This window comes from Hyperoodon ampullatus (genome assembly GCF_949752795.1).
Source record: "Hyperoodon ampullatus genome assembly, chromosome: 10".
Lineage (NCBI taxonomy): Eukaryota > Metazoa > Chordata > Mammalia > Artiodactyla > Ziphiidae > Hyperoodon > Hyperoodon ampullatus.
In genome coordinates, this window is record NC_136923.1 from 18,222,469 (window position 1) to 18,344,364 (window position 121,896).

A 121,896-nucleotide genomic window follows, 5' to 3' on the forward strand; every position below is an offset into this window, starting at 1 on the left:
TACCATATGACCCAGCAATCCCACTACCGGGTATATACCCTGAAAAAACCGTAATTCAAAAACAGACATGCACCCAAGTGTTCATTGCAGCACTGTTTCCAATGGCCAGGACGTGGAAGCAAGCTGGATGTCCATCGACAGATGAATGGATAAAGAAGATGTGGTGCATGTATGCAATGGAATATTACTCAGCCATAAAAAGAAACAAAATTGGGTCATTTGTAGAGACATGGACGGACCTAGAGTCTGTCATGAAGAGTGAAGTAAGTCAGAAAGAGTATGGCCATTTTAACAGTATTAATTCTTCCAATCCAAGAGCATGGGATATCTTTCCATTTCTTTGAATCATCTTCAATTTCCTTTATCAATGTTTCATAATTTTTAGCATATGTCTTTCACCTCCTTGGTTAAGTTTATTCCTAGACATTTTTTATGCAATTTTAAACAGATTGGGGTTATTTTTACTTTCTCTTTCTGATATTTCATTATTAGTGTAAAGAAGAGCAACAGACTTATGTACATTAATCTTGTATCCTGCTACCTTGCTAAAGTCATGTATTAGTTCTAACAGTTTTTGTATGGAGACTTTGAGGCTCTCTATATAGAGTATCATGGCATCTGCAAATAGTGACAGTTTTACCTCTTCCCTTCCAATTTGGATACCTTTTTCTTTTTCTTGTCTGATCGCTGTGGCTAGAAATTCCAATATTATGTTGAATAGAAGTGGTAAGAGTAGGCATTCTTGCCTTATTCCTAAATTTAGCAGGAAGGCTTTCAGCTTTTGCTTTTAAGAAAAGATGACAATGAATGCTGTAAAGCAGATAATCTACAGCACAAGCTATTCTTAGTCCAGCAGGACCCTGTGACTCACCAGGGCCAGCCCAACCCTCCTGTTTGCCCCCCTTGCTGGCACCAAGAAAGAGCTGGGATGACGTTTCCCCATTGGGCATGGGATAAACCCCTCCATCCCAAGCATGCCCCAAACCCTATTGACCATTCACCAACTTAATCTGCACAGGATTTCATTTTCCTAAACAGCTTCAGAATTATGACCACAGAACTAACCTGAATAGTAAGGAGAGGGACTGATCAGAACACCACATGCTGCATACCTGGCACCACTTACCTGGCATCTCTGGCATCCAGACACCAGCCAGAAGCCACCAAATTACAAAAATCCTCAGGTCACAGACAAGTAAATCTTTGAGGACCATGAGGAGCCCTCGAATAAAAACCAACTGAAACCTGGGTATTTCCCTGCTTAATGCTCCCAGGTGAAACTACTTACCCATCCCCATAAAAAAAATTGTAGCAGGAGTTCTTAATGTAAGATCATAAAATTGAGACATTTTCAGGAAAGAAAAATATGTATATTGTTCTAAGAAGATTCTCAAGGATTTCTGACCCCAAAAGGTTTAAGCATCATTGTTCTGGAACATGCATCTCCATGTGTGGTCCCAAGACTTCCCATATCAGGGCCACCCAGACGAGAACACTTTTTAAAATGCCTATTCCTACAAACTGGTTACCTCTTGCAACAGAATATCTGCAGGCAGTGCCTAAGGATCTACCTATAAAACAAGAAGGAGTCTCCAGCTCGCTCACATTTGAAAGTCACTAATAAAAGTATTCAGGTTGTTTCCCTATCTTGGCTATTGTGGCTAATGCTGCAATGAACAGTGGCAGGGAAACAATCTAAGTGTTTGTTGCCAGATGAATGGATAAACAAAATGTGGTTAATACAGACAATGGAACAGTATTCGATTCCACCTTCCTTGAGGACACGATGCTAAGTGAAATAAGCCAGACACAGAAAGATAAATACTGTAAGATCTTTGTTTATATGTGGAATCTTGGGGGGGGGGAAAGACTCCAACTCATAGAAGCAGAGAGTAGAATGGTGGCTACCACGACCTGGGGAGCGGGGTAGCTGTTAGTCAAGGGACACAAAGGTTCTGTTATGCAAGATGAATAAGTTCTGGAGATTCAATATGCAGCATGGTGACTATAGTTAATAATACTGTATTGCATGCTTAAAATCTGCTAAGACAGTAGATCTGAAATGTTATCACCGCACAAAAAAATAGTAACTCTGTGAGGGGATGGATGTGTTAATTAACTTGATCGTGGTAATCATTTCACAATGTAAATGGATATCAAATCATCACTTTTTACACCTTAAATATACACATTTTTTATTTATCAAGTATATCTCAATAATGCTGGAAAAAAATTAGAATTTAGAGGAACAAAATGAATTGTGCAGAAGGCACAGCATTTCCCGTAGGTGAAGAATTTATTTTCTCCTTAGAAAACTCTTCAGGGTGGGATGGGGGTGGAGAATGAAACAAAAACTCCACAGTTTTTTTTTTCTTGGCCGCAGCAGGCATGTGGGATCTTAGCTCCCCAACCAGGGATCGAACCCGTTCCCCCTGCATTGGGAGAACAGAGTCTTAACCACTGGACCACCAAGGAAGTCCCTGTAACAGCTTTTTAAATGCCATATTCAAAGGGCCAAATCTCCATCCTTATAAACCCTTCTTTAAAAAACATGCCTGACTTATATTTAAAGATTAAAAGAAAGTCTGACTTGTTTACTTATCATTAACTTAATTACCAAATATAACAGTTTGCATTCTCAACGTATGATTTATTAAGAATGCAAACCTAGGGGCTTCCCTGGTGGCGCAGTGGTTGAGAGTCCGCCTACCGATGCAGGGCATACGGGTTCGTGCCCCAATCCGGGAAGATCCCACATGCCGCGGAGCGGCTGGGCCCGTGAGCCGTGGCCGCTGAGCCTGCGCGTCCGGAGCCTGTGCTCCGCAGCGGGAGGGGCCGCAACGGTGAGAGGCCCGCGTACAGCAAAAAAAACAAACAACAACAAAAAAAGAATGCAAACCAGATATTAACTCATGCCCAACTTGGTACAATGAGAGATAGCCTAATACTTGGAACTCCAAACATGTTGCACTGTTTTTACACCCTTCCAAGGTTTAATCCCATCGTATCTGTCAGCTGAAAAACCTCCTCATCTGATCCAGAGGGTTTTTTCTCTCAAGTTTTCTTCTTATGAGTCAAGATTTGTCCATGTAAAATTCCTTTTATGTTGGTATTTTAATTGAACACTAAAAAATAATAGTTCATGGAATACAAGATTTAGTGTAGCACATAAAAAAATAAAATGACAATAATAAAAAAAAATCCATCTCGCTCACATAAATTAAGGCAAAGCCCTAAAAATTCAACCTATGACTATCATATATTCTGCAGTTGATTTTCCATTTTCACCCCCAAAATGCCATAAATTACAAAGTATTAGCATGCAGCAGTGCAAGTTGGTACCGATCAGACACATAATTCTTCTCTAAAACATCTCAGCCATTTCTTATCCTATCTGCCTTTCCAAATCTTTATTAACTCCACCAAAAGAGCTTATTGAAAGCCCACCTGCATTTTGACCTCAGGGGCTTTCAGCCAGTAAAAACAAAACAAATTAGAACTCTGATATTCACATACATACAGGGGAAAATCAATAGTTTTAATTTTCACATGGAGGCGCACAATTTTCAACTGACGGCCTCAGCAGGTTTTAATGGACACAAACAATTTACTTTTACTGTTTTAATTGTTTTTAGTCAATCACTTTTTATTGCCCCTCTCCATCTGACTAAACAAATTAATCGAGCTATATTCATAAATGATGACTGGGTAAAACGGCCAGTTATGTATATTTTACTATTTGAGTCTCAATTACAGGCAGCATTAGGAAGTAGCTGGCCCAAAAGGTAGCCTCGGTCATTAAAGCAGAAAAGGGAACAAGTCAGAAGGAAAAGGACAGAACAGTGGCCCTCTGTTGGCTTTAGGGCATCCGAGGGCAGCTGCTGGCAGTTCCCATTCTCCGATCTGAGTGCAAAGGGGCCATCCGTTGTCCCCCAGGGAGGAGAAGGGCACAGTTTCAGGTTACCGCGAAAGGCCTTGAGAGCCTGCAGGCAGGTGAGGGCTGTTTTGTGTCGAGTTAATTAGGAGACTCCGCTTCAGCTCAGGCAAGCCTGAGGTCACATATGCAGACTATGGTGCACGCCACCCACTTTCTTTGGAAGCAAACCCTCTCCTCTCTCCAAAAACCTGTGAAATCCTGGAGCTGCAATCTCTTGCCTCTAAACAGTTCATCTGGGGTAGTTTTATGCCTCGCAGGCAAACATGAGAAATCCCCCTGTTCACTGAAAAAGCTTCAACACAACCCACATTTTCCTGCTTAAAAATAACACCCCTAAAAGTTGATCTGTAAGAGCCTTATCAAAGACAAAAGTCTTTGCCACCAAGACATTGTTACATTTTAACTCCTACATCTGCTTTGATCACATGGTCCAGCCCTGGGCTTGACTGGAATCACTAGTGAAAGTTAATCAATCCCAGCTGTCATCATGGCTTATAGGATGGAATTTTCCAGAACTGTCACGAAAGTGCTTTCTAACTTTGAAGAGTCATGGCTTCTTGGTATCTCACTAGGGGACAGCTGTATCCTAGTGGGTTTGGCATTTGCAAATTCAATTACATGCACTGGCCAAAAAGAAAAAAAGAGGGAGAGGTGGAAAGGGAAATAATTGAAATAGTGCAAATGACTTTGCCCTCCATCCACTTGATGAGCGTATGTCCCAGAGAGAACATGAGATTGGAAATAAGACTCAGCTGTCCCCACAGTCACTCTAAGCCTGAGCCAACTCTTAATCACATCTGGTTTCAACTGAAGAAACCACAGAGAGTTCCAGTTCGGGGGGGAGAAGGTCCCTGTGTTGGATTTACTGTGAGAAGGAACCGTGGTTCTGGGGCTGCCCTCCATGCACTCCAGACGCACTGCCTTTAGAACCTGCCCCGGTGCAGGAATTAACTTCCCTGAGCACCCGTGGGCATCGCAGTTGGAAAGTTCTGCTGTGCCTAACAAATCCAGAAGACTCTTCTACTGTAGTGTGATTTATTTACACGTCACAGCAGCCAAACCCTCAGAATCTCTGATTGACCAAAGGGCAAATAATTACTCCTTTTAATTGTGATAAATCACCCTGGAGCAGGCAAATATTTGATTCTCAATTAATTTCCTCGGCACTCCCGACAGTGACAGCACAGCTGCTCTGTCACTCCTTTCCCTTCCCTATTAGGACTGGGTGCAGATCTGAGTGAAGGGACACGTGGCTGACAGTGACTTATAGGGGACAGGCTAGGCTCTGAGAGCATGTGATAAAAGCCCTGTGATAAAAGCCAAAATTACGAGGAAATTAATATGCAGCTCAGAATTGGCATTTAGATATACCAGATAAATCAGAGGCCATCCTCTGATATTGCAAAACTGCTAGAAAAGAAAAGATGCTGAGTGTGGGAGCAGCATGTGCCCCCAGTGTCAAAAGAAGCAATCTTTTCTTTGAGAAGTCAGTTGCCTGCTTTCCTCCTCTCCAAAGACTGGGGTTATATGGAGGAGCAGGGGACTAGGAGAGCGTTTTTCAGGCTTCACTCCTCACTAGCTACGAGATGGTATTCAAATTACATAAATTCCCTGTGCCTCAGTTTTCTCACCTGCAAAATGGGAAGAGTCACAGTGCATACTTCTTAGGGCGGTTATTAGGACCTAGTAAGTTTATATAAATATTTGCTGCATAAAAGAATAAATAAATGTTAGTTGCTCTTATTACTACTCACAGCAATGTCATCTTCATTACTGTGGAAGTTTTAAATGCAGAGAATAAAGCAATAACTAAAGGAGCTAAAACATACAGCGCTTCTATGTACCTGACTTAGCAACATGGCAAAACGTCCTACAACTATATACCCTTTCCATAGGTACAACCCCTTTCAGGAGGGTCAATGTATCCTAGTGGGTCTAGCATTTGCAAATTCAACGTGTGTGAGGAGATTGTGACACAGTTCTCTCTTCTGTCTTCTTTCTATACAGCTGCGTGGAGAGCTGTGAAATCCAAGTCTAGGGTACTGGGGAGATCAAATAAAGTCTCATAATCTTCTTTGGTCTGCATCCAAATGACTTAAGAGGAATAGGGAACTCTACATGGGCCAGCCCAGATTATCAGACTTCTCAGCACTGAGATTTGGGGTCTGTGGTAACCATTTTCACAGAAAGTACAAGGGCAGCACACTCAACCATATCACACAGTAAAGATGCACACATAAACCTGGATCAATATTACTGCCTGGACTCTGAAATATGGCTGCATGGGCTATCTGGGTCCGAATCTGGGCTTGGAGACCTACAGGGAAGAAGAACAAAGCGGCATCGCGCTGACTGTGCATCCTGACAGAGACGGAACATGCCACACCCCAGTGCTGTTGAATTCAACATATTTTGCTGAATTGCCTCCTCTAGACACTTAGGATATAGTAACTAACTGAAGTACATTGTCCCAACCCCTATGAGGTTTCACAGCCCACAGAGGCATCAACTTTTAACCTAAGGATGGGATAGAAAATTGCATCATCTATGTTCTTTGTTTATAAGCAAGACTGACTCCAAACAAAAGAAAAGAGGAGTTAACTAGAAGGACAACTGTGGTCGCTTGCAAAGATGGCCCTAAATTCTCACCCCTCCCAATCTCCATGCACTCTGCAGGTAACGTTTCAGGGCCCACCCACCATAGCTAGGCTGACCTGCTCCCCACTTTGGCAGTAAGCTCAACTGTGACTTGCTTTGGCCAAAGGGATGTTAGCATATGTGATATAAGCAGAGGCTAAAAACTGACTTCTTTGGGTAACAAGATGGTGTCATTCTCTTTTCTCGCACCTGACCTCTAAGTACAACCAAGTACCATAGCACTAATTGAACAGATGACCATAAAAGGAGGAGAGAGGAAGGTGGGCTGGCTAGGGACCTCAGGACTTCAGGAATAAAACACAATAAGTTCCCTGGGTTTTCTTCTCCCACATGTCCCAGACTGGGTACCAGATAGTGTATAACCCAGAAACATCAACAGGCATTAAAAAACAAAATAAAACAAAAACCACAAGAAAGTCTACTGTATCCTGGGCAAAGTCCTCATCAGGGAATTAGAAAAGAGACCCATATCCAGTGACAGTGAGAGCCTGATCTACCTGCAACATCAGCACCAGCAGAGCTCCAGGGAACAAGCCATTTTAATCTTCCCACAGCATCCATAAGAGAGAAATCTGGGCAGGTGGCATCAACCCACATCTCACACCAGGTTACACGAGCAGAACTAGCATCTCTGGCACTCCACAAAAAAGGCAACCCAGATTTGGCATTTCCAGCCCTTCACTCAGCAGCAGAAGGTGAACCAGGCCTGGACCCTCCTGGACCCTCCTGGTTCCCCACCCAGTGGCAGAGAACCACCAGAGCTTGTGACTCTTGGCCATCCACCCAGCTACAGGCATTTTCCTTCCTGAGGCACTGGCACAGACAGTGAGAAGCCCACTTACACCAGGTGGCTAAAGAACAGATTAGGAGAAACCCTCTCTGTCCTGTAGGTCCAGAAACCTTCAAGCCCCACCTAACAACACAAGGTGGCACAAGAAAGTGCCCACCCTCCACCTCCCAGCCCTGGGCAGCACCAGGAGGGTCCAGCAGCTGGGATCAGGAGGGAGCCAGAGAACAAAGCAGAAGAGAGTAAAACTAAACTGTCACTGAAACTACAGCCCACACAAGTAGCCAGTACACACTAAACCAAACGAAGTGACTTTCTGCTAAAATTAAAAATATTTAAATAGGGTTAAAAACGAAGAAAACCTCAACTTGAATGAGAAAAAACAATCAACTGACACCAGGACTGAGATACGTAAGACGTTTGAACTATCTGATGAAGATTTTAAAGTAGCTGTCCTAAGACTGCTTCAACAATTATTAATTCTCTTAAACAAAGTAAAATGTTCTTAAATTAAAACTTCAGCAAATAAAACATTTTAAAATGGAAATTATAGAACTGGAAAAAACAAAAACTGAAATTAAGAATTCAATGCATGGGCTCAAGAATAGTGTGGAGATGACAAAATGTAGAGTCAGTGTGAGGACAGGTAAATAGAATTTGTTCAATCTGAGCAAAAGAAAGAAAATAGAAAGAAAAGAAATGAACAGCATCTCAGGGACCTATGGGACACTAAGAGAAAGACATTTTTATCTTTGGAATCCTTAAAGGAAAAGAGAAAGCATGGAGCAAAAAAAAAAAGAAAAAGAAAGTTCAAAGAAACAATGGCTGAAAACTTCCAAAATTTGATAAAAAATATAAACCTATGGATTCAAGAAGTTGTGTGAACACCAAATATGATAAACCTAAAGAAATCAACACAAAGACACGTTATAAACTCTTGAAAACTAAAAACAAAGAAAAATCCTAAAAGCAACCAGAGAGGAACTGGTTACTTAACATTACTTACAAAGGAATGCCAATTGAAACAATTTATTTCTCATCTGAAACCATAGGGACCAGAAAGGAGAGGCACATTTTTCAATGGATAAAAGAAAATAACTGTCAACCATGAGTTCTGGATCTGGTGAAACTGTTGTTCAAGAAAAAAGGGGAAATAAAGACATTTCCAAATGAGAAAAAAAATGAAACTCTGTCACTAGCAGACCTACCCTTAAAGAATAGCTAAAAGGGGCTTCCCTGGTGGCGCAGTGGTTGAGAGTCTGTCTGCCAATGTAGGGCACACGGGTTCGTGCCCCAGTCCGGGAAGATCCCACATGCCGCGGAGCGGCTGGGCCCGTGAGCCATGGCCGCTGAGCCTGCGCGTCCGGAGCCTGTGCTCCGCAACCGGAGAGGCCACAACAGTGAGAGGCCCGCGTACCGCAAAAAAAAAAAAAAAAAAGAAAAAAAGAAAAAAAAAAAGAATAGCTAAAGGAAACTCTCAGACCAGAAGGAGAAGGGTAACAGAAGAAGGATAAGAAATTCATTTTAAAAAAAAGGAAGAACAATGGAATTGATTTAAAGGGGGTTAAAATAATAGACTATCCTCATACTCATGAATTGTTTAAATTCTATTTTATGGGTGAAGCAAACACTGCAACATCATTTGCTGTGGTGCTTAAGGCATGTAGAGGAAATACTTGAAACAACTGTATTTAAAAAGTAGGGGTGGGACTTCCCTGGCGGTGCAGTGGATAAGAATCTGCCTGCCAATGCAGGGGACACAGGTTCGAGCCTGGTCCCGGAAGATCCACATGCTTCGGAGCAACTAAGCCCATGTGCGACAGCTACAGAGCGTGTGCTCTAGAGCCTGCAAGCCACAACTACTGAGCCCGCAAGACACAACTACTGAAGCTCACGTGCCTAGAGCCCGTGCTCCGCAACAAGAGAAGCCACCGCAATGAGAAGGCTGTGCACCGCAACAACGGGTAGCCTCCGCTCACAGCAACTAGAAACAGCCCACATGCAGCAACAAAGACCCAATGCAGCCAAAAATAAATAAAATTAAATCTTTTTTTAAAAAGAATTAATTAATTAAAAGTAGGGGTGGTACAGAGTCCTAAATAGAACTAAGGTTTCAATATTTCGTTCAATGTGACAGACATAAATACCAGCAAGAGTTATGGGCTGTGATAAACTCCATAAATATACTGTACAACCTAGGGAAACCATTAAAATACATATATAAATTACAATATAAAAGATAATACAAACAATAAAATAGATACTAAGAAAAACAATATAAAAGAATTCTTTAAAATATTCACATAATCATAGGAAGGCAAGAAAAGAGGAGCAGAGAAATGAGAAGCAGAGGAAACAAACAGAAAATAATAAAATGGCAGAGTTAAGCTCTAACATATCAACAGTTATTATAAATGTAGGTAGTCTAAATATACCAATTAAAAGGGATTCACAGAATCGATAAAGATACATGACCTACCAATAGACTGTCTACAAGAAACTCACTTCGAACACAATGACAGTGTTTGAAAGTAAAAGAATGGAAAAGGATATATCATGCTAACATAAGTAATAATTTTAAAAAGCAGAAGTGGCTACATTAATTTCAAGTAAAGTAGACTTCAGAGCAAAGAAAATTACAGGGGACAAAGAAGGACATTACATAATGACAGAACAATCCATTCATCAAGAAGTCATAGTGATCCTAAATGTGGGTGCACTAAAAAACAGAGCTTCAAAACACATGAAGCGGGCTTCCCTGGTGGCGCAGTGGTTAAGAATCTGCCTGCCAATGCAGGGGACACGGGTTCGAGCCCTGGTCCGGGAAGACCCCACATGCCACGGAGCAGCTAAGCCCGTGCACCACAACTACTGAGCCTGCGCTCTAGAGCCTGTGAGCCACAACTACTGAGCCCACATGCTGCAACTACTGAAGCCCGTGTACCTAGAGCCCGTGCTCTGCAACGAGAAGCCACCGCAACGAGAAGCCCGCGCACCGCAACAAAGAGTAGCCCCCGCTCGCCACAACCAGAGAAAGCCCGCGCGCAGCAACAAAGACCCAACGCAACCAAAATAAATAAATTAATTAAATTTAAAAAAAAACACATGAAGCAAAAACTAAAAAGAGAAATAGGTAACTTTACAATTATCACTGGGGTGTCAACACCCTACTCTCAGTAACTGACACATCTATTAGATAGAAAATAGGCAAAAATATAGAGTATTTGAACACTACCATCAACCAACAGCAACTAACTGGCATTTATACAACACCCAACAACAGCAGAATACATTTTTCAAGTGCCCATGGAACATTTACCAAGATAAACCATATCCAGGAACATAAAACAAACGCCAACAAATTTAAAAGAATTAAACTCATACATTTTGTTTTTCAACTAAAATGGAATCAAACTGTAAATCAATAACAGAAAGACAAAAGGAAAATCTTCAAACACTTGGAGATTAAATAATATGCTTCCAAACAATCCATGAGTCAAAGGGAAACCCTCAAAGGAAATATTTTAAAGTACACAAAAACCAAATGAAAATTAAAATATAACATTTTAAAATATGTGGGGTGTAGTTAAAGCAATGCTGAGAAAAAAATTTATAACACCAACTGCTTAGATTAGAAAAGAGGAAAGTTCTCAAATTAATAATCTAAGTTACTACATCAAAAAAATTAGGAAAAGGAAAGAAAATAAACCCGAGGCAAACAGAAAGAAGAAAATTAAAATAGTAAGTGCAGAAATCAATGAAATTGAAAATGAAGAAAATAGAGAAAACCAGTGAAACCAAAACTGGTTATGGGGAGGGAAAAAAACCTATAAAATTTAAAAACTTCTAATAAGACTGACAAAAACAAAAAGAAAAAAGACACAAATCACCAATATCAGGAATGAAACAGGCAGATCAGTACAGATCCTGAAGCCATAAAAAGGAAGATAATAAGGGCACACTAAAAACAACTTTACACATAAATGCAACAATTTAGAAGAAAAACATCAATTTCTTGAAAACCACCAACTATTAAAATTAACCAAGATGGGGCTTCCCTGGTGGCGCAGTGGTTGAGAGTCCGCCTGCCGATGCAGGGGACACGGGTTCGTGCCCCGATCCCGGAAGATCCCACATGCCGCGGAGCGGCTGGACCCGCGAGCCATGGCCGCGGAGCCTGTGCGTCCGGAGCCTGTGCTCTGCAACGGGAGAGGCCACAGCAGTGAGAGGCCCGTGTACAGAAAAAAAAAAAAAAAAAAAAAAAAATTAACCAAGATGATAGGTAACTTGAATACTCCTATAATCATTTAAAAAAACTGAATATACAATGTTAAAGCTACCTATAAAAGAAATGCTCTGGACTAGACAGCTTCCCTGGAGAATGTAAAGAAGAATCAACACCAACTTTGCACAACCTCTTCAACCAGAAAAAAAGAGGAGAAAGAAATGTTTCTCAACTCATTTCATGAGGCGAGTATTACCTTAATACCAAAAACTGAAAAAGACAGTAATAAAAAAGGAAAATTACAGAATATCTCTCACACTACCTAGATGCAAAAATATTTAATGACGTACTGCAAATAGAATCCAACAATGTACAAAAAGAATTATACACTATAATCAAGTGGGATTTATTCCAGGTATGCAAGGCTGGTTCAACATTTGAAAACCTATCAGTGTAATCCACCATATCAACAGGCTAAAGGAGAAAAATTATATGATCATATCAATTGATGCAGTAAAAGCATTTGACAAAATCCAACACTTATTTATGATAAAAACTCACAGCGAGCTAGGAATAGAGTGGAACTACCTCATCTTGATAAAAAGCATCTATTACAAAAACCTACAGCTAATGTCATACTTCATGATGAAAGGCTGACTGCATCCCCCCTAATACTGGAAACAAAGTAAGATGTCCTCTGTCATAATCCTTATTTAACACAGCACTGAAATTTCTAGCCAGTACAATAAAGCAAGAAAAAGAAATAAGAGTCATACAGATTGTAAAGTAAGGAGTAAAACTGTCCCTATTTGCAGATGTTATAACTGTCTATATAGAAAACCTCAAGGAGAAAGAAGAAAGAAGAAAAAAGCCTTCTAGAACTAACAGGTGAGTTCAGCAAGGTATTAGAGTACAGAATCAACCAACACACAAAAATCAATCACATTTCTACATGTTAAAAATGAACATGTGGTAACTGAAACTAAAAACACAACAGTGTTTACCATTGCACCAAAGAAAATGAAATGTTCAAATATACATACAACAAAATAGATATCGGATCTGTATACTGAAAATCACAAAATTCTGATTAAAGAAATCAAAGAAGACCTAAATAAATGGAGAGCTATATCAAATTCAAAGGTTGTGTTTCAACACATTAAGGATATCTATTCTTTCCAAATTGATCTATAGGTTTCATGTCCTTTTTGTCAAAATCACAACAAGGCTTTTCATAGACATAGACAAGCTTATTGTAACATTTATATAGAAAGGCCTAAGACTTAAAAGAGCAAAAATAATCTTGAAAAAGAAGTACCGAGTCGGAGGATTCCCTGTACCTCATATTAAGGCTTATTATATGGCTACCGTCATCAAGACAATGTGGTATTGGTTTAGGGAGAGACACACTGATTGATACAACAGAACAGAGAACCCAGAAATATACACACAAATATATACAACTTATTTTTCACAAAAGTGCAAAAGCATTTTAATGACCGATGGCCTTTTCAACAATTGGTGCTGGAGCAAATGAGCATCCATAGGCTAAAAATGAACCATGACTTAAACCTTAAATATTATGCAACAATCAACTCAAAATGAATCATGAACAAAAATGTAAAACTATAAAACATTTAAAACAGACATAGGAGAAAATGTTTGGGACCTAGGGCTAAGCAAAGAGCACTTAGACTTAACACCAAAAGCACAATCCACACAAGGAAAAATTGATAAATTGGACAGCATCAAAGTGGAAACCTTCTGCTCTTCAGAAGACCCTGTTAAGAATATGGAAAGACAAACTACAGACTTGGAGACAATAAATCCATCAAAAGGTATACAGCATATATAGAGAACTCTCAAAACTCAACAGTAAAAAAAGCAAGCAATCCAATTTAAAAATGGGCAAAAGATATGAACACACATTACACTGAAGATAATATATTGGTCGCAAATAAGGACATCAAAAGATTTTCAACTTTATTAGCCATTAGGAAAATGCATATTAACACCCCAATGAGATATCACTGCATACCTATCAAGTGTGAGAAAAAACATAGTGACAAGCAAATGCCAGCGAGGGTGTAGAGAAACTAGATCCTTCATACACTGCTGGGAATGATAAGTAGCAAAGCCACGCTGAGTGTGGCAGTTTCTTATACAGTTGACCCCTGAACAACGTGGGTTTGAACTGCTCAAGTCCCCTATACTCAGATTGTTTTCAATAATAAATGGTACAGTACTACACCATCTGTGGTTGGTTAAATTGGCAGATACAGGGAACCACGGATACAGACGGCCGACTGTAAGTTACAGGCAGATTTGTAACTTCAGGGAGGGTTAGCACCCCTAACCCTCACCTTGTTCAAGGGTCAGCTCTACAAGTAAACATGTGACTACCATATGCCCCCCACCCCGGCAACTGCACTTTTAGACGTTTATCAAGAGAAACATTATAATCACACAAAAACCTGCACTCAGCAAAAAGCAACTGTTAATAGCAGCTTTGTTCGTAACAACCAAAAACTGGAAACAAACCAGATATTTCTGTCAGTGAATGGTTAAACTAGGTCAATTCTGTGGAATACTACTCAGAAATAAAAAGGAACAAACTTAAGAGAAAAACAAATACCGTATGCTAACACATATATATGGAACCTAAAAAAAAAGAAAATGGTCAGAAGAACCTAGGGGCAGGACAGGAATAAAGACGCAGACCTACTAGAGAATGGACTTGAGGACACGGGGAGGGGGAAGGGTAAGCTGTGACAAAGTGACAGAGTGGCATGGACATATATACACTACCAAACATAAAATAGATAGCTAGTGGGAAGCAGCCGCATAGCACAGGGAGATCAGCTTGGTGCTCTGCGACCACCTAGAGGGGTGGGATGGGGAGGGGAAGGTAGGAGGGAGGGAGATGCAAGAGGGAAGAAATATGGGGACATATGTATATGTATAACTGATTCACTTCGTTATAAAGCAGAAACTGACACACCATTGTAAAGCAATTATACTCTAATAGAGATGTTAAAAAATTTTTTTAATTTAAAAATTTTAAAAACAAAAACAACAAAAAAAGAAATAAAAATTATATATAAGTTAAATAAAAAATTTTTCTGTTGCAAAAAAAAAAGGAACAAACTTGATATCTCAACAACTTGGATGAATGTCCAAAGAATAGTGCTGCAAAAAAACCAATCCCCAAAGATCATATACTGTATAATTCCATTTAAATAACACTCTTGAAATGACATAATTACAGAAATGGAGAAAAGATGCATGGTTTCCAGGGGTTAAGGACTGGGGGTGGGGTGTAGGGGATAGAGAAAGGTGGTTACGGTTATAAAAAGGGATCTTTCTCATGTTGAAATTATACCATAACGGTAGATACAGAAATCTACACTTGTGATAAAATTGCAAAGAACTAAATATATATATATATGCACACATAAGTGAGTGCAAGTAAACTGGGAAAATCTGAACAAGATCAGTGGGTTACATCAATGTCAATCTGCTAGTTGTGATCCTATAGTTTTGCAAGACATCATCACTGAGGGAAATTGGGTAAAGGGTACATGGGATCTTGCTGTCTCTCCTACAACTTCATGTGAATCTTTAATCATCTCAAAATAGTTTTTTAAAGGGAAAAATTAGAATTTTGTTTTTCAGTGGACTCGAGTATTAGGACTTTCTCTCTTGTGCCTCGACCATCACCATGAAAACATGCCAGGATGAGCCTGCTGGAGGATGAGAGACATGTGACGCATAGCCAGTCACCTTAGCTGCCCGGCCAAGCCCACCCTAGATCTGCCGACAGCCAGCAGATCTGCCGCAGTCATGTGAGCAACCCAAGCAAATCAGCAAAGCCAAATGGCAGCTGACCCCAGACACACATGCAACTAAGGCTTATTGCTGAATGCTACTGAAGTTTTTGTGTCTATTTCTCATGCAGCATTATTATCCCAACAGATAACTGATACAATAACCAGATCTCAGAAAAGACACAATCAAGGTAACTCAGAAAGGTAGGCGGCCCAGCTATATCAAGGCTCCCACACGCAGCGACACAACTGCTCCCACCATTTTTTGCACTTGAGTCCTTTGGCTCAATTACAAAAGGTTCAAATTCCCAGGGGAGTGTCTACCTGCCTTCACTTGAATCCTGTGCTCATCTCTTTGCAGGAAACAGCAGAACACCTTGACTGCATGCAAGGAGAGTGTGTGGGACCCCAAAGGAAAAGTGGGGTACAGGAAAAAGAAGGGATTATGGATGCTAGCCAGGCAAAAATGACAGATGTCCTCTGCCAGGATAGACGGGCTGTATTTAGTTACACTAGGGTGATGAGCAGCTTTTAAACATAGATTTAGAATTCACAGTTCTAATTTTTATCATTTTAGGGGAAAACAGCTTTGAGAAATTAGGCCACATTAAGACACAGTGTGACAGAATGGTTTAATAAATATTTGGACCCTGGAACCAGATCGTGTGGGTCTGAATTCAGCTCTTCTGCAAAATTACAAACATCTTGACTTTGGACAATTAATTTGAAAAATGCCATATCCTCTACCCAGATATTAAAGATTTATAGTTCTTATTACTACATTAAAAGTTCTGGGGCTTCCCTGGTGGCGCAGTGGTTGAGAGTCCGCCTGCCGATGCAGGGGATGTGGGTTCGTGCCCCGGTCTGGGAGGATCCCACATGCCGCGGAGCGGCTGGGCCCGTGAGCCATGGCCGCTGAGCCTGCGCGTCCGGAGCCTGTGCTCCGCAATGGGAGAGGCCACAGCAGTGAGAGGCCCGCATACCGCAAAAAAAAAAAAAAAAAAAAAAAAGTTCTGGAAATTTCATGCAGTCTCAGTTTACCACCCACTACCCTTGTGACCTTGGGTATGTCACTTAACCTCTCTGTGTCTCAGTGTCTTCATCCATAAAATGGGGATAATAACAGCACCTATCTCCTGGGGTTGCTGTTGAGACTTAGAGAATGCATCTGTAAAGCATTTAGCAGGGTGTCTGCTCTGGGACTTCCCTGGTAGCACAGGGGTTAAGAATCTGCCTGCCAGTGCAAGGGACACATGTTCAGTCCCTGGTCCGGGAAGATTCCCACATGCTGTGGAGCAGTTAAGCCCGTGCGCCACAACTACTGAGCCTGCACTCTAGAGCCTGCGAGCCACAACTACTGAAGCCCGTCTGACTAGAGCCCATGTTCCACAACAAGAGAAGCCACCGCAATGAGAAGCCCATGCACCACAACGAAGTGTAGCCCCCGCTCGCCGCAACTAGAGAAAGCCCGCGTGCAGCAACGAGGACCCAACGCAGCCAAAAATAAATAAATAAAATTTTAAAAAAGAAGAATGGTGCCTATCCTAACTAACAGTGTTACCTGGAACATAAACTCTTTCATTCTTTGTTTGAATATGGAAGCCCCTTGCTTTATCATTCCTCCTGGTGAGAGACGACAATTTATAACATTTGATCTGTGAGCTTTAACAACAAGAAAGGCCATATGTCACATCTCATCCCTCTGCAATTGGGGGAAATAACTAAAGAGCCGTAAATCCGTAAATCTTTATTTTAACGGCTGCAGTGACAGATCCTTTGATACCCAACATCCCATTTCACTATTGTAAATGTCTCATTCCTCTCAAGGTTTCAAAAGGATGCTTTACAGCCATTCCTTCATTGATCACATGGCTTATTGACATGGCCCAGCTGAGCCAACTGAGGCTTTTCAGCAGCATGGAGCAGCTCTCCGTCCATTTGTGGGTGTTCTGATTAATAGTCGATTACCACAACAGCTGTGTGGCCAGCGCACATCAGGCCCCAGTGGAATCAGATTAAGGGGAGCCTCCTGATGTAGTGGATTAAAGAAGTAATTTTTCCTCTCTGGAGACTTGGGTTCAAACCTCACTGAAGCCACAAGAGAAAACAGGTTTTGTGGCCTCAGTCCATCCCACAATTTGTCAGCATCCAGCAGGAGCAAAATCCATCCTGAAAGCCATTAATCAAAGAAAGTGGAGACATCAGAGCTTAGGATTGATGGGACGTGGGGAAGCTAAGAGGCTACAAGTGACACTCTCAGCCTAGTTAGAAAAGGGTTTGAGGACACAAGCTCAAAGGTGGATAAAGGCACAGATGATAACATTGTCTGTACTTCCACTTCCCCTTCCTCCACCTCTGGCAACCACCCATCTACCTTGTATCTCTGGAGATTTGCCCATTCTGGACATTTCACATAAATGGAATCATACAATGTACAGCCTTTGTGTCTGGCTTCTTTCACTGAGATAGTTTTTAAGATTCACCCACGTAACAGTACTACATTCCTTTTCATAGTTGAATAATATTCCCTCGTATGTATATACCATGTTTTGTTTTCCTGTTCATCAACTGTTGGACATTTGGGTTGTTTCCATGTTTGGGCTATGATGAATAATGCCACTATGAAAATTCATATATGAGCTTTTGTGCACACATACATTTCCAATTCCCTTGGGCATATACCTGGAGTGGAATTTCTGGGTCATATGGTAACTCTTTGTTTAATTTTTGAGGCAATGACAGGCTGTTTTCCAATGTGTCTGCACAATTTTACATTTCCACCAGCCAAGTAGGAGAGTTCCAATTTCTCCACATTCTCACCAACATTTATCATTATTTATCTGTTTTACTGTAGCCATCCTAGTGCATGTGAAGTGGTAATGTATTGTGGTTTTGATTTGTTAAGCATTGATTTGTTAACTGTTACTGGCCATTTATGCCTCTTGTAGAAATGTCTAATCGTATCTTTTGCCCATTTATTAACTGAGTTATCTTTATTGTTGAATTGTAAGAGAGCCTGTGCTCTGCAACAAGAGAAGCCACCACAATGAGAAGCCCGTGCACCACAACGAAGAGTAGCCCCCGCTCGCTGCAACTAGAGAAAGACTGTGTGTGGCAACGAAGACCCAACGCAGCCAAAAAATGAATAATGAATGAATTAAAAAAAAAAAAGTCATGGAGGATATCTTGGTAGGTAGACCCTTATGGAAAACATAACCCGCAAAGAGACAAAACCTCCGAGGTCTGAGTCCTATTCCTCCTCACTCAGGCCCCTTCTGGAAGGGGCAGTGTCTCCACTCTTTCTTGCCCTGGGCTGGTGCATGTGTGGCCTCCAGCAGTGGACAGAAGCAGCAGGCAGGGGCAGTGGGCTCAGGACCAAATCCCTGGTCAGCCCCACCTCAACAATTATGTTCAATCAAGGAGTCTTATTTAAAAAACAACAACAACAACAACACAGAGCCTGGCACCTTAGCCGTTCTTAGCATTCTCTTAGTTACAAATGATAGAAAACTTGACCCAAACAGCTCAGGCAAAAGGGTGGATTTTTTTAGCTCATGCTCCCAAACCACTGTGCCAGGGAATGGATACTGCGATAGGCCCAGCTGGGTCAGGACCCGCCCTTCAACCAAGGACTCCAGTCAGAGAGACATGGCTCTGTCCTTCAGATCAAATGGCTGCCGAGGGATAGGAGGAGGAAAGCATCCTGAACCGGCCACTGTGAGCTCTGCAGCCCCACCAAGGTGCAAAGTAACCTGATTTCTAAGAAATAATAAAAACAAGATGATGATAAAGAAGAAAATAATGCTCTTACATTATTTAAATCTAAATCGTCCATCTAACACTTACATTGTTTCAAAGAGCATGCCATTCACTTTTTAATGTCTCTTGTGCTCTTTTGGGGCCGTTATTTTTTTCTCTACTTTACAAATGAGGAAATTAAGTCAAAGATAAATTAGTTAGCTTATCTAAAGTTCCCAAATTAACAAGTGGCTTTTCTTCTACTCTGGATAACCCCAAAGTCCTTCCTTGTCTCACTATATTCCATACTGCGTTTTCTGTTGTTGCTTTCCTTCTGGGATGACAAAGGTTTGGAAATAGCAGGAGAACCCATCAAGGGCAATGCTAAGTCCCACCACCCGGACATCCCGCCCTTCACAAGACAAGGTCCCTACAGATTGGGGTGACCAAACAGATCTCATCTTGCTGGCTAACTCTGACTGACAAAGACTGCTCTAAAACAATACAGAGAGACTTCTGAAGCTGCCTTGAGTTCAAAGGGAGAAAGATGCTGTCATCAATTCGCAATGTCTGCATGGGCAAAGGACATAAAACTTACCATAAGGGTGCTATGTGCTTGCTAACTTTACCCCACAATTCCTAGGCAAAGGAGCATCAACCCTGATTCTTTAGACTTCCAGCCTACTTTTTATTTTCCATCTCTATCCAACTTGCCTTTCAAAACACTTTGGAATAACACAGCATTCTTTCCTAGCATCATTCTTCCTACAGCCCCCGAGTTCCTGGGACGTTGCCTTGGTGGAAACATTATTTATTAACATCCCGTTACTATGCATTGGTCTTCAGTATCTGGAACTTGTGGCCCCTCTGTTTCTCTTTTCCAAGCAGGGGGTCTGACCCAGCACCTGCATAGCTCAAAGCATGACTCTGCAGCCTACCGTCTCTTTCTTATTTATCAAGCCTTTCTAGGAAGAACAGGATCTTCACCATCTTCACCAGTGTAACTTTCTCAGAGTCCATGCAATATATATAACCATACAAAAGCAATTCGTACACGAAGAGATTCCATCACCTCTGAATTCACACACAGGTATACAGATCCTGCATGTATGTATAAACATGCACTCACGAACATCAACCTCATTTTTCTCTTCCTTAACCCTACAGAGAAAAGCTATAAACTCCAACTGTCTATATGTGTGTATGTGTAGATATAGAGTTTCCAAATTTATACATTCTGCTCCTGTCCATCAGTGAGGAACAGACAAAAAAACACTGGAATGGGATACCATGCAGCCACAGACATTAAACAAATACAGCAAAGAAGCAGTGCATCAGTAAGTCCCAATATGGAAAAATCTCCATGACAGATTATTAAGCAAGCAAAGCAGATCAGCGTGTAGAAAACTGTCAAGATGTCACGAGGCTTCAAAGAGATAGGGCAGCCACAAATACAGATAACCACCAACAGTGAACAAAGTAAAGACATATGAACGGTGCCTTTCCGTTAAGACAATCAGGTTCGTTCTTACATCAAAAATAAATTTGGAAGGATATACACCAAACCATGCTAAGTCATTATCCTTGGGAAATGGGATCATGAGAGACGTTTATTTTTGAGATTATTTCTATAATGATTGAATTTTAATTAGCAGGGTGTACTAAGGTTTTTAAAATCTACTTCATAACATTTGAACTGTCATTTAGGTTTAAGAGTTCCACTGAGGACTTCTCTTAGAAAGGAAGGGAGAAAGGAGGAAAAAGAGGGTAAGGCGGATTGAGAGAAAGAGAAACTCAGCTCCCCCTTTAATGCAGGATCCGAACCACTCTAATCCCTAGAAGATTATTTTCAACTATTGCATAAACAGGAAAAATCAAAGGCTAACTTTTTATAGTTGGAAGTGAAGCACAGCAACGCCCCAGAACGTAAACAGCCCTGAAACTAGATGCAGCCTCTCTCTCTAAAAGCCTGGGGTATTGTGTTCCTGGATCAGCTTCTCTCGTCTTTGCCAAGTTCACCTACAGGCTGTCACAATCCACTCTCAGGCACCAGGGTTCGGGCACACCCTAAGCAGGGCACAGACCTCTTCAGCACTTCAATTCCCAAGGGAACCAAGGGAATTCTCTCTCAAGGACCCTGGCACTTCAACTGCTCAGTCTTGAATGCGGCTATGTGGCCCCAAGATTACAGCTCACATGGAAATGCACTTCTTGACATCTTTTTTCTCCAAACGATTTCTCCTTTTATTGTTCTGGATGCCAACGGATGCCATCAGCCCCTTGATGACAACCAGGCGTCACCGTGAACTTCTACAGGAGACTTCCTCCAGCCACCTCCTAGTGGCCGTTTGCGGCACATCCACACGGCAGGAATCTCTGATTCCTTGCGGACAGTTCATTCCCTTCACCGAGTAACTCCCCGCTCCTTTCATGCAGGTTGCCACTGTGTTATTGCTGTGACATGCTCCCATCCTTCTGGTGCAAGGTGGCCTTTTGTGGTTTTCTTCAAAACCTTGGTTTGCTACAATTTATGCCTTGATTAAAAATGTGCTGTTGGGTGAAACATGCCATTCAGGGGAGGGTTCTTTGTTGATTAGTAAAACAAATCAGGTCAAATGTTTTTCATAAAGATTTTTTTGCACGTCTGCAATTCTGAAATGCAATTCTGAAATTAGATTTGGCTTCTCAAGTGGTTTTGTTTCATAAAGAAGGGAGGCAAGAGGAAATTTACTTTTTTCTTCGACAAGGGCTAGGAGTGGCAAGAGACGTTATTTTTCTCTGAATCATCACTCTCAGGACGTCCCTGGTGGTCCAGGAGATTAAGACTGCGCTTCCATTGCAGGGGATGCGGGTTCGATCCCTGGTTGGAGAACAAAGATCCCAGGTGCCGCATGACATGGCCAAAATATATATACATATATATATATATATACACACACACACACATATATATGTATATATGTATGTATATATATCAACATATATATACACACATATGTATGTATATATATATATCATTGCTCTGTAATAACATCATGAAAATAATTATATTTAAATTGTGACAAGTTTGGTGCCAGTTTCTTTTGCTTGAACTTAAAAGTAGCAGCTACCTGTCTGAGAGAGGCCATCTGACCCATCCTGTTTGGGGGGAAAGCTCTTCTTTGGGGCCATCCATCCAACATTCCATAAAATTTTGATCCTTCCTGGACGAGGGGCCCTCAAACTCAGGGTTGATTCCGTTTATGCTCCACCTGTGCCTAAAAGTGTACAGGCAAGCTCTGTATCCGTCTCATCACCTCTCTGTGAGGGCAGGGCCTTATCTGTCTCCATTCACTGCTGCTCTGCTAGCACAGGGCCTGGCATGGTAAATACGTGTTGCTTTCATGAACTGACCCCATGTTATTTTAAGTATGTTCCCTCTTTGTTTTGATTGGCCTTCCCTTGGGTGGTGCCTCTCACTAGCCTTGAAGAACTATAGGCAACAGACTATCTTACTCATCATTTTATTCCTAGAAACCAGCCCAGAGGCCCTTAACGCTTTTTAAATTTGTTGAGCCACCAGCTATATGCCAGGTATGGTGGAAGATACAAAGAAAAATAAGATAGGATTACTGCCTGCGATAACCTTGCCATTTGCTGACAATAAGATAAAAATAACTGACATTTGAATATTTAATATGGAACCCTGTGAATGCCTTACAGGTGTTGCATTATTTCACTCTCCCAACAAGCCTTCAGGTAGGGTTTTGATTCCCATTTTACAAACAAAGGCACTGAGGCTCTGAGAAGGTAAGGAATTCGCTCTGGTTATAACTTGCTCGTAGTTAGGAAGGGCCAGAGCAGGGATGCCAACCCAGTGGAGCTAGTTAGGAATATTGGGCAAGAAAAGGCAGCGGATGGCTCCATGCTAATGACCGTGGGAGGGCAGAGGAAGAGGACCAAACTGTAACCTAGAGGAACAGGGACAAGTGACTGTTTCAACAGAACTCCTGCAGTTGCAAGTGACAGAAACAGAAATCCAACTCCATGTGGCTTTAAAAAAAAGAACAGGGAAACTCACTGGCTCATTAAATGGAAAAGCCCAGGAATTTGACAGTGGCTGGATCCCAGTGGCTCAAACAATGTCAGGAAGGCTCGTCTGTAAGTGTGGGCTCGGCTTACCTCTGGGTTCATTGCCGTGCAGGCCTCTGCACTGGCGATGGCACAGATGTCACCCGCTCCAGGCAGACCTCCATCAGCTTAGCATCCCCAGCCGAAAGTCAGGGCACCACTTCCAGGGATGCCAGCGATGTCCTGAGCTCTACACGTATCCCTAAACCAATCACTGCATGTCAGAAGACATCAACTCTGACTACAATGTTTATCTGCTCTCTGAGCACGACTAAAGTATATCAGTGTGTATATACACCCCACTATATTTAAAACAGATAACCAACAAGGACCTACTGAAGAGCACAGGGAACTCTGCTCAATGTTATGTGGCAGCCTGGATGGGAGGGGAGTCTGGGGGAGAAGGGATACCTGTATATGTATGGCCGAGTTGCTTTGCTGCGCACCTGAAACCATCACAACATTGTTAATCGGCTATATTCCAATATAAAATAAAAAATTTTTAAAAAGTATATCAAAACTAAACTAAAATTAGATTAGTAAAAATAATTATATCACAAGTTACTGAGAATAATTTCAATTTAAGTAATACAAATTTAAATTTTTTAAAAATAAACTTCTAAAAACATGAGCAGCCCTATGATAGGGAAGCTGTGAGATGCGGACTGGAAAGGGAGAGGAAGTCCCCTGTAAAATCTTTCTTCTTCCATGTGACCAAGGTAAGAAGCATTACTAAGTTCCCCCAAGTGCACTAGAAGCCCTCACGTCTCACTTTGAAAGGCTAGTCCTTGGTGAGTTAATCAGGAGTCTGTCCAAGTGAGGATATGAAAAACAATAAATAATGCATACATAGTATTCTTTAAGTAAACATTTTATTTATTTTTGTTGTTGTTGTTGCGTTGGGTCTTCATTGCTGCACACAAGCTTTCTCTAGTTACAGCGAGCAGGGGCTACTCTTCGTTGCAGTGCGCCGGCTTCTCATCACGGTGGCTTTTCTTGTTGTGGAGCATGGGCTCTAGGTGCGCAGGCTTCAGTAGTTGTGGCACGCGGGCTCAGCAGCTGTCGCTCTCAGGTTTAGTAGTTGTGGTGCACGGGCTTAGTTGCTCCACGGTATGTGGGATCTTCCCGGACCAGGGATCGAACTCGTGTCCCCTGCATTGGCAGGCAGATTCTCAACCACTGGGCCACCAGGGAAGTCCCTAAGTAAACATTTTATTTTGGAATGATTCTAGATTTACAAAGTTGCAACAATAGAATGGAGAATCCCATATAGCCCTCGGCCAGCTTACCCCATTACTAACATCTTCTAATTTCATGATACATTTGTCAAAACTAAGCTAACAGTGACACATTACTAATAATTCCAGATGTGAGGTGGATTTCACCAGTTCTCTTAATTAATGTTCTCTTTCTGTTCCAGAATCCTCTCCTGGCTTCACATTGCATTTAGCAGTCAGGCTTCCCCAGCCTCCTCTGGTCTGTGAGAGTTTCCCAGTCTTTCCTTGTTTTCAAGACTGTGACAGTCTTGAGGATCCTGGGCAGGTATCCTGTAGAATGTTCTTCATTGTGGGCTTGCCTGATGTTTTTCTCAAGATTAGATTGAGGTTATATATATAACATTTTATTTTAACTTAAAACACATATATGTACCCTCACTAGCCAGTATTTTGATGAATGCTCAATACTTCCAAGGATAGGTTTCCTAACTGGAGATGAACACCATCTTTCTTGCATGAACCGTACCGATAATGTACCATTTGTAAATTTTGATTTCAAGCTCTTCGAAGAGGCTGTATCAATTAGGAATGCTTTGAGTTGTAACTAACAATGGCTGAAGCAATGCAGACATTTAATTATTTAATATATCAAAGAGTTTGAAAGTTGGCATTTTGGTACTGATGCTGTGGCTCCATGATGCTGTGAAAGACCCATGCTTCTTTTCTCTTTCCACTCTACTAGCCTTAGGTGTTAGCTTGTAGCCTCATGATCACAAAATGGTTGCTGCACTTCCAGATATTACATCTGCATTCAAGGCAGGAAGAAGATGAAACAGTAGAGCCTAACACATTTGTTCCTTATATCAGAAAAGCCTATTTTCTCAGAATCATCCCCTCCTCAGGACACTTTCACCTATTCTTCAGTCAGAACTGAATCACAGACATATCCAGTTCCAAAGAAAGCTCAGAATTTATGTACTTAGCTTCTATGGAAGTGTCAGACCAGGAGGAAATAAGGTTGAAACAGATGTTGAGTTACCCAGTCAACAGGGTCTGCCAAAAGAGAGAAAACCTACGAGCATTTCAAAGCCATCTGAATGCAGACTGCTTCCACATTTTAACGAACTTTTTCAATATTTCAGTTTTCTTGCCCACATCTAATTCAACAGCATTTTTCCAGCAAATTATCTTTCTAATGCATTCATCTTAGTTTTCATAGAAATGAAATTTTTTGCACTTTTATCTAATTGGATTACATGATATTCAATTTAATTCATTTATTTATTAATCCATTTAACTGAATTGATTTATTCTAAATTACAACACAATCGACATAAACAGGCTTGGGAGCAAACTCAGTCCAAGGGGGGTTGGGGCATGGATGCAGAGACATTCAGCTCAGTCATCTGAGAACTGCCTGGTGGGCAAGCCGAGGGCCTCACTTAGAACATTTCCTGAGGCATGAACACCACCAGCTGATCAGATGTTAAGTGGGGTCGCTTGTGAGAGCTTCTACTGAGCAAGCACCATGCTATGCTCTGTGAGAAATATAGATAGAAGCGCCATTTAGATGCTTCTAACAGCACTATCCGTCTATCTCACAAGGAAGATGGAGCAAACAAAGATGGGCTTGAATGATAAGGAAGGTGCTGGCACAAAAACAGAACCATCCAGGTAGAAGAGACAAAGGATGCTGCCAGTACCAGCCCACATCGGTCAGACCTCCAATGACCAGCACCTGAGTCTCTTTACCTGGAGATTTCTCTGAGTACCACACCTTTCTCTGGTCCAAAACACTGGAGAATTCCCAGACGGCCGACAGGAGCTGTTGTATACATACCCCAGGCCCCTTGCCCTGTGGTGGGATAATGCTGGGAGGTGTGATTGCAACAGGTTTAAGCTCCAGGTGCCTGCAGTGGTTGCTGGCTTGATAAGACAGACAATCTAGATTGATTCTTTTCCTGCCCTATCTTACTTCTTAACTCCCCTAAAGATGTTTCTTGGGATTACCTCCCAAATAAGCTACTGGTACCCAAATCCTCATCACAGGATCTGAGAAGTAACAAATTAAGAAAAAAGAGTATTAATAGCAGCTTCCATTCAATGAGACTTTACATGCCTAGAATTACGCCAGGCAACTTATATGTGTTCTCTCACTCTTCTTCACAACAATTCAACAAAGTAGGAACTACCATTACTGTGATCAGATAAAAAGCTGTGGCTAAGAGATGTTAAGTAACTTGTTCAACAACACACTGTTCAAAAAATGACAGACATCAACAGATGAAAAAACTGTAGTATATCCATACAATGGAATATTATTCAGCCATAAAAAGGAATGCAGTACAGATACATGCTACAACATGAATCTCACAAACATCATGCTAAGTGAAAGAAGCTAGACAAAAAAGACCACACTAGTATGATTCCACTTATATGAAATATGCAGAACAGATGAAATTCATAGAGACAGAATTCAAACAGGTAGTTGTCTGGGGCCCTGGGGAGGAAGGGAATAGGCAGAAATTTCTTAATCAGCACAAGATTTACTTTGGAATGATGGAAATATTTTGAAAGAAGATAGAAGCAGTGATTGAACACCAGTGTAAATAAACTAAATGCCACTGAATTGTTCACTTGAAAAATGTTAATTTTAGGGGCTACAATTTTGCAGCCTGTGGAAGGAAAATCACATTCACACACAGACAGACAAAATGAAAAAGCAGAGGACTATGTATCAGATGAAGGAACGAGATAAAACCCCAGAAAAACAATGAAATGAAGTAGAAATAGGCAACCTTCCAGAAAAAGAATTCAGAATAATGATAGTGAAGACGATCCAGGACCTCGGAAAAAGAGTGGAGGCAAAGATCAAGAAGATTCAAGAAATGTTTAACAAAGACCTAGAAGAATTAAAGAACAAACACCTAGAAGAATTAAAGAACAAACAAACAGAGATAAATACAATAACTGAAATGAAAAATACACTAGAAGGAATCAATAGCAGAATAACTGAGACAGAAGAACGGATAAGTGACCTGGAAGACAGAATGGTGGAATTCACTGCCGCGGAACGGAATAAAGAAAAAAGAATGAAAAGAAATGAAGACAGCCTAAGAGACCTCTGGGGCAACATTAAACACAACAACATTCGCATTACAGGGGTCCCAGAAGGAGAAGAGAGAGAGAAAGGACCCGAGAAAATATCTGAAGAGATTATAGTCGAAAACTTCCCTAACATGGGAAAGGAAATAGCCACCCAAGTGCAGGAAGCACAGAGAATCCCAGGCAGGATGAACCCAAGGAGAAACACACCAAGACACATAGTAATAAAACTAACAAAACTTAAAGACAAAGAAAAATTATTGAAAGAAACAAGGGAAAAATGACAAATCACATACAAGGGAACTCCCATAAGGTTAACAGCTGATTTCTCAGCAGAAACTCTACAAGCCAGAAGGGAGTGGCACGATATATTTAAAGTGATGAAAGGGAAGAACCTACAACCAAGAGTACTCTACCCAGCAAGGATCTCATTCAGATTCAATGGAGAAAAGCTTTACAGACAAGCAAAAGCTAAGAGAATTCAGCACCACCAAACCAGCTTTACAACAAATGCTAAAGGAACTTCTCTAGGCAAGAAACACAACAGAAGGAAAAGACCTAAAATAACGAACCCAAAACAATTAAGAAAATGGGAATAGGAACATACAAATCGATAATTACCTTAAATGTAAATGGACTAAATGCTCCCATCAAAAGACACAGATTGGCTGAATGGATACAAAAACAAGACCCATATATATGCTGTCTACAAGAGACCCACTTCAGACCTAGGGTCACATACAGACTGAGAGAGAGGGGATGGAAAAAGATATTCCATGCAAATGGAAATCAAAAGAAAGCTGGAGTAGCAATACTCATATTGGATAATATAGACTTTAAAATAAAGACTGTTGCAAGAGACAAGGAAGTACATTACATAATGATCAAGGGATCAATCCAAGAAGAAGAGATAACAATTATAAATATATATGCACCCAACATAGGAGCACCTCAATACATAAGGCAACTGCTAACAGCTATAAAAGAGGAAATTGACAGTAACACAATAGTGGAGGATGTTAACACCTCACTTACACCAATGGACAGATCATCCAGACAGAAAATTAATAAGGAAACACAAGCTTTAAATGACACAACAGACCAGATAGATTTAATTGATATTTATAGGACATTCCATACAAAAACAGCAGATTACACTTTCTTCTCAAGTTCACACAGAACATTCTCCAGGATAGATCACATCTTGCGTCACAAATCAAGCCTCGATAAATTTAAGAAAACTGGAACCATAACAAGCATCTTCTCCGACCACAATGTTATGAGATTAGAAATCAATTAAGGGGAAAAAGTGTAAAAAACACAAACACATGGTGGCTAAACAATATGTTACCAAATAACCAAGAGATCACTGAAGAAATCAAAGAGGAAATCAAAAAATACCTAGAGACAAATTACAACGAAAACACAATGATCCAAAACCTGTGGGATGCAGCGAAAGCAGTTCGAAGGGGGAGGTTTATAGCAAAACAAGCCTACCTCAAGAAACAAGAAAAATCTCAAATAAACCATCTAACCTTACACCTAAAGGAACTAGAGAAAGAAGAACAAACAAAACCCAAAGTTAGCAGAAGGAAAGAAATCATAAAGATCAGAGCAGAAATAAATGAAACAGAAACAAAGAAAACAATAGCAAAGATCAATAAAACTAAAAGCTGGTTCTTTGAGAAGTTAAACATAATTGATAAACCTTTAGCCAGACTCATCAAGAAAAAGAGGGAGAGGACTCAAATCAATAAAATTAGAAATGAAAAAGGAGAATTTACAGTGGACACCACAGAAATACAAAGCATCCTAAGAGACTACTACAAGCAACTCTATGCCAATAAAATGGACAACCTGGAAGAAATGGACAAATTCTTAGAAATCTTTAAACTTCCAAGACTGAACCAGGAAGAAATAGAAAATATGAACAGACCAATCACAAGTAATGAAAATTGAAACTGTGATTAAAAATCTTCCAACAAACAAAAGTCCAGGACCAGATGGCTTCACAAGCGAATTCTATCAAACATTTAGAGAAGAGCTAACACCCATCCTTCTCAAACTCTTTCAAAAAACTGCAGAGAAAGGAACACTCCCAAACTCATCCTATGAGGCCACCATCACCCTAATACCAAAACCAGACAAAGATACTACAAAAAAAGAAAATTACAGACCAATATCACGGATGAATATAGATGCAAAAATCCTCAACAAAATACTAGCAAACAGAATCCAACAACACATTAAAAGGATCATACACCATGATCAAGTGGGATTTATCCCAGGGATGCAAGGATTCTTCAATATATGCAAATCAATCAATGTGATACACCATATTAACTGATTGAAGGATAAAAACCATATGATCATCTCAATGGATGCAGAAAAAGATTGTGACAAAATTCAACACCCATTTATGATAAAAACTCTCCAGAAAGTGGGCAGAGAGGGAACCTACCTCAACATGATAAAGGCCATATATGACAAACCCACAGCAAACATCATTCTCAGTGGCGAAAAACTGAAAGCATTGCCTCTAAGATCAGGAACAAAACAAGGATGTCCACTCTCGCCACTATTATTCAACATAGTTTTGGAAGTCCTAGCCATGGGAAACAGAGAAGAAAAAGAAATAAAAGGAATACAAATTGGAAAAGAAGTAAAACTGTCACTGTTTGCAGATGACATGATACTATACATAGAGAATCCTAAAGATGCCACAAGAAAACAACTAGAGCTAATCAATGAATTTGGTAAAGTTGCAGGATACAAAACTAATGCACAGAAATCTCTTGCATTCCTATACACTAACAACAAAATATCAGAAAGAGAAATTAAGGAAACAATCCCATTCACCATTGCAACAAAAAGAATAAAATACCTAGGAATAAACCTACCTAAGGAGGTAAAAGACCTGTACTCAGAAAACTATAAGACACTGATGAAAAAAATCATAGATTACACAGATGGAGAGATATACCATGTTCTTGGATTGGAAGAACTGATATTGTGAAAATGACCACATTACCCAAAGCAATCTACAGATTCAATGCAGTCCCTATCAAATTACCAGTGGCATTTTTTACAGACCTAGAACAAGAAATCTTAAAATTTGTATAGAGACACAAAAGACCCCGAATAGTCAAAGCAGTCTTGAGGGAAAAAATGGAACTGGAGGAATCAGACTCCCTGACTTCACACTATACTACAAAGCTACAGTAATCAAGACAATATGGTACTGGCACAAAAACAGAAATATAGATCAATGGAACAAGATAGAAAGCCCAGAGATAAACCCACGCACCTATGGTCAACTAATCTATGACAAAGGAGGCAAGGATATACAATGGAGAAAAGACAGACTGTTCAATAAGTGGTGCTGGGAAAACTGGACAGCTACATGTAAAAGAATGAAGTTAGAACACTCCCTAACACCATACACAAAAATAAACTCAAAATGGATTTGAGACCTAAATGTAAGACCGGACACTATAAAACTCTTAGAGGAAAACATAGAAAGAACACTCTTTGACATAAATCACAGCAAGATCGTTTTTGATCCACCTCCTAGAGTAATGGAAATAAAAACAAAAATAAACAAATGGGACCTAATGAAACTTAAAATCTTTTGCCATGCAAACTACAAACAAGATGAAAAGACAACCCTCATAATGGGAGAAAATATTTGCAAACGAATCAATGGACAAAGGATTAATCTCCAAAATATATAAACAGCTCATGCAGCTCAATATTAAAAAAACAAACAACCCAATCAAAAAATGGGCAGAAGACCTAAATAGACATTTCTCCAAAGAAGACATGCAGATGGCCAAGAAGCACATGAAAAGCTGCTCAGCATCACTAATTATTAGAGAAATGCAAATCAAAACTACAATGAGGTATCACCTCACACCAGTTAGAATGGGCATCATCAGAAAATCTACAAACAACAAATGCTGGAGAGGGTGTGGAGAAAAGGGAACCCTCTTGCACTGTTGGTGGGAATGTAAATTGATACAGCCACTATGGAGAACAGTATGGAGGTTCCTTAAAAAACTAAAAATAGAATTACCATTATGACCCAGCAATCCCACTCCTGGGCATATACCCAGAGAAAACCATAATTCAAAAAGGCACATACACCCCAATCTTCACTGCAGCACTATTTACAATAGCCAGGTCATGGAAGCAACCAAAATGCCCATCTATAGACAAATGGATAAAGAAGATGAGGTACATATATACAATGGAATATTACTCAGCCATAAAAAGGAACGAAATTGGGTTATTTGTAGAGACATGGATGGATCTAGAGACTGTCATACAGAGTGAAGTAAGTCAGAAAGAGAAAAACAAATATTGTACATTAACACATGTATGTGAAACCTAGAAAAATGATACAGATGAACTGGTTTGCAGGGCAGAAATAGAGACACAGATGTAGAGAACAAACGTATGGACACCAAGGGGGGAAAGTGGCGGAGGGTGGTGGTGGTGGGATGAATTGGGAGATTGGGATTGACATATATATACTAACATGTATAAAATAGATAACTAATAAGAACCTGCTGTATAAAAAATAAAATAGAATTCAAAAAAAAATTTTTTTAATGTTAATTTTAGAGACTTCCTTGGTGGTCCAGCGGTTAAGACTCCACATTCCCAATGCAGGGAGCACAGGTTCAATCCCTGGCCAGGGAACTGTATCCCACATGCCACAACTAAGACCTGGCACAGCCAAATAAATAAATATTTTTTTTAAAAAAAGGAAAGAAATATTCCCCCTCTTTAAAAAAAGAATGTTAATTTTATGACAGGTGAATTTCTCCTCAATTTTTTTTTTTAATGGCAGAGATGGGAGTTTAAACTAGGGGCTGAAATAAAAAGAAAAATTAAATTAATTAAATTAAAATAAAATAAAACAGTGGCTCTGGCCAAGTATGGTCCCTGGACCGGCAGTAGCAGAAGTACCTGTGAGCATCTTAAAAATGCACAGTCTGAGGCCCCACCCCAGCCCCCCTGAATCAGCAGCTCTGGGGCCGGGCCCAGCAATCTGGGTTTTCACAAGCCTTCCAAGGGATTCAGATGTACTAAAGACTGAGGACCACTGCCTTGTGCCCAGAAATCGAAACAAATCTGATTCTCAGCAGCACTCAGCCAATGTCCACCCAAACACTTCTCGTGAAAATCAACTATTTGCTGGATTTATTGAAATTAGGACTTTAAGGCTGGTGTGGGTGTGGGTTTAAGTCATCACGCACACCCGTCGCCAGCCAGGTGGGATTCAGCGTGTCCTACTTTCAAGGTGTGTGGACTCTCCCCAAGCACAAGCCACAGCTGGGCATCGCTGCCCTGGCAGGGGGTGGCCTTGGCAGGTCTGGCACGTCCACCTTCATCTGACTGTCTGGAGACTCAGGTGGGCTGGGCCGTGTGCTCACCAGACCAGCTGAGACCAAATCACAAATGTTTCCTCAAGATGAAACAGGAGGAGATTCAAGGGCCGGAGCAGCACTAATGCTCGTACACAGCCCCAGGCACCACTGAGTTCCAGACCTGTCCCTTTTTCAGGACCAGGAAAGCAAACTTGGTGAATTTACTAAACAGAAGGAATTAGGTATAGAATCAAAATTATGTTCATCTTTATAGTAGGGTTACAGTTTTAGTTCAATTCCAGCGACAAAGCAATAGTTCATTCTAAAAATGAATTCCTAATGAAACAGCCAAAATGCCCCAACCTAACTCATAGGGTTCCCTGCCCAGCGTTTTCATGGAACATCAGATCCTGAAGGTGTTAATAGGAATGCCTGACGAAGGGTGTGTGGTCAAGTGAATTTGAGAAAAGGTGCTCCCTCCTCTGACCTTTTGGAGACTCACAACGCACATCAGCCTATTAAAGGCTCTGAGAAGTCCTATAGCACAAAATCCTGCTGTGTAACCCGGGCTGTCACAAACCCCAGACCTATTTAAGAGGTGGCAGAGCACAGTGGTTTAGTGCAAGTTCTGGAACCAGTGTCTGGATCCACATCCTGGCTCGTCCCCTGACTGTGTGACCTCAGGAAAGTTACTCACCCTCTCTGTGTTTCAGTTTCTTCACTGATGAAAGTTGACCAAGTTCACAGAGGTGTTATGGGGATCAGCTGAGTTAATGGAGATAAAGCAAATACAACAGTGCCTTATGTCACCTAGTACAGATTCAATAAATGTTCAATGTGTAAACACACACATTTTTAAATTACTTAACTGATTTAATACAACATGTTGCAGGACCCTAGTTCCCCTAGACACAGTTTAGGAAATTTAAGAGATATGATCTCACCTTTGCCTAGAAAGCAAAGAAAAGGTCTGTGAGCTTTTCTGGATGAACAGGAAAAAGCTTAGAACCAACTGTCACTTTAAGAGACAAATGGGATACTGGCTGGTGTGTATTCGTAATTGTGGTTGGAGCCCTTCACCTGTGTGCCGTTCTTCCTGTTTTTCATAAAAGATTCCTCTCTGTATAGATTCCCTTGGAATGATCTCTAGATGCCCAGAGAGAAGCAAAAGAGAGGGAAATAAAGAAGAAAACCTTCAATGAAGATTTTGATTCTAAGTCATTAGGCCAAAGAGGGTGAGACAAGGTACATCTTGGAGGTTTGCCCACAGCCAATGTGACTGGATGAACTCCCAAAGATCTGGTCACGACATGGCAGCAAAGGGCCATCCCTTGGCCTTGAGCACCAGAAGAATAGGCCTTAGCAACACCCAAACACCTGTCAAATGAGGCTCCATCTCAAGGGGCCACAGGGAACATCATCTCAGGCAACCAACCCGGGGCAGTTCACCCTCTCTTATCACTGAGGGCTACTGCTCCTCAGACCTCAAGTCCCAAAGTTCACTTTCTATTTTCACAGTTTTTGACCTCTGAGGACGGCTGCATCTAAAATAAGCAGAGAAAAAGAAACAGTAGTGATTTTTACCACTTCTCAGCCTAAGAAAACTGAGTAATGCTGACAAGCATCTCATGAGGCTCATGAACTTCTTCTTATTCAAGAAATATTTATTGGGCTTCCCTGGTGGTGCAGTGGTTGGGAGTCCGCCTGCCAATGCAGGGGATACAGGTTCGTGCCCCGGTCCGGGAGGGTCCCACGTGCCATGGAGTGGCTGGGCCCGTGAGCCATGGCCGCTGAGCCTGCGCGTCCGGAGCCTGTGCCCCCCAACCGGAGAGACCACGGCAGTGAGAGGCCTGCGTACCGCAAAAAAAAAAAAAAAAAAGAAATATTTATTGAACTCTTAATAATATGCCTTAGGTTCCATCCTAGGACTGGGATTATGGCAGGTAGCAAAACAGACCATGTCCCTATATTTCTGGAGTTACCAAATGGACAACTTGGGGCTCCGGGTTAGCCAAGAAGACATCGGTGGGTGTCTGGGTGAATACTCACTGGTGAATTCCCTTACTGAGCACTTTACATCCATTATCTTACTTAGTTTTCACAACAACCCTAGGCAGGCATTTCTACTTTCTCCCTTTAATACATCTGAACTGAGACTCAGAGAGGTATAGCCACTTGCTCAAAGTCACACAGCTGGTCAAGACCAGTGCTGGACAGGTACTGATTTTAGGCAGCCTGATTCCAGAGACCACATTCCACCACACCACACTTTTCAAGAAAGAAAGAGAATATGGAAAGAAAGAGAATACTTTCCTTTCTTTCCTTTTTTCCCACAAATGAGAATCATTTTAGTGTTCAGATCCACAGAATGATATAATAGAGGTAATTTAATATTCTCTGAATTATTTTACACTCCTGCAATGATTATGAACTGTCAGAAAACATATTTTTATTTGTCATTATTTTTTTCCCCAAATGAAGGATAAATGCTAGTTATAGAAACATATTTACACAGGCAGAAGGGTTTTTGTGTCCTTCATTCAGCAAAGCTCTGAGCAGCTGCTGCGAGGGACACGCAGCAGACAGGACTGAGACTGAAAACTCACCCGCCTTCCTGGAATTGATATCCTGACAGGAGCAAAGGTTGAAAGGCACTTCATTGGGGGGAGGAGGGACGGAGGCAGCCTGGTCAGGGGCAGTCAGTGCAGGGCAGGATCTCTAAGAAAGTGAAGATAAGCTGGCAAAGGAAGGAGAGGCAGCAAGTGGGTGGGGTGGATTATCAGGAAAGAAGATTCCCGCAAAGCAAAGAGTCTGTGCAAAGGTCCTGAGACAGGAAGGGACAAAGCTCATTGGTGGAAAGGAGAGACAGCCCATGATGCGGTCAGACAACACAAGTCTTTGTGAACAGGTCCTGTGAGGACTGGAGAGCTTCAGCCTAAGAAAAGTGAGAACCACTGAAGCGTTTTAAACAAGAGAAGACACAAATAAAATCACCCGAATCCCACCATCCAGACATGACATGTTAATATGTTAACATTTTGCTGCGGATCCTTGAGAAATTTTTTCTAGGCACCTATGTTCTCAAGCACAGACTTCTAACCTGTTCTAACACAGAACCAGACAAGTCTCTTTTCTAGTCTGCTTTTTCCTCTTCACGCTGGTCATCATTTTAGGTCAATGAATATGGCTCTATGGCATTATTTTAATGATGGCTTGGTACACCGTTTTATTAAGAGGCCAAAATGTTGTTGATAGACAGCGCCTGCTGACAGCCAGCTAAGTTGTTCCCATTTTGCTCCTTTTGTAGACAAATCACAGTGACCATCCTGGCACATGCATCAGCCCGGATTTTTCTTTCCAACTCAACGTGGCTGAATTCTCTTTTCCTCACGTCTTTGGTCATCCCAAAGGCCTGGCTTGCCCTTGATCTGGAGGTTTGGTGTCTGAGTGCCAGTTAGGTTAAAAAAGATGTAGGGTTGATTTTGGCAGAGGAGAAGATGGCAGTTTCTACCCTGATCAGAAGCAGATGGTGGGACCCAGAGAGAGATTAGAATAAAGAGGGAACTGGCAGCTGGGTCTTCCTTTGGGAATCGGGGGTCGGGGAGGGGGGTGTCGGCGGGGGATGCAGTAAGGATGGATTAAATGTTAAACCAAAAAAAAAAAAAAAAATGGTGACATGAGCTGGAATCCAGCCACAGGCTCGTCTTGCACCTGACAGCAGCACATATGTCCAGAAGCTGGATTCTAAGGGGGAGAATTTCAGGGGCGTCTCAGTGCAGTGGTGACATACAGCATCCACAGCCCAGCCTGCCCACCTTGTCCCCATCTCTGTCACCCCCACTCTTGTGCTCTGGCCTCCTGGCTCTTACCCCAGCCCACTGAGCCTGTCCCCATCCAAGGGCTCTGCACTGGCTGGGCCTCCCTCTGGAATGCTCCTCCTTGTATCTGGCCCAGGATGGAAACTTCTCACCACTCAGATGTCACTCCACTGTCCCCTCTCCATGAAGCCTCCACCAAACATCCTACTTAAAATGGTCCTTCTTCCCTGCACCAAGCCCACGACTGTCTATCAAATCGTCCTCTTTATTTTCTCCAGAGCACCCATCAAAAGCATCTTGTTTCTTACTTTACTTGTTTACAGTCTGTCATTGCCTACTAGAATGTAAACTCTACAAGGAAAGAAATCTCGTCTTCCTTATTCCTTATTTGCACCCCCATCATCACTCAACACACTGCCTAGAACAAAAGGCACACGGTACATGTCTGATGAATGAATGAATGAGCAAAGTCACACAGCCCTGGGTTCAAATCCCAGCTCCACAAACATATGACCTGAGGTAAATAGTTAACTGTGCTAAGCCAGTTCCTTCTGTTTTTTCCTGGGTATGATGAAAGCTCCCACCTTGCTAGAGTGTCGTGAAGATTAAGTGAGATGGTGCCCATGAAGCCCAGTGCCAGACGCCCAGCTGGCGTCCAAGGCAGGGGAGGTGGAGAACGGAAGTCTTCCTAGAGCAAACCCAGGTACATCAGGCTGTGCTGCTACCTTCAGTTCTTCCCTGGGCTTCCAAATCCATAATTTTACCCGGAACAAGCACAGCACAGGTCTCTTTAGAGCTGCTATAGACAGCTGAAGATAATTATCAAACAGGTCTGGGGACCAAAGTGTTATTAATTGTCACTTGTTTACAACTTTACCCAGAGATCAGTTTTTAAAAACTAATAGGGCCTCCGAGGCAGGTTCTGACTTACTCATTAAGGCAGGAAACAAACTTCTATCCACGTTCACTTAGAGTTGTAAATGCCACTTGACTACAGCCAACCAGGTCCACACCCACAAGCTACCCAGTGGTATGAATTATTTACAGAGCTTAATATTTGCATTGTTGGACGTGTCTCTCCTTGAATTCTCAAATTCCCAGCAAGAAACCTCTCGCCTTATCTCATTAGCTGCTCCACGTGTGGAAGGGAGATGACAACTCCTCTGTTACACAGGGTTGGTAGCAAAGAGGCCTCCCTTTTTCCAGGATGGAACCATTTTGGTTTTCAAAGCATAATGCTCCCTCTGGTGGTCATTGTTCAAACTGCAACACCAGTACCCACACCACCCCATCCCCCAGCGCCCGCTCCCCGAAAGCAATGGGAATTGGCCTTGGGGACACAAAGACGGCCTTTTACTCCAGCTAACTGAATGATAATCCCCTCTCACATGTGACTTTTATTAAATTATATGTGAGAGGGGGGAGGGTAGTGGGTACAGACTCGTCGTAAGGTAATGGGAATTAAGGCTGATGCCAGATTGAGGCCACACCTCGAATCAAATGTTCTGCTGTGAATTTCAAAACAAACTTGAACAAGGAGGGGAAGGGGAGGTGGGGGAAGTGCTCGGCTTTGTTTATGCTGAGCAAGAAAGGGCTTCCTGTTGCTAAGAAGACCGGATCTGAAGTGCTCAGAGCCTCCTCGGGCCGCCAACGTTTCTTACGCAATCCCCTTTGATGACTGGTGTAAATTTATGAAAATACGTGGAGGTGATTTCCCTGGAAATCCACCCGGGCGGAGCATGAAAGGAAATCGAGGCTTGGGGCAGAAAGCTGGAGCTGGGTTCTGCCAAGCCGGAGACAGAAGGCAGCTGTGTGCTGGTCGCCTGGACCATCCACTCGAAGGCAGATCCCAGACCATTTGAATCTGGGGATGCAGTGCTGAGGGGTACCAGCGCTGCTGGAAAAACCCCACCCAGTTCACTCCTCTCAACTTTTTTAATGTGTAGATATTTCCCAACCAGAAATCAGTATTATCCCCCCTTTCTTTTTTTTTTTTTAATTTATTTTATTTATGTATTATTTGGGGCTGTGTTGGGTCTTCATTGCTGCGCGGGCTTCTCTCGTTGCGGAGCACGGGCTCTAGGCATGCAGGCTCAGTAGTTGTGGCGCACGGGCTTAGTCGCTCCGCGGCATGTGGGATCTTTCCAGACCAGGGCTCGAACCCATGTCCCCTGCATTGGCAGGCGGATTCTTAACCACTGCGCCACCAGTGAAGCCCCCCTCTTTCTTGATAAGTGTTTTCTGTGGGTAAAGTTGAACAATGCCCAATTTTCTTACCCTGTTCTGAACAAGAGCTTAACTCCTTCCAGCTCCCCATCACCCCTACCTACCGAAATCCCCCCTTGTTCATCTCAAGTGGCCAAAAACTAGACAACAGGCTGAAAGCTATCAATGTGAGAACAGTTAAATCAAGCAGGTATTCCACACTATGGAGAACTCTGCACTGTGAGAAGAAATGAGTGTAAACTCTGTCCACTGACCTGCAGGGGTGGCCGTGTATATTGCTGAGAGAGGAAAGCTGTGGAGTCATGGGCAGGACACCCCAGAGCTGGCATCTATGTTTGTAATGTATTTGCATGAACAAGAGTAGGATGCATATAACTGAACCGGGACTTCAAGGGGGCGGGGAATGGAGGGAGTGCGGGAAGCATTTTCTTTCTACTCCAGATACCACAAGTTAAGAAGATAATCCAGTCCTGCCATGGACATTTTTCCCATGTCAGGTGAATCCCAAAGGCCCCTCTGCGAAGCCTTTCCCTGTCTCCCCATCATCAGGCGCCCTCTCTCTCCTGCCTTTATTTCCCCCATGGAGCTGCTGCCGGTCTTCTCTGGCCTATTTTAGCGCTCGTACAGGGGTCTCATTTACCCCTATATGATTCTGAGCATTTGAACCCCTCTACCTAGGCCAGCCCAGCATGCAATGGGGGCTCAATAAATGCTTTGCAAAGCTTGGGAATGGGAAGAATCATTTAATCAATCATTTGGGGATAAATTCCTAACAACTGGGGGAAATGACTTGTTGAGAAATGCACACAAATTAAACTCCAGGGACTTCCCTGGTGGTCCAGTGGTTAGGACTCCGTGCTTTCACGGCCGAGGGCACGGGTTCAATCCCTGGTCGGGGAACTAAGATCCTGCAAGCTGCACAGCATGGCCCAAAAAACAAAAATATTTTTTTAATTTAAAATAAATTTAAAAAAATTAAACTCCAGGAAAATTAAACAAGTCAATTTAAAGAACCAAATATTCAGTCCATTGCCATGGTTCCCAAACTTCAGGGGCACCAGCACCACCTGGAGGGCTTGTTACAACATGGGCTCTGAGCCCCACCCCAGAGCTTCTGATTCCACAGGGCTGCAGCGAGACCTGCGCATCTGCATATCTAACAAGTTCCCAGGTGATTCTGATGCTGCTCATCCAGGGACCACACAGCCCCACATTGAGAACAGCTGCTTTGTGATCGCAGGGTAAGTTACTGCCTTTTAAGCAAAGGAAGAAAAGACAAACAGAAAAGTGAGATTGGACCCAGGGTTCCCAGGCGTGGTTACCCATCAGAATTAGACCCCTGCCTTCAGCTTCTTGAAATACAGAGTCCCAGGCCTGTTACCATCTGAAGCTGAGGGCAGAGCCCAAGCGTCTGCATTTTTTGGAAACAAATTCCCCCAGGTAAGTTTCAGGCATAGCCAGATTTGGGAACTGCTGGATTTACCTGTACATAATGTAAAACCTTATGGGCTGAAAAATAACACTAGAATATAAAAGAAAAAAACCCAGAAAGGTAGGATTTTTCATGGAATACGGTAGAAAGGTAAGTGAGTCTGCTATACAGACAGCTTGTTCAAATGTTTAAGGAAAACTTCAAAGCCCCAGTAGTTAAACAGAAAAAGACCTGAAAAGACGATCCGATTCGTAGCCATCAGCCCCCTCTGGAACTCTCTAGAACTCTTTGCGGGTGACTTCCCTGATCAAACAATTCCCAATGCTTCTCTCCTATGGACCCACATGGACCCAGAGAGAAGGCTTTAGAGCAAAGGGAGCTTTCACCAAACTCCTCCCATCCCCCTGGCTGTCTGTCTCCAGAAGCACTGCAGGGCCCCCGGGGCCACCCCAGCAGACGTGGCCATGGCAACAGCAGTCCTGATGGCATCAGTCACAGCAAGTTCCTGCTCTGGGTCAGGATAGCACCAAAAGCTTAGGGACATTCTCATTTAACTCCTGGGTTATTTTACATGAGGAAACTCAGGCTCAGAAGTGTTTAAATCCTATCAGTGGCAGAGACAAAAGGAAATTTGGGGCTCTCAAAATCTTCATGAGGGCTTCCCTGGTGGCGCAGTGGTTGAGAGTCCGCCTGCCAATGCAGGGGACACGGGTTCGTGCCCCGGACCGGGAAGATCCCACATGCCGCGGAGCGGCTGGGCCCTTGAGCCATGGCCGCTGAGCCTGCGCGTCCGGAGCCTGTGCTCCGCAACGGGAGAGGCCACAGCAGTGAGAGGCCCGCATACCGCAAAAAACAACAACAACAACAACAAAAAACTTCATGAGCATCTCAGCGCACCGCCCATCTTTAAAAACGACGTTTTCTAGTTTATGTGAAGTCCAATGTAAGTTCAGCTTCAAGACCCACACCCAGAGAGCCCCTTAAGACCGTCCAAGTCAGTACTAAATAAAACCAACAACAGATACCATTTCTTGGGCCCAGGCACGGGCCCCTCGCTTGACCTCATAACAACTCCGTGAGACTGTGCAGTTATCCCCATTTCACAGACAAGGAAGCCGAAGTCAGAAAAGTGAGGCCATTTACCTGAGGTCCACTGGATGGGTTTCTGTTTGTTTGAAGAGTCCCAGCTGTGTTTTCTTTTGCTGGTTTTCCAAAATAAAAGGTGTGGCTTCAGGCCGGGTGAATCCAGTTCCAGATCTGGAGTCTTTCCTGCTCCACCACAAGGAAGCAAAGTCCTGAACTGTCCCCACAGTCCGGGCTCCAGCGCCAACACCGGGTGGGAGCCGCAAAGAGGAGACGCAGATCCGGGGGCCTGAGCAGGAGCTAGGTAGGCGGCGCCAGATCCTGGCGTGGAACACGTGGGGCACGTTGGCCCTCAGAATCCTGGGAAGGCGAGAGCCCTCTGCAGCCCAGGTGTACCTCCTGAGGGCCGTGAAACAGGGCGAGGCTGAGTGGAAGCAGGTGGGGGAAGGCCTGGGAGGATCAGCCCCAGCTCCGAGGACGCTGGGAGCTGCCTTGGGCTCAGGCCCTTCCCTCCCACCTTCGCAGTGCCCTGCTAGGGTGACCAGGCTAAAAGTGCACATACACACACACGTGCATACACACATGTACAGGATGCCCAGCTCAATTTGAATTTCAGAGACACAACGACATTTTTTAAGCATAAGTATCTCCCAAATAGTGCATGGGACATACTCATACTAAAAAGTTATCGTGTCTCTGAAATTCAACTTGAACTGGCCGTCCTGTGTGTTACCTGGCAGCCCTGTTTGCCTGCCTCCCCAAGCCTCAAGGGGGTAGAACTCGGCTGGTATGGGACTGGCTGGAGGCCCCTTTAAGAGCCTCCAAAAGCAGACCCCCATCCAGTTTCTAAACAGCTCTGCTCTGGGTCAGGCCCAGCACTTAAGCTACGTACTAAGCACTGAAATTTTCATCATTATTTCTTCACTGACCGTTAAGTTACTTAGAACTAGCTTTACATTTCCAAACACGGGAGGGCATTTTTGCTGTTGTTGTTTGATTTATGAACGTCTAACTTAACTGCGTGGGCCCGAGGGAGCTTGCTCTGCCGGCTCTCTGCCTCGTTCCCTCCACTCCAGCCCCGGCGGCGGGGTTATTATTCCTGCTTCTCAGGTGGAAGTGATGGATTCAGATCCCAGAGAGGCCAAGTGCGCCCGCCTTTCTCCTTCCCTTCCCCCTCATCCTCACCAGCCGCTGAGGAGCACAAACAGTAACCCTCCCCGTCCCCAAGTGGCAGGGACACGCCAAGCACAGGGAGATCCCATGACCCAGCCCCTTCCGGAGCCCGTGTGAGGCTCATTGCCAAGAGTTGCCTCCACGGCTGGAGAGGGCAGGTGGAAGGGACCCTGGAGACGCCCTGGTCCAGAGCTTCTCTGGCTGTTGTGGGCATCGGAATCCCCTGGACCCTTATTTAAACCTCAGGCCCCCAGGATTCCCCCACTGGAGCCTCAGAACCCCTAGGGTGGGGCGTGGGCTCTCCAGGTGACTCTGAAACCCACCCCGAGGTAAAAACCGCTGCTCTCGTCCCACCCCTGTATCTTTACCACTGGGAACCCAAGACCAAGGGAGGGAGTCACCCGGCAGGTTAGTGGCAGGGTTACGGCAGGAACTCAAGGGTGGGAACCCCAACGCAGAAGGCAGCAGCCTCCCCAGGAATCCCTTAAAGCAACTTTCTCTCCGTAATCATTGTGTTCTCTGAGACTGTCGGTTTATCAGACTGAGTGCTTTCAAATCAATGAACAGCAACAACACACGTCCAGGCTGGAATGATAAAGGTCACCAGAGCTTGGGGCAGGCCAGGCTGTTCCAGTGTTGCCTCTTAATCCTCACAACAGGGCCAAGAGGCAAAATTACGACTGTGCCCATTTTGCAGACGGGGAAACAGCGACCTTGAGCGGACAGCTGATTTGGCTGGGCTCGGCAGAACTAAGCCCTCACGTTGCTGCTGCCCCCAGGTCCCTAATACTTAGCCCGCCTGTGCGATGCTGGGTTTAGCCCTTTACTGAGACTAAAGCACTTCAGCATCAGATCACCCCTGGGAGGTAGGAACTATTATTATTCCCATTTAACTGATGATTCACTGACAATAACATGCAGTGAGGATTATTGTGTAGCAGGTGCCTTGCCAGCTGCTGTTTTCATGCCTCTTGTCACTTAATCCTTTCAACAGTAGGTCCAGTTTCTCTACCCATTTAGAGACTGGGAAACTGAGGCTTGGAGACGTCAGAAACTTGCCCAAGTGCACACAGCTGCTAAATGGCACAGCAGACTCCGCTGTGGTGCTCTGCATCTTGAGAACGTGGGCTCCCTGAGGGCAGTGCTCTGGCTTTGCACCCCATTTTCCCTCAGGACCATGCACAGCGGTGGGCGCATAGTAGATCTTTAATTAATCCAATACAGTGCAATTAAAAATCCAACTCGAGGGCTTCCCTGGTGGCGCAGTGGTTGAGAGTCCGCCTGCCGATGCAGGGGACACGGGTTCGTGCCCCAGTCCGGGAAGATCCCACATGCCGCGGAGCGGCTGGGCCCGTGAGCCATGGCCGCTGAGCCTGCGCGTCCGGAGCCTGTGCTCCGCAACGGGAGAGGCCACAGCAGTGAGAGGCCCGCATACCACAAAAAAAAAAAAAAAAAGAGAAAAAAAAATCCAACTCGATACAACAGACTGAAACGTTAAGCCTCTCTTGGAAACCAATAGAACCTGCCATGCACACCTCGCCTCCCAGGGCCCAGCACAGGGCCTGGCACCCAGTAGGTGCCAGTGAACATAGCTTCCAGAAGGAGGTGCTCTTTCCCCGTGTGTCCTTGGAGAGGGTCTGCAGAGCGGACTCTGTGTCAGCTACACAGCAATCCCCCCAGCAGGTGTGTGGCCCTTTGGAGAAGGCAGAGCAGAGAGCAGGAGCCTTGCTCTGAAAAGGCCGAGGTGGCCATGCAGGACTCCCCGTGTCCCTCCCCCGCTGCCCCATCACCTCCCGCTACTCCCGCACTGACCCTGGGGACCTCCCTCAGGCCCTCCTGCCAATTGGCCTCTGGCTCCAAGGTCTTCAGGCTCAAAGCTCAGTCCCCTGAAGGGACTGGGTCTAAACCCATGTGATGTTTTCCATGAAGCTCTTTAATGGGCTATTGTCTCTCACCTCCGCCTGCCCTGGAGACCAGGCCTTCTCAAGTCTCTCCTTGGACAGGAAGGATTTAGCTCTGTGAAGTTTTGATTTTGCCACTCAGTGTGCACATGTGAGCCAGGGGGCAGGGAGCAGCCCAGGTCATCACTGTATCCCATGCTCTGCTCAACAGCTCCAGGCAAACTCAGCGTCATCAGGACCTGACTCCCCAGGTTGCCCTGTCTGGACTCTCCCCATCTCAGTGGATGGAAGTTGCTCAAGTCAAAAATCTCGACATCACGCTGGCTCACTTTTTCTCACCGTCCATAGCCCATCTGTCAACAAACCTTGTCAGGCCCACCTTCAGAACGTACCCAGATATGCACCCCTTCTTTCACTGAGATCTTTTCTCTCCCTCTCTCTCTCTCCCATTTCTTTTCATCGCTATCAATTTCTATCTCCTTCTCATCATGCGGTTTTATCTCCTCCAAAGGACTTTGCACTTTCTGAAATTATCTTATCTGTTTCCTTATGTGTTTGTCTCCCCCCTCCCATGAATGTAAGCTCAAAGAATACAAGGTCATTATCTTGTTCTCGCATGGACAGATGAATAAATAAAGGAACCAGAGAACCTGTGTTCTTAAGAAATGGGCAGAAAGCTTGGCTTCTAGCACCAGAAAATTGGAAATGGGAGTTCTGTTCTGCCTTTACACTAACGCTCTGCCTCTGTTTCTCAGCGAGTGTTCTTTTGGGTCCCTGTCCTAATTCTCACACACCTGACTGTGTTTTACCCCGATCCCCTTTCAGATCCTACGGTTGGTCCTTCAAAATGCTTTTGGCACATTTCACGGCAAGGCTCTGTCGCCAAGCCTCCATATGTGTCTGCATATCTTCTGTTGTGGTTACTTTGAAGTTTGTTGAATTGTTTTGTTTTGACAGGACTGTCACATCTTGAAACTTATTGCTGACTAAAAACATATGCACGACTTTTTTTTCTTCTTTTTTCTTTATTTTCATTTTTAAGAAAAACTCCATCACCGTCTTGCAACTAAAAACATGACCACAAGAGGGCACCCTGAGGCCGTGCTTTGCTCCGTGTAAAATGGATGGAAAATTTAGAGATGCTGGCGATGGTGCAAAGCACCGGGGCCCTTAATCATTCTTCATTCCAAGATCTGCATCTCTCAGTGGTTAGTACACCCTTCGGGGAGCAGGCTTGGAAGAGAACATTAATAATAAGAACAACAACAGCACTAAATAACAAGCGGCAGAACTTTGTCCGGTTAGTAGGAATTTAACAAAAGTACCGTATTTATTCAAATATGCTTCTTTCTAAGTTCTTTTATCAGGGTTGAGTGACAGTGTATAGATCAACAGCTATAAGCATAAGCCAAAGAAATCTGAAAATCCTGTAAATTACAGCCTTTAGGAAAACTTCCTCCATGATAGAATCTCCAGACAAGACTGATGGAGAAGTTGAAAGGGACAAAGGGGACTTAGGCACTCTTGTCACAAAAAGGGCCATTGCTACTCCATCAACTTCTTACATAGTAACACCCTCAGAGGGAACTTTTGACCTTCAGTAACACTGTAAACAGGATGGTTTGATGGATGGGTTTGAAAGAATTGGGGTGGGTGGGATAGGAAAAGGTTTTAAACATGCAAGTACATGTTATCAGTTGCCCTGACATAAGGTTGAGGCCAAAGGGAAAACTGACCTCAGAGAACCCCTTTGGATGTTTAACTGTGTGTCATTAGAGAGATTAGTTAGCCTCTCTGAGCCAACTTTTTAAAAAATTTCTACACGAGGATAATAAGGGTATCTATTTCCAGGTTGGGGGGGTCAGGAAAAGCAAATCTAAATCATCCGATGCATGACGGATGCTTTGAAAGGGCTAAGCTAAATTATCATTTATCTCACATGCTCAGGCTGGACAGGTCAAATGACTGGAAAAATGACACCTCTGGGTGTCCATAAAAGAAATGTCTCTGTGTTGCTGGGGATTATGAATTAGGTCCCCTTTTGAAATTCCGCAAGAGATGCCAGGCAAGATTTCAGGAGTTGTAAATTCAAATAAATTCATGGAAATGATCACTGCTTGATAAATGCCATTTGCTTCAGACCTTCCTACCACAGCAGATAGAGAGATATTTAAGGACCTACTTTTATTTTTTATTTTTTTTTTTATTTTTTTTTTTTTTGTGGTACGCGGGCCTCTCACTGTTGTGGCCTCTCCCATTGCGGAGCACAGGCTCCGGACGCGCAGGCTCAGCGGCCATGGCTCACGGGCCCAGCCGCTCCGCGGCATGTGGGATCCTCCCAGACCGGGGCACGAACCCGCTTCCCCTGCATTGGCAGGCGGACTCTCAACCACTGCGCCACCAGGGAAGCCCTAAGGACCTACTTTTAGATGTTGTTGACATCAACACCTGGTCAATGGCTGAAATAAGAACATCTTCAAAATACTTTAGGAAGCATTTGAATGACACGGGTTTCACAGAGCATCCAAAGCCTGCTTAGCTCAGATTTCAGGCAGTAGAGGAGAGGAGCTGGGAAGAGGGGGACTCAAAAAGCCCACACCCTGCTGTAAAGGAGTCTCTCTCCATAAAAATGACAGGAGTTTCAACAACAGTTACCTCAAGCATTCACTGGAAGATCACGTCAGCAAAATGTAATTTCAGGTGTCTAGCGATCACAAGAGTTTGTAGCCAAGGCTGGTGAGATGCTACTTGGCAAATTCACCTCTTGATACACCCGGATGTGGTTCCCAAACTTTGGGGTTTTATTAACTAGGACACTTCTGATTTCTGCTCAGCCAAGCGTCACGTGTTGGTTTTTACCCTCATTCTGGTCTCCTCAAAGGAGAAGACGGCTATTCCCTTCAAGACTTGGGTTTGAGTTACATGTAAGAAGAGGAGCTCAGGGGAGGGAAGAGAAAGGGCAAAGGGCAAAGGATACAGAGGCAAAGAACGAAGCCCTTTCTCCTAGTGAAGAAGCACTCCCTGTGGAACCCTGCCCTCACATCACTGGCCAGAGCTGTACGACGTGGCTGCTCCTGGGACCTAAGGGCCACTAGTCACCTCTGCAGCCTCTACAGTAAAGGCACGCAAAGGGAAAGTGGACGATCATGGCTTTGAATGTATCTGTCAATAGTCTGCCACGGGGCCGAGGGTTCTCATTGTTTTATTTTACCAACTAAAGACACGAACACAGCACCATCTCCCCTGCTACCTCCATCATTTCATAAAAGAGAGATTTTAATGCTTCAAAAGGAGCAAGACGGGCTTCCCTGGTGGCGCAGTGGTTGAGAGTCCGCCTGCCGATGCAGGGGAAACGGGTTCGTGCCCCGGTCTGGGAAGATCCCACATGCCGCGGAGCGGCTGGGCCCGTGAGCCATGGCCGCTGGGCCTGTGCGTCCGGAGCCTGTGCTCCGCAACAGGAGAGGCCACAACAGTGAGAGGCCCACATACCACAAAAAAAAAAAAAAAAAAAAGGAGCAAGACAATCTCAGAATAATGATGTGCTCTATACCTCACATCCATTTAGTTAAGTGAGAAATTCTCCACATCGTCCTTGGTTTCTGCATTTCTTCGAAACCCACTCTGGAAACGGTGTGAGGAAGGGCCGCCCTTCTCAACGGCAGGGAGACTCTGTAAGACACGACATCAAGGAGCCTATGGTTTTTGGAGACACAACACAGAAAAATACTTTTTTTTTCCCCCCCCCCCAGATTTGTTCATCCTTATGACCATGGAACAAATCCTAGTGGAATGAAGTCTGGGCAGAAACTTTTATGAGCTGTCGTAAATGAAGATGTACCATATTGGGCCAAACACACACATCTATCTGTTTCTGTTCCAGAGCATGACTAATATTCTATTATTAGAAACCAGGCTTGGACCTGTGGTTCCAGCTTCTGAATGAGAAGAAGGACACGGGAATGGCCAAGCGTCAGTCATCCAAACGCAAAGGCCTTCATGAAGGGGAGAGCGGTCTGGGCCAAGTCTTGACCAAGTGGACACAGGGAGCTGGTCCTACCAGGCTGGGGACCCCTGACTCGAGGCATCTGATGCCAACTCAATGGCTCCACCACCGCTGGGACCACAACTGGCAATGGCAACCACAGTGGGACAGTAGCTCCAAGGGGGTGAGTTGTCGTTTCTCTTCTGTGAAGACATAGTTTGACACTTTCCCTCCTTTCCCCAAAGAAGACTGCACCTCTCACAAGAAACCATCCCATGTAAAGGAGAAAAGCAAATTTCACCTGGAAGAGGAAAAAAAAAACTTTCAATCTTTTGTCAATGGTTTTATAAATTATTTCTCCACTGGATAACTTGTAGGTTTTTCAATTATTGGTAGTAACCCTTCAAGCCTGTTTTTCTGCACCTCCCTTGGGGCTCAGGAGGAGGATATAACTGAGGGATTTGAAGGAACACCAGTAGGACAACTGCTCTATTGCCAGGTATGCATTATCTAATTTTTTAAATAAATTTTTTAAAAGAGATGATATACTCAAAATGTCTAGCTGGAAAAACACGGGTGATTAAAAAAAGATGTGAAGCTAGATTGTGAAGTTCATGGAGTGTGAAACCAAGTGCTTGGGTTTGTGACTGACGAAGCCTTTTGAGGTACCTGAACTTGGGCAGGTCTCTGAGAACCTTCAGATACCGGAATGGCTTCCTCTCTGCTGCCCTACTAAGTCTACAGGTATCCTAAGACTAGACAGCAGCTAAGCATAATAGGTAAAAATCATTGGGCTTTGGAGTTCTCACCGTCCACTTTTGAAGGGTCCCAGGGCAAGGTGCCTTTCTTTACATCAAGTACCCCACCTGTAAAATGAGATAATATTAAGCATCTCATAGGGTTGATGGGAAGGTTAAATGAGATAATGCATGACACGTGCTAAGGATACATAAAGCATAAAGTCAGTGCTCAGTTGGTACTTGCCATTATTACCAGGTACTGACCAGGATTGAAACCTCGACTTTGATTCCAGCAAAACTGTTGTATTCCCCAGGGACAAACCCTATCTCCCCCTCCATGACTCTCCTCCTTAAAAGAAATGCCAGGTCCTGGACTAGACCTAGCTTTATACCCATAATTACCTTGAATGCTCCCAACAATCCTACCAGGAAAATACAGTTATTTCCCCCACTTTACGAATGAGGAAACTGTAACTTTCCCAAGGAAACTGAGGTGGGGACCCTGAAGCTGTGACTTAACCCACGTCTCTGTACTCTGCCCATTTATACCGTGCTACCTCCTTGGCTATCCTGCTCACCTCTCAAGGCCAAACTGAACCCCACCTCATCTGAGACGCCTTCCCAGACTGCCACAACAGCACTAATGTCTGTCCTGTGCAAGTGGCAAGCTGCGTTTTGCTAAAAACTTGCAGTTACTGTTCTCCAAACACGACTGAATGGACTGAGTTTACTCTTCTAGCCCCCCAAATACACAGCAATCCATACAAGGTGCCAACTAAAAATTTTAGGTTCCCAGATTGAAAGTGGGAGATTATGTGCATTCCTAAATGCATATGTGAATTCTGGTGGTGACAATGAAGCTTAACCTCCCATTCTGTAGCACTGCAAGCAATGGAAAGAAAAACAATGATCCAAAATGAAGACGGCCAAATACTAACCATGTATTTACCCCTCAAAGTCTCAGCAAACATAGGCACCATTCAAGGCCTTGCAAACCTATTCAACCGTCAAGATTTCTTGAAGCAAAGCATTATTGGCCAAATAGCAAGTCCCGTTATAGCACATTAATGCAGGACTTTGCGAATTTAATGACACAACTTATCACTTCCAGAAACACCTGTCCCCTATCAGGCAAGGGTGTAGTGTGGTGACTTTCTATAGGGCAGGGGAGCTGGTCACAGAGTCACAGAAGTTTGTTATTTGGATGCACATTTTCTGGCGGTTCAGTCTATCTGCCGCTGGATTTAGGAACATCCAATGGCGTGTACTGCTCCCAAATCCACAAACTGTGCAACAATGAAAGGCTTCAGGGATGAACTTGGAACCCTTTTAAAGCAGAGAAAGTAGTCACAGGAATCAAGTGTTTGTGTAGCCAGTATCCACAAAGCCCGTTTAATTTCAACTGTTACCACTTGCCAAGCATAGCACTAGCTCGCAAGATTATAAAAATCAGTAAGCCAGTGGAGTCTTCTGACTAGGACACTGGGAATTACTGGCATTTTTGTTTATTTGTTATTATTTTTAGTTAAAAAAAATGCATTGCCTTTGGGAAGAAAAACTCTGAAAGCGTACCAATAAATCCAAAGACCCCAGACTCAACTGAATTTTACACTGGAAAAAAAAAATGTTAAAATACAACAGCAGTGTACTCTTCATTCTAGTTGGGCAAGTGGTCAGAGATCATGCTTCTTATTCCTAATCAATAGAAGAATCAGTCTTCGTATCAATTAACCCAAAACTCTATACTAGCTATAGCATTTAGTAAATAATAAAGTGGGGAGGTTAGAGATCAAGTATGAGAAGCTGAAACTCAATATTTAAATTCAGAAACATGCTGATTAATACTCCTATCTTCTGAGTTGAGAGCCACAGATGTCACCACTTACTATCACCTACTGTGCAGTAATACGTATGAAGAAATGAGAACCCAGAACTGAAAATGGAATCCACCCTCTCCACTGAGGGAAACTCTACACTTTTAACCACGTAGTTGTCTGAAACTGCCATTTCTAAAATGATTCTAATACAAATGGTGTAGATCTGTGCATGACAACTAGTGACAAATTATGCCAAGAGAAATTTTTACATGGTAAATCTTGATTTTACAGATATCAGGTACGAGTTGCCCAGCAAAGAACAATCGTCCATTCAACTCAGATGCACCATCTCTGTGGAAACACCCTGTTATCAATTAAGCAACAGAGCTGTAATGAAGTCCTGCAGCTCCTCTCCCTATGGATCAGGAAATGCTTGTGGATCTTAACCTACCTAAGGTGAGAGAAAAGGGGGCATTGGAGGGAGGGAGTGTAAACTATTATGGCAAATAAAGTAATTCCACACATAAAGATATTCTTCTAGTTTATATTTTATTGCATTATGAAAATAATACATTTATTTGGCAAAGTAATCTAGGCTCCAAGATGATGAAATAAAATTCTGAAGAAAGTGTACTAATTATTTTTAAAATGTGAAATATTAGATGTATTCTAACCAATACATACTAGCATTCTTCCTAGGCCAATAATCCAATAAACCTAATTATAATAATTCCATATGAAATTACAAGGTGTTTTTGCATTCATCCATTTTATGATTAGCACAAATCTCGAGAGAACTAAGCTTCATCTGATCAAAACCAATGTATTTAAGAAACTCCTGTTCAGAAGACATTGTGAAACACTATCCAAAATTTTTATTTCCTTTGGTTCTACAAATTGCATTTTTGTCCTTACCACAAGTTACATTTCTCATACTCAAACATCGTAGCTTTAGATTCTGCCCCAAGTATCTTTATAAGTAAACTAGTATATTACAATTACATTATTTGAAAAATTGATGACTTTACAAATGCAAAAATGCATAAGTACATGCCTATCTACACCAGCAATACAAAACACTCTGAACCTCCATGCTTTAACAGGCCACGCCTTCTTACCCAGGGTTTCTGGGATGCCTTTCCAAGCCAGAGGGTTTTATAGCTCTGACAGGCAATTTCATTGCTCCATCCACACTTTTGAAAGGTGTAGTTACAATAAACCCTAAGTGGATTAAATTTATCTGATAATCAAACATTTAAAGTATGACATTTTCCACTACTCATTTCTGTTTGCCAACATTTTCAGAACTGAAGATATATTTTTTAAAATGTACTGGGATAATGTTTTCACTTTCTTAAAAGGGAAAAGTGCTGAAAGTGTATTCCATGTATATTCTCGCTCTCCTCATCAGCATTTTAAATTCTTTTTACATGATGGGTTCAGAGTCTAGAGTCTAACAGGTAAACAATCTGCTCAAGGCCAAAACAGAAAATAATATTTTAATCACCAAGGTCCTAATTCTTCATTTAGATCTTTTAATATGACTTTGCTGATGTGTGTTAAGAAAATGTGCCTAAAATTAGCCTTCTAAAAATACACATCTGAATCAGTTACTATTAGAACTGACATTTCCATGAAGCAAAGTCTGTGTTAAGTGCACCTACGCATATACTCGAGGAAATTTACTTCCCAACGGACATCGTATCTCAAACCAGCTGAACAAGGTTTCCCAGCTTAAGTACCTAACTATTCCACCTATCCTAAAGAAAATATTCCATGAGCATTCTACAACTATCTGTATAAACAGCAACAAGTTTGATCTATGATCAACATAAGAATATCTAATAAATATTAAAACTATTAAACTATAGATTAAAATGCAGATCTCTCATAGAGTTGAGTGATGGCATTTTGGTACATTCACCGTTATTGTACTTTATTTAATAAAGAAATACATTTGCCCTTGCTAAAACAGCAATTGCAAGTTTACAAATAAAACCACAGACCTCAAAGTCATGATGCTAAATCTTCAACTTATATTTAACAAAAGTAAATCAGTTTACAAGTGGTCCATGGCACAATTAAAATAAAAAATATCAAAAGGTCACAGGATCTTAAAGAATAGGTTTATTGACAATAATTTCATAAATATTCTAAAGAAAATTTCAAAATTTCTAAACTTAAAATGTTTAAAATCTGTTCTCATTGGCAAAATATCCCTCAAGAAAATAAAGAATAGGTCACTACAAATGAATGTCACATTTAAAATTTGCTTCATTTTAACATTTTTGCAAAAATTTTTTTAAAAATTTACAACGTGTGATTTTTTTCCCCTCTTGGATAACAGTAAGTAAATCAATACTCAGTTTTTATTTCAACTATGAGACATATTCACAAATATATCATCTAGCTGCTGTAAACCTGACAGTCAAGTCAGTCAGTAGTATAATATCCTACAGACATAAACGGAGCCAACTCATTTTGGTATTTTTAGTCATAGCAACTGAAGTAGGCAAAATGCAAAACTTGTGGTTGCCGCCCAAATCACCCCAGAGCATATGATACAGTGTCAGAAAATGTTTGCATCAGTTTTATAAGTTCATCTGTGTACTTCAGGTATCTGAAATTAAAAAAAGGGATTCTTATATATTTTGATAAAAATGTACTCAAATATTTCATAACATTAATATTTATTGCTTTATATGAATACTGTATTGAAAGCCCAAGCATTCAGTTTACACACAGAAATTATACAATTATATACCGCTTCACAAAGGCAGTGAACACATTACATTCTACAAAATCTACTTTACAGAAATTTAAAAATTCTAAATATCAAAAGGTACAGCTGAAGAAACAGGTATAAATTTGGCAGCCAGTAATTTAGACAGGGAAACTGCAGCTTGCATGACTTTAAATTATGTGAATTTGAAAATATTGAGTTTAGAGTAACCATTGTGCTTTGTGTTGATCTGAAAAATATAACACTGGCTGTCGAAGAAGCATGTTCAAAAATATTTAATTCACTTCAAAATGTCATACAAATTACGGTGGTTTTTATGTACCCCTAAAGCTTCAGTCATTTAGCTCTGGTACATTACTAAAGTAATATATTAATTCTTCCCGTACAGTGGTGTTTCATACCATTGACATCTGTATAGTCTAGAATAATTTAGAAAGAAATGTGTAGTATTCACACTGTTCAGAAAAGCAAGCAAAAGGTAAATAAAGGAACCTGCCTGGTTCTTCTGAGATGGTCTCATGTCAGCTTTATAAGCATTCATTCTACAAAATAGTAAGCTAATGTTTGAACACAATTTCCAAGATAAAGCACATTTTCTCATAAATAATGAAGTCTTTTTCTCAGGCACCTCAGAAGTATACAAAAGAATTTTAGTTTGAACAGATCTCTTGGAATGTGTTTAACCTGGTATTTCAACACACTTAAGATTTCCAGGGTTCCACAAGGGCCAGATTTTATTTGAATTACTCAGAAGAGAAAGAAACTGTCTTCTGAAAGAGGTGAACTCAATCATTACCAATAGAAAAAGTATCCACTGTATTCATCTCTTATAGAAAAAGAAAAATATAACATTTCCCCCCTTAGAATAATATATATATATATGTATATATGACTTAAAGTTCCATAGTACATAGTCAAACAATAAAATCTGGAAACCAACATGAAACCCTATAATTCACATGTTAAAATGTTGAAACTATGACCAAAATATGAAAACTGCTAGAGCTGTCAGAAAGAGACAAGACAAAAAGCTTTCTTGCATATGTATAAACTAAATGTGATAATCTCCAAGTTTTCAAAATTATAATTATCTTCCAGTTTAAAATTTTTAACTCTAAATTAAAAAAAAAAAAAACAATCTATACACAAACCACTGATCTGACCAGAGCAAAAGAAGTCAGTGGTAAGCAGGACCCCGAGGAGCTGGTACTCACAGTTCTTACATGTGCGACTCTTTCAGGATTGATCCCATAAAGTACTTTATTTTACAACCTGCTTCTCTTGTAAAACTAAAGGTCCACTTTATTACATAAAAGTTTTATACAGTGTAAAACCAGAACTGTATGTAAAATACTGCATCTAAATATTTCTAAATAGTTAGTCTTGTTCCATTGGTTCATCTGTGACTTCTGTGGCTTCCATGGATGATTCTGAGAGAATCTCTCCAGTTTTACTGGAATTGGATCCTATTAATTCTTCCGTTTCATGGCAACTGGAACTACTTACAGGGCCTGTATTTTCACTACCTTCAGAATGTAAACCTCTCTCAAGTTGAGTCAGATCAGATTCCTCCATTTGATTATTTTCCTCAGAAGTCTCTTCATTCACAGTTAAGGCATCATCAGATTCTTTTTCTTGATTTTTTCTTTCTGGGATCATTTCTCTTGATGTCATAAAAGACTCTAAAAATAAGCAAATGTTGTTGTAGTTAAATTTGATTTTCAAAATACCTCCACAGTTAAGTTTCATGAATTCTGATATTCTACAGTTCAAATCATATGCCTGAAACTCAGCAGCAACTACAGAATACATACAGGTGGGAGAAAAGCCCAACATCAGCATTACAAGGAGTTCCATTATGTTAAATTCTTTCACGCAAAACTGAAGTACAAGAATTTGAGGATCTCCTTACGCCACCCTTTTACAGATGGTCTCTAAGTACCTTCTTCTTCCTCTTCGTCCTCTTCTTCATCCTCTTCTGTACAGTGCTGCCTGGTACAACTACTTTCTTTGTCTTTATTCTGAGATGAAGATGGAGCTTCTGTTTCTTCTACCATAACTGAAGAAATTTCACTGGAAGATGTTTGACTGGCCATCTCTCTGACGTCACTTTCTTTGTCAAACCTGAGTCTTTTTACCTCATGCCCCTCAGCTTCCACAGTATCTTCATCTGGATGTTTATTTTTTATAGGGCTCACTGAGGAACCTTCTGATTCAGATGTCGAAGAGTCACTGTAAATATTGTTTTAAAGTGTCATTAATAAGACTGTTTCTTCATCGTTTACATTCTCATTTTTAAGATCTAATAATGTTTAACTGTATTTCAGTGTGAAAGTTAAATTATAACATCTGGGCAAAGAAAAACACAAGAGAATAATTTCGAGGATACCTAAACTGTTTAATAAATATTTCCCACTAGCAACTTGTCAATAAGTTACATGACCTTTCTGTTCAATTCTCCAGTAAGTTAAATGTCCTCCTATAATAAAACTACAAGTGTTCCACAGGGACATACTCTTCTTTTTTTCTTAAATAATTTATTGTGAAGTATTTTTAAACTCACAGAAAAAGAACTATCATATCCCCCTAAAGCAGATCCCCTAAATTAGCAACTCACTGCATTTGTTCCATCACCCTGTCTCCATCTCTGTTTATTTTTATTGTCATTAGTAATTTTCTGAAGCATTTGAGAGTAAGCTGTAGATAAGATGCTCATTATTCCTGAGTAAGTCAGAACATAGACACCTTTCTGCGTCATCACCAATTTAAGAAATCAGTTCTGATAAGACCCTTCTGTCCAGGCAGGCCAATACTCTTTAATTCCTCTCACTCATTCAGTCTTCCTTCCCTTAATGTGATGTAGAAAATTTGAGATGGGATATAAACAAAAAGGTTTCCTTTTATGATCTACAATGAGAAATGATTCACAAAATTTCAACTCATTTATAAATATCTTCTCTTTTCAAGTGAATTTCAAAAAGAAGAAAAAAATGTATCATGACCACTTCCTTAACACCCTATTATAAATAAAATCTCCCCAAATTAGCAGTTTAAGTCTTTTCTCTGCCCATCGTCAGCATGTGATAATGCTGCAAAAAGCTGCAGCCCCTTTTAACTGCATTAAGACCTTTTCTACCCCTCAAAACAACAGTAAAGTGTAAATAATAAATAATGAGGGCTGAAAAACCATCAATAAATGTTAACTCTTTTGGAAAGCATTTTTTCTTTTAAATATAAATCACATACAAACCTGTGATTTTTATCCTCATTTTGCTTTAAGTTTGACTCTTTGCTGTCTGTGCTCTCAGGTAAGCCATTTGTTGTCATGGGGACTGACAAAGAAACCTTTGGTCGATTAAGTGGCCTGGGTGTTCCAGGTCCATTTATATTAGACCTACGGTAAAATAAATGAACATCATTTTCCCATTTTGGTAAAAAGTCATCCCTCCCAAGGTTTGTTTATATGAACATATCACAGAAACATTTTCTTTAATTTTGACTTTCAGAACCATGGGTTACCAAATTAACTAATTCTGTTTGGTATATCCTAACCCACCATAAAATTCCCAATTCTTAATAAGTATATTGAATTTCCTACCCAAAATTAAGAAACTGCAACTCTTTGAATAATAAGAATCAATAATCTCACCTTTCAGTGTAACTTGGTGAATTTCCAGGAAACATAACACCATTCATTCGATTTAAACTATTGGAATTGTTCTTCCTATCAGAAAAGAAAAAAACACTTTTATGGATAGTTTAATTCTTTAATTTTGATGAGAATCACGGGTCTAAAAGATCTTTTGTAAGATCTCACTGTCACAGAACCAAATGAAAGACTTCCAGGAAAAATAACTCTGGGATTATCTTAGTATGTTATTTAACAATATACAGATACATTCTTCAAGAGTTCTAAAACAAATTCACTGTTATTGGTCTATGAAATCCGATATTTTAACCATTAAACCAGTGTTTCTCAACAGGGGGCAACATATTCCAACAATCCCCCTTCCCTCACTCCACATCCCCAGGGGACACTTAGCAACGTGGGAAGTGGTGGACACTACCGGCATTCAGTGGAAGCCATGGGCAGTGCTAAATCTCCTGCAATCCCAGGACATCCACTCATAATAAAATACCAGTGGTGCCAAGGAGTGTGCCCTAAACTGCAACCTTAATTTACTATATAAATCTTAGCAACTGGAAATAATTTTCCATCATGAAGAGTGATGTCATCAAGCAGCTATTACAAACCTAAGAATTATTTCCTAGAAATGGCCTATCTCGGATGGGATCCCAGGGTCCAGACAGTACATAAATCCAACAGTGTTAAGACTGCAGTAAATCATGAATCTCTTTAATACAAATCTTTTCACTGGAAAAACATATAGGTAATGTTACTGGTAATATTCTACTTTGAGAACTGGATGGGAGTTTCATAAGCATTTACAAATGTTATGCTTAATTACATATAAAATAAATGCAACCTATTTTTAAGACTAATACATTAGAAATGATTTAATAATTAGAATATACTAGAAAAAGAAAAATCTCTATACTTACTCTGAAGAAGGATAAACACAGCTAACAACCATCACATTCTGCAATAACAAAAATTGGTTATTAATACGAGGTAAAGTACCACAAAATAAAGTTTAATTATTTGTTTTTAGTTTCTCAAAATCTCCCTGGTATTAAGTTTCCATTTTATTACATTTTTACTAATAAAAGAAATGGCTAAAAATAAAAATCTCTAATCAAGCAACGAAAACTAAAACAATAGCAAAAGCCCAAAATCTAACATCCCACTAAACTATTTGTTTTTTGCCAGCCTCATTTTTTTTTTTTTTTTAACTCTACTCTAGTTACTTTAGAGCCCTGACATTATGTATTACAGGTAATAGAACAGAACCACGGTCTCTTATTTGAGATAGAATCACACCAAGATATTTAGAGTTTGAAGTATTTAGGCCTACTATAACGAACTTCCTTTTAAAGCAGTACCCAATCAAAAGCTTGATGTGTAGCATGCTATACCTCAAGGAAAGAGACTCAAACCTTTTTTATAATATAATCTTCCTGATAACAATAACTTTATTAATAGTCAATATTCATTGAAAGTTTGCTGAGCCAAAGTGCTTTTACATTTACTCCTCCTCACAGCCTCATTATGATCCACACTATACAGATGAGGAAACTGAGACTTAGGTTATGTACCTGGTCCATGGTCACACAACTATGATTACTGTGACACTGCCTCGTTATCCAAAGATTGCCCAAGTGGAATTACTGAAAGTCTCTGAACTGAAAATAAGTACTGAAGAACCATCTCAGTTTCCTGCCCTTCAGGAATCTTACTAAATTGAAGGCATAGAAGCTCAACAAAACACATTAATCCAGTAAGGCCCTAAGATCTATTATAAATCACTAGGTAAGGATTTTGGATTCCTGCTCCAAGGGTAAAATAAATTGAACTTCAATTAGAACCTTAAAATAACACTAGACTATGTTTTAGGATCAATCACTAAAACCAATGGTTTTAACAAAACCACTGGTCCACAATCTTGGTTCCCATAGGGCTCCTTCATTCATCCTTCACTCCAGCAAAGTCTATGTCTTGCTTTTCGTTCTCTCAGACTGTTTCCTTTGTCCAGAATGCCCTGCCCCTTTAACATCCCCTCACCCACTAAAAACCTAATGCTTCTCTCGTTCTTAAACATGATATATGTCCTTCTCAATATCTAACTTAAATGCTTTGTATCAGCGATTTTCCAAGTTGTGTACCTCTGAACTCTAGAACTAAAGAAATGAATTCTGTGGATAAACAAGTTTGCAAAACCCTCTATTATTAAAATATCAATTATAGAACTTCTCAGAGCTATTAATATGTTAAGGTATACTAAGAATTTCCACGAGACAATAATAAACTGCTTTTCCCAAGCTTAACTGACCTCAAGCATTCCTCCGCCTCCCTCCTATTAAATCTTTCTCTGAAACTTAGGACATAATTTGGAAAACAAATTGGGAAAAACTTCAGATAGGCTGAGAAACTTATTTCAAGAAAAGGTGCCTGAAACAGAGCCTACTCAAAGTTCTTTTCTGAAATCTATTATGCTACAGTTTAATATAAATCCAATAGTAAAATAAATACCTTTTCTACTCCTCTGAGAAATTTGTCTGTTCCTGTATAGTTTCTCCTTGGATCTGTGAGCAATTCACATAGTCGCTGAATAGTAAAAGGTATACTGCAAAAGAATATAATTTTATAGTTTGGGGTCATTAATTAGCAAGAAAATTAGGAACATTATTACTCCTGTAATAATAATTACTCATTATTTCAAGCTTTATCTAGTCACCCCTGTGTTAAGCTACAAATGAAAATGCTACAAAAATGAATGGATGAGTCACTTAAAAATAGGCAGGGCAATAAGCACACCTGTCCTCTTAATTTAAAAGAAAACAATGTTCCCTCCCTTGCCTTCAAAAGCAATAAAAAAGAACATTCAAAATTAACGGAAAGCTTCAAAACTGAGAAAAAATTTTAACATTCTTAATTCTGACAATTCAATTTTAAGTTTACAAGAGAGGCAACACAAATAATAATCAAGTAAGAGTTTATTTAAATACAGAAACTTCCTCAAGTATTCTTTTGCACACAGATTTCTTTAGTGTTCAAATAAAACTACAAATGTTTTGTTATCAGACAGAATAACACAAGTGATTCCAATGAAAAAGTATTATAAATATAGTTATGCTCCATAATTAAAATTTTACGTACAACCTACATGTTTCATCAAACTTAAAATACATACAAATACACTCAATATTTTGGTAGGTACCTTACTGTTTACCAAATACTTCAACCACAATCAAATTTTCACTTGATCACAGAAAATACAAAACTGAAACATAAGTTGGACCTAAAATCATGTTATAAACAGCAGTGTTTATCTCACACACTATTAGCATTCCTGAGAGTTACAATATGAACAGCAAACATGTGAGCAGAGAGATGACAAATGCAGCTAAAAAGTGTAAACGTAAACTTTAGACTTCAGTTATTTGCCACACAAATTTATTTATTCTCCTTATAAAGACAATTACAAAGCCTCAGATTAACAGTTATTATCCACAAAGTTATTTCTTGTTTACAGGCAGATCAACACAAAATTCCCTCCCCCACACAAAGTAAGGCCACTAATGATTAACAGCGCAGGACTCAAAAAACCTAGTCTAACTTCAAATCCCATGTTCTCCCTTCCACTACACTGCACATACGTAAAATCGTAAATGTTTATTTTCTAGTTGGACAAACGATGTTTAGTTCTCATATTCTTAGCATCAACACTATTCTTATGTTCTTTTAAAAATTCAATATACGACCTATGACAAATCTTGACAAGGTATAAAATAAATATTATTCATATGAAAACAAATATTTTAGTTATGCGAGAGACCAAGTATCAACCTTCTCTCAACTTGTATATCAAAGCCTAAAAGTCAGAAAACTATCATCGTGCCAAAAGATTGGGCACTAACTAAGAGGCGAAACATTTGTCTCATGATCACAAATATTCAGAAGCAGACAGAAATACAGAACTTCTGATATTCATCAAGACTGCTATAGGAAAGTTCTTTGGTTTCTAAGGAAGAGTAATGTTTTTTTTCTTAAAATTCATAGTAAAGTACACTGTCAAAGCTAATTATCTTTGTTTTTCCAAACTGTCTTTTTTCATATTTGACTGAAAGCTTCCTAAGGGCAGGATATCTTCACATACAAGATAGTCAATATATAATTTATTTATATACATATGTATCTGAAATGCAGTACCATCATGGATTTCAGAATATTACTGGTATACCTGTACCTTAGCCCCTCTTTGAGTTCACTACCTTCCAAATCCTAAACACACACACACTTCCAAATGCTACTCCCTCATTAATGAGCTCAGGGTGATACTAAAAAAGGAGTTTTTACACATTTTTCAAAAATAGCACCCAGTGTTAAGAACATTCGAATACTATTTAACCAGCAACTACTTAAACAGACATTGTCTAGTTAGGTCCATTCCTCCAACTAAATTTCTTTCACACACTGATACTAGTACTTTCTCTTAAAATTAACTTTAAAAGATGAGTATCTTCCAACTCCCTGCTTAACAATGTTTTTACACTAAATGTTTTGGCTAATTTTCTCTAGGAAGGTAGGTAAAATGTTAGTCAATTATTAACACTGTGTTTGTGGGTGAATATTAATACTGCTTTATGAGGAAAAATGTATTATGTTTGCATAACGATGTCAGCCTATGACAAAATGAGTTTACATTCTTACACACTTTCAGAAGCTTTTAAAGTCATTTTACCAAGTGTCCAATAGATGGCACTAAAATGTTATACAACTCTCCCTCAAGTGAACAGGCTTAAAATACAAACATTTCTTGTAAATCAAAGTATCCACTGGAAACAATATTATAATTCTGACAACTGCATTGAAGGTCTCTTCATAAAGTTTGTATTTTTTAAACTTTTAAGTAAACATGAGAGCCTACTATGAAGCAGAAATATTAATATTTACTCAGTAGTGGACCTGATAGACACATAATGTAAACAATTACAATTAAAAACAACCCAATTACAAGAAATGCTAATAAAATTGTGTACACAGTGCTACAGAGACAGAATAAACTGTATGCCAGGGAATCGAAGATAAACGTGGGAACACTTAATTTAAGGTGGGTCTTTAAAAGGAGGTATAAGAATAAACCAGATAAATCCCAAATGAACGCCTGGTACAACTATATGAAAGTTCTGCTTTCTGTTACTCTTCCATTACACATAAGCACACAAGCTAGTTTATTCTAACTCTGGAAAATATTAACGCGTTACCCAAAAAATATCACTAGCTAAATTAAGACACATGCTAAGAAGAAAAAAAGAGCAAAAATGCATGCTGCTAACTCTCAATGAAAAGCATGAACCAGAATCTCGAAAACGGGAGAACGGGGGAGGATGTTCATTAGCAAAGATGTACTGTAAAGTAATTTAGTAGAAAAATATTTTGGGTTATTTGAAGTAAAATGCAGTCAGTTTACTCTGCAAGATGTCACCAATATATTACCTTATTTATCCACATCATAAGATGAAAACTAAGATTATATAAGGAACTGAAAGAAAAAAACTTTTAAAAAGGATATGACTAACTTGCATTTTATTAATAAGCAAACCAAAAAAAAAAACTATGCCTACAATATCTAATAAGACTTAAAAAAAAACATTAAGTATTCCAAATTGTATTACTCAGAAATGGTACAGAACACTATCAACCAGTCCACTTTTAATGCACAAATTACATATAAGGCAGTGTGGCTTAAAAAAAAAAAATACCGGCTAGCCCACTGGGACACCTTGCCTGAGTCGAATTTACCTCTTTAAAGCCTTCATGTCCTTTCCTGGGAAACAGAGATTCTGAAAGTGCACTTCTCATGTGATTATCACGAGCACTGAATACGACATCATGCATATAAATCACTTAGGGCCTGAAATATTTTAAAGTGTCCAATAAATCTTAGTTCCTATCATCATCCCGATCCCATCTGACCTTTAATGTAGATTGTGAGAAGGCACAAACCCTCCAAAGACAAGCTACAGTGAAACAAAGCAAAAAATGTTTTCAAAAATATTCTTTTTAGGACTTCCCTGGTGGCGCAGTGGTTAAGAAACCGCCTGCCAATGCAGGGGACACGGGTTCAAGCTCTGGTCCGGGAAGATCCCACATGCCGCAGAGCAACTAAGCCCGTGCGCCACAACTACTGAGCCCTTGCGCCACAACTACTGAAGCCCGTGTGCCTAGAGCCCGTGCTCTGCAACAAGAGAAGCCACCGCAACGAGAAGCTCGCACACCACAACAAAGAGTAGCCCCCGCTCACCACAACTAGAGAAAGCCCGCGTGCAGCAACGAAGATCCAATGCAGCCAAAATTAAATAATAAATTTATTTTTTTAAAAAAATTCTTTTGGGCTTCCCTGGTGGCGCAGTGGTTGAGAGTCCGCCTGCCGATGCAGGGGACACGGGTTCGTGCCCCAGTCTGGGAAGATCCCACATGCCACGGAGCTGCTGGGCCCGTGAGCCATGGCCGCTGAGCCTGAGCGTCCGGAGCCTGTGCTCCGCAACGGGAGAGGCCACAACAGTGAGAGGCCCACATACTGCAAAAAAAAAAAAAAAAAAAAAAAATCTTTTTAACTCCGAAGAAAGTAACTAACCCTGATGAAATAGCATCACACATTTTACATTACTTATATACTTGAATTTGACTGCCATCTGTCCCCATCTACTGACTTAAAAAAAAAAAGACCAAGTCTTGTATATCTAAAACCTATGGGGATTCAAATACCAAGAAAGCTGCTGAACATCAGAGAAAGACATCTAAGCACAAATTAGAAATTTTAAACACTAACACTAAGCCCGAAAGATAGAATTTCCTATCCTGTATTTTAACTTGAGAAAGACTCTAAGTAACTAAAATTTATGTTTTGTTTTTAATTTATCTTAGTCTGTTTAAAGGTTTGATCATCAAGATGTGCCAATATTCTGGATATATACCAAGGTATTAAGAAGGCATCCAAAAAGAAGAAATGCACATTTCATTCAGAGTCTAAGATTTTAAAAATCAGATAACCTATATCTTGCCTCTATGTTATTATATAAGCAACGTTCCTCATAAAAAAAGATAAAGGAGTATAAAACACAGAGGCCATTAAAGTAAAAAGCTAAAGAGATAACCACAAAACCAGACATCCTATTTAAAAACTGCTAAAACCACCAATCACTTTTGCTTTACGCATAAAGGTGATTTTTACCACATCTTTATTTTCTATTAATGACCACATTTATACTGTGTCTTAGTAAACAGAATTACTCGTTTGACCTGAACTATTTAAATAGAAATTAACTTATATATCTCTTAGATATCAAAGGTTAAAAGGGTTAAGTTTTGTTTACTCGTAAGTCCTACAGAAGTCAGAAATCACCACTGGAATCTTGTGATATTATCTGACCTGAAACAATCTGCTCTTTCTGGATCAGGCTTTATTTAACATCTGTATAAATATACACAACATAAATATTCATATGCATATATTTTACAACTCAAATCAAATGTTAGTAACTGAGATTTACTGAAAACAGCACTGTAAAATGGCAAGCATAGAAAATTAAGAAAATGAAGAATTAGCCTCTTACAATAATGGTAAATAACCGTAAACTAGTATCTATACCATTTCCCATTCCAAAACAAATCTATAGCAATTGTCAACACTTTTAATCAAGTTAACCATCTTCTACAGTGCCTGAATTACTTTACTTGCCTCAAATAAAAATGTTAAGAAAAACTAATTAGGTTTCTGCTATTTCCTCTCTTTTTTTTTAATACAGGTTTATTTCCTCTCTTTCAATTATAAAATTTTATTAGAGAGCATCACATCAAACCCTATTACCATCAGACAAGGCAAGGCAGGAAGGGGAATAAGGAGGGAAGGTTACTAAATAATTCCGATTCTCAACTAGTTATGCTAAGAAAGGGAGTAAAGAAAAAGAAATAAACATATTTCAGCTAAAGGATTCAATATGCTCAACAAATACTGGCACAAATAACTAATAAAAAATGCAGTAACTCTATTTTTCTCAACAGAGGAACAGAAATTCCAGCAAGCAATAAAACAGGTAAAAGGAGTAAAAGAACAAAGTAACAAAAGGCTGGAACCCATCCTTTCATCCCTGAATAATCTGAGCTAACTGTAAAGCAAACAATACAAAATCAAAAAAGGAGTAAATGTTTTATATCTACAATCTAGATTTTAAAGTATTAAAAACCTTGTATATGAACCTTTAAAAAAAAAAGTATGAAGAGGCAAACTCTCAGGTGCAGAAACTTACAAGACATCTGAGTTTGTGCACACATGCATATAAAACAATCACGTGAAAGTTTTCAAGACTAAGCAGAATCTAGTTAATTATGTACATTAAAATAACTTTAGAAGATGCACACATAGAGAATGGACTTGAGGACGTGGGGAGGGGGAAGGGTAAGCTGGGATGAAGTGAGAGAGTGGCATGGACATATATACACTACCAAACGTAAAATAGATAGCTAGTGGGAAGCAGCCACATAGCACAGGGAGATCAGCTCGGTGCTTTGTGACCACCTAGAGGGGTGGGATAGGGAGGGTGGGAGATGCAAGATGGAGGGGATATGGGGATATATGTATATATATAGCTGATTCACTTTGTTATAAAGCAGAAACTAATGCACCACTGTAAAGCAACTGTACTCCAATAAAGATGTTAAAAAAAATTTTTTAATAAAATAACTTTAGAGAAGAAATTCTATAGTCACACTATAATCATGCCAAAAGATATGCATTGGACACCTTACAGATTATGTAACAAAGATTTTTAGGTATCAAGTAGTTGTGCAGTGTGCCTAGAACCCCTCATAAATACATAGCCACGCTGTTTTAGTCAACTACCCACAATAAGTGAAACTTACTGCTTATTTTAGAGAGGTCTTAGGTCTAACAGACTGTCAAAGGTGGAGGAAGACTTAAGTAATTAATTTATATTCATTATTCTTCCATTTCAATAATTAGGATTTAAAATAATCTTTTTAAAACTACTAGGAATGTAAGTTATTCTCTCTACCTCTCGAAATCTCTCTTTGTGTACCATTATAGGAATGAACTACTAGCTACAAGCAATTTCTAAATTATATTCATGGCACCTAAGATAGGAATAGAATTTTCATAAATGGCCTCAGTTTGAGTAAGCCTACATATACTCTTGTTCATTATAAACCCACATAGAGGGCATAAAATGGCAACTGTCGGGCTTCCCTGGTGGCACAGTGGTTGAGAGTCCGCCTGCCGATGCAGGGGACACGGGTTCGTGCCCTGGTCCAGGAAGATTCCACATGCCGCAGTGCGGCTGGGCCTGTGAGCCATGGCCACTGAGCCTGCGCGTCCGGAGCCTGTGCTCCGCAACAGGAGAGGCCCACGTACCACCAAAAAAAAAAAAAAAAAGGCAACTGTCTTTTAACCGACCATTCATTGAAGTTTCTAATTTCGTTAATTTTTAATTTTTGGTGTTTCTCACCTAAGAAACTGTAACTTCAGTTCTGGAGAGTAGCTATAAGCCATCTTCCCCTATAAAATTTTAAAGTTCAAAAGTAATTTTCAAAGGACAAGAAAATATAACCAAAAAATTTTTTAAAGAACTTTAAGCATTCAACTATGTAATTCTATCTACCCTGCCCCATTAAACAAAATACAGATACAGAAACATGCTTTTACTCCTTTCACTCACTCATTCAATACCTGTTTGTTTGAAAACCTACTATGTTCAGGCATTCACTGTGCTAGGCCTTATATGGAAAAGATAGTCCTCCCTGGTGTCCAGAATCTTACAGTTCAGGAAGTCAAGCAAACAAGTGAATGGACAATTTCCGCTTTAAAGAGGGAAAATTTACATACTGACAATACTAATTTTAGAAAACAGATAATGTTTTCGTGCCAATATATATATTTTAAGATATACGCACCATGCGGCACATGGGTTCTTAGTTCCCTAACCAGGGATCGAACCTGTGCCCCCTGCAGTGGGAGCATGGAGTCTCAACCACTGGACCGCCAGGGAAGTCCCCATGCCAAAATATATTGAAGCATTTAACACAGAACTTTCACTAATTAAAAGCAAAAAACAAAAACAACAAAATGAAGTTACCAACAAGAAAATCACCAAAAGATTAAAAAAAAAAAGATATGAAACCACAATTCATAAAAGACTCATTAAGGACATGGATGTTCAATTTCACTTGCAATCAGAGAGACACAAATTCACGTACATACCCACAAAAATACTGAAGAAATAAACTATCTGCATTTATATAAACACAGAAGCATACATGAAAACATTTTGTGAGGTGAATTTGGCAATATTAATAAAAATTTTAAGTGTGCATACACCATGACCTAGCAACTCCTTTTCTACAAATTAAAAAAAAGCAACAATAAATCTATACATATATTCAACATATGACATTCATCAACACAAAAATGTATTTACAGGGCTTCCCTGGTGGCGCAGTGGTTGAGAGTCCGGTCTGGGAGGATCCCACATGCCGCGGAGCGGCTGGGCCCGTGAGCCGTGGCCGCTGGGCCTGCGCGTCCGGAGCCTGTGCTCCGCAACGGGAGAGGCCACAACAGTGAGAGGCCCGCGTACCGCAAAAAAAAAAAAAAAAAAAATGTATTTACAAGAAGGCTCACTACAAGCACTACTTGTAACAGCCAAAAAAATAAATGCCCATCACCAGTGGGAACAGAGAAAATGAACTATATATATATAATCTGTTCATATAACAGAAAATAATGCTGCTATTTCCAATACAGACAAACAGAAGACACAGCTGTAAATGTACTGATATAAAGAAGATTTCAAAGCTCTTCTAAAAGTAAAATAAAACTAGCATATAACATGTTCCTATTTTCTTTATATATTCCTAGGACAACTGGGGATCTTTTTAAAACTATGAACATACTTATGTCACTTTTATAATTTAAAAGATGATCTATTACAAATAGCAGGAGAGGTATACTCTCAAACTAGCTAAAAAAGAACAAAATGCTACTTCTACCCACCACTCTTAGCAAAAAAAATTTTTAAAGCAACAGCTTATCTATGTCTATTCAAACACAAAAGTAAAATTGAAAAATACTACAGACATGTTTTTATGTACCATGTACCAATATATTATGATATAGACAAAAATGGCTGAAATGAAAAATATTAATGTATCCCTGATTAACACTTGGACTCTGAACTTCCCTGGTGGTCCAGTGGTTGACTCCACACTTCCACTGCACGGGGCACAGGTTCAATCCCTAGTCAGGGAAGTTCCACATGCCACATAGTGTGGCCAAAAAAAAAAAAAAAAAAAAAAGACTTGGATTCTGCCTGATTAAGAAAAATAATTCGTAAACTGCCTTTCTGAAAAATCAGAGAAAAAAACATAAATTCAAAGTATTTATGGTTCAAAGATGAAAAATATTTTAAAAGTAATTATGTTTATATATGCTTAGGCATTTAATGACTGTTCAAGTCATTTTCAGAGGTAGGTCGACTACCTATTTAGCAAATTAAGACATTACAAATATTTAGATTAATTTAATACCTATATATATGTATTTCATCCAATTTAATATGAAAGAATTGAAAATTGTATTACTAAATTCAGAATCACAAGTAGCTTCACATTCACAAAGCAGTGGTATTAACTTAAACTGTTTCACCATAATTCGTAATTTTAAATGAGAGCCATAACTTATTGAAGTAAAAGATGAGTTACCATAATGTCTAAGTACTATCTAAATCTAATTACCTCTGCACTATTTATAAACATCCCCAAGAAGTATGCTTAACCACATTCAATTCAACAGTAAATCTTACGTATACTTCTAATACATAGCATGTCTTCATCTTGGCATGTGCTTTAAAAAAAAAAATTAGTATTGGTAAGTAAACATACACATACAGTTAAAATAATTTTCAACAGTACAATAGGGTACACAGTGAAAATAAAGTCTCCCTCCAATCCCAAACCCCCAAGAGCAGCTCAATGATAAAGCTCTAATTTCTCCCAAAAGGAAAGTATTTTGGCAGCATACTTAAAACCAAAGCTTAAGAATTTGATATTTTAAGCCAAACTGTTAAGCAGGAGAACATAACATATAATAAAGGGTTAGGTGAATTACACTATCTTGTTGCAAATCCCATGTGATTAAGTAACTGAAGAAAAAAATGAGACCATTTATGCTACCTAAAAATACTCACAAATGAAATGTGATCAAATAAAAACTGCCCCTAGGGCCTCCCTGGTGGCGCGGTGGTTGAGAGTCCGCCTGCCGATGCAGGGGATACGGGTTCGTGCCCCGGTCTGGGAGGATCCCGTATGCCGCGGAGCGGCTGGGCCCGTGAGCCATGGCTGCTGAGCCTGCGCATCCGGAGCCTGTGCTCCGCAACGGGAGAGGCCACAGCAGTGAGAGGCCCGCGTACCACAAAAAAAAAAAAAATAATAAAATAAAATAAAATAAAATAAAAACTGCCCCTAAATATGAATTCATGGTTAACATACCCACAATTCATTAAATTAGGTATTGTCACTCCACACTCCAAATTGTTAATGCCAATTTAAATACTGAACAATTCGCGCTTCCCTGGTGGCACAGTGGCTGAGAATCCACCTGCCAGTGCAGGGGACACGGGTTGGATCCCTGGTCGGGGAGGATTCCGCATGCCGCGGAGCAGCTGAGCCCGTGCGCTACAACTGAGTCTGCGCTCTGGAGCCTGCAAGCCACAGCTGCTGGGCCTGCGTGCCTGGAGCCTGTGCTCCGCAGCGGGAGAGGCCACCACGGTGCACCGCCCCCCAACGCTCCACGGCAGACGGGTGGTCCCTGCTCACCGCAGCTGGGGGGTGGGGGCATGCACAGCGGCAGGGACCCAACGCAGCCAAAAATAAAAATTTATTAATTAAATACTGAACAATTCAACTTAACAAATACTTCTTCCCTTCAATAAAGGGAACCCTAAAAATACAAAGCCCTGAAAAGAAAGTATTTAAAATAACACAGAGTATGACACACAATTTAAAGGTCAGCTTCATTTTAGTGGAGACTAACTTTTCAGTACAATGTTTTACAAAGGGCTAAAAATGGTTACTTACTGGAGGGAAAAGAGGGACTCTAAAAAAATGTTTTAAAACGAAAAGTCACTAAGTAGAATCTTTTCATAAATTGTTACTTTTCATTTTAAAAGAAATGTTACTTATTTCAGTGATAGACAGGTTCTAGACAAAGCATAAAGATTTATATTATCAAATATAAAACAGAAAGAAAAAATTTAAAAATATTTGATTAATGTTTCCACTGTCATACACATTTAAAGTCTAAATGCCACTGACCCATATAAAGGTGGTTCAAGTTTTTTTTAAAAAAAGCTGTCAATATTTTAAATACTTGTAAGCTGGAAATCAGTAACTACTATGTAGATCACAAGACACAGAACTTGTTCTAATGGATAATCAGTTATCAAAAAAACAGACACATCAAAACTTAGAGAAAAATCTAATGTTCTCCTAAAAATTAAACTTTTAAAGTAGAACATACCCATTAAATCCAGTGACAATTTTCAGTATCCTTTCCTTCATTTCATCAAAGGGAATATATTCGACATTAGGGTTGGGAGGACCTCTTGGTTCAGGAGCTGAAGTTCTGAAATCATCCATCACTTTCTCCAGTTTGAAAATAAAATAGCCCTTAAACTGGGACCACTGAATCCTATAAGAAAAAAATTAAAAATATATATAATACCATGTAGGGTCACAATTCTTGAACAAAAAGCACAAATACAGAATTTACCATGACACTAATGCTAACAAAATTAAGATCTGGAAAAGCAGTCATGAAAATGTCTTTGTTCAGTAGCCTGCACCACGCCTGATCAATCTGACTCACGAGGTCCAACTTGGTTCCATCCAATTCTCCCAAACTCCTGACCCAAACAAAACGTAAATCAGATTAAAATCTTTAAAATTAACCACTTCTGGCCGAAAGCTTATTGTCTAAGTCCCCCTCTCCACATTTTTAAAACATTATCTTGTTCTGACTCTATCCCTCGTAACAAACCTAACCCAGGAGGCGTTACTGCCCCCATTTAAAAGAGGCTATTGGAAATTGGCCCAACCTTACATTTATAAATTTAAGTGGACAAATGAGAATGACTCCATACCCTAAGCTCTTAACATCCAAGGTATAATGCTTATATAGACTAGTAAATGTTTCTTGTTTTTTACCTCTTAAATAGCAAAATAAACTTCAATTTCTCCTTTTTCTTTTGCTTTCAACTAAAATTTTTAGTATTTTGTCATTTAAAAGGTACATATCATAGGTTCTATCCAAGATGTAGCCTGCAAAGTAAAAATATACATAATATCCTTGTGTAATTTTCACATGTTCATGAACTTTTAATATAAACATCTTTTTACCCCTGCTCCCTCACATTTTACCATTAATATAAGGATATTTTGTGATACCTGCCTAAATAGCCTAAAGTCTAGGAGATGCAAGAGTCAGGAATGCCAACCATTCCTCCAAACACTATAACCATTACTGGCAGCGGATAGATCTCTTACACAGGAGATGACTTAGGCAAGACAAGACTGCTAGTCTGCAATCGCTCTTCCATCCCATCCAGCAACCCTACAAATAAGGCAGCAGTTCTCAAAGTGAGGCCCAAGAGGTCAAAGCTATTTTCATAAGAATAGAGTTGACTTTTTCACTGAGTTGACATTTGCAATGACAGTAGGTGCAAAAGCAGCAGTGGGTAAAATGGACAACACTTCAGCACAAATCAAGGCAGCAGTACCCAACCATACTAGAAGTAGTCGTTACCTTCTTTATCACCAGAGACTCACAGTTTAAAACAAAACAAAAAACCTGTTTCACTGGAAAGTTTAATAAAACAAATTTACTAACTTAATTAAATCTGAACCTTTGAAAACACACATCTTTTTAATATCCCGTGTGACAAGATAAGAAGTACACATAAAGGACTTCTGTTGCATAACAAAACATTATGGACATCTCAAGTCACAAAAAGTTAAATACTGCTGCCGGCTGAATGAAAGCCATTTTTACTTGAAAGGAATGTCAAACAAACAATGCTTATTCAGACCAAGAGAAATTGCTAGACATTACCTCAAAAATGAAGAAGTGAGTCTATCACTTGAAGAAAATCAACTGCAGTATTGGTGGCCACTGATAAAATTTCAACTTCAAAATAAAAAATGTAAAATCTAGAAAATGTTTGTTCTTCACTGTGAGCTTCAAAGGTTCCTGATACATTCCCAAGAAATTTCAAAACCTACCACTGTTGATATAAAAACTATGTGACACGCCCCCCCCAAAGTACAGGCAACAAGCGAAATAAATTGAGCTGTATCAAAGTCAAAAAGCTATGTATCAAAGGACACTATCAGCAAAGAGTGAAAAGGCAACCCACAGAATAGGAGCAACTATTTGCAAATCATCTATCTGATAAGGTTTTAATGTCCAGGACATATAAAGAACTCCCACAACTCAACACCAAAAAAACAGACAACTCTATTTTGAAAATGGGCAGGGCTTGCCTGGTGGCACAGTGGTTAAGAATCCGCCTGCCAATGCAGGGGACACGGGTTCAAGCCCTGGTCCGGTAAGATCCCACATGCCACGGAGCAACTAAAGCCGTGTGCCGCAACTACTGAGCCTGCGCTCCAGAGCCCGTGAACCACAACTACTGAGCCCATTTGCCACAACTGACACATCTGCACGCCTAGAGCCTGTGCTCTGCAACAGAAGAAGCCACCGCAATGAGAAGCCCACACACCGCAATGAAGAGTAGCCCCCGCTCGCCACAACTAGAGAAAGCCCTCGTGCTGTAACGAAGAACCAACACAGCCGAAAATAAATAAATTAAAAATAAGTAAAAATGTGCTTGAATAGGCATTTCTTTAAAGATATAGAAATGGCCAACAAGCAAATGGAAAGATGCTCAACATAACTATTTAGGGAAATGAATATCAAAAATCACAGTAAGACGGAACTCCACATCCATCAGATTGATTGTTACCCAAAAAACAAACAAACAAACTCCACACACAAAAAATAACAACTACTGCCTGGCAAGTATGTAGAGAAACTGAAACCCACGTGCATTGCTTGTGGGAATGTAAAATGGTGGGGTCACTGTGGAAAACAGCATGGCGGTTCCTCAAAAAAAAATCAAAGAATTACCATATTATCCAACAATTCCATTTCTGGACACCCAAAAGAGGTGAAAACAGAAACTCAATCGCATGAAACTCACTTATACACAATGGTAGAAACTACCCAAGTGTCCCTCAACAAATGAAGAGATAACCAAAATGTGGTATATACAATAGGATACAGCCTTAAAGAAGAAGAAAATTCTGACACATACTAAAACAATGATTATTCTTGAACACATTATGCTAAGTGAGATAAGCCAGACACAAAAGAACAAGTATTTTGATTCTACTTTTAAGAGGTATCCAGAATAGTCAAATTCAAAGAGACAGCAGAAAGGCATATGCCAGGGTCTTGAAGAAGGGATGGGAGAGATGTTACTGTTTAAAGGGGTACATAATTACAAAAGATCAATAAATGGCCAATAAGCACATGAAAAGATGCTTGACATTATTAGTCATTAAGGAAATGCACATCAAAACCACAAGATACCATTTCACACCCACTAAAGTTGTTATAATAAAAATGACAGACAGTGCTCGCTTCAGCAACACATATACTAAAACTGGAGTGATACAGAACAGGATTAGCATGGCCCCTGTGCAAGGACGACACGCGAATTCGTGAAGCGTTCCACATTTTTCGTGGATGGACCTAGAGACTGTCATACAGAGTGAAGTAAGTCAGAAAGAGAAAAACAAATATTGTATATTAACGCATATATGTGGAATCTAGAAAAATGATACAGATGAACCAGTTTGCAAGGCAGAAATAGAGACACAGATGTAGAGAACAAAAGTATTGACACCAAGCGGGGGAAAGTGGGGCGGGGGGAATGAACTGGGAGATTGGGATTGACATATATACACCAACATGTATGAAATAGATAACTTATAAGAACCTGCTGTATTAAAAAATGAAATACAAAAAAAAACTACAGTTTTTTTTCTGATTATGAAAGTAATAAAGCTCATTGTAGATGTGTCAAGCAAAACAGGAAAAATATAAAATCATCTGCAATCTCACCTCAACATGACCATCATTAATATTATTAAGATCCTCCAGAGAGTATTTATGAATTTTCATATGCACTACTTCTTTCATTTTATGTAAATGAAGTTTGAATTATGTACTTTTTTCCACTCAACAATGTGTCATTCACATTTCCATTTTCAAAATATACTGACTTTCGTTATTCTAATGGTTCAGTCCAATGAATAGATGTATGACAATCTCTTACTGACAGATATATATATGTGTGTGCGGGCGTGTATTTCATTTATCTTTCACAATTAATGCACTAAAACCTATATTCTGGTAAACGTTCTTGTGCATACCAATTTATATTACCAATAAAGGTATATGCAAATACTTCTAAAAAGAAAATCATGGACAATAAACAAGTGTTGGGGGACTTCCCTGGTGGCACAGTGGTTACGAATCCGCCTGCCAACGCAGGGGACACAGGTTCGATCCCTGGTCCGGGAAGATCCCACATGCCGCGGAGCAACTAAGCCTGTGAACCACAACTACTGAGTCTGCGCTCTCGAGCACGTGAGCCACAACTACTGAGCCCAAGCACTACAACTACCGAAGCCCATGTGACTAGAGCCTGTGCTCCGCAACAAGCGAAGCCACCGCAATGAGAAGCCCGCGCACGGCAACAAAGAGTAGCCCCCGCTCGCCACAACTAGGGAAAGCCCACGCACAGCAATGAAGACCCAACGCAGCCAAAAATAAGTAAATAAATAATAAATTAAAAAACAAACAAGTGTTGGGAAGGATGCAGGGCAACTGTTGATGGGAAATGCAAAATGGTGTTGATGGGAATGCAACCTACACATTGTTGATGGATGCAGGGCAATTGTTAACGGGAAATGCAAAATGGTGTTGATAGGAACGCAACCTATACATTGTTGATGGGAATGCAAAATGGTGTAGCCATTTTGGAAAACAGTTTGGCTTGGCACCTCAAAAAATTAAGGAGAGTTGATGTGTGACCTGACAACTTACTCTGTTAAATGAGTGAATTACATGGTAGGTAAATTTTACTACTATTATTTTTAAAATATGGTGAGGGTGATTATCTAAAGCTATCTGCATGACTATGCTTTCCCTCCTTTCCCTAGTCTTCTTTGGGAAGGGGAATTAGAGGTTGAACAAGCAGAGGCAGCATATTATAATCTCTAACATGACTAATATTAATTTCTGAGTAGTATACAATTGTCAATGGTTACTAAAATTTATCTTTAAATTTCACTAGACTCCCTACAGTCATTTAACTAATACTTAAACACACCAGGGGAGGGTACTGAAATAGGAGTCTTACACTTTTCATTTCTAAAATTAATCTTTTTGTAGTTTTAATAATCACCCACTAAGTCATAACCTGTTTCATGAATTAGAATTTCCATATACACATGGGTTTTTTAACCCACCTTTCCACTAACTGCTTGAGAATCCACCCATGACATCCAAACAACAGCAGCAACACATTAATGGGAATAGGGAGACAAGGAGGGATAGAGACCAGGTAAAGCAAACTATGAGGAGCTTCCAAGACTCTAGGTCACCAATTCTAGGTCAGACGGTAATTAAGTCCCATAAAATGAAATGAATTATGTACAATTCGTATTTTAAGTTCCAAATGTATCAAGCACAGTTACTCTAAATCAGATCCAATAGATGCAAGTCAAATTCCTATGCCATATATAATTGAAAAAATGCTTCTATAAAATGTAAAAGGTAACACTTTTTGATGTAACCCAACTGATAAAAACAAAAGCAGAAAATGCTTCCCTGAAAATTATGTAATTTGAGCACAAGAACAGGCCAAGAGTAAATCAACTAAAAATTTGGCAACAGAAATAATTTTCTTAGGAATGTACTCACAGGACAAGAAACTACAAAACAAAGACAAAACAAAAAACCCCTTATTTTTCACATGAAAATAAAATTATTCTAAACAGATGCTCATGAAACATAAACACGTTTTCAACTTTAGAATCAACTCTTCCACATAAAAATTTCCTCCAAAAATAAAATACATACTCAGAATTTAAATCTACTTTGCTAAAATTAACTCGAGAATTTACTGAAATTCATTACTCATTAATTTTTTTAAGTAACCTCACCTCCCTTCACTTCCTTTTCTTCTCTTTCTCTTCCATTTTTCCCTTTATGCAGTTTCTCCTCTATGAAGGCAAAACAACTCATATCACTAATAAATATATCCTCCTTCCAAACACCACACTGACCTTTTTCTTCCACAGGAACTCTCAAGTACTAAAACAAACGTGTTTCCCTCACAATTCTCAGGTTAAAGGTATTTTTCAGAGACTCAAGAGCCGAAAATCCATCTCTTATCTCCCAGCTAGTTCTAGAACATTTTAGTGGCCAGTAGCCACATCTTAACTTGTTGCCCCTTACAGTTCCAAATTCTATTAAGATTACTTCCTACTCAGACTAACTGCTTTCCACACAAAATCTGTCTGGGAAGCTAACAGAAGAGAGCACAGGAGAGCCCTACACTATCTCCAACGGAGAGCAGATACTGTACCATTTGTAAACAAAGGGGAATGTGGAAAAAATGAATGAATGAAAACAAAAAGAAAATTAATAGGGCTGATCACTGACACAAGGTGACAGGCTTTGAATCAGGAGACTTAAAAGTGCCATAGAATTCAGTCGTAACTATCTGACTGGAGCAAACGAAGACAAGTAAATTTAATCTGAATACTGAATTACATGAGTGATAAAGATGGGCAAAAATCAGAACACAACTGCTTACATAAAATCTTGACAATGTTTTTAAGAACTCCCTTTAAAATACAAATCACTAGCTCAGAAAGCCTCTACAAGTGGGGTCCTAACCAAGAGAACATTCCTTGCATAATTTCTTTTGCATAATTATACCTTTAAAATACATTATACTTTATCGATTAACTGAGCAAGCATTAAAATGTCAGTGGAACAGAGAGCCCAGAAACAGACCCATACATAAATGGAAACTCAGTACATGGTAAAGGACAGATTTTTCAGCAAATAGTCTGAGAAATGACAGAGCTACTACAAAATTTTACTAGAGTTTAAAATTTTTAAAGATGTCTGTTCCCCCCCTTTCTGATTATATAAATAGGACAGTCATTGGAAAAAAATTACACAACATAGAAACAATGAAAATTGTCCATAATGTGCCCAGTAATCATTACTAAAGTACATGTTTAGTGTATTTTTTCACTAATATTTATTTATTTAAATTGGGTATCCTTGATTAATATCCCTTTGTTTCCCTACCTCATTCACTGTGGGTATTGTCACGGGACCAGTAGTCTCTGAAAAGTAAGATTTTTAATATGTATCACATATGGTAGAGTACCATTATTTAATAACCACCATTTTAAACAAAGAATTTAGGCTTGTTTCCAGCTCATTACAATTAAAAATAACTGTATTTAGGGCCTCCCTGGTGGCGCAGTGGTTGAGAGTCCGCCTGCCGATGCAGGGGATACGGGTTCGTGCCCCAGTCCGGGAGGATCCCACATGCCGCGGAGCGGCTGGGCCCGTGAGCCATGGCCACTGAGCCTGCGCATCTGGAGATTGTGCTCCACAACGGGAGAGGCCGCAACAGTGAGAGGCCCGCATACCGCAAAAAAATAAAATAAAATAACTGTATTTAATATCCCAATAATAAACTTTGTAGGCATCTGTTTATTACCTTAGGATAAATTCCTGTAAGTGGAATTACTGAGTCAAAAGTATGAAATATAAGAACTTTTGATACATATATTCAAAAGCCCCTCAGAGATGCTGTACCACTTTATAGTGCCATCAGTATAGAAACACCTATTTCATTCCAGTATTACACGCTTTTCAAAACTCTTGTATATTTAATAGTAGAAGAACACTTTAATTTGCCTTTCATTCATTGCAAGTGAAACTGAGTATTTTTACCTATGTTTACTACCCACAAAACATTTCTTTTGGGTCTGAATAGGTCCTTTGCAATCCCTCATCCTGCAGTCCCTCAATTTTGGCACCAAAGACACTGTAAGCTTGATAATTCTTTGTCAAAGGGGGATGTCCTGTGAACTGTAGCATGGTGAGCAGCAATCCTTGATCTCTACCCACTAGAAGTCATTAGCACCCAACCTTCAACTGCCCCCCAAATTTTGACAATAATAATAAATGTCTATAAAATATTGCCAGGTGTTTCCTGGGAGACAAAAAGCATCCCCAGTTAAAAACCACTGCCTAGGGCTTCCCTGGTGGCGCAGTGGTTGAGAGTCCGCCTGCCGATGCAGGGGACACGGGTTCGTGCCCCAATCCGGGAAGATCCCACATGCCGCAGAGCGTCTGGGCCCGTGAGCCATGGCCGCTGAGCCTGTGCATCCGGAGCCTGTGCTCCCCAACGGGAGAGGCCACAACAGTGAGGGGTCCGCGTAAAGCAAAAAAAAAAAAAAAAAACCACTGCCTACTCCACCCCCTTTAAAATTGTCTTTTTCTTACTCTCATGGTATTACAGAAAAAGTAAAATTACTATGTAACACAAGTATGAACAGAACTTTTGAATTCTCATTTTGTACCGACTGCTGCAAAAATAAAAATTGTTGTTTTCATATAAATGTTGAAGTGACACTAAAATATTTATCTAATTGTTCCTATGTTGAAATTATCTTTGAAATGCCATACATTTCTGTGCTCAGAAACTCATATCTGAAGATGGAATGGTACCTGCTCCAAAGCAATAAAATTATGACACAAATTCTGAAGGGAAAGTATTTGGCACTAGAAGGGAAGTTTTCAAATTAAGAGTGCTAAATATCTAATGATAATTGTACACAAAAAGGATCCAATCAGATGGAAAAGAAAGCTTCAGCAGGTAACGCTAACGTTCACGTAATACCTTAGTGCAAACTTGGGTTTCTTCTTTGGCAACTTGTATATTCATGATAAGGACTCTAACGTGTCTAAAGAGTCAAGTTACACTCCTCTACTCACCCATCTCTCTCTACCAATTAAAACAAAAAGGTCAAGAAACAGTGTGTTCTGGTTAGCTTGATTTATGCTTAACTCTTAGCTAACCTTTGACCCTTTTTTGAAAATCTTTCTCAAAATTTATTAACAGATCAGCATGGATCCTTCCCTTCCACACAGACAGTTGAACCAAACAAGTATGAACGAAAGATAGATCTCCTCTAACAGTATGACTCAGGCTGAAGACAGCCGATTTAGAATTCAGAGGGTACTAGGTTTTTTTAAATAGCACTTAGTTTAATGGCTGCAGTGGATCTACCCTCCTCCCTGCTACTAGAGAGTCACTCTTCTCATCCCATTCACCACTGATGCTATCACTTCTTCCATAATCCATTTGATACTAATGCCAAACTGCCATCAACGGAGACGAGTCCATTCTTTTACCACATTTGCCAGAGCCTAGGTAGGCCATGGGCCCTTTTTTCATTCTACAAACTCACAATGTAATGTCAGTGTCAACAGTAGTTAGAAAGCCCAGAAACAATGTAAGACATTGATCCTTAACAAAATTAGTTTGAAAAACAAGATACATAAACAATAAACAAAGAGAAATAAAACAGCATAAACTATCAGATGCAAAGATTTCAGTGATGGTATAATAGAACAAAGAAAAAGGAGATGAAATGCAGGTTTAGAGCCATCAAGAAAAGCCTTCAGGACAAAGTGGGACTTTAAAAGGTGAACCTGAAAAGCATGAGTAGAGTATGAAAAAGGAAGTGGGAAAGTATAGGACTTAAACATAGAAGGACTTTAATATGGACAAATGACTTTTTCAAACTCAGCACTACTGACAGTTTAGGCTGCAGAGTTCTGTATTGTAGTAGGCTGTCCTGTGCATTGTAGGATGTTCAGCAACATGTGCGACCCCTACACTGTGATGCCAGTAATCCCCATCACAAATGGTGACAATCAAAACTGTCTCTAGACCCTGACAAATGAACCCTGGGGTTGGGGGGAAGGGAGGCTTGCTCCCAGTTGAAAAGCACTGCAATACACAATCTCTTTTGTTGAGAATTACACTGGTTCCTGAAAAACAGTAAGGATGGCAAAATCAGAGGTGCAACACCAAACTCTCAAAAAATTTGAAGAATAAAACAGCACAAATATATATATTTTAAGAGACAGAGGAGAAATTCTAAAATGTACATGAGTCATTCAAAAAATGCTCATTAGCATTAAAATCAATCTCATGAATCACTTCTAGTCGTACAAGAAAATGCGCTGTGGAGATATGATCTAGAATTTATTTTTCCTCGGGTGTAGTCTTCTGTTCATTGAGAAAGGTGAAGGAAAAAAAACAACAGCAAAAAGTCCTTCCACCTGGACCCAGATATCAATTCATGTGGTGCAAAGGAAGTTTTAAATACTCAAGTGTTTAAAGGAGATTGAATGAACATACATAAATGGTTTTATTATTTGTTAATGAAATATAAAATGAGTTAACACAGCAGTGGTGGCAGATTACTGTACACTTTAGGACACAGGTTTCATCCTGGAGAATCCTTTTAGAGTTTGAAGGTGAAGCTCAAAGTATCTTTATAGTGTTTGCAATATTGGCTTTTTATAGTGTGGTATGTGTCTATTTTGTGCTATTCCATTTAAAGATTATTTTTATTAGTGTTTTGAAGTATGACCCAGAGTTATGCTATCTTACAATTACTAATAAAGATATAATTATTTAGAAAGCATTTTTCTCTATCTACATACTCTCAAAACAAAGAAAAAATAATAACCACTAAAAGCACAGTATCTACTGAGAAAACAATTTGTACTCTAGTCCAAGAACTGTCTGAACATGTGAAAAACGAACACATCAACACTGAAATGGATAACCCTTCCTGAGAATCTCCATCTAAGTAAGATGAAACTAAGAAGATTAACTGGAATTTTTTTTTTCAGGGAAATGTTTTTAAAACAAGTAACTGACAAGCCCAAAGCTAACATCATGCTCAGTGGTGAAAAGCTGAAAGCTTTTCCTCTAAGATCAAGAACAAGACAAGAATGTGCACTCTCACCAGTTTTACTCAACATAGTACTGGTAGTCCTAGCCACAGCAATTAGGTAAGAAAAAGAAATAAAAGGCAACCAAGTCTGAAAGGAAGAGTAAAACTATCTCTATTTGCAGGTAACATTATATTATGTATAGAAAACTCCAAAGACACAACCAAAAGACTGTTAAAACAAATGAATTCAGTAAAGTTGCAGAATACAAACTCAAGATAGAAAACTCAAGTGTGTTTCTACACACTAATAATTCACTACTGTAAACAGAACTTAAGAAAACCACCCCATTTACAACAGCATCAAAAACAATGATATACTTAGGAATGAATTTAAGCAAGGAGGTGAAAGATCAATACACTGAAGATTTTAAGACACTGATGAAAGAAAGTGAAGACACAAACAAATGCAAAGATATTCCATGCTCATGGAATGGAGTAATATTGTTAAAATGGCCAAATACTACCTAAAGCAATCTACAGATTCAATGCAATCCCTACCAAAATGCCAATGGCATCTTTCAGAGAAACAGGAAAAAAAAAAATCCTAAATTCGTATGGAACCACAAAAGACTCTGGATAGCCAAAGCAATCTTGAGAAACAAGAATAAAGATGGAGGCCTCACACAATCTGATTTCAACTATATAACAAAGCTATAGTAATCAAAACAGTATGGTAGTGGCGTAAAAAACAAACAGCTCAGTGGAACAGAACGGAGGGTTCAGAAATAAACCCATGCATGTATAAATACAGTCAATTAATTTTTTGGAAAAGGAGCAAAGACTACACAATGGGGAAAAGAAACTCTCTTCAATTAGTGGTGCTGGGAAACTGAATAGCCACATGCAGAAGAATGAAACTGGATCACTATCTTACACCTACACAAAAATCAACTCAAAATGGATTAAAGACTTGTAAGACCCAAAACCATAAAACTCTTAAAGATGGTTTTTTTGGATCTGACTCTAAAAGCAAAGGCAAAAAATGCAAAAATAAAGAAATGGGACATCAAACTAAAAACCTTCTGCACAGTGGAGGAAACCATCAATAAAATTAAAAGGCAACCTATGAAATGGCAGAAAATATCTGCAAAGCAGATAGCTGATAGGGTTAATATCCAAGCTATACAAGGAATTCATACAACTCAATAGCAAAAAAAAAAAAAAAAAAAAAAAAACACCTTATTTTTAAATGGGCAGAGGATATGAACAGAGATTTCTGCAAACAAGACATTCACATGTCCAACAGGTACAGGAAAAAGTGCTCAACATCACTAATGCTGAGCTGTACACTTAAAAATGACTATATGTCAATTATATCTCAATAAAGCTAGTGGAAAATGATTAAAATGGTATTTTTTTTTTTTTTGCGGTACGCGGGCCTCTCACTGTTGTGGCCTCTCCCGTTGCGGAGCACAGGCTTCGGATGCACAGGCTCAGCAGCCATGGCTCACGGGCCCAGCCGCTCTGCGGCATGTGGGATCTTCCCGGACTGGGGCACGAACCCGTGTCCCCTGCATCGGCAGGCGGACTCTCAACCACTGCGCCACCAGGGAAGCCCGGTAAATTTTATATTATGTATGTCTCACCACAGTAAATCAGAATATAAATTTAAATTGCCATATTTAAAAGATACTACTTTTTAAACTGAGAGAGCCTCATAAAGGTTGACAAATAGATAAGGGATCAGACATCATAGTAAAATTGCATAATTCTGGAATCAAAAAGAAGATCCTGAAAAACTCCAGAGATACAAAACAGGTCACATACAGGGCTTCAGACTTAACAACAGTGCAGGAAGATAGCAACAGGAAAATGCCTTTAAAATTCAAAAAAAACTCTTTTCAACCTAGAATTTTGTACCCCAACTATCCATTTAAGTAAATGGGTAGGAAAAAAAAAAACATTTTCATTGAAAGTACAAAAGAAGATGTATTTCCTATCATGCTTTCTCTCAGTCCACCAAAACAATGAAGTAAACCAAGAAAGAGCATGTGACATGCTATCAAGGAAACTAAAAACCCAAGACGAGAAAGTGAATTTCAGAATAATGATAAAGGCAGATTCCAAGAGTGGAGGAATAAGGCAGGTCTAAGAGCAACCACTCCAGAATGGAGCAGTTAAGAAGGCTCGGGCTTCCCTGGTGGCGCAGTGGTTGAGAGACCGCCTGCCAATGCAGGGGACACGGGTTCGTGCCCCGGTCCGGGAAGATCCCACATGCCGCAGAGCGGCTGGGCCCGTGAGCCATGGCCGCTGAGCCTGCGCGTCCGGAGCCTGTGCCCCGCAAAGGGAGAGGCCACAACAGTGAGAGGCCCGCGTACCGCAAAAAAAAAAAAAAAAAAAGAAGGCTCCACAAGGGATTTTCTAAAAATACAAAATTGGTAGAAGACCTAATATGTCATATTTTGCAATGAGATCTAAACAACTAAAGTTTGGGGTGGAATTAGCCATAAGTATACAGAAAATTAAATGGAAAACACAGCATTCACTAAGACATGTATGAAACAAATGCTGAACTGACCAAATTTGCAATATAATTATACTGAAGACATTGGGCAATGGAAGTGAGATGTATGTACGGAGTGAAGGAGAGGAGGTAAAAAAAACTAAATCCTCACTGCAATTATTATGAAATCAATAATTAATTCTAAAAATTTAAAGAAAAAAGTGATTTTGTAAGACTGTAACTTAGAAATAGGCAGATTAACACCCATTCCCCCAAGAAAACAATTTTAAAGTGGTTATCTCTAGGGAATAGGGGAAAAAAAGGAAAGCACACAGAAGATTTTTTTTTGTTCCCTTTGTTGTATTAATAAACTCACTAAATCCTGTGCATGTAAAACTTCGATGAAAGTAAAAATCACATGGTAAAAAAAAAAATTTAAAAAGCATTGGTGCTAGAGTCTGAAAGCTTGGTTGGGTTCAAATTTTAGTTCAGCCACTTTTTCATTTGTATGACCTAAGAGAGGTAACTCCAGACTCCCTTTGTTTCCCATCTCTAAAACGGAGGTAACAGTATCTACACTTCACAGAACTGCTGTGAGGATTACATTAGTGTAAGCAGACTGCTTAGCAAAGTGGCTGACACCTAGTAAGCACTCAATCAATGGCTGTTTGTCCTCAAGAAACTCAGGATGTGGAGAACATCTGAGTAATATTGTAGAAATATGCAGAGAGTTTTCCAGACGGCTTTCCAGGTGTAAGAATGGACTGGGGCAGTGAGAAAGACCTCTTTTAGCGCATAAGATGGTTGGGCTTATCTTATATACTCTCACATAACAGATATATAACAAATTGCGGCAATCTCTGCAGCCTAAGAGCACTTCTAGAGCCTCTTTAATTACTCCCTTCTATTAGAGAAAGGAGAAAATTTACCCAATATTCCTTCTTCACCCATTCACAAAATTATTTCCTTTTAAAAACTAAACGTGGGCTTCCCTGGTGGCGCAGTGGTTGAGAGTCTGCCTGCCGATGCAGGGGACACGGGTTTGTGCCCCGGTCTGGGAAGATCCCATATGCCGCGGAGCGGCTGGTCCCGTGAGCCGTGGCCGCTGAGCCTGCGCGTCCGGAGCCTGTGCTCCACAACGGGAGAGGCCACAACAGTGAGAGGCCCGCGTACCGCAAAACAAACAAACAAACAAACAAACAAAATTAACGTAATATTTTAGCTAACGTTAAGAATTCAGAACAGGAAAAAAAACCTACACATCACCCAGCTTTGTCAAACCTTAGCTAGTCATATTTTTAATAGTTCTAAACTAGAAGATATTTAAATATATTGCAGTTACTGCAGAAGTTCTTTGACTCTACCAGTACCTCCAATCCATTGATCCTACCACCTTTTTACTGTCCCTCACCACCTTCATTATCAAGATTAAATTATAGTTAATCATTAACCATTAGTCATCCCCTTGCATACAGCTGATTCTCTAGCCCCTCTCCGGCTTCACTGTACTCACAAAATCAACTTCACTAGTAGGTTAAAATGCAATCCCCACCAAATCTGTGCCTATACAGCAGCACACATGGGCACAAACACAAAATTAAAGAAAAATGCATCACCATGCTCGCTTGTTTCAAGTACACTACCAGATTAATATTTTCTTCCCTAGTTTATTCACTTCCAGACTCTTCTAGGTAACTATTTCATATCTTCTCTCCTCAAACCCCCACTGAGTTCTCCCTCACTCTCACACTTAATGACCTTGAATTTCCAGAGTCCCACCACATTTATCCACCTACTAGTGGGCTCATGCACACCCCAAATTCCCACCTGTTATAAACTACCCATGTTCTCATCTACTTACATGCCAGATTCTCCATTTGCACACCTACTCAAGAGCATCACTTGTGTAATTCTCCCCTTTCTTCTATCAACCATATCAACTTTTAAAATCTCTAATGGATCATTTCCACTACCTTACAAATACATCTATATTCCTCCCATCTCAAAATTTTGTTCTTCCCTCCACTTACCCTCCTAACTCCTCCATCATTTATTTGCTCTCCTTTGAAGGAAAACTCCTTGAAATAGTTGTCTTCCTCCCACTATCCCTCAAACCCACCCCAAACAAGCTTTCAGTCCCACCACTAAAATTAATCTGCTCTTATCAAGGTCATCAATTACCTCCATATTGCTAAATCCAATGATCGTTTCTCACACCTCATCTTAAGAGCATATAAAGAGTACTTCACACAGTTGATCCTTTTTCCTTAATTACTTTCTGATACTGTCTTTTAACTTGCTGATCTTTCCTACTCATTGTCCTTTTCTGGTTTCACAAAATGCTCCATGCTGGAGTAATCCAAAGCTCAACCAATCAATTCTCTGTCTACACTTGGTGATACTGTAAAGTCTGGAAGTTTTAAATACTATTTGCCCATGAAATCTCCTGATCTCCACATTCACCCATTCAACCACCTGCTCCACGTCAAAATAGCATTCAGCATGGTCCAAATTGCTCCTCCCACACCTTTTCCCATTTCAGGTGTGAAGAAATTCCATCCTTCTAGCTGCTATGGCAAACCGGAGTCATTCCTGACTCCATTTTTTCTCTCACACACCACACCCTCTCTTCAGGAAATCCTGCCAGCTGCACCTTCAAAGTGTATTTAAAATGTTGACTAATTCTCACCACCTCCTGCTACCACTTAATCCACCTCTTCAAAAACATTATTATCTTCAATAACTGCTGCTTCTAGTTTACTTTACCTAAAGTCTATTGTCAGCACAGCCGTTCATACAACTCTCTTAACACTTAAGTCTGACAATGTCACTTCTCAACTAAAAACCCCACACTGGCTCCTGATTTCACTCAGAGTAAAGTCTAAGTCCTTACCATGGTCCACACTGCCTACATGATTTGACCCCAATCCCCTTTAACCTCTCTGATTTCCTCTCCTTGGTCAGTCTACTCCAGCCACAGTGGCCACCTTTGTTAGTCTGCAAAAAGGTGAGACACACTCCTTTTTAAGGGCCTTGGCACTGGAAGTCCTCTGCCTGGAATGCTCTTCTACTAAATATATGCATGGCCAACTTCCTGTCTCGCTCAACTGTCACCTTCAAAATGAGGCTTACTCTGACCACCTTATTTAAAAGAACAACTACCTCTACACCCTTAAACTCTCATTTCCCTTACCATTTTTCTTATTCTTCCATTGCCCTTACAATCTAGTAACATAACACAAAATGTTATTTATTATATTTATCTATCTGCTCACATATTTGTTGACCAGTACATATCACAATTACCAACAATATGTATAGCAAAAAAATAAGTGCTCAATAATTATTTGGTAAACATCCTGAAGCCTACTCTGGAATAATATTCACAACCCACCTACAGTGGAAAAAAAGAAATCAGAAAGAAAAATACCACTTTCCAAGCAGATTTGGGAAGTATTATATGTGCAATTGCTTTAGCAATAGGAGCACAGACTCATATTTGAACTGCAATGCTTAACAGTAATAGCAGCAAGCACATAACCACTAATGTCAAACACTGTTCTAAGCACTTTGTACTTAATAACTCAATCCTCACAACAACCCACGAGTCAGGTAGTATTATTTCACCCATTGTATTATCAATAAAGCAACTAAGAATAAAGTGGTTAAACAACTTGCCCATGGTTCACAGCAAGAAAGTAGCAGAGCCAAAATTTCAACCCAGGCACTCTGGCTTCAGAATCTATACTCTTAATAAGTCAATACATCTAGTTATAGGAAAAGTATAAGGGGAAAAAAACCCCCACAAATATGCATCTCTAAGCTACACTGTAGTGGGAAAAGATTTTTAAAAGTCTACTTGCTGGGCTTCCCTGGTGGTGCAGTGGAAGAGAGTCCGCCTGCCGATGCAGGGGACACGGGCTCGTGCCCAGGTCCAGGAAGATCCCACATGCCGTGGAGCGGCTGGGCCCGTGAGCCGTGGCCGATGAGCCTGCGTGCCCGGAGCCTGTGCTCCGCAACGGGAGAGGCCACAACAGTGAGAGGCCCGCGTACCGCAAAAAAAAAAAAAAAAAAAAAAAGTCTACTTGCTTTCAGGGAATTCACAATCTAAACAAAAAAACAGTAACATAACAAAATACACATACAATGATAGAAGCAATCATGAAGTACTGTAGCAGAGTAAGACACACCTAACCCAGGGTCAAGGAAAGCTTCCCAGACCCTTAGTATGTATCTTAAAAGATGAGCAAAAAGGAAAAGAAAGGTCTTTGTTCCAAGGAGAGGAAACAATATGGGCATAGGCACTAAGATGAGGGAGCATGGTCCACCAGAGAACTGAGTAGTTTAGGAGAGCAGAAAAACAAAGGAAGCAAAACTGGGGGACAACAAGTAGAGACATGATCATTTTAAGTATCATTATAATTATCTTAAACTTTAATTTGAGCAAGGGGAAAAGTGCATAAGGATTTTAATTATGGGAAGAACGTATTTACACTGTAGCACAACCACTGCTAAGAGCACAGATTAGACAGACTTTCTAGAAAGGGCAAGTAAAACTCCAGTTAGGAAACTATTTAGAAAGCCTATACAGAAACTCAAGCAAGATGGGAATGATGGACAATGTCTAAAGAACCATAACCTGACGTGGTCTGTGAATCCTCATGTCCATTCACATTAACACTACCCTATTTCAAGTTCTCATTTCCTCTAGATTAAACTCCTGTAATAGCCTCCTGAGTGACGGCCCTAACTCCCAAGTTTGCCAAGGCAAAGCTCTATCTCTCCCTTGCTCAAAAATCATCAATAACTTGTGTAAAGTCTTTGTAAATGCAAAATTCTATACAACAGCAAGACACTCTCTGATCTATCACAAATCTACCTTCATAGCCCTGCATCTTATCTATTTCTTTGTTCACTGTTTCTTCTAGCTGGACTAAGCATGTCTCTCATACCATGAAGCTCTTCCTAATTCTCCTTGCCAGAAATCAACCTGACTCTACTGTTCCCAAAGCATTTAATTTGTAACCCCCTTAAAACAACTATTAAATTCTGCCCCCGACCATGATCACTAGTTCTATGTCTTTTTTTCTTTAGAAGATCAGGTTAGGAAACTTAGGAAGCTAAGAATCATATAACAGAATTTCTCTTTTGGGAGGGAACTGTCTTTGTCATGAAAACACTTTGAAACTAACTTAGCAAAAGCTACAGCTTTAAATCATAATTAAGCATTTCAGCAATTCAGAGAGGTTGGTAAGTATACTAATTTCTCAATAATAGAACAGGGATTAGTTCCAACTTCACCTAGATCCTTAAAGGTCAAGGACACTTCCTGCTGACATGTAAGTCACAGTTATAACCTCACAACAGTGAGATAAGTTTAATACACTTTACCTGTATGATGAATTGGGGGTACTGTATATGCATATATGCTGGTTACAGCATATACCAATGAATTGGTTCCCCACTTTCCCAGAATAATACAAGGATGTACCTCCAGTAGCCAGCTGTTTCCCTAACCACACCACCTGCTCCCCTTCTAAAAGTGAATTAATCCTGGGGTGGGCCAACTGGATGTTCTCACCCAGAAATGTGAAATAGGGAGGAACAGGAATTTATTGGAACTAAGTCACCCCTTTGGCAGGAACCTAAAAAACATGTCCAGCAACTTCTACTGCTGATGCCCTGAAGTACCCCATCCTCATCACTGGCTTGGTGATATAGATCAAACTTTGATTCCAAGTGCTACCTCAATATTCTTCCAATAAATCTTTCTTTCTCTTCTTGTTTTCTTTTGGGCTTACGTGAACCAAAATCAAACAAACAAAAGAGTTTTAAATTAATTTGATGCTTTCAAAAAGCTAAAGATACCTTCAGAATTACATCTTTAATGTCCTAGCTTTAAGCAGAAATCTGAGCTGTGAAAAAAAGGCTCTTCTGGATTTTCAAATTACAACTTAAAAGTTTATTTCTTGTATTTTCTTATTTAAAATGCTGTGATCCTAGTAAATTAATTTAAGTCTGAGTGGGCTTCCCCAAATGTGTCATTTGAATATTCAATCTAGCAGAATACCCATGGTATTCAGAGAATTTGGGTTTTAAATTTCTCCACATGTAACTCCAGAATGTCAAAGATCTGGCATGTCGTTATACACACTGAAAATCTCTTTATGCCACATCATTTTATGGCTATTTTCTTCTTTATCAGAACTTCAACACTGACTATAGTTCGGTGAATTTTATCTTTTTCCAATATAAATATCCTAGGCCTTCAAAATACATAAACGCTCCTGCATCGGCCCCCTAAAGCTTGATTTTCCTACATTAGAAATTAGATCTGAATTTATAAATGTATGTATTTATGAATTTGAAAGACTAAAGGTTACTTTCAGCCAATCATATCTTCAAATTTTTTTTCAATGTGAGCTTTTCGCCTTTTAAAGGTTTAAAAGGTGTAATTAATTGCTTAAAGTCAGTGAAATTACAAATTTAGAAAAATTAAACCACGAATGGTGAAACTTTCTAATAAAACCATTCAAACTGGAAACTAAAAAGCAAAGTTGATCCAATTACATTTGTAAAGAGCTACTGGCATTTCTTTTTCACATATGCCTGAAAAATCTGAATTTAATTCCTCAGAACACAAAGGTTTGCTCAAGTGTGCTTTAGTTTTTTCTGATGACTTTTTTTAAAGCTACTATTAAATTCTCCTTTTTTATTTTACTGAAGTATATAAATATTAAGCATATTTGGGGGCACAGAAACGGGAGTGACTTTCACTTCTTTTATGAAATACTGCACTGTTCAAATTGTTTTAAATAAGGTACGTTATCCTGATCTTATAATTAAAAAAAAAAAAACATTTTAAATACTCGGCCACATTTCTCAACACTATGCCTCACACCAATACCAAATTCAATAATTTTAAAAATTACCACATTTAGAAAACTTCATTCCATTAATGCGATTCTATAATTTGAAGTTTTTGTACAGTTCAACTACAAATGTTTCAAAAAGCAAAACCTTTCAAACAATCACAAACAAGAATATGATTTGATCCACAAATCCTCATACCAACAACTTTTAAAGACTACCAACTAAATATAAAAGGAATATACTTTTACAGTGTTTAAAACATTTTCTTACTTGAAACATACCAACACTTAAATCAATCTACTTACACTGTAAACTCAGAAACCTTTCTTTTAAAATAATTCTTCCAAACTGTCTGCACTACCCATCCAAAACACTTAAATATGTACTTTTTCCTAAACCTTCAAAGAGCTAACAACACTGTATTAATCAAACCTAAATCAGGAGCAACTGTAAGACTCTCCATTGTTTTAAGAAAACTAGGACACTACTGACGTTTGAAAGACATTCAGTTTCAAAGACATTAAAACGTGGAAAAAACACATGCTGATGAGGAATATTTACAAAAAATTAATTTTAAAACGTCTTTCTGGGTAGCAAAGAGATTCTAGGGTTAAACTGTTAATTTAATACAATTTGTAATTATGTCAAAAATTTGAGGTATATCTGGAATTTATATACATAGCAGAAAAAATTCAAAAAGCAAAATCTTAAAGCAATTTCAATTTTATTCCCATCTAATCTAACCAAGTTCTACTGCACTTCACACATTATGAAGCTAGTATTACTTGACACTAAAGCTTTCACCTCCCCCACCCGAAACTTAAAAATAGAAATGTATATCAAAAATGATAATTATTGGGGCTTCCCTGGTGGCGCAGTGGTTGAGAGTCCGCCTGCCGATGCAAGGGACGCAGGTTCGTGCCCCGGTCTGGGAAGATCCCACATGCCGCAGAGCGGCTGAGCCTGCGCGTCCGGAGCCTGTGCTCCGCAACGGGAGAGGCCACAACAGTGAGAGGCCCGCGTACCGCAAAAAAAAAAAAAAAAAAATGATAATTATTGATATCAGATTACTCTTAGGCTTACAGCATATGCTGACTTAAGGAGCAACTGAAAAAAATTACTCTTAAGGAACTACATATTTAAGTTTCCCCAGTCCTAATTTTAAAGATAAACTTAACATAGTTGATACTGGCAAATACTGATAAAAGCAGTGAGAAAAATATTAAATGAAATATAACACTTTTAAAATAATAAACACTATAACGGACTGTGGTTTGTGTGCTCACCAGTGCATCCCAAGGTACCTAGCACAGTACCCAGTATAGAGTATATGCTCAATAATCATTTGTTGACATCTCAATAAAGATTTGAAGGAACTTAAGCAAACTTGATACACAGAAATTACACAGAAACTAACTTGAAGAATAGTATATAACAAGGAAACCTCTGCATTCAGAAAACTTCACACCAGCATTTTTTACATAAAATGTCACATAATATGCATTTGCTATCATACACTATGCATTCAATAAATCCCAGCCCCTTTTCCTTCCACTTTCTTTTTAACAGTGTACACCTAAAATGTTTACTTCATAAAACTCAATTAACATCAAAATTTTTAAGAATACATCTGCATAAAACAATCCATATCCGAATGTAATCAGTAAATATAAAAAGACATACAAATCATTGGCGAATGTTACAGACTGTGTTTGTGTCCACCCAAATTTCTTATGTTGAAGCCCCTAGACCACGGTGTGACAGTATTTGAGGATAAGGCCTTTGGGAGACAATTAGGTATGAGTGAGGTCCTGAGAGTAACACCCTCCTGATGGGACTACTACTTTTAGTAGAAAAAATGGGGGGTGTGGAGGGTAGCCAGGAGAGAGGTCTCCCAGGCCCCACCCCCTCCATGTGTGGTCACAGCAAGAAGATGACCTTGGGCAAGCCAGGAAGAGTTCTCACCAGAACCCAACCATGCCAGCACTGTGAGCTCAGACTTCCAGCCTCCGTAACTGTAAGAAAATAATTTCTGTTGTTTGAGCCACCCAGTCTATGGTATTTTCCTACAGTAGCCCAAGCTAAGACAGCAAGTCTACTACTTTGAAGGAACAGTGACATATGATACAGAAGCACATAATGATCAAAAAACAAATTATGGTCTCTAAGGGCCTAGCTTGGTAGAAGAAATAATACTTATATTAAAGTACCCATACAGGGACTTCCCTGGTGGTGCAGCGGTTAAGAATCTGCCTGCCAATGCAGGGGACATGAGTTCAATCCCCGGTCCAGGAAGATCCCACATGCACAGAGCAACTAATCCCGTGCACCACAACTACTGAGTCTGTGCTCTAGAGCTAGCGACCCACAACTATGGAGCCCGCATGCTGCAACTACTGAAGCCCATGTGCCTAGAGCCCGTGCTCCGCAACGAGAAGTCACCACAATGAGAAGCCCACGCACCGCAACGAAGAGCAGCCCCCACTCGCCTCAACTAAAGCCCACGCACAGCAACGAAGACCTAACGTGGCCAAAAATAAATAAACAAACAAATAAATTTACTTAAAATAAAAAAGCCAATTGATGAAACCGTTAAAAAAAAAAGGTACCCATACAGAGTAGAAAATGGTAAAATGAAGACTATAGAAAGGCAAGATTACTATTTTGTTTTAAAATCTAGGGAGGCGTAAAAACAAGCAAAACTGACAAAGGATAAATAGAATCTGGACACAGAAAAAAAGGGAAGAGAGAAAGCAAGCAAACTCAGAATTTTCACACATACACAAAGCTCAAAATTCTGATACCAATAATATTTTCTATTTTTTTCCTAAAGAAAAGGATATTTCTTTAATAGATGAAAATTCTTATTTTTCTCCCATTTAGATATTTAATCCAGCTCCTAACTTTGAGCCACGTTTTGAGCAAGGCAATTTCAGCACGCTCAAAGCCTACAGAACCACAAGTGGAAACAGACTAACAGAAAATATGATCACTGCATGTCATAAGTATGGTAGTTTCTATGGAGAAAAGGAAATCCAAGAGAGCTTCTCAGGGGATCCGTATGTATTTGAATGGATCTGTCTGAACAGTCTTCAAAGACAAGTTGAAGTTATCCCATGAGGAAGAATGTCAGAGGAAGGAAGAAACAGAAAGATGCTATTAGAGGGGCTTCCCTGGTGGCACAGTGGTTGGGAGTCCGTCTGCTAATGCAGGGGACACGGGTTCAGGCCCTGGTCCGGGAGGATCCCACGTGCCGGAGAGCAGCTGAGCCCTTGCGCCACAACTACTGAAGCCCGGGAGCCTGGAGCCCCTGCTCCGCAACAGGGACAGGCCACTGCGGTGAGAGGTCCGCGCACTGCAGCGAGGGGTGGCCCCCGCTCGCCGCAGCTAGAGAGGGCCCGCGTGCAGCAATGAGGACCCAATGCAGCCAAAAATAAATAAATAAATATTTTTTAAAAAACAGATGCCATTAGAATTTAATACTAGCAAAACAGATTACTGCATACTCAGTGAACTGCAAGTCACTTGGCAAAGTTACATACAGTGGCAAGAGACAAATTGGAGGTAAAAAAAAGCCCAGATCAAGAAACCAGTTTAAAGAATAAAACAGTATTTGCCTAACTAATAGGATAAAAGTATAAGAATGAATGATACAAACTAGTAATGCTATACAAGGGAGAATTCAAAGGAAACAGAGACAATACACCCTAGTTAGAACAGTCCTAGTCTACACCTGGTGTTCTGCCCAGTTTACCATGTGTATCATATTTAATGAAGTATTATTAATAATTACATTAAAATATGCAGGTTTGGTAGACCTCTCTACTTCGTACTTCCAATTTCTCTCACCTTGTCAGACTGTTTGTGAAATGCATGAGTAATGAAGAGAGTCCTCACTTTAACACACAGTTAAATCTGAAAATGACAGAAATCTTTCTCACCTGTTCCAGGCTCAATTTAACCCTTCCCTTTCAAAGACAGTATGCAGGGGTGGCTATGGCAGCTAACTCCTTTGGAGGTGGGAGAAGTGGTCAACACTGCTGCCACTAATGTCCCACTGGTGTACTGGCCAGTTGTGTAGTAGCCTGTGACTTTGTGAGATACACACAGCTGCCAAGCTAACAGTCAGCAAAGTTCACGGGTAATTACAGATTAGGTATATGCAGAGCAGTTAATTAAGACACAAAGCTAGCAATCCACCAATGAAGTGAGAAATTAAAGGTTCTCTCTCTCCCCTACACATATAAGAATGGTCCAATGAAGCTAGCTAATGGATATATTTGTGCAGTAATAAGAACTATGTGCAAATTAAAACTACAATGAGATATCATTTCACACCGGTCAGAATGGCCATCATCAAAAAATCTACAAACAATAAAAGCTGGAGAGGGTGTGGAGAAAAGGGAACCCTCTTGCACTGTTGGTGGGAATGTAAATTGATACAGCCACTATGGAGAACAGTATGGAGGTTCCTTAAAAAACAACAAATAGAACTACCATACGACCCAGCAATCCCACTTCTGGGCATATACCCTGAGCAAACCATAATTCAAAAAGAGTCATATACCACAATGTTCATTGCAGCACTATTTACAATAGCCAGGACACGGAAGCAACCTAAGTGTCCATCAACAGATGAATGGATAAAGAAGATGTGGCACATATACACAATGGAATATTACTCAGCCATAAAAAGAAACGAAATTGAGTTATTTGTAGTGAGGTGGATGGACCTAGGGTCTTGTCATACAGAGTGAAGTAAGTCAGAAAGAGAAAAACAAATACCATATGCTAACACATATATATGGAATCTAAAAAACAAACAAAAAAATGGTCATGAAGAACCTAGGGGTAAGACGGGAATAAAGACACAGACCTACTAGAGAATGGACTTGAAGATATGGGGAGGAGGAAGGGTAAGCTGTGACAAAGAAAGAGAGTGGCATGGACATATATACACTACCAAACGTAAAATAGATAGCTAATGGGAAGCAGCCGCATAGCACAGGGAGATCAGCTCGGTGGTTTGTGACCACCTAGAGGGGTGGGATAGGAAGGGTGGGAGGGAGGGAGACGCAAGAGGGAAGAGATATGGGAACATATGTATAACTGATTCACTTTGTTATAAAGCAGAAACTAACACAACATTGTAAAGCAATGATACTCCAATAAAGATGTTAAAAAAAAAAAAAAAAAGAACTATGCATACTGCTGTCTGCTCCCAGGTCCTAACAGAGCTCCTAAAACCCTTGAAAATAAAGGTCCTAAGAGAATCTTCTGTTGTAATATTTAGTCTCTGGCCCCAGTTCCTGACACAGAGCTACTTGGAATTTCCTGGGTGATAGAAATGTCTTTTATTCTAATGAGGCAAATCTGACTCTTGGTAGGCTCCTAGATGGGGGCTGGTCACCAGAAAGATGGAGTCATGATTAGAAGCTTGGAACTTTCAACCGCACTTCCCACTGTCATTCTCTGGAGAGGGGCTAAAAGTGGAGTTAATCATCGATCATGCCCACTTCATGAACCCTCCATAAACATCTATCAACTATGGGGATCAGAGAGGTTCTGGGTTGGTGAGCAAGAATGCATCCACCTGCCGGGAGGGTGGTGCACCCAAACTCCACAGGCGTCTGTGCTCAGGACCCTTCTGGACCTCACCCTATGTATCTCTTCATTTGGCTACTCCTTCATAACCTTGAACATCCTGTGTAATATTAATAAACGAATAATCTAGATAGTAAACTTCCTGAGTTCTGCGAGCCACTCTAGCAAATTAGCAGAACCTGAGGAAGGGGTCATAGAAACCTCTAATTTTTAGCCTGCTGGTCAGAAACACAGGTATAACAACCTGGACTTGTGACTGGTGTCTGAAGGGGGTAGGTAGGTGGCAGTTTTGTGGGACTAAGTCCTTAACATGTGAGATCTGATGCTAACCCCAAGTAGAAAATGGCACTACTGAATTGTCGGAGACTCAGGTGGTATCACATATCTAAAGTCAAAAGTGCTGTGAGTATGACCAGCAAGGAGAGAGTTCTAGACAATATGTGATTAGATAAAAGGCAAAACATTTGGGACTTTCATCTTAACTGAAAGTCAGGAAAGAGAACACTTTAATTAAACTATCAAATCTTCAATAAGTAGTATTTATTTCCCAGAATCAGACTTTTCTAAGTTTGTCAAATAGAATCCTGAAAGGTATCAATAAAACTAGAAGCCTTGGTTAAAGACCTTGATGGTCTTATCATACCCATCACTATTTTTATTTCACAGGTCACAGAACAAAACTATTAGACACTTTTTAAAGCTTAACGTATGCTTTTTCCTATGAAGCAGAATCTTTCAACCTCAGCACTGAGATTTTGGGTCTGATAACGCTTTGTTGTTGGGTGTTACCCTGTGCACTGTAGCATTCTTGGCTTCACACTATATGCCAGTTGCGTCTCCCACTTATAACAACCAAAAATGTCTCCAGACGTTGTCACCCCTGGTTGAGAACCACTGTTAAGAATGATTGAAACAGAAAGTGAAATAAATATTACAGAATTAAATGCAAATTCGAAGAAAAATCCCACATCTCAAAAATCTCACACATCTTCAATTACTTTTACTTAGACACCATCAGTATTTTACTTACATTTAAATAAAAGTATGTATTTATTCAAAACTAATTTCAAGATAGTAGGAAACAATCTTAAGATACATCCCTTTTTTGGGGTAGTATTTTCATTTCTTCTGCTTGACTAGACTTTATGACACTTTTGAGATCTCAGCGTGTTCTCAGTATTCAGCCAACCTAAGGACAGAATGTAGTTTTGTTTTGTTTTTTTTCCTCTCAAACTAACTGGTTGTTTTGGCCTATTTACAAATAAATAGACCAGGACCACATGTCGGGGGGGCGGGGGGGTTTACCAGGACAAAATTTCAAATACAGTCATAAAAATGAAAGACATTGCTCATACTTTGTATCTGAAGTTTCTTTTACTGATAAATATGCCTACCTGTCTTTGGAATGTGAATAAAAAGATACATGCCAGAAATAACAATTCAATCCACCCATTATAACAAAGACTATCCTTTGCTATACAGTCTAGACCATCCTTTTTAAACAACTTGCTGCTTGAGACTGTCTTTTTCTTTTTTTTTTTTAGAATGAGATTTTTTTTTTAAATTTTATTTTATTTTTGGCTGCGTTGGGTCTTTGTTGCTGTGCGCAGGCTTTCTCTAGTTGCGGCGAGCGGGGGCTAACTCTTCGTTGCGGTGCGCGGGCTTCTCATTGTGCTGGCTTCTCTTGTTGCAGAGCACGGGCTCTAGGCACGCGGGCTCAGCAGTTTCAGCTTGTGGGCTTACTTGCTCCGCGGCATGTGGGATTTTCCCGGACCAGGGATCGAACCCGTGTTCCCTGCACTGGCAGGTGAATTCTTAACCACTGCGCCACCAGCGAAGTCCTTGAGACTGTCTTAAACTCAAATTATTCCTAACACAACAAAAGTATAACTTATTTAGAAGTTAACTTTATCAAGGTACTCTATTATTTTATCAATAAAAATCTAGCAAAAAAAACTAAGGAACAAATCATAGCTTAATAAATGAGGGAAACAGAAAACTACAAATAGCAATAAACAAATGGAAAGATGCTGGCATAAAATAAAAGAAAGCAAATTAAAATGAGATACCATTTTTCATCTATCAGATTTTCAGACTTAAAAGCTTAATAATGTTCAGTACTGATACTGGACAGGTAACTCTGATACACTGTTTCTATAGGCATATGTTGAAACAAAAGGATTTCTGAAGGCCAGATAATAATGCACATAAAGTCCAACCCATAAATCCCATTCTTGCATCTGTGCCAACATAATTATGCTCACTTAAGCATTGTTTTAACTGTAAACAATCTTTAAGACCATCAAAGTGGACAGGTTAAATGAATTACAATACAGCCAAAATGATGGAATACTATGCCACCCAAAAAATGATGTGTTTCAATAAGACATACACAAATTGCAGAAATATGATACAATATTTTTTAAAAGAATTAACATATATGCATAGAAAAATTCTATTAAGAATATACACGAAACAGGTTAACAACAGTCTAGTTTGATTTTTCTTTTTTCCTGTAAGCACTTTTGTAATAAAAAACTTTTAAAACTAGACAGGCTTGGGCTTCCCTGGTGGCGCAGTGGTTGAGAGTCCACCTGCCAATGCAGGGGACAACCAGTTCGTGCCCCGGTCCGGGAGGTTCCCACATGCCGCGGAGCGGTTAGGCCGGTGAGCCATGGCCGCTGAGCCTGCGCGTCCGGAGCCTGTGCTCCGCAGCGGGAGAGACCATAACGGTGAGAGGCCCACGTACCGCAAAAAAAAAAAAAAAAACTAGACAGGCTTATCTAAAGGAGTATTACTTTCCATAATCTTTGTATATGAGCTTTTTCATATTATGAGCACAATAATAATTATTTAATTTATGTGATCCATTAAACTCAAAATGCAGTTATTCTCACCAAACTTGTTAACCAATATGGAGATGTGAATTTTAAAAGCATATATATGATATTCTCCATATTTAAGATACTTTCAGAAACACTGAAAGTTCTACAAGTATTTATATTTACCACCTGTCCATATACTCACCTAATATCAATATTTTGGATTTTTTTTCTTTTTTTTTTTTTCTGTGGTACGCGGGCTTCTCACTGCTATGGCCTCTCCCGTTGCGGAGCACAGGCTCCGGACGCGCAGGCTCAGCAGCCATGGCTCACGGGCCCAGCCGCTCCGCAGCAGGTGGGATCTTCCCGGACTGGGGCACGAACCTATGTCCCCTGCATCGGCAGGTGGACTTAACCACTGCGCCACCAGGGAAGCCCCTTTTGGAATTTTTTAAAGTGGCCAAATCCTAGCTGTGGCATTCACTTCTGCCATATGCTAGAGCAACTAAGATAGCAAAACCAAATGCCACAGACAATATTTACAAGAAAAGTGGATGACAAGGTAACAAGGTATTATCCCCATGAACCCTCTAACATGAACAGTTAGGATAAGATTAGAGGGGTATTAATAGCTATACAGGAGCAAGAGAAAGACAACTTGTCTTACAACAGATTAACAGGAAAACCCAGGGTTCACCAACAGTCTTCACTGGGGAAAAAAGAAAACCAGGCCACATTCTATCCATATTTAAGATTACTCCTTGCAGAAATATTCTTAATGTGCAAAGGCCCTAGAAAAGGCGGACTAGTCTCCACTTAAAGAACCACTTTGAGAAAAGAAATACCTACAATCTCAGAAGTTATCCTTGAGTCCTCATGAATAATATCCCTAAAATAAGACCAGAATAAAACTATCTCCAGAAATATTAAATTCACTTTAGCACAAACAATTCTGAATAGAAATATTTTGTTGTTAATAAAAAAGCTACCTCACCCGCCTTCCCAGCAGTACACAACAGTGCAAAAATTACAAATACACCTGTAAGACCTCTTATGTATCTCAAATTTCAAATCCTTCTATAATATGTAGTTTCTCGTTTCATCACCTGTAAATATTATCACCTATCTCCCAATACCTTAAAGGTAAGATTTTGGAGTGACAGAATAACAAATCCAAGATGCATGTATTAAAGAGGCTTACACATTCCACCTAAAATACATACATCAGCTCATCACCTATATGCTTCATATGTATACTGCAAAATTAAAATTACTGAAAGGTTTCAGCATTGGGGGTCACCAGAAAATGATCAAAATCGCAAATGTTAGGGTACATCACGTCACCTACCTTACTGACCCTTTCAATAAGTATCCCCTAACATAGTTTTTCTTAAACCACAAACCACCACACCCAACCTCCCCATACTTGCCACAATCCCTCCCCCAGGAAACCACCTGTGGTGTCAGTGCCTAGAAGGTCACATTACCCACATTATACCAAAGCACAAGGAAAGGAGGGGTGGACAGCTATGCGGGATCTGGCTTAGGTAAGCAGCATGAAAGTCTTAGAATTTACAAAAATAACAGTGGTAATAGATTCCTACCAAATGTATAGCTTCAAATTCTAAGTAGTTTTGTAAGGATTCTAAGATAGCTACAGTAAACAGGAAAGATGTGAGAAGACAACTGAACAAGTGACAAGTGATATAAAGTACTGGTTATGGGAGAATCTGAAGTCAGAATGGCTGAGTTTAAATCCCAATTCTGTCACTCACCAGCTGCACAATCAAAATTATTTAAGTTCTGCAAGCCCCAGTATCCTTATTTTTAAAAAGGAGACAACTACTTCAAAGAGTAGTTATGAAGATTAAATTAGGGTAGGCATATGATACATTTGATAGTGCCTGGCACAAAAGAAGTGTTCATTAAAAGTTTGCCTTTTACGGGCCTCCCTGGTGGCGCAGTGGTTGAGAGTCCGCCTGCCGATGCAGGGGATACGGGTTCGTGCCCCGGTCTGGGAGGATCCCATATGCCGCGGAGCGGCTGGGCCCGTGAGCCATGGCTGCTGAGCCTGCGCATCCGGAGCCTGTGCTCCGCAACGGGAGAGGCCACAACAGTGAGAGGCCCGCGTACCACAAAAAAAAAAAAAAAAAAAAAAAAAAAAAAAAAAGTTTGCCTTTTAGGAAGAAAAAAAACCGATAACCCAAAACAGAAGTTATTATGTGAAAATCCTAGTCCCTTAAAGATTTCTGATTCACCACTTTAAAATCAATCAAAGACTCTAACTAGGTAGGAGTACTCACAAGCACCACATACAACAAAAAATAACATTAGGAGAATAAGATTTAAAGAGTCAAAATACTCAAGAGGCTCCACTCCCTGCAGGGAGCCCAGACAAATCACAGGGAGATAGTACAAGTACAGGTATGCACAAGTGCAGGTATGCACAGTCTAAGTCAGACCTGGCTACAGGAAAGAAGGAAACGATAATAGCTGAAGCAAAGTTTTGGCAAGTAAAATGAACAGCTAGCTCAGTCACAAGTATAAAGAAGCTTGATGAGATCAGGGAACTCTTGGACCTGAAAACAGATCACTGTTACTCGTCAGTATGTTTTCATTCTTAGGATTTCATTTCAGTAAGCTGCAAAAACTTTTAAGTATCAAAACTGCTATTAAATACATGTTATTTTTACTATGAATTTTTATTTCTTATATCACAGTATATAAACAAGGCATCTAAGATCTGTTGAATGCCTGCTATTTCACAAAAACTCTGCGACCTAAGTGTTGTTATTCATATTTTCAGCTGGGGAACAGAAGAAAAGAGGGCCTAGGTGACTAACTTGTTCCATCATGGTCATTCAAATAGGTTACAATGAAACTAGAATTTTAACCAGGACAGCCTGCTAACCTAGAGTCAAGCAGATTATAAGCACAGAGACAACAGAGATACCTTGACATACACAGCTCCAAGTGTGTCTTCACTCTACAATAAAGCTATCCCCCTCGCGCCCCCCCCAACAAAGTCAAACTGGTAAGTGGTAACAAAAAAGCTCTACTTGAACTACCACATATATGGCACATTTTTTAAAAGCAATGGGTCACTATTACTATTATTTTACATTTTTACTGAGACTTAAATTAGCTCTTATACAGTTTACAGTCAATGGTGTACGTTCTCAATAATATTCAATCTATTTTGGTAGGAATGGAGTTTGGAGGGTGGTTACAAGCGCCAAACCCAGGCAGCCTGATATACGAAAAGGATCGCTGTGGGTGAAAACCAGAGAGAACAAAGATGAGCAACTGAACACATCTGAAGGCCTAGCACAACTGAAGATCTAAAACACATTTCTCACATTCATCAGGTATTTTAACGTACAATGCTTTCACAGGCATATGTATTAAATAAAATAACAGTCAATGTGCTCCCCTTCAACTGTCTATACTCTGTTTTAGTAAGTGATTTAAGCTTTTTTGCTATTGATACCGATTTAGGTAGACAGACACAAACATACACACTCACTCACTCACTCACCCCCCATTCCCCCCAATAATAAACTCCCATATCAGAAAGGTAAAAGACCTACAGTCCACAGAACAGAGGGAAACCACTGTAAATCTGGACCATAAATTCCTCATCTTCTTACTAATAAGATGTTTTGAAGCCACATGAAGTTGGTGATAGGCTTTCAGTAACAGTCCGTAAGCATTATGAACTCCAATTTATTGGCAGGCACAAAGAGGATCTCTGGGTATAGATAAAAAGGCACACATGTAGGTAACACTAAGACAGACACTCTGGGAACCGCTCTGTGGCTCTCATGAGTTAGTGGTAACACAGACTGGTCTCTCTCATTCAAGTGATTCTCAAGTTTTTTACTGTCTCCAAACCACTAACCTATGTAACATACTCCCAAGAGGTAACATCTTCACCAACAGCAGACATTTAATGACAACCACTGTGCCTGTGCCCCACCCTTTACCACTGTTACTGCAATACCACCCCTGGTAACTACTGCCACAACACAGACTCCCACAGGCTTCTGAAATGGAAGGAAACTTGGAAATCATCTTTTGTAAGCTCCTCATTCAGTACCTGAGGGAAGTGTGGCCCACAGTAATTTAAGTGACTTACTGGAGACTAAAATAGTAGCTATGGGGAGGAGGGAGTTGTCACTATGCACTAGTCACAGCGTTAAGCACTTATAAAGTATAAACTCAGTGAATCCCCGTAACATCCCTTGAGGTGGATTTACTTTATTTCCCATACCTTACGATAAGGAAATTAAGGCACAGAGAAGTTGGCCTTGGTGACAGAGTAACTAAGTAGTAGAGCTGGGAATTCAAACCCAGGTCTGTCTTGTGCTGTCGTGACTCTCCAACCAGAGCTCTTTCCACAAGATAAAGTACCTCAGACTTGTTTCATGAGCCAAATGCACTCTATTTATGCCCAACACACAGACAATTCTAACTTTTACCCTCTCCCAAATTTTAGCATCTATAGCTACATATTTTCATTTATTCAAGTCCTCACAAAAGCTGAAGCAACTACATGGTATAAACCCCATTTCTGAAGTGAGGAAACAAGCTCACAAATTATTTGCCCTAATTCACACAGCTAATTCTGACAAGTTAATTTCAGAATCAAGCCATGCTCCTTCCCAGAATGACGTTACCACACGCTAACTCTCATGAAATTAGAGGACTAGCCAACTACTAGTAAAAATTGGACTGAACATGGAAAATATGAACTCACCTGCACACCAAAAAGATTGACGATTTGAAGTTAATTCCAGTCAGAAAACAGAGTTGACACATCTAGCTTCCAGTGCATCACGCAGTAGATTTTGTACAGCGTACATGACACATCAGATTTACAGGTTTGATGTGATGAAACAAATGAAAACAACTACAATTTTCTTCATGTTCCTATCTTAATCACTGCAGTTACTACAATATTTAGATGCAAAAGGGCAACCATTTAACTAATATCTACTGAAAATCTACTGTGCTTCCTCTGTGTACCACTGTGATAATGGTACATGATAGGAATTTAGGTGGCACATGGGTAATTCATATTAATATTTTAGTATTTACAGACTTCAAAACGACATAGAAAAATATAACTAATGCAACAAACCACTGGTTTCAGACCTCCTTATTTCTCACAAGACTAAAAGGAAGAAATTAACATGTTGATTATACTTCTGGGGAGGGATCAAATGAGGGCTTAATCTCTATCTGTAGTATTCTTCCATCTTAAAAAAATCTGAATAAAAGTAAGCTGACCTCAAAAAGAACATTAAGTAAATAATTATACAGATGCTACAAGGATGTGGCAAAAAATCCCAAAGATAGTATGTGAAACTGACATTTTAGAAATAATGTTCAAGTGTTTGATACTACGTTACACAAAACAAAATTCCCTCCCCAAAGAAAGCCACAGAAGAGGGATCTAACAGTCACATGGACTTAAGGAGATTTTATTTATAATAATGCAGATCTCAGTTGTTGATTACTACTACTTTTTAAGTAACTTTTATTTTCTTAGTAGTATTTCAAAATTGCTGAACACAAAGTTTGAAACTGCAAGGAGGAAAAAAAAGTAGACTCAATATAAGCGTTATCAACACAGTAACAGCTACTATTTATTGACTAAACTAATAATGTTAACACTGTTTATGAAGCAGTGTATTTCCATATATTATGTACTCATGCTATGAGGTAGTATTATTATTCCCTTTTATAGATGAGGAAACTAACTTAACAGGGACTGACTTAAAAAGTTCTCTTAGGGAATTCCCTGGTGGCACAGTGGTTTACAGTCCGCCTGCCAACGCAGGGGACACGGGTTCAAGCCCTGGTCCGGGAAGATCCCACATGCCACGGAGCAACTAAGCCCGTGCGCCACAACTACTGAGCCTGCGCTCTAGAGCCCGCGAGCCACAACTACTGAGCCCGCGTGCCGCAACTACTGAAGCCCACGCGCCTAGAGCCCGTGCTCCGCAACAAGAGAAGCCACTGCAATGAGAAGCCCACGCACCACAACGAAGAGTAGCCCCGCTCGCCACAACTAGAGAAAGCCTGCATGCAGCAACGAAGACCCAACGCAGCCAAAAATAAATTTAAAAAAAAAAGAAAAAGTTCTCCTAAGTAGTGTAATTCTGAGAGGATGGCAGAGGTGCTACAATTTTTCATTTCTCCAAAACCCCTTATGTCAAACGTAACTAGACAGCAAACCCAAAACCAATAAGCAAAAACATTTACAACAAAACTCCCTGACAAGGTTATCTCACAAACCCCAAAATGTAAGTTAATGAGGAAGAACTTATGGTCACATGACCTGTACCATTATCAGAATCTGTACAAGAGAAAACAGAAGTCATAGTGAACCGGAAGGGCCTACAAATAGGAGAACCACAAAATAGCCAACAGATGTCCACAAGAAATCATGGCAGGTCAATGTGAGAACAGTAGCTGAAACTGAGATAGTTTGCCCACGCACAGTAATAAGTGAAGAGAAAGGACCTCCAGTGAGGGCTGAAAGGGACAAAGTCTTGCTTCATGAGCTCTTGAAAGTGACCCACCAGAGCTCCCATCCAGAGGAGACCCCAAAGACAAGAGAAAGAGACAACAGAGATGAAGGAAAGACAAGGTCCAAATAAAAGTATTGATAGGGCTTCCCTGGTGGCACAGTGGTTGAGAGTCCGCCTGCCGATGCAGGAGACACGGGTTCGTGCCCCGGCCCGGGAGGATCCCGCATGCTGCGGAGCGGCTGGGCCCGTGAGCCATGACCGTTGGGCCTGCGCGTCCGGAGCCTGTGCTCCGCAACGGGAGAGGCCACAACGGTCAGAGGCCCGCGTACTGCAAAAAAAAAAAAAAAAAAAAGTATTGATAGAACAGAGCCTAGAAATTTCAGAAAGAACGCTCTATATTCTAACACTTCACAAAAATAATGAGCAAACTCTGTGAAGTTAGGACAGCTACTCTGAACCATACCTCCTCCTCAAAGTGCAGAAAAACTATTTTCACATAAAAATGCAAAACAGAAAAATATCCAGATCAAATCTAATATGAAATTGTTGTAAGAAAAAAGGAGAATAAGGAGCAAAATAACATCCCTCAAGACAGCAAATGGAAGCTAGAAAGACTTGCTCAGAAACAGATCAAAACCTTGTGCTATTTTCAAAATGAGCTTAAACACATTGAGAAAAATGATACAAGTCAGAATTAGAGAAACTCAGAAAATGAAGCAATAGAATACAGAAAAGAATCAGAAAAGAATTACTTCAGGAAATAAAGACTAAACTAGAAAGCACACAAGAACAAATGATCAAAACACACAGTGCAGTAAGAATCCCTCAAAAGAGGAAATTTTAAAAAATCAAAATGGAATTAAATTTAAAATTTCACTTTAAAAGACACTGTTAAGAGAATAAAAAGACAAGCCACAGAGTGGTAGCAAGTATTTGCAAACCACATTAGTAAAGAATTTGTATCCATAACATATAAAGAACGCTCAAAACCCAATGACAAATCAAACAACCCCATTTTAACATGGGCAAAAATGTGAAGAATCAGTTTACTAAAGGAGATATACAAACAGCAAATAAATACACGAAAAGATGCTCAACATCATTAGTCATTGGGCAAATACAAATTAAAACCACTATACAATAGGCACCTATTAGAATATCTAAAGTGAGAAAGATTGACTGTACTAAGTGTTGGAAAGGATATGGAGAAACTGATCTCAACTCCCAAGATACTGGTGGAAAAGCAAATTGGCACAATCACTCAAGAAAACAATTCAGTAGTTTCTAAAGTTAAATATACATGTACCATATGATCCAACCATTCCACTCCTGGATGGATTTTTACCCAAGAAAAAAAAGAATGCATACAAAGACACATACACAAATGTTCACAGTAGCTTTGTTTAATAAAGAAAAAACTGGGGCTTCCGGGGTGGCACAGTGGTTAAGAATCCATCTGCCAATGCAGGGGACACAGGTTTGAGCCCTGGTCCGGGAAGATCCCACATGCCACGGAGCAACTAAGCCCGTGCGCCACAACTACTGAGCCTGCGCTCTAGAGCCCGCGAGCCACAACTACTGAGCCTGTGTGCCACAACTACTGAAGCCTGAGCACCTAGAGCCCATGCCCCGCAACAAGAGAAGCCGCTGTGATGAGAAGTCTGTGCCCCTAGATGAAGAGTAGCCCCCACTCGCCACAACTAGAGAAAGCCCGTGCGCAGCAATGAAGACCCAATGCAGCCAAAAATAAATAAATAAAATACACTTATTAAAAAAAAAACTGGTGGGCTTCCCTGGTGGCGCAGTGGTTGGGAGTCCGCCTGCCGATGCAGGGGACACGGGTTCGTGCCCCGGTCCGGGAGGAGCCCACATGCCGCGGAGCGGCTGGGCCCGTGAGCCATGGCCGCTGAGCCTGCGCGTCCGGAGCCTGTGCTCCGCAACGGGGAGAGGCCGCAACAGTGAGAGGCCCACATACCGCAAAAAAAAAAAAAAAAAAAAAAACTGGAAATAACCCAAATGCCCATCGACCAGTGAATGAAGCAAGAACTGTAGGATATCCATGTAATGAATAAAACTCAGAAGTAAAAAGGAATGAATTGTTGATTTCTGAACAACGTGGATCAATCTCAAATTATGTGGAGTAAAAAAAGGCAGACAAAGAATATACTGTATGATTCCATTATATAAAATTCCAGAACATGCTAACTAATCTACAGTGACAAAAAGCAGATCTTTAGTTGCCTGAGGGGAGGAGAGCACACACAGGGAGGGGAGATTACAAAGGACATGAGGAAACTTCTGCGAGTAATGGATATATTCTCCATCTGGAGTGTGGTGATAGTTTCATGAGTGTAGATGTCAAAATTTACCAAACTATATATTTTTAGTAAACTAAGCTTACTGTCTTCAATAAATGAAGTTTTTTAAAAATAAGCATTATTAAGTAAAGCTATTTTCTAAAAACAGAAATGAGGAAAAAAATCCAGGAATTCTTACCTTAAGAAACTCATCCATCCTAAAACATCAAAAAGATCTAAACTGCTATCTTTTAGATTTTCATTCTTGTATTTACAGTCTTAGAAGTTAGACAAAGCTCAGTTGAGCCATAAATGATGACAGAAACTGCAAATTTCAGTATCAAAAGTTAAGGCATGCCCATGTTGATTTAAAAAAAAAAAAAACCAACAAAGGCTAAATAAAGCTAAATGTAAAAACACCAGCTGTCTGAATCATAAATTAAAAAATATTTTCCAAACTCCATAAAGAATCTAACACCACCAATCATTTTAATACAAAATACCCTCAGTAAATGTACAAAGACCTAAAGATTTGGGGGGGTGGGAGCGGCGGACAGGGATGGGACAACTGATGACCTTTTTAAGTCCTCTCTCAGGACAAATAATTGTCCAGAAAAATCAGGCTGAATTACCCTAGCCACTTAGTGATCCAGTCAAACAGGATATTAAAGAGCTTTCTTGTAGAACCTTTCAACTGTTTATACATTTACAGCCAAAGCATTTTATCAAAAAGGGACGGCAGTTTGTACACACCTGGTAAGAGGTGTTAAGTATTTAACTCCAAATAATCTTGTTTATCAAAACTAAGAAGTAAAATGCTTTTCCTCTTGATACTGTAGAGAGGTGTAAGTTTGGACCAACTAGCAATCAATACAAACACAAATTAGTTATTCTGCATCAATTTTTTTAAATCAAGATGTTCTAAGAGACTATAATTCAGAAGCGAAAATTACCTTTCTTTCCTGAAGGGTTCCATTTTTTAAAAGCACTAAATAGAAATTTAAGATTGAACACATCACAGTCATATTCCTAAGGTGACTGGTGATTTTAATAAGCAGCAAGGAGTTTCAGCTTGTCTGCGTGACCATTAAAGAGGGTTTTTTTTTTTCCTTTCTAAAATCAGGCCAGTTATTAGAAGGCTACGCTGCAACCATAAGCAAATCTTGTGAGAAATGAACATTTGCTAATAAAGCCAAAGAAAGTATACATCATTTGCTGAAGCTTACACTCTTTTATTAGGCCTCAAAAAGAATTTTAAAACTAGGCATGAAGTGGAGGAGCCAAAAGAAAGCCCGCTTTTTAAAACCACCCCCCAAAAAACCCGCTCCCCTTCCTGTTCCCTGCCTCCTACCCAAAGACTACAAGGCACCCAATCTGCACTGCTCTCTACAAGTAAAGTTAGCCTGAGTGTGAAAACAACTCCTGCCAAACAACTACACACACAACAATGAACTGAAATGTTCCTCTGAAAACAGTGCTAACTTCTTAAGTTTCAGAATCACAGCATTTGGAAACAAGCCTAATAAAATGCTAAGCGTATGTTAACAAGTTAGCTATCCTAGAAAGTTTACAGGACAGTCAAGGCTGTAGCATCTGGAATTTGTCAGATAATCACCCTGAGTGCTCCAGAGAATAAATATAAGTGACACTTCAAGCACCCACATATATAAATATGACAACAAAAGGTTGGATACAGGACAATATGAGAAAAATACCACCAATAAAAGAATCTGAAACAGAATCAAATCCACAAAATTCTGGAAATAAGTCTGTTTGTTATGGCCAAAAACAGTCATAATGGAATATGCATTCTTCTGTTTCTCTGGCTCTTCTAGACTAACACATTCTAAATGCGCAAAAGCATAAAGAAAATTTTAACAAAGCTTTAGAATTCGCTACAGAGCACATACGAAGTAAATAAAGCATAGACACTTAGTAAATGCTTTAAATTACTGGAGCTTGTGCAGTTTAGACAGATGGAGCATTCACTGCTTCTGAAATACACTTCTGTCCTTTCCTGAGCAATTCTGAAGGATACACAGATCTATAACAACGATTACATGTTTTCAACTCACATTGTTTCTCCAGTCTTGGCTACATGACAAAGAAACTGATCCAGGACCGGACAAACTTCCTTTTTCCCCCTCTTCTCGAAATCTAGAGAAGGGAAGAAAGAAAAGTTATTAGTATTTCTAAAAGTCCACCAACCATTTCCAATGCCTTCCAACAACAAACTTTCCTCTCAGTCCTTCCTCATATTAAGCAGCAATTAAAAACATTTTTTTTTTAATTTAGAAAAGCCTCTCAATGAAATAGCCACCTCATACTCTCCAATTTCAAATGTCACTCTTCACAGGTAAGGAGACCCCTCCTAAAGGGGGCACTCAACTTCGCCACAAACCAGCCCTAACGCAGTGCTTCTCAAAGTGGGGTCCGGGGGAACACCAGGACCACATTCATCTCAGAGACCGGCTAAAATACAAACCCCAGACCCCGACCCCAAAGACTGTTTGTTTACGTGAAGTTCATAAATCTGCGTTTGAAGGAAACGCCAGCTCCCTTTCGTAGCTGTCCCCCAAAGATCCTGGGTATCAAAGCCTAATTCTCAGAACGCTGAAATCATGCTCTCCTAAGTTTGAGAACCACTGTTCTCAAGCCTGTTGCTTGGAAGGCGAGCAATTCAGAGCCGGGAAGGCGACCACCTGAGAATGAGGGCGAGTGGAAAGACGACTTCAGAAGCCCTGAAAAAGGCTCCCTGAGACACTTGAAAGTTGCTTTGCCGCCCCCTCTCCTCCCCCACCCCCCGAAACCTTTCACTTTTCTCCTCCGCCCCGTGGCCCGGCGTGCGGGGGCCTGATGGAGAACGAAGCCAGCCTGGGAGGGAGCTGCGGGCCCAAGACCCGTGCCCCGGGAGTGGGAGAGGGGCCGGGGCCCCCGCGAGAGCTTCCCGGCTCCCCTCCCCCAGCCCAGACGCCGGCGGCCGACACAAAGCCCAGAGCGGGGCGGGAGGGAGCTGCCCACGGGGCTCCCCGCCCCCGGGGAAGCGGGAGGGGGATGGGAGCCGGGGAAGCGCGCCCCCCCACCCCGCCCAAGCCCGGCCCGGCCTCGCGGAACCACTTGCCCCGAAGGGAGATAGGACCGCGGAGGGTGAGAAGGAAGGGAGAGGGGGCAGCTACCCCCACCTTTCAGCGCCTCCTGCAGCCTCTCGACGTCCATGGCTTCCCGGAGTCCCTCACAGCCTCCGCCTCCTTCCGTGGGTCTCCCGGGGACTGGAAGGCCTCCCCCCACCCCCCCGACGCCCTCCCCCTCCCTCGCACACACTCCGGCACGCAGGCGACCGGGGGGGGCACCGAAGGGAGCCGGGGGAAGCGAGCGAGAGAGCGAGACCGAGAGAGCGAGCACCTCCCCGAGCCGCTACCACCAGCCCTCCAACATGGCGCCCGGTACGTCATCACGCGCACGCTCCCCGCCGCCGTCCTCGCGCCCGCGGCGCGCCCAGACCCGGAACCCGAGAGCGCGTGCGCGGTGAGGCGTGTGCCCGCCCCCCCCCCCCCCCCTCCCGGCAGTCCCCTGCAGACCCGGCAGGGGCGGCCCCCCCGCCTCTCCCCCGGGATGGCCCTAGCTACCTGCGCCGACCTGAAGACGGAGTGGTCTAGGTAGGGGGGGTGGGACGCAGACCCCCTGGATGTGAGTCCCTGCCATTTGCTAGCTGTGTGACCTTGAGCAATTTACTGAGCCTCTCTGAGCCTCACTTTCCCCATCTGTACGAAGAAAGCACTAGTATGGACCACCCTATAAGGTGGCTGCGAAAATCAAGTGAGAGTGTGTACACTTAGCGGTCAGAGTACGCATTTTAAAAGCACTCAGTATTACTAGTAATCGTAGCAAAAATACCTCCTTGCCTGAATCCAAAGCTCGTCGATGACCCACCCTCGAAGAGAAGCAATGCACACAGCAAAGGGATGAAAAGCTTAGGCAATGGAACCAGCTGGATTTAAAGCCCAACTCAACTGTTTGCTCCCTGTCTGACGTACTTAAACTCCGGTAGCCTCAGTTACCTCATCCGCAAAATGGAAGTTTGTAAAACAGCCCTGAGACTTGAGTGAAACGGCGATGATGAAGCCCTGAGCACACAGGGTGCCTGGAGCTTAAGCACTCAGTTACTGTAGCTGCTGTTTTTATTATCATTATGATTTTGATTACATTACATAAGCGCCCAGGAAGTTAGAGCGGGCAGAGACCTCAGAAGTGCTCTCCCGCCCTGACATTTTACAAATGGGATAGCTGAGGCACGGAGAGCTAGTCTGGCAGCAGAATCCAGAACATCTGGCAACTAGCTAGTGTGTGGACATTTTTATTATCCTCTCATGTCTGTGAGCTTTTCAAGAAAAAGATACTGAACTGTTCCACCTTCTCTTCTCAAAGCCTAACACAAATCTGTGGAAGGAAGGAAGGGAGAGAGGGAGGACAGAAAGCTATTTCTTGACTGGTGTTAGAAGGTGCAAATTTGGACACAGCCATCACAAGTGTTGACCCTCTTCAAAGATAGTGGCTCTGACCCTGAACCTAGCTGGCAGATGTAGGCAAAAGCCCCCCCTGCAAAAAAATACTTTTCTGGATTTTGCCATCAGAGAACCAGTCCCTAGTATCTTGAGACCCTTTCACTGTTCTAAGCATCCTGCTCAGTTACAAATAGCCTTGCAGGGGATGTATTAGGGTGGCATCACTTTCAATGCCCTGGATTTAGTTTATTATGGTCCCTTCCAGTCTGAAGGGGCCCATCCTCTACATAGCAAAGCTTAGCCGCCACTCTCTCTGCCACCCGCTACTCTCTTTAAGCAGGTGTCTTCCCGTATGGCCTGTGCAGGACAATACAGTTGCCACTAGCCATGTATGGGTATTTAAATTTAAATTAATTACAATTAATTTAATTTAATTAAATAAAATTTAAAATTCAGTTCCTGAGTTCGTCAATGAAATTCAGTTCCTCAGTCACACTAGCCGCATTACATGTGTTCAACAGGCCCATGTGGCTACTGACTTTTGCACTGAGAGAAGATTCCATGATCGCCAAAAGTTCTTCTGGAACTTTCTGTCAGAGAACGTACCATGCTAATTTCTTCCACCTTGCTCTGTCCCTTTCCATCAGCTGTTCTCCTCACTTGGAGATGCCTCAACTTCCCAAAACTGGATAAAGTCCATGAAAGGAGACAAAGTACACACCGCAGTGAGAGCCGAAGGGAATCAGGGAAAGTTTCCCTAGAGGAAGTAGAAGCGTTTAAGCTTGAGAGCTGAATTCTGAGAGGAGGGAAGCAAGTGAAGTGGAGAGGAGATGCTTTCAAAGAGAAGAACTAGGTGCACGGGCGCTGAAATGAGACAGGAGAGCCAGGTAGGTTCAGTCTGGCTTAAGCTGAGAGTGCAAGGGCAGAAGAGGCAAGGGATGAGGCTGAAGAAATATTTTCTTTGGCTCATTTCTTCCTTCTTCCATGGAATTCTTCTCTAGCCAGCATGCTTCCCAATGTCTGCGATTGCTAGAGCCTCCTATTGGTACTAACTCCCTGAGAGCAAAACAGAATAAAATGTGACGTCCAGCCTCCACGAATGACCCTGAAGATCCTAGCCTCCTGGGGTTCATGCCCCAGTGTAGTCTTCTCCCAGGTGAATCAGGGAGAGCGGGTCCATGTGCACAATAAGCATGGTGGAAGGGATGGTACTTGACTTCTGAGGCTAGGTCATAAAAGGTGCTGAGGCTTCTGCTCTGGGTGCTTGGATTGCTCTTTCTAGAGGAAACTAGCTGCCATGTCACAAGAACATCAGAGCAGCCCTGTGGAAACGCCCAAATGGAAAGGATTGATGGCTTTAACGTGGGTCCTCCAGCCCCAGGAAATCCTTCCGATGACTGCAGCCCCAGCTGGCATCTGGACTGCAACCTTATAAGCGATCCCAAGTCAGAACCACCCATCTAAGCTGCACCTCAAGTCCTGACCCACAGAAACTATGAAAGATGACAAATGTTTATAATTGTTCTCAGCTTCTAAATTCTGAGGTAATTTGTTACACAGCACTAGATAAATAATGCACAAAGGAGAATATTAATAGTAACAGCTAATATTAAGTATTCTCTATGTGTCTAGCATTCTTCTAAGCACTGTATAAAAGTGTTTAATTTAGGGCTTCCCTGGTGGTGCAGTGGTTGAGAGTCTGCCTGCCGATGCAGGGGACACGGGTTCGTGCCCCGGTCCAGGAAGATCCCACATGCCGCGGAGCGGTTGGGCCCGTGAGCCATGGCCGCTGTGCCTGCACGTCTGGAGCCTGGGCTCCACAACGGGAGAGGCCACAACAGTAAGAGGCCCGGGTACCGCAAAAAAAAAAAAAAAAAATTTAATTTAATCCTTGCAAAAATCCTATAAGTGATATATTTTTTTAAATATTTATTTATTTATTTTTGGCTACATTGGGTCTTCCTCGCTGCGCACAGGCTTTCTCTAGTTGCGGCGAGAGTGGGGACTACTCTTCGTTGAGGAGCACGGGGTTCTCATTGAGGTGGCTTCTCTTGTTGTGGAGCACGGGCTCTAGGCGTGTGGGCTTCAGTAGTTGTGGCACCAGGGCTCGAACCCGTGTCCCCTGCATTGGCAGGCAGATTCTTAACCACTGCGCCACCAGGAAAGTCCCCCTATATGTGATATTATTATCGCCACTTAACATAAGAGAAAACTAAGGTATAAAGAAGTGAACTAACTTGTCCAAGCTCACACAACTACACAGGCAAGGGACTGACCCATGATTCAAAGCCAGACTGGTTTCAGAGGCTCAGACTGTTTCTTGTCCTCAAGAAGTTTGCAAACGACCAGGAGAGATAAGACATAGACTCTGATGCAAAGTAGAAGGCAAGTATGCAAATCAGGTGGTCAGAGGCCTGTGACATCTCTTTCAGGCAGAGATAGAAGTTCACTATTTCGAAGGGCCTCACTTAAAGACTGGAAAGGATTTGCACCAAAAGAGAAGAGGCTTCCAGGCAGAGGGAACGGTATTAACCAGGCAAACTGTCCGTGAGGGCCTCCTAGGTACCACAGAGAACACGTGCTTGGAATCTGTTCCCCCGCAGAGTCAGGGTGTAAAGGAAGAGATGTCCCTTAAATGCAAACATGCAAGAAGACTGGCCCGTTCCTCTGAGGATACACAAGCGGGGAAAAGCCTGATGACACAGAGGAGAAGGTAGAAGATAGAGACAGAAGAAGAATGGGAAAGAGAAAACAGCTAGGACTGTGTCAGAAAAAAATGTGCAAGGATCTTCAAATAAAGGGAGAAAGATTGGAGTTGGGCCATCCCTCTGAGATAAGCCTGTGGGTGTAAGGTCGGATCTTAACAAACGGCAAACAAACGGCATCGCGAAACAGAGGAAAGCTTCAAGTGAGCTTTATTAGGGGGCGCTCCCGGGCGAGGTTCACTGGTCAGAGAGAAAGGGGCCAGAGAAGTCACACCTGGGTGAGGGTTGGGCAAGATTTTATAGGGGAAGAAGGGAAAGGGCTGTGGTGAATCTGGGAGGGCGCAGGGTATTCCTTATTTGGTGGTCTCTTCGGGTATCCGTGGCAATATCTGGTGCCGGTTGCATCAGTCTTGGGACCGCTAGTCCCGCCCCTCGAAAGGCGGGAAGGCTGGGCCGGGTGGAAAGCCCTCAGGTCAGTTCCTGGAACTGGGTGGTCCAGAATGTCTCCAGGTCAGTTTCTGGAACTGGGTGGTCCGGAGAGTTTCAGTCTGATGCAACCTGTGAATCTGATTGTGTTCCCCTGCCTCGGGCCAGTTGGCCTTACAGTGGGGAGGGTCAAGAATGGGAGATTGAGGAAAAGTCTAGAAAAATCCACACACCGTCTACAAGGGCTGAAGGGCACAGAACAGGCTGCGTTAAAATACGAATAGAAAGACTTGGAGGCTCTTTGATTCTCATGGCCTTTTATCCATGCTTTTTAGTCCTTAGTTGTATATCGCAACGAGTGCCAGGATGAAGCTGAGGTTGGAAGGTGGACAAATTAGGGCGAATCCAGGTTTCTAAACAAATAAGAGAATAGCTTCACCAATCCGCAAGGTTCACTTTTTTCCAGAGACTTTCAAAAGCTAACTGTTTCTTTATTGGAAATAAGAGCAACAAAGGGTGTGCTCTGAAAGACCCAGGGTTGTTTTCTGTGGTGCCATGACAGTGTGGTGGCCACTGGCAGCCACTCTGGGCTGAAGAGCAGCGTTAAGAGCGGAGGCTGGCAGACAGTAGTAAGTACTGCCTGGCTGGATGCCTGCATGAAGTCTGACTGCAGTCATGGGGGTGCGCTTCAAACTGTGTGAACGAAATGGGAATTTATGAGGAAGGAAGGGTACGCCGTAGGATCAGGGATGCTCCGTTCTAGAGGCCAGGAGTCTGAGATCAGGATGTAAGGCAGCCCACATTCCCTCTGGAGGGTCTAGGGAAGAGTCTGTTCTTTACCTCGGCATTCCTTGACGTGTGGCTGCATGCATCCCTCCCATCTCTGCCCCTGCGGTCACGTTGCCTCTTCCGTCTATCACTTCTCCCTTGACCTTACTCTTAAAAGGACACTAGTTATTGGATTAAGAGCCCATCTGGTTATCCAGGCTGATCTCCTCTGCTCAAGATTCTTAACTTCAATTACATGTACAAACACTCTTTTTCCCAGCAAGATAACAGTCACAGGTTCCAGAGATTAGGATGCAGACATAATCATTTTGGGGCTACCATTCAGCCCACTATAGTAATTAAACGATTTTTGTGGGAAGGTCCTTTGAAACTTTGTAAATATCCCATTTCTCATCAAATTTTCACTCCTGAGTTCTCGCCTCCGTTGACGTTTCTTGGCTGAATTAATTATGACTATGATGGTTGCCAAATGGTGGTTTTGTAATTCCACCGTTCCTTTTACATTTATTAGTTGGCATCCTACCAAAAGGAAAGTGTCATCTCCTGTCATTTATTCGTTTTATTTATAATAATTTAGACTCGCTGATCCCTATTTTATTCAATGGGTTATGATTCATTGCTATCATTATTTATTTTGATACGTAAATTGTCCTATACTTGGCCAGCGGGACCTTCTTCAAGCTGGCTTCTGCATCCTTTTGACATGTCCCCATCAGTCTTGGAGCACTTCTTTACTCGGGTTCAAAAAGGTATTCCAGGCTCATCTTGCATCTTCCTTCCCCAGCCTTGGAATTAGCCATTTCTCCAAGAAGTCCCAATTCCTTTTCGTGGAGAATGCTATTTAGAAAACTAGATGAGGCTGCTAGGGTGTTCATGACCATTCGGATGTCCTTGCTTCTAGGCCCTCCACATATATATTTATTTCTATATCTAGCTATATCCATCTATCCATCTATCTATCTATCTATCTATCTATCTATAGATAGATAGTGAAAACTATGAGTTCTCAGCTTCCAATTCCAATCCAACACAGGAGGATTCATTCTAGTTTTCTCCCTTTCCATATACATAACTCTCCAACATTGAACCTGGCTGCCATTCTCCTCAATATAGTCTTTTATTCTATCAATCTCCCTGTTATGCAAGCGACCTAGCACCAGTCCCTTTAACAGTTGCCTCTCTCACCTGTCTTGGGCTCTGACACCCTGCACCAGGCTACTTCCCCCCACCCCCTTGCAAATTCCTGCTTTTCTTGGCCACACTTAACTGGTTTGAGACTGAATTATTCCAGAAGGAAGGGTAAATATTATTAGTATATATAATGATAATAATAGTAATTTTAAACTTTTCAAATAACTGATAAATAATGTTTTATAAAGCAATTCACAGACTACAGGGCAAGCAAACATCCCTTAAGATGCTCTCCCTCACCCAATACCCACCACAGCTAGATGGAGCTTTATGAATTTGTGGTAAATCTTTCCAGATGTTTATTAGGTGTTTACGTGTCTCACCTGTAGTATTACAACAGCCTCCAAATGTTCTCCTGCCTTCTGTCCTCGCCTTCCTACAATTTATTTTCAACACAGCAGCCAGGGTTTTTAATAAGAAGATCCAATCCTGCACCAATCCCCTCATTCCACTCAGAGTGAAAGCCACAGTCCTTGCCCTGGGGCCTCTATGCACAGTCTGCCCCTCCCTCCCCCAACCTCGTCCCCTGCCCCCAGCCCTTCTTCAAGCACTCGGGCCTCAGTGACCTCCATGATGTACTTTTTTTTTTTTTTTTTTGCGGTACGCGGGCCTCTCACCGTCGTGGCCTCTCCCGTTGCGGAGCACAGGCTCCGGACGCGCAGGCTCAGCGGCCATGGCTCACGGGCCCAGCCACTCCGCGGCATGTGGGATCTTCCCGGACCGGGGCATGAACCCGTGTCCCCCGCATTGGCAGGCGGATTCTTCACCACTGCACCACCAGGGAAGCTCAGGACTTGGCAAATCTTTTATTGCATTTTTATGCTGTTATTATTACCTGTGCTACTGCAAGCCTCCTCATGACCACTTCTCCAGGACACTAATTGTTGGAGAGGCACGTTTTTAATCAGCAGTGCCTATGGACTTCGTCAAACAGAGCTGTCACCTTCCGAAAGTATGTCACTGTACACCCACTTGTGGACTCAGTAATTTTTGTCTATCTGATGAGTATGAAAAATAATACCTCTGTGTTGTTTTTTGTTTCCAAGATGTATCTGTTAGTTGGAATATTTTTTCCTTTCTGCCAAGAGTGTAATTTCATCTTTTATTCCAACTCAGTCCCTAAAGACTTTCCAGACAACCCCAAATCACATTGATGGGATCTATCTTCTGGGTTGTCACAAGCTATGTCACTTCTGCAATGGCCTAATTATATGTAGATTTTGTTAGTGTCACCACCCAGAAGTGTGGAGTAGGAAAGTGGGGAAGGAGTCAGCCTCGATCAGCAAAGCAGACTTAGAACATAAAGCTGAGCCCAGGAAATTCTGAGAGTGTGTATTTTATGCCAGAAACTGGTCTGTGGAGACTGTGGTGAGCAAGGCACAGTCTCCTGGACCTTACAGTCTAGTGGGACAGAGAAACGTAAAGGAAGTAGACAACTAAGTAAAGGCCCAGGATTTATAGATTGTAGTAAGTTCTAAGAAGGAAATATACAGGATAATATGGTATGAAAGCCATGTGGGGAAGCCACTTCGGGTGGGGTGATCAGGGGAGATCTCTCTGAAAGGTGATGTTTGGGTTGAGACTTGAAAATGAGCCATGTTGGGGAAGAGCTGAGGAAATTAAAGATGCAGAGGCTTTCAGACAGTAGGGGGGAAGATGTGTTCAGGGAAGCTGGAGGAGGGTTGGAGAATGGTGGGTGAGGGAGAGCAGAGCAAGGATCAGGAAGCCAGAATCTGGAAACTGTGATTCCTTCTAAGCCATGTTAACGACACTGGTTCTCATCTTTAGGGAGATAAAAAGTAGGATGTTTTAAGCAAGGAAATGGCATGCGTCAATGTGTGTTTGTCAAAATCACCATAGTTTCTTGTCTCGTCTTCCTTTCTAGGAGTGCCCAGTGCCTTCTCTTCTTTTGTTTTTTTTGTTTTTTTTGCGGTACGCGGGCCTCTCACTGTTGTGGCCTCTCCCGTTGTGGAGCACAGGCTCCGGACGCGCAGGCTCAGCGGCCATGGCTCACGGGCCCAGCCGCTCCGCAGCATGTGGGATCTTCCCGGACCGGGGCACGAACCCGTGTCCCCTGCATCGGCAGGCAGACTCTCAACCGCTGCGCCACCAGGGAAGCCCTGCCTTCTCTTCTTTCAGGGATTTCCAGTTCCCGTCATTTCCTCTAGCATCCTAAAATCTACAACTGATGACACACCACCTAGACTGTCATTCTCATGGTTTGGAGTGAGTTAGCATTACTCGGGGAGCTTGATAAAAATGGGTATTCTAGGCCCTTACCCCAAAGATCCTGACTTAGTAGGCTGGAGGTAGGAGCCAGAAATCTCCATTTCATCAAACTCCCAGGTCAGTGGTTCTCACATCAGTCTGCATCAGAACTACCTGGAGGGCTTATGAAAACACAGATTACTGGGCCCCACTTGTAAAGTTTCTGATTCAGTAGGCCTGGAGTGGAGCCCCACAATCTTTGACTCTTCTTTGTTTGTTTAATTTTTAATTTTGTCTGCGTTGGGTCTTCGGTGCTGCGCGTGGTCTTTCTCTAGCTACAGCGAGCGCGGGCTACTCTTCATTGCGGTGCACGGGCTTCTCATTGTGGTGGCTTCCCTTGTTGCAGAGCACAGACTCTAGGCACGCAGGCTTCAGTAGTTGCAGCATGTGGGCTCAGTAGTTGCAGCATGTGGGCCCTAGAGCGCAGGCTCAGTAGTTGTGGCATGTGGGCCTAGTTGCACCGTGGCACGCGGGATCTTCCTGGACCAGGGATCGAACCCGTGTCCCCTGCATTGGCAGGCGGATTCTTAACCATTGCGCACCAGGGAAGCCCCCCCAGAATCTTCATTTCTAACAAGTTCCCAAGTAATATTGATGCTACTGGTCCAGGGACCATGTTTTAAGAACCACGGTCCAGGGTGATTCTAATAAAGGTGATCCCTGGGACCACACTTTGAGAAACACAGGCCCAGGGACTAAAGCTAATCTTGCTAGTATTCCATAAGTGTTCTTCCTAATATCTCCCAGCCTCTCTGGCCTCATCTTGGTCCACCCACTCTCTGCACTAGGCCAACCCCTAGCATTCTTTGCTCTTGGCACAGAAAAGTTCTCATCATTGCTAGAACTTGTCATAACTGTGCACTTGCTGGCCTTTGCACATGCTGTTCCTTTTCCTTGTAATGCCCTTCCCCTAAGCATTCCCTTTAGACCCTGCTCAAATGTTATCCCTTCTGTGTTGAGTGTTCCCCAGGATTGCCTGACACTTTGTACATATCTCTAACATAGGAGCATGAAAACTTTTTTGACCAAAACCAGTAGAAAAAATTCATTTTATATTGCAACCCAATAAACATATACTGATATATTACATAAAATTCACATACAATTTTATAAAATAATACTTACCTTAACATGCACTCTGCTATTCTATTTTTTTTAAAGTTGGCTGTGACTTTTTAAATTGGTTGTGGTATGAAACACACAGCTTTGGGTTTCCCTGGCGCAGTGGTTAAGAATCCGCCTGCCAATGCAGGGGACACGGGTTCGATCCTTGGTCTGGGAATATCCCACATGCCACAGAGCAACTAAGCCCGTGTGCCACAAAGACTGAAGCCCACATGCCTAGAGCCTGTGCTCCACAACAAGAGAAGCCACTGCAATGAGAAGCCCGCGCAGTGCAACAAAGAGTAGCCCCTGCTCAAGGCAACTGGAGAAAGCCCACTTGCAGCAACAAAGACCCAACACAGCCATAAATAAATAATAAAAATTTAAAATGGGCAAAAGGTTTGAACAGACTTTTTACCAGTGAAAACATATGAATGTCAAAAAAACACATGAAAGGATGCTAAACGTCATTAGTCACTAGGAAAATGCAACTTAAAACCACATGAGATACCACTTCATACTCACTAGACTGGTGAAAATTAAAAAGATT

The 121,896-nt window shown here is 40.9% G+C and overlaps 1 protein-coding gene across 4 annotated transcripts; it reads right to left on the reverse strand.

Annotated features, from left to right (window-relative positions):
* Positions 1-53,637: 53,637 nt before the first annotated feature.
* Positions 53,638-111,577, reverse strand: PPP4R2 (protein phosphatase 4 regulatory subunit 2; the record flags this gene model as incomplete). 4 transcript variants are annotated; one of them, XM_079713371.1, is made up of 10 exons in its annotated part: positions 53,638-53,771; positions 55,421-55,576; positions 55,837-56,126; positions 57,145-57,288; positions 57,544-57,618; positions 58,458-58,495; positions 60,046-60,139; positions 71,105-71,275; positions 110,437-110,518; positions 111,544-111,577. In XM_079713371.1, the coding sequence occupies 10 exons, from the start codon at positions 111,575-111,577 to the stop codon at positions 53,764-53,766; spliced, it is 1,092 nt and encodes a 363-aa protein (XP_079569497.1). The 4 variants fall into 4 exon arrangements, with proteins under 4 accessions (XP_079569497.1, XP_079569496.1, XP_079569499.1 ...); XM_079713370.1 differs by lacking the exon at positions 53,638-53,771 and having other exon boundaries at positions 55,272-55,576; XM_079713373.1 differs by lacking the exons at positions 53,638-53,771; positions 71,105-71,275 and having other exon boundaries at positions 55,272-55,576.
* Positions 111,578-121,896: the final 10,319 nt, after the last annotated feature.